The sequence below is a fragment of the Panthera pardus genome, unplaced genomic scaffold (genome assembly GCF_024362965.1).
Source record: "Panthera pardus isolate Hobbes unplaced genomic scaffold, ASM2436296v1 HiC_scaffold_27, whole genome shotgun sequence".
Classification (NCBI taxonomy): Eukaryota; Metazoa; Chordata; class Mammalia; order Carnivora; family Felidae; genus Panthera; species Panthera pardus.
In genome coordinates this window covers 92,300,090-92,418,351 of record NW_026526843.1, presented here as the reverse complement: position 1 = coordinate 92,418,351, position 118,262 = coordinate 92,300,090, and the positions used below count along the sequence as shown (strand labels likewise).

The window sequence follows — 118,262 nt, the reverse complement described above, 5'->3', positions numbered from 1 at the left end:
CTTCTAGCCAAGAATAAACTGAATTTCTCTGTCAGTCTTTTCCGAAGTAGTTCAAATAACCAAAGCAACCAAAGACATCTTAGGGTTGTTTCAAAGTTGTGAGAGTTTGGGGAAGTAGGGAGAAACTTTGAAAAGCTTCCATTGTACTTAAAAGATTGAAAACCAATGAGTCAAACATCCCCCTCATACAGCGCCCGCTTATCCTCCTTTGCACATCTGCTCTCCTCCATGGCTTTATGTCATATGTTTTTACTTTCCTGCCTACTCTTAGCCCTGCAGAACCAGATAGCTTTCAAAAAGATTAATTTTATTCTGTCTTATGCATCAGCAACAAAATTTGTCAACTTGAATCTTTATTATTAGCAATCACATCAAAGCTGAAAAAACACAGCATGATTTCTTTTTCTACCTTAGAAGTTGAATTTGTCACACTAAAAAAAAAAAGAAATCTTTAGGCTTCTAAATGGAACATGTTTGACTTAGGAATCACTGAGAAAGAATAGGCAGGCAGAACAAATAAACAAACAAACCCTCCCCTAGCAACTCTTTTCTAAGGAGAATCAACTTAGAAAAAGAGGAAGATACAAGAGGTTAGGTGGTAATCAGGCAGCAGGAACCCACTTCTTGAAGCAACTGCATGCAGAATAATAATGATTTTGGACAAATGCTAACATTTATTCAGAGCTAGACATCAAGATAAACCCTTTATAGGCATTATCCTAACCATCCTATGAGACAGATTCTCTTATTGTCACCAACTTATAGATAAGAGAACTGATGGTAAGGAAAGTTAAATTACTTTCTCAAAGTCACACAGTAAGATTTGGTGGAGCAGGAATTTGACATCAGGTCTCATTTCAACACCTCCACTCATTCATTGCTGAAGAGCTGTTCTCAGTCAGTTCTTGTTCTCAACCATTCCTCCAAACATGACTTCTAACAACCTTTCTAAACATTTTTCTTGCTTCCCTCCCTACCTACCCAACTTCTCTAAACAAGTCAAAGCAAACTACTTTAAATTATCAAAAACCCCAATTAGTCCAGACTCCTTTCTTTTGTAAGTGACAGACACCCACTTGAGCAAAAGGAACATATGGGATCCCATAACTAAACAGTTCTTCAGGTGAAGCCAGGCACAGGTGTACCAACAGTGTCATTAGGTCACACTTTTTATCTATGGCCCACTTTTTATCTACTGCTTTCCTCAGTGTGGCTTTAGGCTCAGCCTGCAATCTCCTTGCATTCATAGCATGGCCACAAGCAGCTGTAAATTTAATCCTACTTTGGCAATCCCAGCTTTCCCGATGGTTCTAGCCTCCCATAATTGCTTCTCTGTGGGCAGGCCTAGGATATATGCTCACCCTTGGGGACACGGGAATGGCTTAGCTCCCTTCAAACTACATGTTATGGGAATGAGGGATGGCTGTTTCTCAAAGGAAACTCAAGATATTATGGTATCATTGATTAAAGAAGGGAATGGAAGCGGGGTTGGCAAGCACAACAGACCTTGCTCTGAAGTCTAGCTGCATGCCTTTTCCCATATTTTCACTATATGAACCCATTTCCAAAGCTTACTCTCCACCTCTCTAATAAGACTGAAAGCCATACTCAAAAGTTTTAAAACTGAATTATCCACTGGTCTCCTTCTCATACCTCATATCTGTTCTACTACCTATGTCCTTTGACCTGGTGTACAGCACCTCCATTGGCCCAATTGGCCAGAGCAGAAACCAACCATAATCACTGATTTTCTTTCATTTTTCTTCCTTACTCCCACATCCAGTCAGTTACCAAAGCCTGTAAATCCTACCTGCTTAATATATCATGACTCCTTCTAAGTCTCTCCATCCTTCCTGCAACTGACCTAGCTCAGATTTCCTCATTTCTTGATTATTCGGCTTATCATTCTGATAAATCTTCCACTTTTCAAATATAGCCTATAAATTCCTAGAAAAAAATCTTTCTTTTTTTAAAATTGTTTTTATGTTTGTTTATTTTTGAGAGTACGCACATGAGAGCAGGGGAGGGGCAGAGAAAGAGGGAGACAGAGGATCAGAAGCAGGCTCTGTGCTGGGCTCAAACTCACAAACTGTGAGATCACGACCTGAGCCAAAGTCGGATGCTTAACCAACTGAGCCACCCAGGCACCCCAAAAATTGATCTTTCTAAAGCACAGATATGATCCCATCACTCCTCCTTCCAATCATTGACTCCCTATTGTATGACTGCCATGGTCCCCAGTTTCCTCATTGTTAGAGGAAAGGATTAAATTGATGATTTCTTGGATCTTTTCAGCTTCACTGTTCTGTTCATCTTTGCTAACCCAAAGCACTTAGCTTTCTTTGGTTATCTGGTAATGGATTTTTCTGCCTTTTGGACTATAGGCTAGGACCCCAGTTCTTTCTGGATATCACTCCTAATTATATCTCATGAGAATGCTGGGCCAAGTTATATTGAGAAGTCATTTCACATTGAGGACAACTGGAAAAGTGTGAGCGTGAGAATTCCAGAGTCATAATCAGTTATCAATTATCTAAGACATATCTGATCTTTTAACTACCACTTCTGCATTCATGCAAATGTTTAGCAATTTTATCAGAGAAAAACTCTATATTTCTAACATCAGCACTTCTTTCAACAATAAGAACTATAGATGTAGAAGTAGAAATATTTTTTATCACAAGACAAAAAGCAGGAGTATTAATTAATACATTATTCATTACCAGGTCATATTTGACACCTGTTGAACTATACCACCATAGGGGTTCTCAATCACTCCTCTACTCCTAATCCTGAATATTAGAGGAAACCTTAAAAATGACTACATGTAGGAAACTGTTAAAATTTTCAAGTTAAAAAATTTACTCTGGCCAAAGGAACACCCCTATCTTCACTTGCCAATTTAAGGTAACTTTACAGAGATTCATCAGTTTAAAATAGAAGCATTTGTGTTTTAGTACTGCCCTGCACAGCAATAATTGATTATAGTGCATTCTAATCACATATCCACACACATACATTATAGTACTCAAAGGTATAATTGACACGTATTTTTCTCATATCCAGTAAGGTAGGGTGTACATTATTACTTGTTCTTGACCAATGTGACTGATCACACTGGGCTGTCCCTCCTTCAGATAGAGTGATAGGTGACAGTTTACTTACTTGTGCCTGGTTCCTAATCTGCCATTACATTGTGTACTGGCAATCATGTTTGACATACAATAGCTAAAAAATGCTTAAAATGGATAATGCTGGATGTAGAGAAAAAGAGACAAGAAAGAAAATCAAATCTCATGTTAAAAATGCACATTTTTTAAGGCTGCTTGTAAGAGGAGCACTATCGAGAAATTGATCAAGAAAGCAGACAGCAAAGCTTAGCCATGAATTAGGGATTGGTGGAAGTTTTTGACATTAAGAAGGGTATCACAGACATCAATAAATATTTACTGTGCAAATATTGTGTGCCAGGCATTAATCTAGGTGCTGGGGATAAAGCAGGGAACAGAGACAGAAATTCTTGTCCTTCTGGGGATTACATTCTAGTAGAGGGAGAGATACAATAAACAACATAAATCAGTAAAAATATATAGTTAGTAGATACTAATGGTTGGGGCAAAGGGCTGTAATTTACATGATAAGTTATAGGGGTGCCTGGGTGGCTTAGCTGGTTAAGCGTTGACTTTGGCTCAGGTCATGATCTCAAGGTTTTTGAGTTCCAGTCCCACACAGGGCTCTCTGCTGTGAACACAGAGCCTGATTTGGATATTCTCTCTCTCTCTCTCTCTCTCTCTCTCTCTCTCTCTCTCTCTGCCCCTCTCCTGCTCATGCTCTACCTCTCTCTCAAAAATAAATCAACATTAAAAAATTTTAAATAATAAGTTGCAGAAGACTTCATTAACAGAGAGGTGAAGGGGCAAGTATATCTTTTGAAGAGAATTCCAGGAAAAGAAAACTGCAAAGAAAACTTTCAAAGTTTAGATTCGTACTAGTTAGTAGGTTTGAGGGCTATCAAGGCAGCCAGTGCGGCTGAAACTGAAGGAGCAAGGGGAAGAAGAATAAGAGGGTAAGTCAGAGAAGTAACAAGGGCCAGATGGCAGTGGACCTTTTGGGCTGTCATACAGGCTCTGGAGTTTACTTTGAGGGACAGGTACAACATTGACATCAATCAGAAGATAGGATCTGACTTGTATTATTCCAGCTGCTATTTTGAGAAGGGGCTCTAGGGGGCAAAAGAACAGAAGCAGAAGTCTCTAAGGTTTAGGTAGCTGAAAAATCAGAGATGCATTTCCAAAGAGAAAGTAGTATAATGACTAGACATAGCACTGACTCAGTTATCTAAACCATTTCCATGATGCACCCTTTGAGCAAAACTTTGGAAAACTTTCTGAAATTTTTTTTAATGTTAATTTATTTTTGGGACAGAGAGAGACAGAGAGCGAGCAGGGGAGGGGCAGAGAGGAGACACAGAATCTGAAGCAGGCTGCAGGCTCCAAGCCGTCAGCACAGCTGACAGGGCTCGAGCCCATGAACCCCGAGATCATGACCTGAGCCAAAGGTGGCTGCTCAACCAACTGAGCCACCTAAGCACCCCATCCGAAAGTGTTTTTAAGGTGGTTTATACCCTAAGATGTACTAAACCTTAAGTGTTGAGATCTGACAGTTATAAAATTACTGATGTTTTTTCATATTCACCCTTAGACGGCAATGATTTGCATAAGATAAACCCTTTGATTTTAATATTTTCTTTCTGGATAGTTCTGCATCATTTTTATGTGATTTTCTTGACAGACCCACTAAAACTATTTTTCCATCCAGAGTTTTGCATAATCTGAATAAGGAAATCCTGAGGAAGCACTAGGAACTGGGCAATTCAGCAAGATCACAGAAACCATGTGTTGGGAGCTGCTCGTCAGCAAATGCTGCCAGAGATTCTGTAAAGATCGGGACAAATCTCGCAGATAAGGGCAAAATAATTGTCTTTGGCAAGATTTTGTATAGGCTGCATATTTCTTTGTGGGGTCACCGCTACTTCTAAAGAACCCAACTCAAATTATTATTTTGGGACACAATTTTCTGTGTGCCTGAATATTTCCTGTCTCCCTGTCCAGAGTTCCCCCAAATATTCCTCTCCCTAACTATCTGCTGCCCTGTTGCATGAGCACTATTGATTACAGGGGACTTTATGGCATTGGACAATGGGAAGCTAGCAAGATACTCTGGTTACCATTGCCGCATAACAAATTACCCTAAAACTTGGCAGCTTAAAACAACTATTTTATTTTGCTCTTACTATTGTGGGCCAGGAATTCTGGAAGGGCTTGGGATGGTGGTTCTCACGGAGCTTCTGTCATCTGAAGGTTCAACTAGACTGCACATCCAAGGTAGCTCACTCACCTAGGGTGGCTGGCAACCCAAGAACCTGTAAGTGGCCTCTTCATGTTATCTGCGCTTCCTCACAACATGGCAGCCTCAGAATAGTCAGATTCTTACAAGGCAGTTCAAGGCTCCAAATAGGAGTGCTCCAACATAGAAGATGGAAGCTGCATCTTTTTTTTTTTTTCAGCTTTGGATGTCATGTAGTATAGTTTCCATCACATTCTGTGGGTTATAAGCCCACTCAGATTCAAGAAGAGGGGGCACATACCCTACCTCCTAATGAAAGGAATGGCAGGGTCACATTGCGGAGGAGCACATGGCAGAGGAGATGTTGCTAAGGGCCATATCTGGAAGATGTAACCTCCGACACAGAGTTAGTAAAACCAGATTGTGTGAAGTCACTGGAAAGTGTACCGGCCACCAGACCGTGGAGAGACAAAGAAAGGAGGTAGAAACTGCAGAATGTTTACATTCTTACATTCATAACAGCAAAAAGGAGCCAAGAAAACAATGGGGGGGGGGTTAATCAAATCAGGGTAAACTTTCAATAAAGGCTTCATTCTTCATTCTATACTCCAGGTTACCTTGCTATGATGCTCTCATAGTAATTCGTTTACCATTTCACAAACTATTATTGAGTGCCCACTACATGTGCCAAGGACTGTTGTAGGCTCTTGGTGCATATGAGTAAATCAATGTAACAAAAAGCCGTATGCTCATGGAGAGTGTTTTCTAGTGGAGTCATGATATGAAAATAAAAACTCCTTTCAAATTAAGTAAGTGGCAATTGGAGGCAAGGCCTCGTGTGGCCTAAAGAGCTAGCTCTACCCTGAAGGATGCCCTGGACTGAAGTTTTTCCGGGTACAACAGACCAAGTGGTGAGGTCTTTGGGAAAGACATTTGTAGGTAAAAGGGTTAATGTGTCCTGTGAGTTTAAGAGGACTTCCGGATGCCACTAGCTTCCTGCTTCTCCCAAATCATGCTGTTTCACATCCATCTTGTGCCCTTTGTTCTACTTGTTGGCATCACTGTCCAAACACCTAGGAACCCCAACACTTCACCCCACCCTGTAAACACACCCGTTGTCATGTACTTTGGAGTTCCATACAGACACCCTGTATTTTTCATGTGATTTGCTAATAAATTAAGGCAGGTAAGAATGTGCCAGTCCTAAGACCAGACCTAAAGAAGTCTTGCATGTTTTCACTTGTGCTCTTGCCCTGGTGCCACTGCCATGTAGGCATGCTGGGGTTGGCTGGAGGATGAGAGACATGTGAACTAGACAGAGCCCAGTTATCCCAATCACCCCAGGCAACAGCCAGCCCGCCCCCAGACACATGAACGAGCCCAGCCAAAATCCCAGATGCATGAGCAATGAACTTCTTGTTACAGGCTGTAAGAGCTTGTGGTTGCTTGCCATGCAGCATTTTGGGGCAACAGAGGAGGTGATGCAACTGGGAAAAGGCAGAGCTCCCTCTCGTGGAGGTCTGCTTACAGTTTTATTTTGAAGTCAGGCGGCACGAATCCCTGCCATTGCTGCCGGGATGTATAAAAGGATAATCAAAGTCAAAGTTAACAGAGTTGCCTCTAGATTCATGGCAAGGGGGAAGCGTGGAGAAATGAAGTGGAATAAGGCTTCATTTCTGCCTGTGAAGGTTTTCATTTTATGTCTCCTTGTCTGAAGGAACGAAAGTCACTCCTAAATGCTTCCTACGCCTGAGGGATGAGGAAGAAGCCCCACGGAGAAACTGAACATTCCAGTTGCTTCTTTGATACCTTTAACTCAGCAAGCTCCCTGCCTAAAAGTGGACTTAGCTTTTTTATTGTTATAATTAAAAATAAAACCTGTTGGGGCGCCTGGGTGGCTCAGTGGGTTAAGTAGCCCACTTTGGCTTAGGTCATGATCTTTCGGTTCGGGAGTTCAAGCCTTGAGTCGGGCTCTGTGCTGACAGCTCAGAGCCTGGAGCCTGCTTCCGATTCTGTGTCTCCCTCTCTCGCTGCCCCTCCCCTGCTCATGCTCTGTCTCTCAAAAATGAATACACGGTAAAAAAATTTTTTTTAAATAAATAAAAATAAAACCTGTTTTGGCAGCGTTTTATAGGATGGATGGAGGCCATACCATCCACTGTGTGGACGCGTCAGTCCTGGCAATAATCCTGGCACACAGAGCTCCTTTTCCAGAATGCATCAAGCAAGGACAGAGGGGCAGGCCATTTAATCTCTGCTTCCAGATCATTGTGACAATTAGCACTTTTGAGGAAAAAATTGCCTCCAAACAAAAACTGGCCTTTCAAGTAAGTTGCTCTCCCCACAAAGTGTCAGGAACGTTTCTACCAGTACCAGGAGACACTTATTCTTTTGTGTCCTGCACAGTCCCTATCCAAATGCAAATACCCCTGGGAGAGGAAACCTTTGGCCTTCACTTGTCAACACTTTGGGAAAGGAAGATTTTAAAACAGCTGAGCAAAAGAAAGGCAACTTGTTTGTGTAAGTGCTCATCTTCTTTCTCAGCGGACTACAAGCTCCAAGAGGCCTAGGACCATCTCTACATTGTTTATCCATCTAGTTCCACAGTCCAGGACACATAGGAGACCCTCAATGACGCCTGGTGGAAGGAGAGCAGGAGGGAAGAAACACAGGGAGGAAGGGAGGAAAGAGGTACCTAAGAACACGCAGAAAAGGGTGAAAAGGCCTAATTCAGATTCTCCCGCAGCATTTGCCTTTATATTACCTAGTTACTGACGCTTACTATGCATGCATGGGAAGGAGGGGTCTCTAGAGTAGGAGAAAGACAGAACCCCCCTCTCTTACCTTAGCCTGGTGTGGGTCTTTGCATTTTTACTCCTGTACGCTCCGAGAAAGGCCACGCGACAACCAAGGCCAACGGGGTTTTCCTATGGGGGCCTTTCACCGATTCCATGCTTGAAACGTGATGGCCCCAGCCTTTGGGATTGAAACATTCAGAATGAGAACTCCAAAGTGACCAAGATGAAAAAACAAGTTTCAGGAGGGCGCTCCGTTTTTTCCTAGTTCCCCCCCCTCCCCCAGCTCAGTGGCTTCTCAACCTTTACTGTGCGTGTGAATCACCTGGGCTCCTGCTAAATATGCTGATTTTGATTCAATAGGTTTGGGACGAAGTCTGAGCATTTTTAACACGCTCCCAGGTGGTGCCGATCTGCTGACTCGAGGACCACGCTTTGAGTATACTGGGGACTCAAGGTCTTTCACCTCCACCGCCAGGTGCGTGTGTACGCCCAGCCTCAGCGTTCCGGATCCGTGTCCCGCGCGTCCCTGGCCTTCCGCCGGGAAGGGAGGAGCCGGGGGCGGAGCGGGAGGAGTGGCGCGGGCCCCGCGTGGGTCCTGCCGGAGATCACCTCGGCCCCTTGGAGAGGCGGCCGAGCTGCGGCGGCGCAGGAGGGGGCGGGTTCGGCGAGGGCGCGGCCTCTCGGAGGGGGGCGTACGACGCGCATCCCCCGCGGCCGCCTGGGCCACTCGGGAGCTTCGCGGCAGCCGGGTGCCCCACTTGGCAACCCGCTCCGTGCTTCTTCCTCGCGCCCGCCTCCTCTTGTCACCTCCCGTCTCAGCCTCCTTGCTCCATCCCCGCCGCATCAACCGCCGGCCGAGCGCCTCCGAGAGCCAGAGGTGGTGCGCGGGGCTGCAGGGCGCGCCCTCAGGCGGACCCCGGCCCGGCATTGGGGGGCACGGGCGACAGCATGGACACCAAGCGCTGCTTCGCCAACCGCTTCGATGACTACCAGGGCAGTCTGCTGGCGGGCCAGTGCGAGGAGGCGGTGGCGCCCTTGGTCACCGCCACCATCGAGCGCATCCTTCAGGAGCTGCCCCCGCTCGGGGGCGGCCCTGAGGCCCGGGGGGCGGCGGCCGCGGCCAGCAGCTGCCAGGGAGGGCTGTACAGCGGCGTGGCCGGGGTGGCCTACATGCTCTACCACGTCTCGCAGAGCCCGCTCTTTGCCGGGGCCCGGGAGCGCTACCTGCGCTCGGCCAAGCGCCTCATAGACGCGTGCGCCCGCGCGGAGGAGTGGGGCGAGCCGGACGCCGACACCCGCGCCGCCTTCCTGCTCGGGGGAGCGGGCGTGTATGCCGTGGCCACGCTCGTGTACCACGCCCTGGGACGGTCCGACTACGTGCAGCCGTTGGGCAAGTTCCGGGCTCTGTGCGCCGTCTGCGCGCCGGTCTCCTTCCTGGAGTGCGGCTCCGACGAGCTGTTCGTGGGCCGCGCGGGCTACCTGTGCGCCGCGCTGGTGCTCAAGCAGAAACTCGCCCAGGAGGTAAGAGGCAGCCCCGGCCGCGGGGGGGCGCTCGCCGCCGGCCCGGCCCTTCCCGGGACTCCTGGCGGCGGGAGCAGCGCTCCCTGGCTCTTGGTCACTCTGGCGCTGTCATTTCCTTAGTCTACAGAGGTTCATCTCCGGTGTTTGTCTTCCCTTCTCTCTCCTTCAGTCTCTCATTTGTTGGGATTCCGCGCCTCTGCGCTTTGTTCGTGTTTTGCGCCGAATGCGGTGGCCTCCCCAGGTGCCTCTTTGCGCAACAGCTTCAGGGAGGCCCTTTGAAGTGAGAAAAGAAAAACTAGAAAATGAAAGGGATATCCCTTTCTTTGACCCTCCTGCCAAAAAAGCTGAAGCACCCTCGAACCTTAAGAGGGCTAGCAAAGTACTGGAAGTTTTGCGGGCTGGATATGCTATCATTGTTTGTATCGCTAACGTGGAGGTAAATTGCTTTGGCGACCGATCTCCCCCATTCCCTGCGCCCCGGGTCTGTAATTCAGAATTCCTGCCCAGCTGCGGGTCTCCTGTGCTTACTGTTTGCTTACTATTCAGTTCATCTCAGGGCTCTTTGAAAATGTATATCTGATGGGGCTGTCCTCTTTTAAATACATAAATGCAAACAGAATTCTACCCCATTATAATAGAATGTGCATTTTTTCATTTTAAAACGCGTAGTTAGGATTGTCAAGACAACAGCATACTTGACAGGGCAGGTTTTCTTAATGAAATAGCTTTGCAGTGGCTTCTTGAAATGAATTGGATCTCACAACTACATATGGGTTTTTTTTTTTTTTTCTGGATCCACTTTGAATACAGCATGTAACTATTAGAAAAGAATGTGCCAGTTCCTGTGGTGTAGGGGGAAAAAATCCTCCAAAGGATCATAGTAACTAGAACGGAAAGAGGCATTTCATTCATAATCCACTGGAGCCAAATATTGTTTTAGGGAGGAAGTGACACATTTAACTTTATTTGGGTGAAACAGGCGTTTGAAGAAAACTTAAAGGTGCACAGAGTGTTTTAAAAGTGTAATTAGATAACTTCCAAGATAACAGGAAGACTTGATATTTTTTTGTTTATTTATAGCAGGTGAGGTTGATCCAAGTGAGAAAAAAAATCACTAAAGACTGTGCACTGTGCTAGCAGGGCAGCAAAGATCTGTGTGACAAAGTTGTCTTGAAATAGTTCACTCTGCTTCTGAGTCACTGTTATCTGCTAGCAGTTCCCTAAGGGCCCTTCCAATTGTATGAAACCTTTTGGAAGGCCACGGGGCTATTTACATATCATTTGCATCACATTTGCATCTGCTCCTCAGACCTTGCAGTCTGGTGGTAGGCAATTTTCAAATTCGTTTTTTGCTTCTTTCCTTTGCATGCCTTGGGGCCTTCTCTCCAGAATGGAGTGACAGAGTGGGAGACCCATCAGGTCATACAGGTGGAAACAGACCAACAAGGACTCCTTGCCCCAAAACTGGTGACCCAGGGCCAGTCTGAAACGCTGATCCAAAAAGACATTTATTAAGACCTCTCTTCTGCCTTCCTGCCAAGCCAGATGTATCTTTTTATACTAATCAATTTGAGGTGCTTTGGCCCCTGCTCCCAGGAGATAGAACAAGCTCTGAGGGTTAACATACACACACACACACACACACACACACACACACACACACACACACACACACACACACAAGCGCACGCTCTTAACCTGAGCAAGGAAGCCAGTCTCCGTGCCAGCCTCAGCTGCAGTAATCTGAGAAATTCAGGCTTGAAAGGTGCAGGGCAGGGGCTAAGCATGCCTGGCTTGAAGCCCTTATGAGGGGAAAATAGAAATCTTCTGTCCCATCCCCACTCGCGCGTCCTAGCCAGCATATGGCTTTGCCCTCAGTAGATGATCCATAAACCTTGATTAAATTGAGTTGCGGACTTCTGTCATTTCTCTCTAAAGAATCTGTTCTTCTATCCTGGGTTTCCTTCTTTTCAATGTCATTTATATGCACTTTCCTCTGGCAGTTCCCTCAGTTCTCACCCTAGTCTAGATCCTCCCCACACTACTTGGCACAGCCCTGGCACCTAATAAATAGTTGAACAAATGAATCCCCATTTACTAGGATTAGTGCAGTGTACTCTGGGCTGGATTCTCTCAAGAAATTGCATGTACCTCTGAGAAACCAATCTTAAAAGTACTTCATCATGTTATTTCCCCATTCAACATCCTGCGGTGGCTCCCTATTACCTTTTCTCCAGTGGCTTCTCATCTTTTTTAGAGCTAAGACACTTAAAATGGCTGACAGGGTCCCACATGATCTGGCCCCCCTGCATACCTCTTCCACTTTTGCTCACTCTGCTTCGACCACACTGGCCTTCTTGCTGTTTCAGGCATTTATTGTCTCGTGATATTTGTACTCGCTGTTCCCTTTGCGTGGAATACTCTTCCCCTAGCTATTTTTATAGCTAGCTCTCTGACCTTGTATAGGTCATTCCCTCATCAGTGAGGCTTTCCCTGTTCACCCTGCTTAAAACTGCAACCTCGTCCCCTGATTTCTGCCCTTTTCTTGTTTCATTTTGTTTATGTTCTTTCCCAATTAGAATATAAGCTCCGTAAGTGTGGAGAGTTTTTGTATTATTGCTATATTCCCATATTAAGGTGGCGCCTGGTACATATTTAGTTACCTCAACCTTTCTTCTGGTATTATTGCAAATATTGTTTACTCTGTGGCTTGCTTTGCCACTCATTTTTAATGGTGACCCATTTATCAATATTTTCCTTTATGGTGGTGGCTTTTGGTGTTCCATTGATAGGAATCCTTTCCTACCACCAAGGTCTCAGCAAATCTGTGTTGACTGAATAAGTGAATACTGGTCTCTTAGAAATTTTTTTGGCGTAACCTTTAGACCAGTGTTTGTTGAACTTTAATGTTCAGAGGAATCACCTGCAGATCCTGTCAATAAAATACAGACTGATTCAGCAGGCCTGGCATTGGACCTGAGATTCGGCATTTCTACCAGGTCCCAGGTGCTCCTGCTGGTCCAGGGACCATGCTTCGAATAGCAAGGCAGTCCAGTGCTGCATAGGTTTTGGCGTTATACCAGTCATGCCTGCTAAGAGATAGCATAAGATACCTTTCTCTGAAGCTTGATCTATTTTTTTCTAAGGTTGTAGTTGAGAATACTGATTACTGTCTCCTATCATGCTCTTGTTGTAAGGATCCACAAGGGGAATTTCTCTCAGTACTTAGACACAGGAATAGTTGTGCTCTTCCTGGAAATTGAATTTTTTAATCTTCAGAATATGTCACATAACTGACATGTTCCTCGCTTGATGGTGGCTACTGGGAGGCATATGGCAAGAATTGTCCACATAAGCTTGGGTAAAGCGCCTTATCACATGTACTTTTGTATGCTAGTGTTTACCCAGGGGTTTATAATTTTTTTTCTTTGTTTACCCTTTTCTGAATTTTCTTTCTTACATTTGATTTTATTGTTGGCTTTTATAAGATTCAGAGAGAAGAAAAAAATGTGTGTATATGCATGTAGAGAAAGACAGCAAAAGGAAGTGTCACTCTTACCAGGTAAGATATTTTTGTTCAATTTAGCTCTCCTGGAAATACTCAAGGGAAGTAGCTTTGATGGTTTGTTAGGCAGATATCCTTGAGCGATGGGACACTAAAGTCCTGTGAAGTCACACCATAAAAATTTGTACTGGGTCCACTATGCTTTCCAGATTGGTGAAAATGTAGCAGGGAAAGGGAAGTTAGAAAAAAACGGTGGAGGGATAAAGGGAAGGCCTAGGGGCCACAGTTAAAATAATTTTGCTACTGGAGATTTGTCCAACTGGAGACCTTGGACAAATAATTTGACATCTCTGAGCCTCAATTTCCTTACTTGTAAAATGGATAAATGATAGCTTCGTCATTAACTTATTCTGTCGTTTATTCCTTCATTCCGTGAATGTCAGGTTTCTACATGTTCCAGGCACCTTGCTGGATGCCAGGAGTTAGTAGTGAACAAAAATCAATGTAATTATGTTATCGCAAGTGCTCTGAAAGAACTTAACAGAAAATAACTGGGGACGGGGCAGGAGAGGGGAGGGGTGCTGCTTGGCAGACATTAGACAGGAAGATTTCTCTGTGGAGGTGATGTCCTGGCTCATCACTGAAGCATGAGAATGAAGTGGCTGCTTTAAGAGCAGGCATTCCACGCAGAGGAGACAGCAAGGACGAAGTCCCCAAGGTGGGAATCCGCTTGGAGATTTCACAGAAATGGAAGGCTGCCAGCATAATGGGAGCAGAGCGAACAAGGACTAGAGGGATGGGAGAGCTCCAGACCAGGTAGGGGTGGGGAGCAGGGTCAAATCAGATCCTGCAGGGCCAGGTCAGTCAGGAGTTAGCACATGCTTCAGGTGTGAATGGTAATGTCTGTATCTTCGTTACCTTTGAAAAAGATCACCCTAGTTTTCTGTATGGATAGTGGATTGAACAGTATTAAGAACAGTCATAAAGGGGACTGGTTACAGGGGTCCAAACCCCTTTTGTGCCAAGGACTTCCTTTGGTGAAGCCTTAGCATTTTTAGATGGATAAAATTAACACGTAGGACTACAAAGGAAACCAATTACATTGACATCCAGTTACCAAAACATTTTTAAAATTGTGATGCAGTAGCGTATGTGTTTCTTTATTAGCACATTAAATAACAATATTTTGCAGCAAGCCTAAGGATTGTGGTACCTTTGAAACAGTGATGAGGGTCAACGATGTTTCGAGCTGCCTTCAACAGCTGCGGTGTGACAGGAATATATCTGTGATTTTATAGGTGGCAGAGTCACAAGTACTTTGGTAGTTTGTGGTCTTCATTTGTAACGAAAAAAAAAATGCTAAATTGTTTAAATGAGATTTGAGAAAACCCAGATGTGATTTTATTTCCCCAACCAAAGGGAACTGTTCGGGAAGTTGCTGTGGTGACTCACTTTAGGTAAAGTGCCTAGTGTAGTGCTGGGTGTATAGTAGCTGTTTAATGAAATCAATGTTACTCCCTCTCCTGTCTACTAACAGAAAATCGAAAGTGATTCTGAATAGCCCATAGAAAATTACACGCAGTAATTTGAAGGAATCTATCTTCTTGCCATGATTTAAAAAAATATATATGTATATTGCTGGATTGTTAATTGGGTCCTTGGCTCACTCCTAAGGCAGGTGGTTGGCAGCTGTGTAAGTGGGGATGCTTTTAGCTGCAGATAATAGAATGTCCAGTAAAAAGTGATCTAAATAATGGAGACATTTATTACCTCACTTTCTTGTTTTTTAATTTTTTTTAACATTTTATTTTTTTTTTGAGAGAGAGAGAGAGAGAGACAGAGCACGAGCAAGGGAGGGGCAGAGAGAGAGGGAGATACAAATCCGAAGCAGGCTCCAGGCTCTGAGCTGTCAGCACAGAGCCCGAAGCGGGGCTCAAACTCACGAACCGAGAGATCATGACCTGAGCCGAAGTCAGATGCTTAACCGAGTGAGCCACCCAGGCGCCCCTATTACCTCACTTTCTAAAGGGTGTCAAGCTAGGCCATTTCAGATTGGTCCAGCAACTCGAGAAAGTCATCAGAACTCCAGCCCTTTCCAACCTTTTTCTCTGCAGTTCTCAGCGTCTGAGCTATCTCTCTAGGGTTGTAAGATAGTTACTATCATTCCAAACATTATGTTCCCTTACACCTGAAGTAGAAAGGAAGGATCTGAGGCTTTTTTCTTTTTTCTTTTTTTTTTCATTGTATAAAACGTTTTATACTTGAAGAATTTCCCTTCTGTCTCATTGTCCAGCACTGGCCACTTCTGGTTTCAGGGGAGGCTGGGAAGACTAGTGTCCTCCATTTCTAACCTCTGTCATTGGATGAAAGTTCTGACCAGAAAGAAGAAAGGCAAGGGAAATGGCTGTTGAGTGGTTACCAAAATGTCTACCTCTTGACACCCCTCGGCAAGGTCTGTCTTATCACCTCCCGCTTCCTTGGCTATTGTGAATAGTGTTGTAGTGAACATGGGGATGCATACATCTTTTTGAGACCCTGTTTTCATTTCCTTTGGATAAATACCTAAAAGTGGAATTGCTTGATCGTCTGGTAGTTCTATTTTTAGTTTTTTGAAGCACCTGTTTTCCATACTGACTGTATCAATTCACATTCTCACCAACAATGCACAAGGGTTTCCTTTTCTCCACATCCTTGCCAACACTTGTTGTTTCTTGTCTTTCTGATGGTAGCCATTCTAAACAGGGGTGAGGTAAGATACCATAGTGGTTTTGATTTGCATCTCCCTGATGATTAATGATGTTGAGCACGTTTTCATGTACCCATTTTGGCTATTGGTATGTCTTCTTCGGAAAAATGTCTATGCAATTCCTCTGCCCATTTTTTTTTTTATTTTAAATTTTTTTTTTCAACGTTTTTATTTATTTTTGGGACAGAGAGAGACAGAGCATGAACGGGGGAGGGTCAGAGAAAGAGGGAGACACAGAATCGGAAACAGGCTCCAGGCTCCGAGCTGCCAGCACAGAGCCTGACGCGGGGCTCGAACTCACGGACCGCGAGATCGTGACCTGGCTGAAGTCGGACGCTTAACCGACTGCGCCACCCAGGCGCCCCTCCTCTGCCCATTTTTAAATCAAGTTTATTGAATTGCTAGGAGCTGTTTATATATTTTGGGTATTAACTCCTTCTTCAAAATATGGTTTGCAGATATTCTATTCCATAGGTTGCCTTTTCATTTTGTTGATGATTTCCTTTGCTGTGCAGAAGCTTTTCAGTTTGATAGAGTCCCACTTACTGATTTTCACTTTTGTTGCTAGTGCTTTTGGTGTCGTATCCAGAAAATCATTGCCAACACCAATGTCAAGGAGCTTTTTCTTTCTTTCATGTTTTACAGCTTCAGGTCTTATGTTTAAGTCTTTAATCCATTTTGAGTTAGTTTTTATGAGTGGTGTAAGATAGAAGTCCAGTTTCATTCTTCTGCATGTGGTTATTCAGTTTTCCTAGCACCATGTATTGAAGAAACTATCCTTTCTCCATTGAATAGTCTTGTTCCCATGTCCAATATTAGTTGACCATGTATGTGTGAATTTTTTCTGGGCTTTTGATTCTGTTTCGTTGGTCTATATGTCTGTTTTTATGCCAGTACCAGACTCTTCTGATTACCATAGCTTCATAATCAGGAAGTGTGATGCCTCCAGCAGTGTTGTTCTTCCTCAAGATTGCTTTGGCTATTTAGGGTCTTTTGTGATTTCATATGTATTTTAGGATTCTGTTTTTTAGTACCATGTTGACTAGCAGTGGTGAGCATGAGCACCCTTGTGTCTTGTTCCTGATCTTAGAAGAAAAGCATTCAACCTTTTATCATTGAGTATGATGTTAGCTGTGGGCTTCTCTTATATGGCCTTTATTATGTTGAGGTATGTTCCTTCTATACCTAGTTTGTTGAGAGTTTTTATCATAACTGGATGTTGAATTTTGTCAACTGCTTTTTTTCTGCATCTGTTGAGATAATTGTATGATTTTTGTGTCCTATTAATGTGTTCTATCACATTTATTGATTAGCATGTGTTGAACCATCCTTGCATCCCAGGGATGAATCTCTTTTGGTTATGTTGTATGATCCTTTTGATGTGTTGTTGAATTTCGTTTTCTAGTATTCTGTAGCAAATGTTTGCATCTTTATTCATTAGGGATATTGGACTGTAGTGTCTTTATCTGGCTTTGGTATCAGGGTAATATTCCTTCTTTTCAGTTTTTTGAAAGTGTTCAGGAAGGACTGATGTTAATTATTTTTTAATCGGCTTGGTTGAATTCTTTAGAACCAGTTGGTCCTGGCCTTTATTTGATGGAGGTTTTCAATTACTGATTCCATCTCCTTACTCCTTATTGGTTTGTTCAGATTTTCTATTTTTTCATGATTCAGTCTTGGTAGATTGTATGTTTCTGTGATTTCATCCATTTCTTCTAGATTGTCCATTTTGGTGGTGTATAATTGTTCACAGTAGTCTCTTATCCTTTGTATTTGGGTGGTGTCATTTATAATGTCTCTTTCTTTCCGATTTTATTTATTGGAGTCTTCTCTTTTTCCTTGGTCTAGCTAAAGGTTTGCCAGTTTTGTTTATCTTTTCAAAAAAACAATTCTTAGTTGATCTTTTCTGTTGTATTCCTAGTGTCAGTTTTGTTTCAGCTCTAAACTTTATCACTTCCTTCCCTCTAACTTTGGGCTTTGTTTTTTTTCTTCTTTCTCTAATTCCTGGAGGTTAGATTGTTTGAGATCTTTTCCCCCCTGGTTTTTCTTAAAAATTATTACTGTCCTCTGGGCATCTGTGTGGCTCAGTCGGTTAAGTGTCTGACTTTGGCTCAGGTCATGTTCTCATGGTTTGTGAGTTCAAGCCCCATGTCGGGCTCTGTGCTGACAGCTTAGAGCCTGGAGCCTGCTTCGCGTTCTGTGTCTCCCTGTCTCTCTGCCCCTCCCCGACTTGTGCTCTGCCTCTCTCTCAAAAGTAAATACACATTAAAAAAATTATTACTGTCCTCATACTCACAAGGTAAAACCAAACAATTAGAGGATACAGAAGGATACATAACAAAATGAACATCATTGTTAATGATTTTTTCTTTTTTAGACACATTCAATGTAAAATACCTATATCTTTATCCATCTACACAAATGATCATATTATATATATTCTAGAGTTTATTTTCTTAACGTACCTTGGACATCTTTACACATGACTGCATAGAGAGAGGTCTCATTCTTTATACTGGTTTGATTACATGGCTATACCATAATATAACCATTATTGATGGACATGAAATGGATTTAAGTTTTTTTATTTTTTTGCTGTCGAAACCAATGCTGTAAAGAACATACACAGATAACAAGCATCTATACATACACAATACTTACATGTAATGTGCACCTACATACATGTCTTTTTATACATGTATCTTTGCCTTCCGTTGTGCATGTAGGTTAAAATTTTTAAAACACAATTGCTCAGAGTTTACAGATACTTTTCATTTGCTAGAGATTATCAAAGCTGCTTTCCAGAAAGATTTCATCAATTTCCTTTCCCTCCGTGAGTGTTTGGGAGTGCTGGTGTTTTCCTCATTATTTTTGACGTTGGGTTTTATCAGACTTTTAGTATATGACAGACTGATGGGTGGAAAATGAGGATGGAAGTTTCTAGGGTAGAAAATGAGTCCCCTTATTGTTCCCTTCAACCCCCACCAAACAGAATACATAGGCAGGATTTCACTCAGTCTGGATGTGAGTGGTCTCTGTTTGTAAGCAGCTGTGTACTGCACCCCACATCAGCAAACCCCTGAAGTCTGGCTCGATATGACGGCAAGTTGGGGAATGTGGATTTTTGTAGGCTGAGTCCAGTTCCTAATCGCCTGATCATAGACTGCCTAGGAAGTGGGGCACTTCTGTGGATTATAGCTTAGATCTTTTGTTACTCTTGAGCCAGAACCCTGTAACTGCTAAAAGGATGTAAGAACAGTGATGGATCACTTACTGCTTATGCTGTTGTAAGCACTTTACATATTTTATGTTATTTTATACTACCAGCAATGTTATGACTTAGGTACCATTACACTCTCCATCGTACCCAGTCAGGAACCTGAGGCACAGAGAAGTTGTGGAAGTTGTTCCAGGTTACACAGCTGGTCAGCGGCAGAAATAGGGTTCTACCCTCTACAGGCTGATTATCAAATCTGTGCTATCAATTAGTGCTTCTCACACTTTATTTTTTTATTATTTTTATTTTAGAGCCCAAATCTAGAGGGAAGAGAGAGAGAATATCTTAAGCAGGCTCCACACTCAGCTCTGAGCCTGATGCAGGGCTTGATCCCACAACCCTGGGATCATGACCTGAGTAGAAATCAAGAGTCAGACACTCCACCGACTGAGCCACCCAGGCGCCCCTTTGTTGTGCAGACTTTCATGTGCACACAGATCTCCTGGGGATCTTGTTAAAAATCAAGTTTTGATTCAGCAGGTCTGGGGTAAGGCCCAAGATACTGCATCTCTATCAGGCTCCCAGGTGGTATTGCTGCTGGCTCATTAAGCAGACTTGAGGAAAAGCTCCAACTCACTGTTTTTCTTCCAATTTTATGGGATTGCCTATGAACAGATTTGACCGAGTCCCCCAAAACTTCATGATTTTCATCATTTGTCTTTTGTACTGAAGATGATTTCCATAAATGCCAGAATATTAGCTTTTCAGTTCGCAGTTAATGCTTAAGGAAAAATACCCTGCCTTGGCCCATCCCCTTGCAGGTTTAAGGACTCTGTTAACATCTGTGAATGAATGCATGGATTTCCTTTTTTTTTTTTTTTCTGGTAATTATACTTTCATACTATTTTCTTAGAATTCCTTTAAAGGCTCAAATAGACCAAATTCCAGCAGTTTTAAATTATTTCATAATAATAGAAAAGATACTTTATTACAACATTTCCAGATGAGATAGAAAATATGATCTTGATGCTCATGGAACCACTCCCATTTTAGAGCCATCCAATGTAATTTACCCATGTGATGTATTGCTGCCCTACTCTAGTTCACATGGAAAATGCTAGACCTTTTCCTGTTTATTTTTTACGATACAGTGATTTAACAAACCTACTCAGTAATGCAGACTTCCTTAGATAGAATTTATTCTTAGCTTTCATCTATTAATCCACATGCCACTAAAACCTAAAATTTCCGTTTGTATTGTAATTATTTGGCAAGAGCATGGTTTGTAATTTTCTTATTAATGAATACATTGGGGAAAATGTGCACAGTAAAAATTCTTTTAAATGTATTGAATTATTCATTTGGCCAATAACTTAACCTCTCTGTGTTCTCTGAGGAGGTTGTTTCTATGGAATTTCACTATATTGATTGGCCTCTGAATGTGAAAGTGATAGATTGTATTAATTTTTTATTAACTTGGCTGTTTTCATTCTTGCTGGTTAATTTAATGAGTGATGTTTGTCATGTGACTGGCTCCTACAAAACACACAGTAGATTTCTTTTGAGTGTCAGGGAGTTCCTTTAATATCTCCACATGGTGATGGTCTCTTGGCAAACTGGCCAACAATCCATGATGTGGTCAAGTTAGTGTTTTTCTTCATGATTCACTTGTACTGACTGATCTCTGACCTGTATTCATTAATTAAGTACACCTCGGATGTGTGGTTTGTCCCAGAGAAAAAAAACATGTTCTCGTGCATTATTTGTATATGTCTAAGTCCACTTATCTTCTCCTAATTGTTTTCTTTATGGATTTAGTTACTAGGGAAACCTACCAAGTTAACAGACTCATTACTCTTGGGGTGCTAGCCACTTGGACAAATTAAATTTTCAGGAAGTTATTTGATCCATCTTTTAGCAAGCTGAACAAAGAATTTGTTCTGTGTAAGATCATATTTCCTTTTCTGAATAGCTTTACCCATTCAACAGCCCAAAAATATAGGACTTTGACACATTCAAGTGCGAGTATTGCTACCTGGCCCATAAAGAAGCTGTTTCTCAGATGAGAGGCAGTCCTACATACTTCATGGGTGAGAACATCATCTAAATTAGAGGTGGCAAAACAAATATTGGTCATAGCACTATGTGCAGTTACCTGTCACTGTGCCCATCTGCTGGCTCCATTGCTTTGCATGGAATGTATTTCCCTGTGCTCAGTGGTGTGTTGAAATCTAGTGTCCATGGCAACTAAAACATTACCAGTCTCAAAGCAAGCACTGTGGGGACCAGCTGAATCTCCACTTATACAATGACTTTAGGAGGGAGCTACATTCCTAGCAGACTTTACAGCTATCTAAGGCTGAATAGATCCAGTGCTCAACCAGAAAGGAAGTATTATTCTCATGCACGTTCCAAAAATATAATCTTACTATTTGAAATGTTCTTTTCTTCATGAAGCAAAGAGAAGTGCACATGCATCACGAATCACAACTGCTGAAGTAGGTTGGTCTCTCAATGAAGGCATTAGAACATAGTGGTCAAGGGCAGCCCTTTCAGAGTCCAATAGCTGTGGGATTGAAGCCTGGCTCCACCACAGTACTTGGTTGATCTTAGCCAAGTTTCTTAGCGTCTTTGAGCCTGAATTTCCTCATCTGCAAAATGCGATCCAAGCAGCACTCACCTTGCAGGTATGTTATGAAGATCCATGGCGGGGGGCACCTGGGTGGCTCAGTAGGTTAAGCATCCAACTCTTGATTTGGGGCTCAGTTCATGATCTCAGGGTCATGAGATCGACCTCTGTGGTGGGCTCCATGCTGAGAACTCCCCGCCCCCACTCCCTGCCTTTCTCCTGTACTCACTGGCTCATCTCCCCCTTCTCTCTCTCTCTCTCTCTCTCTCTCTCTCTCTCTCTCTCTCTCTCTCTCTCTCTCTCACAAAAAGATCCACTGAGAATGTGCACGTAATATGCTTAGAGGGTCTGTTAGGCACAGAGTAAAGACTGTAAGTCAGCCATTATTAGTATTTTGAGTATTATCATCATCATTGTGAAGTGATACTCTGTGTTGGCTAAATAACATAGGTATGCTTTTTGGACATTGAGCCAGTCTGTCTAATATTCCTTGTGGTGGCATTCAGAGCCGCTGTGCCCCTCCTCCCCCGCCCCCAGTCACAGCAACAGACCTTTGAGATCTTCATACAGAGGCCATAAAGGGCTGGAGGGATATCTCTGCCATGCCATGCAGGATTAAGCTGAGCAGCTCAGAGAAATTGTGTGTCAAAGTAAATTGAGTGGCTGGTCATCACCCCTAAGACCCGAACTTATGTGTGCTGCCCTCTGCACTTTACTTTCTCTGGGAAAAGGGCTGTCCTTTTCTTAAAATTTCAGGCTCTTTGTGGACTTATTCTAGGAATTGGCTTTCTTGTGTCTCTGATGTGTACTCCTCAGAGTAAATCACCTAATTGGCTTTCATCGAGTGGAAATTGCTATGCAAGTGATGTTGGAATATTTCTTGGTCTGTTCCCCTAGAATCTGAGTGGCAGATTCAGGGAACTCTCTCTTGCTCTTAAGTTCTCTTCTTCTAAAGATCATTTGCTTGCATGGCACTAATTCAGAATTTGAGACGAATTTCAGTAGTTGAATCTGGTGAAGTGACAACATCAAATGAGTTTTCCTCAGCAAATGTTCCAGATCGTATATATTTGGTAGCTTGTTTCAGAAAAGGATTAATACAATTAAGGATTCTTTCAAGTGTTTCTTAAGCTTCTGGGCCCAGAAACTACGTTTTTCTTGCATTAATGCACTTTTCTATTTGCGTTTCAACACCACGTCACATAGGCTCACTGTCAATTCTACGAACTTAAATCAACCTTTTTCTCCTTAGCTCCCAACTCCTGTTTATATTCATTTATAACATAGTCTTAATATTTACATTGCTCTAAGAATAAAAGTATGACTTCCTCCTATCCCTGATCATCGAGTGGTTATGTATGTTCATTAGTGGTGCTTACAATCTTCACTACTACCAACTGGCTCTAGGTCTTGGACTTCATCTTTATGGAGGTCTGTTATATTTTTCTCTGATCTGTGGCCTTAGGTCAGTATTTCTCACATGTGAGCATGTATTAGCACCCCTGGAGGGCGTGTTCTAACACACATGGTTGGGCTCCATCCCACTTTCTGATTCTGTAGGTCTGGAGTAGGGCCTGAGATTTTGCACTGTTAACAACTTCCAGATGCTGCTGCTCATTTGGAGACCACATATTTAGAACCACCGCCTTAGACTATTCCCATAACCTTGAGCAGACCTCTCAGAAATGTGGGAACTAGGTGAAGGCGTAGGGTGATAGCACCCCAAACCTTTAATCACCACCAGAAAATAACTCAAGGACAGGACTTACTATATGACAGGCACTGTGATCAGCATATTTTATCCATTTTAGGGGAAAAAAATTATGACTGAGGGAGGTTCAGTAACTTGCCTGTCATCACACAGCTGGTAAAGTTGTTGAACCCATGTTTGTCTGACTGTAGAGCTACTTCACTTCCAGGGCTTTAAGTCAGGTAAGACTTGTGCATGTTTTTCTACTGAAGAGGAGAGTGAGTTGTACCCAAACATTTGGAAGAATAGACTCTACGAAGCTGAAGTTGTTACTGAAGTTTAACTTAGAATTGAATAAAAATGGGGGCGCCTGGATGGCTCAGTCGGTTAAGCGTCCGACTTCAGCTCAGGTCATGATCTCGCAGTCCATGAGTTCGAGCCCCGCGTCGGGCTCTGTGCTGACAGCTCAGAGCCTGGAGCCTGTTTCGGATTCTGTGTCTCCCTCTCTCTCTGACCCTCCCCCGTTCATGCTCTGTCTCTCTCTGTCTCAAAAATAAATACATGTTAAAAAAAATTTTTTTTAAAGAATTGAATAAAAATGGCAGTACAAGAAGGTGTTCTACAATTGTCACAAACTTCCAGAAGCCTCAGCTTTCTGGAACACTAGAAAGGTTCAGGAATGGGAGGTTCTCAAAACCCATGGTGGTAGTGTGGGGGCTTGAGTCAGGTCTGAAATAGAACTAGCTGCAAGTAGCATAGCATGGTTAGATCTCTGGATCCTTTCCCAAACCCAAGCAACTAGATTATGGTCTTGGGCTAGTTCTCCAAGAGCTGACTCTGGGATGTAGATTGATGTGGAAGTGCTTCATCAAGAAAGTGTGTCTAGGAGAATCCAGCATGGGGGGGAATGAGGGGTGAGAGTGAAGGACAGGAAGCCAAGCAAAGGTGTGATTTAGCTTAAGTCCCAGCTCTGTCTCCTCCTGTAGAGGAGCTCTGAAGTGTAAGTTACATCACAGAGTTTGTCCTGATTAGAGGCCCACTCTTAAACCAGAAATTCACTGCAGCTGGGGATGTGGGCTGGAATCTTCACAGGTATGTCCATTCTGTTGGCATATGGCCAATGTGGCTCTTGTAGCCTAAAAGTTGAACCCTGGAAGAAGGCTGCAGGTGAGGGTTGTTAGAAGCAAAACACATGGACCCTGGGGGCGGGGGTGGATTCATAGATTCAGTGGAAAGGATCTGAGGGGATCTGGTAGGAACACACAGTTCCAGACCTCAGTAGAAGGCTTGATATTCACGTTCCTGACAGATTGAATTAGAGAACTCTAGGCTTTGAGGCCCAGGTCACAGTCAAGGGCAGAGATGAGGTACTTCACTGAAAATAGCAACATTACATGCTGAATGGTGAGACATCTCCCCTGCCCCCCACAACACGCACACACACACACACACACACACACACACACACACACACACACACACCCTAGCCTCTTCCTTAACCCCCAGAACACTAGGAGACATGCCCACCAAGTGGCAGACTGAAGGAGGGCTTATGGTTGTCAAATAGATTCAGCAAAAAAGAACCACAGATATTGGCATCTGTAGATGTATCCCCTCCCAATGACAAAGCAGTTACACTGCCTTGTCACCCTACAGTAAATCCCACCAATTGGCTCTCATTCTTCCCCATCCAGAGTTCCCAGTTAGCTTTTTAGGTTGAGGCTCTTAAATAGAACCTGTCAGAAGACCTTTGAAGAAAGCATCTGATGTGAAAGACAGTGATCATAACAGGAAAACCAAACTTGGAGTAAATAGTTAATATTGGGAGCAGAAGAAAATTTCCTGAGTGCCCAAATCTATAATTAATACTGTCAGGAAAGCGATCACATGTATGAAGTAAAGGCAGGATGTTATTGAAAGCAGTATTCAGAGGACAGAAAAAAAACTCTTTGAAATTAAAAATATGATAGCAGAAGTAAAAATAATTCAGTAGAAAGAGTAGAATATTAAATTGGGGAAATGTTCCTTAAAGCTCAGCCAAAAGACAATGAGATTGATAAAAAGAGCAAAGACTGATTAGAGGAAGTCCAGCCTCTGTCTAGTAGTCCCAATAAAATAGAACAAAGTAAATGAAAGGGAAAGATGATGAAAAAGACTCAAAAATAGTTTCAAGTGCAAGACCTGAGTTGTCAGATTTAAGGGGCCCGACAACATGTTGAATGGAAAAAGAAGAAAGAGCTGCTTTTTTTAAAAATGTAATTTATTGTCAAATTGGCTAACATACAGTGTGTAAAGTGTGCTCTTATTTTCGGGGGTAGATTCCCATGGTTCATTGCTTACATACAACTACCCAGTGCTCATCCCAACAGGTGTTCTCCTCAATGTCCATCACCCATTTTCCCCTCTCCCCCATCCCCCCCATCCACCTTCATATGGTTCTCTGTATTTAAGAGTCTCTTATGGTTTGCCTCCTCCCCTCTGTGTTTGTAACTGTTTTTTTTTCCCCTTCTCTTCCCCCCATGGTAAAGAAGAAAGAGATTCTAAAGACTTCCAAGGAGAAAAAAACAAAACTGGTTCTGTAAAAGGATTAGCATTGGGCTTTGAATAGCAATTGAGGAAGCTACAAGACAATGGAGCAAGGCCTCCAAAATTCACACAGAAAATTACTTATCAGCCAGAATTCTATAGCAGCCAAAATGATCAAGTGTGAGAGTAGAAAAAAAAACATTTGCAAGGTCTCAAAAACAATTAAAATATTTTTTCTTTCAAAAGCAATTTTTTTTCTTTCAAAAGCATAAGACCTAAGTACTCTAGGCTCACAGAATATATGTTAAAAGAATTTAGAGGCCAGAGGTTCCAAATAAACCAGCCACCATCTGGAACACTGCAACAAATTTTTAACTGGTAAAAAAAAATATTTTTGATCCATTGCAAAGGAGGACTGAACCAAGAAATAGGACAATATGGGAATCTCAAAACCTGGAGCCCCAATGCAGGTGGAATCATAGGAAGCTCCCAGAGTGATGGTAAAGACAGCCCAAGATGACAGCTGGGCTTGAAGGCAGCCTTGAAGGCAGCCAGTGAGTACTGAAGCAGGGCTAGAGCTGGAATGTTGACAAGAGGGGAAAAAATTAGGTGGCCTACCTGATGTGTTTCCATATACCTAAGGGAGTTTTGTAGGTCAGTTGGAAAGTTCGGGCATGAATTTGTTACAGGCAGAAAACCCAACAACAATAGAAAAGACCATTATTAACCCTGAGGTGGGACCAAGTAGGAGAAAAGAAATGGTAATCACTGTACCTAGTTTTGCTCAGTGAGTGTCGATTGAACCAAATATTGTTTTGGCAAAAAATGTAATAAAACTATTTTGGGTGTTTGAGAAAGGAAATGTATTTATGGAGAGATAAGAGAGCTAAATCTTCATCTTCCATGTTAGGAGATTAATAGCACCTAAAATGGAAAATTCAGGAAATAGCTGTATAAGAAGAAATATGAAGATAAATAGGTAGCAAAAATACAGGTAAGTGTTTAAAGTTTTTGCCTCAGAGGAGCAGAATATGGATGGAGAGGGGCGGGGCAGGAGCCTGCTATGCACGTGTATTTTTTTTTTGAGAACTCTCAATACCAAGAAAACTCTTTTTAAAATTAACCTTGTGCTTTTGAGTTGTGATCTCTCCATATTCTGTTCTGTTCTTCACATTTATGCTGTTCCTGCTCAATGATTCAAAAATGTGCTGAGAGACCGTTTATGGAATGTTACCTAGTAACGGAAATAATGTCATTTATAGGTAAATTTTGTCAACAAATATTTCCTCGTCAAAAATCTGGCTTGATCTATCCCTTATATCCTTAGAAGTCCTACTAAATTAAGAAATAATGGTATTTCATTAGTTTGAATGGTCAAATAGCTTTGTGTCCGTTAAAATCTTCATGTGGTTCAATTTAAATAGTCGTGCCTTCCTTAAGCCTAAAGTATTGGCTTTATTAAGGACCAGAGCTACATTTGAGCTTGTACCCAGGAAGGAGGAGGAGGAGAGAGCCCAGTTAAAATAATTACAAGTGAAAAGATGATTAGAATATGATAAAGACTGGTTGAAACACTTATGTAAAGCAGAACAAGAATAAAGTGCTTCCAAGTCATTGCAACCAATAGTAACTAATAATTATATAGACCATTAAGTCTGCTCAGTACTTTTCACATAAGCTATCCCATTTAGTTCTCACAATATCTCTTTAAGTTAGGTATTATTACTACTACCATTTTCAGAATAGAAAATAGAAAACATTGCAGAGAGGTTAAGTAGACTTCTCAAGGATATAAGGTTGATAAGTAGGATAAAGATAACATTTCCAAGTCCAATACTTTTGATAGGAACCAACCAGTTGGAAAGAGACAAGAGATAGAATCAGAGTTTACCTATAGGACTTGCGGCTCCCAACAGATAATGGACTGAATCTAGTCTGGAACTCATGTTCTCCTCTGAGGTCATTGTCTGCTGCTGTGGGCTGGCAGTACCATTAATGATGTTAAAATTCCCCATTCCCTAAATATACTAATCACTGTTCACTGAATGGCAGATCATCATTTCCATTTAAGGAGAGAACCCTTGAAGGAGTTGGCAGAGCCCCTAAATCGGCCCTGGGGATCCAGGACTGAATTAGTTGCTCATTCCCACCCCCGGTTCCTCACAGCAGCTTGAAAAGTCAGAGACAGGAGGTGTCTGGAAGGCGTTCAGGTGCCAGTGAGACGTGCCCAAATAGAGCATAGTCCAAGAACTGGTAGTATGATGTTGAAGACCAGCATGGACAATAACGGGTGAGGATGGAACGTAGATGGCAAATTGTGAGATAAATCATCCCTAGCAGAAAGTTTCTAACACCACATTTGTTATTTTTCTGAGTTTCTTTTGTTATTTTTCTCACAAGCCCTTTTTCTTAATCATTCCCTTTCCGTGGCATGTCTGGCTGCCCTTTTGGGTGTACCGTTCACTGCACATTTCATGTTTGTTTTCATCTTACACGTTTCCGAGGGAACCTTCCCTGCAGCATACCTGGGGCAACTCCGAGCCGTTAATCTCCACTCCCTTCTTTCTACTACTGAGCCGAATAATAAGCACAATCCTGGCAAACAGAGGATTCTTAATACTTATTTAATGAAGGAAGGAAGGAAGTAATGCAGACGAAATGTTTTTAATTTCATAAAAGTAATAACCCCCTTTATTTGAAGCTCAGGAAGGAACAACCCATGTTTTAAAAGCAGCTCTTACCTAAATGTGTTGTAGCTTTTATGGGTCTGACAGCAGAGCCACTTAGGATTAAATATTTGATGGACAGGATACTTGGTTACTCGTGAATATTGTCATATTTTCTCTCATAATCAGCTTTGTGACAGCCAGAGGATGGTAAAATTCTACCACTTTCACATTACAAAATGAGAAATTTACCCAGCTTGTGACAGTTCGGAATGATCCACTTCGGCATTTCTGGGCTGACACATAGTACTCTCTGATTGTTAACATTAGAGAGACCTTTTAGGAAACTATAATTTTGGACTTGTGCAGTACCTGACATCTAAAAAGGTTTCTCTTTTGCTTTTTAAAATAATCTACTTTTATATTCATGTGGGTGATAAAACCTTCTGTATGTTTCTCAACCTTTATCTCCCCCTGTTATAAGTTTGCTTTGTGCTTGGTAACCACTGACAGATGTAGACACCTGATCAGCTATTAGAATGTCTTTTTTGTTTGTTTTGAAGGACTTAAGCTTTTCCTGTAAAGAAGAAAATAACTTACAGCAGAGAACTGTCACTTTAATTGCATATGAAAATACTGTTACTTAAGCAGTTGTTAAATATTTATGAACCATGTATGTATAAGAGTGGAAGAGTGCAGGCACTTTCTGTAAGTATACTTTTACTATAGCTGAGAAATGAATGCCTCATCAAATCCTTGCATAGTGAATCAACAGATAGCTGAAGAGATCATTGAATCTGAGAAATTAGAAGGAAATAGGAACCTGATTTTTTATACAGCATCCTATGACTTAATATTTCTCTTCAGCTTAGTGTGAGCTTTTAATGAGCAAGATGGTACCCGGTACGGCACAGCTGTTTCTGATTTCTGCTGTTGAATATAGACCAACGTGTAACTAACTCCCCATCAGCATTCGCAGCAGAGAAAAACCCTCAGTTCTTCCTCGTGGTGCTTGTGACTTCTTAGAGATTCTAAGTAAAATTGTGTCAAAATGGCTCTTGGGTATATATCTAGGAATAAAATTTCTCAGTCAAATGGTAACTTTAACATTTTATGAAACTGACAGCCTGTTTTTCTAAAGCAGCCGCACCATTTTCTATCAACACCAGCAATGTATGAGGGTTCTAGGTTCTCTACAGTCTTGCTAACACTTGTTATTATCAGATTTTTTTTTGATAGCCACGTCAAGTGGGTGTGAAGTGATATATAATTGTGGCTTTGATATATATTTTCCTGGTGACTGTGATTTTAAACATCTTTTCATCTGCTTATTGGCCATTTGCAAATCTTTGGAGAAATGTCTTTTGGCCCGTTTTTAATTTGTAATTGAATTATTTTTTATTAGCGAGTTGTAAAAGTTGTTACATATATTTGTGTTGTATATATATGTATATACATACATATGTATATATATATATATATTTTTTTTTTTTTTTGAGGGAGTGTGAGCGCATGACCATGGGAAGGGCAGAGGGAGGGAGAGAATCTTAAGCAGGCTCCATGACCAGTGCAGAGCCTGATGTGGGGCTAGATCTCATGACCATGACATCATGACTGTGAGATTGTGACCTGAGCCAAAATCAAGAGTCAGACGCTTGACCAACTGAGCCACATAGGCCCCCTGATTATATATTTTGAATACAAATACCTCATCAGAAATAGGATTTGCAAATATGTTCTCCCATTGTGTGGGTTGTCTTTTAACTGTATTGATGAAGCACAGAAGTTTTAATTTTATAGAGCCCAACGTATCCACTTTTTCATTTGTCACTTGTGCTTTTGGTGTTCTAAGATGAATACCTTGAGTTCACGATGCTCCCCATTTTTTTGATATCGGGGCTTCTCTACCTTGGCTGCACATTGGAATCACCTGGGGAACTTAAAAATTCCTGAAGCTCAGGCTGGGTTCTAGAACAATTAAATGAGACTCTCCTGGAGTGGGGCCTAGGCATCAATAGTTTTATAGTTCCACAGGTGATTCCAGTGTGCAACCAAGGTAGAGAACCAGGGCTCTGTATCCCTCTGGGATCGGAATGGACATACAATACCTTTTGTATCGCTTCATATTGCTTATCCTTTCTTTTACATTTGCCATTTTGTTATTTCTCTGTGTTACATTCTAGGCAACCTCTTCAAATCTATCTTCCAGTTCACCCGTTCTCTTGAGCAACATTTCACCTGTTTCGCCCATCCATTCAGTTTTATGTATGTCAATTTTGTTTTTCTTTTTTGTAAGTTCCAGGTGAGCCTTTCTTAAGATTTCATGTTGCTTGTTAAGTTTTGTGATTTTACTTTTTTTTTCGAGTTTTTTTTTCTATTTTATTTTATTGATATAATTTAATGTCAAACTGGCTACCATACAGTGTGTAAAATGTGCTCTTGGTTCCTGGGGTACATTCCCATGGTTCATTGCTTATATACAACACCCAGTGCTCCCAGCAATAGCACTACGTGGAGCTTTTTTTTTTTTTTTTTTTTTTTAAAGTTTATTTATTTAGCGTGAGAGAGAAAGAATGTGAGAGTAGGGCAGGAGCAGAAAGAGGAGGAGAAAGAGAATCCCAAGCAGACTCCGTGCTATCCGCACTGAGCTCCATCTTATGAACTGTGAGATCATGACCTGAGCTGAAATCAAGAGTCTGATGCTCAACCGACTGAGCCACCCAGGAGCCCCAACCTTTTTATGGAGCATTTAATGCATTGTTTGGTATATAGTATCCGTTAATTTAAGTATTGGAAATCTTTGGTGGTCTAATTTTCTTGTTTGTTGTTTCTGCATATTGTCACTCGTGGTGGCTTGTTTCCTTGGGTTTTTACTCTTTTACCATGCACACATATTTGGTTGATTTTAATAAGTGGTACCTAAACAGGATGCTTTCTTACAGAGATTTGTGTTTGTTCTTTCTGGGATTCAGGAATACCCCCAGCCTGGAACCACTTTGGCCTTTTTCCTGAGTTCCCAGGTTAATACAAGAGATATCAACATTTGCCCTCAGGGCAACCTTCCCTTGCTTATCACATAATACTTCAGCTCATGTTTTTTATTTTGTTTCACATTTTTAAGGGGGACCTTGGGACTTCCCCTTATTGTATTTGAGCCTAACTATGTATTGGTAAATGGGTCTTGTGAAGGATATACAGTATTAAATCGATTATAAGACTTTGCCATTTATATGATGCATTTTTCTCATGTACCAGTGAGAAAGAGCAAAAACAGTCCATTAAACTGACACAATACTTTTTTATTTCTTAAAGAGTTCTTTTTAGAGTCATTTTAACATTGACTTTTATCATAGATCACTCTTGTGTACATCTAGAAAAATATAAGCAAAATAAATTTGTTACGGTATTCATAAAACTTTCTCACATTCACACTCCAACAGGTCTGAATTGCTATCTCCTTTGACTCGCTGATGTCTGTGATTTTTCAGCAAATACAGTCCCCTGTGCCATCAAAAGCATTGCAATGCAACATTTCTTAAAAGAGTGTTCTACTGGCATTTTTTTCCAAATAGTTGACATCCATTTTGGATGTTTTGATGCACATGCACAGACCACGTGAGCCAAGTCCTACTGCCTCCAGACAGAGAGTGATTTGGAGATACATTCTGATTTCATAGATGTTAAAATGTAGAAAATAGGTGCATCTTAGAATTGATGAAATTACGTTGTTCCTTTATTAAAAGGAAAGGCCTTTCTGAGTATTTAGACCAGTGCCACTCAAAGAGTATCTTGTAGGCCAGTGCCATTCTGCAAATGTGTTACTGGTCTAAAAGGGTATAAGTACAGAAATTGAGAGTAAGCACTTAGGGACTTCTTTAGTAATTACACCAAAAACTTTTGTCGGTTGGATCTAATAATAAAAAAAAATGGACTTGTATTTAATATGTATTGTAATTTAATTTTCTGGCAGTGGATCAGTACGTTATTTTTTTTAATTTTTAATTTTTTTAATGTTTTATTTTTTTTAATTTTTTACATTTATTTATTTTTGATAGGCAGAGAGAGACAGAGCACAAGTGGGGGAGGGGCAGAGAGAGAGAAGGAGACACAGAATCCGAAGCAGGCTCCAGGCTCCGGGCTCCGGGCTCCGGGCTCCGGGCTCCGAGCTGTCAGTACAGAGCCCAATGCGGGGCTCAAACTCACAAACCGCGAGATCATGACCAGAGTTGAAGTTGGACGCTTAACTGACTGAGCCACCCAGGCACCCCAAATGTTTTATTTATTTTTGAGAGAGGGAGACAAAGTGCAAGCAGGGGAAGGGTAGAGAGAGGGAGACACAGAATCCGAAGCTGGCTCCAGGCTCTGAGCTGTCAGCACAGAGCCTGATGCGAGACTCAAACGCACGAACTGTGAGATCATGACCTGAGCCATAGTCGGACACTTAACCAACTGAGCCACCCAGGCACCGACGTATGTTACTTTAGAAATAGAAAAGCAAAATCGGTCCTTCACCACTGATACTCTGAATGGCATTGATCTTAATAGTTCTCAAAGTTTAGCTTCCAGCAAAATCACCTGGAGAGCTTGTTAAAAGACAAGTCTCTGTGCCTTGGGTTAAGTGTGGGATGGGATGTGAGAATTTGTAATTCTACCAAGTTCCCAGTTGATGCTGATGCTGCTGCTCTAGGAACCTCACTTCCAGAAACACTGCCTTGGACCACCACACTGCTAGAAGCAGAAATATTTCCAGCTCGGTTTATAGGGCAAGAAATCCTGATGTTCTCTTGGAAAATGCCTGCTTCCAGTGAACACTCTTAATGAATTTAAAATAAGCTCTCTCAACTCGAGTTTCATCTCCTTTCCTTGATACACTGTCAAGAACACCACTGACTTGCAGGGCTGACACAATCCATGGAGGCTGCGGGGTACATGTGATTTTATTTGATTAGATGATCACACTCTTAGTAGAGCAAAATGTGCCTTTTACTTTTTAAGCAAAGTGGTACCATGATTTGGGTGTACATAAGCTCCCAGTTCTTAAATAATGCTGCGGACGATCTGTCAAAGCATTCTAGGGTCTGACCAAGTAGCACAAGTGCCCAGGATAACCCTTCGTGGTGGCATAGTGGCATAAACCAGACAGCACACCAGGCTTCTGGGATATTTGTGTTGCTTTGTTGAAGTGACAGGAGGAAGCATCTTTATGAGACGCCTGTCTTGCATATCCACAGCATAGCTCCTGGCAACAAGTGTCATCTTGAAGAATGTGTATTAACCTTAGAGACCTTGATAAATGACCTTTTAGGGGAAAATTAATATCTTCAGACCAGTTGAATATATTAATCATTGGTGCCATGGGCAGAGTAAATTTTTTTTCTGGCTGCCATGGCAAATACTATAAATCTTTGCAGCGTCCACAAGCAACATTTATGGCCCACTGAATGTTAGACGCTGCCTGCCATTCGCTGGCATGGGAATACTTTACATCCCCTGAGTTCTGGTGTTGTAACGTGCTAGCAACGTTCTTAGAGTTTTAAACCAGTGTTTCTCCAACTTCGATGCATCTGAATCACCTAGATAACCTATTAAAGATCTAGGACAGGACCTGAGATTCTGCATTTCGTAGAAGCTTCCAGTGATGCCATTGTTCCTGCTCTGAAGACCACACTTTGAGTGGCAAGATGCTAAACGCTTTTGAACCACCTCCTTTCAGAAGGGTACCCCTTCTTTCAAACTAGCAAGTGGGGTCCTGGCATAGCTCTTCACCCAGAACGTTAGCCTCCTCACCCAAACTAGTCATTGCCCACATCCTTCTGTTCACTTAGAACATTCTGCTTACTCTGTAGACAGTCTTCTCATCAGGAGCCACTCCTTTTATGTCTGTGTCCTTTAAGGTCTTTTTGCTTTGGCCATTAAAGATGTCAACTTTATTCCCATCAGAAAATGCTGTTGAGCCAAGAGTTGTGATGAGTGTCACCCTGAAGGTAACCCCACAGCATCATATCAAAGGAACAAACCCCCAAGTCCCAAGGAGAAGTGTAGGATGCAGGCTGTGTGCTGTGCCACCTGATGACGTCCTCAGAAGGCTATAGTTTTCACGTGCAAATCCAACTTAGTGATCAGTGGTGCATGGAAGTGAGTACCGCTTTAATAACAGTTTCATTGCTTGCTTTGGTCTTGAGGGGGGAATAGAAGTGATGAGAAGAGATATTATTAGAGTCTATGTGCAGCCATTGCTCACTGTGAGGCCCTCGTATGCTTCTGTTCCCAAGGAGCAAAGGACAGAATTCTACAGGGATTATCTCAAACAAGGAAATCTACTCAGATCTGAACGTGAAAGCTGGATTCCTCTCCTGGCGGAATGTATCGGTGATGCATTTAGTTGTGGTAGCAAACCTGACTCACGGTGGCTTAGGCAGATGGGGTTTTTATTCTACCATGCAAACAAGTCTGCAGTTAGGTGGCTGCTGGCATGCGTGCGAGAGTTGGTGGCATACCTCTTTGCCTTTCCCACCTGAAGGTTGCAGGGTCTGTGGTGAAGCTCCAGATACAATGTCTGTGTTCAAGGCAGGAAGCAGAGGGAAGGCTGTCCTATGTCTAGACCCACCAGGGAAGCAAAATCTGTCCACGAAATCTCCAGCAAATTTCCCCATCTGTCTGTTGACCAGAACTGTTGGCATGGCCACACAGAGGGGCCTGGGAAAGCTCGCGTTTATCTGGGCCACCTTAAAAGCTGTTGGGGTTCTGTTAGGGGGAAACAGACATTGGGTAGGCAACTAACCATATGCCATACCTAACGTAACCAGAAGCAAAATTTTTCTGCCCTCTGTGACTAAACTTTGCTCTTTTCTTAGAATCTGATATTCATTACTAGGAAATAGGAGAAGTGTATGCTGGGGGGAGGCTTGGTACAGGGAAGAAGCAGCCTTTCGACACCCAAACTTGATTCCTTCTGAGTCAGATACATATGCACATTGGGTTTTGAAGGAACAAATTACACCTAAAATTGAAAGGAATGGTAAACGGACATTGTGCACACAAAGTAGCTTGGAAATTCAAAAACAGAATTTCCAAAGTCATAAATATGGCAGTACCCCTTATCCTACAGTTTTATTAGCAAGTTCAAGTATTAAACAGCTTGTGTTGTCAGCTTAATGAATCCCTAATGACTCTGAAAGAAAACCTTGTACTATTAATTATAATTAGAATGCCTCTTGGGACCCTTCAAGATTCACTTCTTGATAAGGAGCAATCAATAAGGTGTTTGGATAAAGAATAAAGCAACCTGGAACATGAAAATTGTGAGAGTATATTCCTTTTAAAAATGTTCCTTGGACATTGATTCTTAAATAATAAACATCTTACCAGTGATGTTACTGTGTTTGCTGTTGATTTTTAGACAACATTTTGTATCAAGTAGAGTTAATTAGACCTGTGTGAGATTATGATTTTCCACACTTTTGAGCTGGGTAACTGCCTTTTCCCCCCTCTCCTTCTTCATTTAACCTTATTAAAATAATTTAGTTGCTAGAAGTTAACTCTTCTTTTGAAGATGAAGAAAAATGCAATTTTGGGGAGAGGGCGATGTATTTCTCTTGATTAAAAACATGGTGCGTATGGTCAAGATCAGGCTTTTCAGGTTGGCTTTGTAACATTTTGAAGGTGATTGCCTTGTTTAATCCCCTTTCTCCGTGCTTTCTGGCTCTGAATTAGCTCAGACATTTTTATCTGTAGCCTGGTCACTGGATGAAAGGGAATGATGATTTCTGTCTTGTGCAGATTTTAGAATTTGGAAGAGAATAGTGAAATAAAAGGCAACGTTTAATTTTATTTTACTCATCTAGAGGAAATAGAAGTGTTTCACAGGCTCCTGTACAAAGTCTGGCAGGAGATGGTGATTGTGAAAAGATATGGGTGGGGCCTCCTTTACTCTGTCTCGAATCCGGAGATTAGTTCTTAGAATTCCCTTTCCTGCTTCCAAAAAGAGTATAAAATAGTTCGTGTCCAGGTCTAAAGGATGGGCAGGGTCTCGGTAGGATTATGTGGCGGAGATAGAACAAAGGAGAATTTCAGAGTTTTTCATGTACTCCTCTGAGTGAATGAACAAGACTCCAGGTCCCTGGGAGCTATGAACAGTGGGAGGCTGGGCTCTAATTTCACATCACATTGGCTCATCTGCCCTTTTGACATACTTGTAAGTGTTACCCCCTCTTTCGTGTTTGCACAGAACTTGGAAACTGCTTCCACCACGGCACTTGGCACTTTGGGTCCTGAGCTGTGCCAGGGCTGAGCGCTCCTCGTGGGCAGACCCAAGAACTCAAACTCTAGGGGGCAAGGAGTCTGTGCTGTCTTATTTTCTGTCTTCCTTGGCACCAAATAAATAGATGCATGAATGGGGACGCCTGGGTGGCTCAGTCAGCTGAGTGTCCGATTTCAGCTCAGGTCATGATCATGGTTTGTGGATTTGAGTCCTGCGTCAGGCTCTGCGCTGAGAGCTCAGAGCCTGGAGCCTGCTTCAGATTCTGTGTCTCCCTCTCTCTCTGTCCCCACCTGCTCGCTCGCTCTCACTCGCTCTCTCTCTCTCTCAAAAATAAACATTAAAAAATTAAAAAAATAAATAGATGCATGAATGCAGAACTCCACTGTGATTGTTAGTTTTTATGTCATTTTATGATCCACATTTTCATTGGAAAGTCGGGCCTGCTTTCACTGTACTTATTCAACTTGTTTTGAGAGAATTCTCGGTATGACTTTGAAGGGTACTTGAAATATCTTGACCTTTTCTTTTCAGAGCACAGTGATTAGAGGGGATACCTTGTGCAGCAGTCAAGGGAAAAAATGGAGTTGAAGAGAATGAAAAAGGCGTTGAGGTTGATGGGCACGGACACATTCAGGTTTTGAATTAACCTTACACGTTGCCGCCTAAGAAACATGCAGTAAAATGGGCAGCTCTGTTGTTCTTGGGAGATGAAAATATTCTCTCAGCTCTGCACAACGAGGCTGTAACATTGAAACGCTGCCAGCCTCCCCACCGGGCAGCCTGCCCACGCTTCACCCAGGCACTGAGTTCTTTCTCAGCTGCTCTGGCGTCTGTGCCCTTCCTGCCGTTCCCCGCTTTGCCAAAGGCCAGCCTCCCTGAGCCATGCGAGAATCTGCCCTTTGTTGTACTTGAGCAGAGATCGTTTCCAACGTTTCAATTGCTCTTCCCCTGGCCAGCCAGAGGGAGAGAAGCAGTGTGACAGCTGTTGGACTCCAAGGTCCAAATGGAAGGGCTGTTGGAAGTTAAGCATCCCATCCTGGACGTGAGTGGCCTCCCTCCAGGTCCTCCTGGCTTCAAAGTGGTAGTCGGGTGGGCCTTTGTCCTAAGCGATACTACGAGAGATTCCGCAGTGCTTTTAGCTCTGGAGCTCCTGTTATGAGTCATCTGGAGAATTCTTTCAGAGACACTCAAGCTTGGGCACGTGTGTCAGTTACCAATGCAAAACAAAACTACTTCACAACTTAGTGGTTTCTGTTTCGTTTGTTATTGCTCCCCAGTCTATCTGACAGTTCTGATCTAGGCTGCACTCGGCTGATGGTGCTGATATATCTGGAGTTAGCCGAAAACATGTATGTACTCTGACATATCTGGAGTTAGCAGCTAGAACTGGCTGGTGGGGGATGGCTTCACCTGTGTGCCTTTCTGTTGGCCAGCTGTTGGCTGGAGCTATAGGGGTGACTGGATTCCAGGAGTGGGAGTAGAAACATGCGAGGCCTCTTGAGGCTTAGGGTCGAAAGTGGTGCTTCATCACTTCCGCTGCGCATTGACTAAAGCAGGTCAACCGGTCACATGACCGGTCCACTTTCAAAAGATAGACTGTTGGACTCCCTTCCCCCATTGCTGAGAGGAACTACAAAGGAAAATTGCAAGGGCGTGGATGCAGAGAGGGAAAGGCTTGGTGTCAGGCTTTGTAGTCTGTCACAGTGTGTGATAAGAGAGGCAGCGTGAAGCAGTGTGTTGCGCCTGCATGTGTGGATGTGGTTTCTAAGGCTTCTAGACTTCTGGGAGGCACAGGCAGGTGTGTGTGACAGAGAGGGTGTGGGGCAGGTGCTGAGTTTTCCACACACCCCCACAACCCCTTTTCCCTTAACAGGTCTCATTGAGGCTGCCACAGATAATCACAAATACCTTTCTTCACCTCACAGGTATCGGACCCTTGATCCCTCTGCCCCTCTACATGGCCAGTGCGAGGTATTAAATGTATATAACTGCAAGGTGAGGCCTGAATGATGCGGTGGTGCTCAGTGACGTGCCTTTGCTGCTCACATGAAAAACAAAAAAGAGATAGCAGGTTGTTGTTTTTTTAGAAAAAGTATCTCTAGTTTTAATTTTTTTTTAATTTTAATTTATTTTCAAAGAGTGAGCACAAGTAGGGAAGAGGGGCAGAGGGGGAGAAAGAAAATCCCAAGCAGGCTCCACACTAAGCGCATGGCCTGGTGTGGGGCTCGATCCTATGACCCTGGGTTCATGACCTGAGCCGAAATCAAGAGTCAGATGCTCAACCACCTGAGCCACCCAGGCACCCCTGGATAGCAATTATTAATCCCAATTATTAAGCTATTATATGGTGCTTTGGACATAATTCTTACCTTAAGATTGAAATACAGTGACTCAACACCTGAGATTTTCCTTCTCAGACCAATATAAATTCACATCCCACTTAATTAGCTATGCACATCCCTGGTGTGTGTATTTTTGTATATTCACCTCACCCTTGACTTCCTCTTAGCTATCCTACTCTAATTTTTATTTCTGTTACCCTCATGATGGCCTATGAGGCCCTGTATAATGGGCATCCTCCCTTCCTGGCCTCACCTCTCTGACCTCATCTCCTCCCTACCTCCCCCGGCTATCACTACTGTAGACACACCAGCCTCCTTCTGTTTCTCAAACACCTGGGCACACTGCCATGTCAGGGTCTTTGTGTGAGCTGTACCCTCGTCTAGAAAGTTCTTCCCTCACACATCACTTTGGTTAATATCCTTACCTCCTTCAGGTCTTTGATTAGATGCCACCTTTTCAATGAAACCTACACTGACCCTCCCGTTCAATACAGTATGCTCAGCCCCTTCACCACAACATCCAATCCTCCTTCCCTGCTCTACATTTTCTTCTTTCCTTAACACCAAGCACCTTGTAGTACACTAGATAATTCAGCCATCTATAGTATTAATTGCATAGTGTCTGAACTTCCTCCTCTTGGGTGTTGGGCATCCCCAAGACCACCCCAGGACCAATGATTCACTGGGAAAACTCAGAGGACTCAGTGTAATAGTTATAACCATGGCTATGATTTATTGTAGCAAAAGGACACAAAGCAAAATCAGCAAAGAGAAAAGGGGCCTGGAGTGAAGTCTGGAGGGGGAAACTGGATGCAAGTTTCCAAGGATCCTCTCTCAGTCGATCCAAAGGACATGCTTAATTTCCCTAGCAGAGAGTTGTGACAACACGTGTGAAGTGTTGCCCATCAGGGAAGCCCATTAGAGACCAAGCGCCCAGGGTTTTCACTAGGGGCTGGTCATGTAGGCACGCTCTTCCTGGCATGTCCCCAAACTCTAGCCTCCCAGAAGGAAAACAAGTGTTCCCAAATAAACTGTATTGCTTGCTTGCACAAATAGTTTAGGCAGAGCAAGACACTCTTACTAGTCCTGGGAATGGTTGCCCAGAAATCCAAGTTCCCAAACGCCAAATGAGGGCCAGTCTTGGAAGCAGGCCTTTCTAATGATGGCAGTCTCAGGCCTGCTGCGATAACTCTTCTGTCCACACCATGCAAGAATATGAGCTCCTTGAGGACAGAGATCTTTGTTTTGTTCCATGATGTATCCCCTGGAACAGTGTTTGACACATAGTAAGTGCTCAGTAAATCTTTACCAAATGAAGAGATGGAACCCAGACGCTTGAGTGGACTTTCTCTCCTGATGTACCCTAGTGAGGCTTTACCCGAACCGGCCGATGCCTATACTCCCACCCAAGGCAACTCCCTGTCCGGGAGGCTTGAAATACACTGAGCTTCCACATCCTAATCAAATTCTCTTGTTTCACGTGTAAGTCCATCTCCTCCACAAAGTGTCATTCTTATGATGGGCTCCTGCAGCATAGGAGCTGGAAAGGACCTTTTCCCCCCACGAGTCCATCTGTGCAGGAGCAATGCGTGCAAAGCAGCCTGGTTAGTTGCTTAGTGAAGACCCTGGTCTCTTGATCCCATTTTGCCCCTTTAACCACATCTGCTTTTTTTGCGGTAGCACGGTGCTAAGTAAATGTTATATTGTCCTCGAACATTGTTAGCTGGTTTGGACAAAACAGTGGCCCGGGTTGACCATTTGACTTGTGTCCAGTTGTGACATTTATGCAAGTAATGTCTTAGTTTCTTCTCTTAATGTTTATCCTTAAATGCAAAAGTGCCACGTTAAAGGACTTTTCCCCCCACACCATGTACGTATCCTTGCTTTTCTGTGTTTCCAGATCCCGAAACCATTTTTCACTGTGACTCTGTAAGCTCTGTAGTTTACCTATTATCACAGACTCTTCAGGTAAAAACCTCATTTTTCATTTCCCGTTCCCTCAGTAATAGAAAGATTAAGCTAATTTCAAAACTACTTGTGTCAGGATTTCATCCCACCTGAAAAATCTATTTCATCAGAAGCTTGCTTGTCACATTCCGAAGTTTGACAAATGGATGGAATGAATCATTTCTTGAGATTCAGCAAGAGGCTCCCAGCCCACGTTCTGTGTCTCCACTTAGGATTGGTCTCGGCTCAGAAATACCGAACTGAATTTATTAGCAGGAAAAGATGAAAGGTTTTCAAAAGGAGTATCATGGTACCTTCTTGCCATATAAATCGTACGTAACATTTGCTATCAAAATTAAGTTTTGATATTATTGCAAGAATGTGTTGAAATACCATTCCTACTGAGAGAATATGCCAGGTTGGCATCTTAATAACAATCCTACCGAATGCTGAGTCACTTTTGTACAGGAAAATATTCTTCTGAATGGAAGGGGAATTATGAATCTATTTTTAGGACAAATAAAAAATAATTGCACATCAAGGTTCCTGGACTGATCAGATGAATTAATATTTCTGGCTAAGAAATGATAAATTCTGAGGGAGATAAACTGTCAAGGAGCATTCACCAGCAACTTTAACAAATGACTTGATCTTGACAGAAACGTTTTAAATACTGCTTCTAGCTGTTTAAAGTATTTAGTCATTTTGACAAGATTGGGTTAGCCTTTCCTGAAACTTTAAAAAATCTGACATGAAAAAGAAATGGAATCATATGCCATGACATTACAGTACTTGGCTAGTGCTCTTGAAGGCAGTGACCTTGTTACTTTCTACAAGTGGTAAGGACCTTAAAAGAAGTTCTGTCCCAAGTTCTTCGTTCTAAAGGTGAGAAAACTGAGGTCCGGAGAGGTGCAGTGTCTTGACGAAGGCCACACAGTAAACTAATAGAGTACAGAACAGGACTCAGGTCCTTTCAATTTCAGGTAACTGTACCATTCTGATCCAATTTTATGTTCTAAAGCAGTGGTTCTCACAACCCAGCAGGCCTCCAAATCACATGGAGGGCTTGTTCATACACAGGTTGCTGGGCCTACTACAGAGTATCTATTTCCAGAGGTCTGGGCTAGGGGCAGGGAATTTGTATTTTTGTCAAGTTCTCAGGTGATGTTTGATGGTCCTGATGCCGTGACCATACTTGGAGGACCACTGAGTTAAGGGGTAGAGGGAATGGTCAGGAAACTAAGAATAAATGCAAAATTTTCTTGGGGTCGGGGCGGAGGGGGGGGAGAGGAATGATCGATTTTAGCTAGTCCTGAGTATCTTTGTACTCAGACAATGGAAGATCTGTTAGTAATTTTATTTTTCCCATTGCACTTGTAATTATTATCAAATAAGGTTTCTACTGTTTGCACAAATAGCTGGTAAATTGCTTACCTGACTTAGAATTATGATGCACTGGGTGCCTGGATAATGGGTGAAAGGGACCATAGGAAACCAATGCCAAGGAAAAGAAAATACCTAAGATCTATCTTAAAATATGGAATGATGGCTAATTGTAAACAACTCTTCAGAATCTAAGTCCTCACCAGGAAATCCTCAAATTGTCTTTATTCATGTTGAATATTCACATTCATGTCAGAAAAAAGAGAGCCAGAAGTGATGACTGAAAACAAACAAAATCAGGTAATTGAGTTGACAGAGGGAATTGAACTTAAAGCAGAAATTGGATCAAATTGCCAGAAATGCGCTTTAGGTGTTCCTCGGTGCTACAGAATGGGAAGTCTTCCGAATATTAAGATTAAATCTAAAAACTAAATTCGCTCAATAGATTCTAAGACACATCTTTTCATTAACAAAGGTTCTTTACTTATTTCCTGTTTTTATCTTTTTGTTGCTATTCATTAGCTAGTTAGATTTAAATGGATGCTTTATAATATATTGAGACAAAATCAATTTTGGTGGTAGCATCCTTCCCTCCCACCTTCTTCCAGAAACCTTCTCCCTGCCAAAAAGAAACACATATTTCTCTGCCCAGAATCCCCCTTTATTGTCCCTCTAACCTTCCTTGAGTGGGTAAAAATTACTCCTTGCTGACCTAGAGGCTAAATCAAGGTTTGGGGAGAAGGGGAGAGAAAAGAGAGCGGGGGGTGGAAAGGAAACCAAGTAGATTCTGGGACTTAAGAAATCTTTGGTGTATAAAATGTTCTGAAGCAGCTGGAATGGACAAAGGGATTGGAGAATGGGGAAGGGGTTTGAGGAAGTATTACTGAGGGTTATGAATGGATTTCTATTATTGTACTTTGAAAGACAAGTAAAGAAAGGAGCTGCTTTTTGATGATCTGTAGCTGCCAAAAGAGACGTGGCTCCAGGATTGGACCACATGGGTCCTTGGATTTATTAGGTTTACCCAAAGTACCTAAGACTCAATCTCTGCTCTAATAAAATTTGTTTGCAAGAGGGAATCCAGGGAATCCACAGAAAATTAGGTTTCCAAGGAAACTGGCCTGGACAGGATGAGGGGAACACTATGCCTGTCTCTTGGCTGACAAATATTTACAGTCACGTGGAAGCTCTTGGCTCTTGGCGAGATGGGAAGCTTTCCCTATTGCTCTAGCAGAACTGGTGAAAGAGGTAGAGGTCTGGAGGTCCAGGAGAACACTTGAGACTGCAAGCTTCAGAATGGGGAAGATCTACTCTGGCTTTCAAAAAAGGGTTTTGATTAAACACTCTGAGTTAGCTTTCCATTCTTGGGAAACTATATCAGTTATCTACTGCTGCCTAACAAACTGCCTCATGAGACTCAGTAGTTCAGAACAATAATCATTTGTTTTGCTCAAAAATCCGAAATTTGGGTAGGGTTCATCTCAGTAGAGATGGCTTGTTTGTTCTGTTATCAGCTGGGAGGGCTCAACTTCGGACTAAGGGAACCATTATTCAAGATGGCTCACTCACAGGGGTGGCAAGTTGGTGCTGGTTGTCTCTTGGGAGCTCATCTGGCGTTGGGAGCCTTGGTTCCTCTCCACATTGGCCTTTCCACAGACTGACTGCCTGGGCTTTCTTACACCATGGTGGCTGGATTAAGTGAGCACCCTGAGAATATAGCAGAAGTGCATGGCTGTTCATGAACTAGCCTTGGATGTCATATAGCGTCACTGCTAAAGTACTCTGTTGGTCAGAGCAGTCACAGTGGGCATTGAGGCTCAAGGGGAAAGGGAATGAAAAGGTTCTGGAAAAGCATGTGGATGGGCTGTTGTGGACATTTCTGGGTAATGTAGCCTGCAACACAGGGGAACCTGAGACATGCTTTAGGCTTTAAATTAGTGTCTCCCTATTTCTCATCTTGTTTCTTTCCCCCCTTTTATCCCTGTAGACAGAATGCTTGGCCCTTACTAATAGTCTAATCCCAGAAACCGCCCCATTTTTTTTCTTGCTTCTTTGTTTTAGAAGCCAGTTTTGGCCATTTTTAAACATTTTGGGCCACAGACCTGGAAAGGAGAGAATAAAAAAGAATTCAACAGGAAAAGCAGAAGTCGCAAGTGTTCATCAGTGGCTTTGCCACCCAGCAGAGCCCCTCCTCACATGCCAAGAGGTCCATCAATTTGAGAACTTCACCTATAGTTGCCACTATATTTATTGTAAACACTCCTTGTCTTAGTTCAGGTTCCCCTAAAGTATACCCTGAGACAAGGATTTGGGAACAAGTAGTTTACATGGGAGGTGATCCCAAGAAGCATAGTGAGGGAGTACAAAGTGAGGTCAAGGGGAGAAAACCAACAAACTGTGTGATGATAAGCAGGTTACTTGTAGGCAGCTGGGGCACAATGCAATGGGGACCTTTCAGAGCTGGTGTAGAAACACACCCTAGCGTTGTCCCTTAGGAGGAGTGAGGAATGTGGCGTGTTTGTCTACCAGTTCCTGTCCCTTATTAGTTGGGTGCATTAACTCTAACACCTCCAGCCTACCCCATGTCCAGACCAAACACACCCATAAAGCCAGGGAAAGGCTTCAGGCAAAGAGCACTAGTCTTTACACGATCTCCCAGATGATCTGGCTGCTTCAGTCCAAGACAGAGAAGCAGAGTGCTGGATGCCAAGTAGTTTTATCCCCTCTTACCAGCGACCGCCCTGTCCCTTGGCCATCTCCTCTGCTCCGTGGCTGTGGCCTTGTCTTTATCGTCTCCCATCCCAAACCATGGTTTGAGATGTGTTTGCTTACCTGTCTTACCATGATTTGTGTTCTATTCCATCCTTCTCGTGGATATAGACCTAGTCGTCATTTTAAGCATGAGGATAGGCCCTGCGGTCCCCTTCTGATGTGGGAAATTTGAGAGTTCCCTAAATGGGCCAGGTCAAAGTAACAGTACTTCTAGATAGAGGGTGCAGGAATTGAAGGAAAAGACTGTGTTTTTAGGCCCGTGTTTAACGATGGGGCTCCCAGACCACCAGTGTAACTGGCTGTGAGTTCATACCGGAGGGCAGTTAACTGAGGAGCCTCACTGCATAGGCTTTGGATCGAGTGCCCGTGTTTGAATCTCAGAGCTACTCACTCGTGTGTTCCTAGGCAAGTTACTGGAGCCTTCTGTGCCTTATTTTCCTCATCTGCAAAGTGTGTCATAGGATTGTTTTGTGGATTAGATGAGATAGGACATGAAATGCATTTAAAATGATGCCCAGCAATCACTAAGCATTCAGTAACGTTGTTGTTTTATTATTCTGGCCCATATCTCAGACCTAGTGCATCATAATCTCTGAGGATGGAGCCTGGAAACCTGAATTTCTCACCAGCCCCTGAAGTTTGAACACCACTGCTCCGGGCTGAGAGGTAGAGATCAGGTGATGTCAAGACAAGATTGATTAGCACAGTAACACCTCATTTCCCTAGAAGCTTTGGGAAATGAGGAGTTTCCTGTGAGTTCTCCAGATGGCTGATACTTTTCTCTTGCTTTAAACACGCAGTCTTAAAAGTTAAAGCTTGATGTGTTATTCATTCCCAAGTCTAAATTCTATTACATGCTTATGCAGAGAATTCTGTAAATAGTAATGTTGTAGCAATATCTTGGGGGTGACTCAACTTCATCAGACAGCCAGGCAGATAGTAAATATGTACTGACCACTGTGCTATGTCCCTTTGTTGTAGCAGGTACCGGGGATACAATGACAGGCAGGACCAAATCCCTGCCCTCAAAATGCTCACTGTATAGTGGAGGAGAGGGCCGGCAATGGCAATGATACCGTGAGAGACGTGATAGACCAGAAGGCTGTTTTGAGCTTTATCACAAGGATGTCCTAAAGGCTAATGAAGTGGGAAGGTCTGTGGCCCTCACGCTGGGTCATCTGAGTGCTTGGACCTGCTGGTGGACAACTCCTGCATCCCTGCCTTATTGTCAGTTGACACTCTTTGCTCTGTCACTTTGTCTGCCTTCAAATGATGTTCCCGTCCTCATCTAATGCACTGCTTCTAATCTGCTATGAGGTGGAAACCAGATACCTTAAACTTGCTGGAGTGTAGACCTCTCAGAAAGGCCTTCTCTGACCTTGCCATCGAAAATAGCATGCCCCATCCCCCCCGCCCCGCTCCCACCCCCCACCCCCATCCCCCACACACACACTGCAGCCCCTTACCCTGCTTGATTTTTCTTCGTGGTATTTATCACAATCCCAACCTGATGACCTATCACACGTATTTGTTTATGTTCTGTGGTGTGCATTTTCACTAGAATATAAGTGCCATGAGGGCAGGGGCCCTGTCAGTTTAGTGCACTTCTGTATCCAGCACCTAGAACATGGCCAGGCTCAGACGAGGCCTTCGGTAAATACTTCTTGAGTGAGTAATAATAGCAAGTGAGTTTTTCTTTATTAAGGTATACCTTGCATACAGTAAAGTGTGCCCATCTTCCGTATTCAACTCCGTGACCAGTGTCTACATGTGCACACGTTATAATGCCACCCAGACCAAGATACAGAGTATTTCCAGCACCCACCCAGCAGGCTCCCTCAGGCCCCTCCCAGTCAGTGCCTTCTCTAAAAGATAACAGCTCTACTACATTCTCTCACCATTGACTGTTTTTCTCCATTCTTGACTTTCATATAAATGTAGTCATGTAGCTTGTGCTTCTAATGTGTCAGCCTTCTCAACATTATGTCTGTGAGATTCACCCATGTTGCTAAGTGTAGTGGCAGTTCATGCTGTATTTCATTGCTCGTGATATTCAGAATAAATTTATTGCAATATATTTAACCTGGTCGGCTCACATGAGGGTTGTTTCCAGGTTTGGCTGATAGGGAAAATGAGTTTGAGGAATGGTCCTTGCAAAGTTTTGAGCAAAGGCCATAGGTTTTATGGCAGTTGTTTTGGATGGTTTCCTCCTTACCCCATTTGTCAGTCCTACGTTTGTGCATCTGTCCCCTTTTTCCCTCCTACTTCAAGATTCTGATTTCTGCTTGGACCTGTGATGAACGTCTAGTACTAAATCACATCTGCGAAACCTCCAGTTGGCCTGGTAGAGAAAAAGCCACATTTCTGGTGGTTCATCCCAAGACATAGAAACAGAATGCTGATGATCCCTTCTGATAGCCTTCTCTTTCTCTGTCTTTTGTCCTTGATCCTTGTTCACTTTCTGCTGATTCCTTCCACTAACTGGGGGCACCTTTGGGCCTGATGTGTTTTATAGCAGTGTGTCTCAACCATGGCTGCACGTTATAACCACTTGGGGAACTTTAAAAATAATACCCATGCCTGAGCTTTACTCCAAAGCAATTAAATCTGTATCTCTGAGAGTAGAGCCTGGGTTTTAGATTTTTGGAAAAGCTCTCCAGACGATTCTCAGGCAGCCAAGTTTAAGAACCATTGCAGGACACACCTTGTCCTAGGAAATAGCGTAGATGTATAGCATCAGGTGAGCCCCTTTCCCCCAGTCGGGCAGAAGCAACTTGTTTCCACAAAACTTACCAGATCGTGCTCTTGTGAATGCTGTTCCCTTTATAAATCTTGGGGAGCAACATAGGAGAACTTCTTAAAAATGAGGAAGCCAAGGAACGTGGCTTTTTCTTCCACTATATTCGCCACTCCATGGTGTCCAGAGCAGTCTTAACTCAAGTTTGGCTCGTGAATTATAATTTAGATCAATCGTTTAAACTCCAGGCTGTGGCATGGATGCCTTGACTACCATTGAATGGGTGCTTCAGAAAGACTGTTACTGTGATTTTTTTTTTTTAAATGAGTATCATGTGTAAACAGAATTAGTACCAATAGGGTCCTAAGTGTCATGAGGTCAAGGTCTAGTTTTAAATCCTGTTTCCTGACAACACCCAACAGTATATTGTCCACTACAGCTAATATTTACCAAGTACTTTCTATTTATTTACTGCCCTCAGCATTTACAACTCAATCCTCACTGTAACAGTAGTCTTACTGAATACTTCTGTGCTGTGTCCTTTTATAAGCTCTTCACGCATATTCATTCATTTACTTTTCTCAACAGAGAGTTTTTTTTTTAATTATCCCTATTTTACGGGTTAGGAAACAGAGGTAGAAATTGGTTAAGTGCTGTTTTAAAGAGTCACAGATAGTAACTGGTAGAGCTAGGATTCAGGCAGTTTGAGCTCAAGAGACTGTTTTCTTTCTCTGTTTTTGGTTGTTTGTTTAACATATTTATGAAATTTGTCCAAAAACGTGGATTGAAGAAAAAAAATTACATTAAGAAGGACCTTGGAAACTCAGCCTGTGATTTAGAGACGTTTAGATTTATTTTAATTCCAGTATTGTTAACATAGTATGAGTTTCAGTTGTACAAAACTTCCATACAGCATACCCAGTGTTCATCACACTGAGTGCATCCTTAATCTCCATCACCGATCCCACTCATCCCCCTGCCCACCTCCCCTCTGGTAACCATCAGTTTGTTCTCTGTAAAGAGTCTGCTTCTTGGTTTCTCTCTCTCTCTCTCTCTCTCTCTCTCTCTCTCTCTCTCTCTCTCTCTTTTGTTTGCTCATTTGTTTCTTAAAACCTGCATATGAGTGAAATCATATTGTACTTCTTTCTCTGGATGACTTATTTCACTTAACATTATACTCTCTAGCTCCATCCATGTCATTGCAGATGGCAAGATTTCATTCTTTTTGGTGACTAATATTCTAGTGTGTGTGTGTGTGTATGTATGTATGTGTGTGTCTATGTGTGTGTGTATGTATATGTATACACACACACACACCACATCTTCTTTATCCATTCATCAGTTGATGGACACTGGACTGCTTCCATAATCTGGCTATTGTAAGTAATGTACCCCTATAGATATAGGGGTACATGTGCCCCTTTGAATTCGTGTTTTTGTGGTTTTTGTGTGAATATCCAGTCATGTGATTACTGGATCTTAGGGTAGTTCTATTTTTAACTTTTTGAGGAGTCTCCATATTGTTTTCCACAGTGCCTGCACCAGTTTGCATTCCCACCAACAGTGCACAAGAGTTCTTTTTTGTCCCCATCCTTGCCAACACTTGTTGTTTCTTGTGATTTTGATTTTAGCCTCTGACAGGTGTGAGGTGATAGCTCATTGTAGTTTTGTTGTTCCTTTCCTTGATGATGAGTGATGTTGAACAAACAGTCCTAAAATTAATGTGGAATCACAAAAAAAGCTCAAATAGCCAAAGCCATTTTGAAAAAGAAAAGCAAAGCTGGAGGTATCACGATTGCAGACTTCTAGTTATGTTACAAAGCTGCAGTAATCACAACAGTATGGGACTGGCACAAAAATAGACACATAGATCAATAGAACAGGATAGAAAACCTAGAAACGAACCCACAATTTTATGGGCAACTAATCTTCGGTAAAGTAGGAAAGAATATCCAGTGGGAAAAAGGCAGTCTCTTCAACAAATGGTATGGGGAAAACTGGTCAGCTACACGCAAAAGAATGAAACTAGACCACTTTCTTACACCATACACAAAAATTCAAAATAGGCTAAGGGACTAAATGTGAGACCTGAAACCATAAAAATCGTAGAAGAGAGCTCAGGCAGAAATGTCTTGGACATTGGCCCCAGCAACATTTTTCTAGATATGTCTCCCGAGGCAAGGGAATCAAAAGCAAAAATGAACTATTGGGGCTACATCAAAATAAAAGCTTCTGTACAGTGAAGGAAACAGTCAACAAAACTAAAAGGCAACTTAGTGGATGGGAGAAGATGTTTGCAAATGACATATCCAGTAAAGGGTTAGTATTCAAAATATATGAAGAACTGATATAACTCAACACCCAAAAAACAAACAATCCAATTAAAAATTGGGCAGAAGACACGAACAGACAGTCTCCAGAGACTGTTTTCTTCTCTATCCAGTGCTTGTCAAATTTTAACATGCATAGAAATCACTTGGGGATCTTGTTAAAATGCAGATTCTGGGGGCGCCTGGGTGGCTCAGTCGGTTAAGCGGCCAGCTTCGGCTCAGGTCATGATCTTGCGGTCCGTGAGCTCGAGCCCCGCGTCGGGCTCTGTGCTGACGGCTCAGAGCCTGGAGCCTGTTTCGGATTCTGTGTCTCCCTCTTCCTCTGACCCTCCCCTGCTCATACTCTCTCTCTCTCTCTCTCTCTCTCTCTCTCTCTCTCTCTCTCTCTGTCTCAAAAATAAATAAATGTTAAAAAAAAATGCAGATTCTGGCTCACTCGATCTGGGGTGGTGGCTAAAATTCCACAGTTCTTACAAGCTCCCAGTGGTGTTGATGCTGCAGGTTCATGGTCCACACTTTAAGGAGCAAGGACATACTCTATGAGATCATTTCTATTACTGTCTCCATTTTCAGGTGATCACTCTGAGGCTCAGAGATGATAGTGGTTTCACCAGCTTAGCAAATACACAGGGAAGCTGTAATTAGAATTCACACAGTGGGTTCTCAAAGGTGATTGTTAACCACTGAGCTGGGGTATTCAGTAAGTGGTTCTTGAATGAATAAGTAAACTGACGTTGGGTGCTGGCTCCAGCAGATCACCCCTGTAAATTCAGAGGCTAGAATGTATTAAATAGAGCCCAGGTAATTTGTCTTATGTCGGTACTTTTTAAAACTTGGAAATGAATCTATCAGCTTTTATCTTGACTACATTTTCTTCGTACGGCCCAAACAGGTCAGTTCACCACTTCCCTGTTAACAAAGAGGAAACAGCACAACAAATTTTCATTGGGGATATCTTTCTGTGGGACTTTTTTATTTTTTTTACCATTGACTTTGCTTTTGAAAAAGTGACATAAACCTGGCATCCTGCTGACAGGAATATTTCTTATTCAACTGTCTGAATGGCTTTATCCATTCAAAAATAATGCTGTTATTTAAGGTTTGGTCATCAGCAAAGAGATTATTTTCCACTTTGTGGATGAAAGGAAATATTTCCTTCAGTAGCCTTGGCCCCCACACTCAGTGCAATTGTGTGGTGGATGAGATTCAGGCTCCCCCCCCACCCCCCGCCGACTCTGTCCTAACACCATAGATTTTCTTCTTCATGAGGGGCCTTCTGAGAACCAGGCCCATCAGAAAACAAAATAAGAATCAAATTTAATGTTCCTTGTGACGATTCAACCATTACAGGTTCCAGGAAGAACTCTCTCTGCACTCCCACCATTCTGGATAATGTTTTCTAACCAGATAATGCATATATGTGACAAAGAGGTTTTGCCTGGAGGCAAATTTATTTACTTATTAGATTATTTTAAGTGGCACTTCTAGGCTCAGAGAACCAGAGGGAACAAAGCGTATAATATAAAATTTATAACTCCTAAAAATACGTGACCTCAAGCAACAGAAACCGGGTGAAGTTCTAGCATCTCTACATTGTAATGGGGTCCAGGGTTAAGAAAAGGACTCTTGACTGCATTTTACTGACTAGAATTCTGAACCTGGGCAGAAATGTCAGTTGAGGCAGTAACTTGTCTCATATTTATCACTGTTGGGAATAAGAAAGGTTAGGAAGCTGTATTCACTTCACTCATTCACTCCATTCAGTTACTCCGTAAAGCTTGTAAGCTAGGTACTCTGGAGGTACCAAGGAGCATGAAACATGATCCCTGCCCTCAAGGAGTTTACAGAGTTACTGGGGATACAATACAAAAAGAGGTTAACAGGGGGTGTGTGACAAGGATAATAGAAACAGTATTCCGTGTCTTACAGCAGTGCTTCCTCAAACGGTGGTCCTGGACCGCACATCTCCATCATTTGAGAACTTGTTTGAGATGCGTATTCTTGAGCCCCACCCCAGAACCACTGAATCAGATGCTCTGTGGTTGGGGCTGAGGGATCTGCATCTCTAACAAGATGCTAAGGTGATTTATATGCCCATTAAAAAAAAGAAAAGCTGTTTTTAATGCTCAACATTTCCTAATCATCTGAGAAATGCAAATCGAAACTATAATGAGATGTCACCCCCCCCCCCACACACACACACCTCACATTCTAGTCACAATGGCTGGAATCGAAAAGACAAGAAACACCCAGTGTTGGAGAGGATGTGGAGAAAAAGGAACACTCATGCACTGTTGGTGGGAATGTAAACTGGTGTAGCCACTGTGGAAAACAGTATAGAGGTTCCTCCAGAAATTTAAAAAAAAAAGAACTACCATATGATCCAGTAATTTCACTACTGGGTATTTACCCAAAGAAAACCAAAACACTGATTTGAAAAGATATATGCATGCTATATTTATTGCAGTATTATTTTACAATAGCCATGTTATTAGAAGCAACTTAAGTATCCATCGATAGACAAATGTATAAAGAAGATGTATATGTGTGTACATGTATTAATGTGTGTGTGTATATACACACACACACACACACACACACACATATATATATATATATGTATAATGAAACATAACTCAGCCATAAATAAGGATGAGATCTTGGCATTTGCAATAGCATGGATGGGGCTAGAGGGTATAATGCTGGGTGAAAGAAGTCAGGCTGAGAAAGACGAATACATGTGATTTTGTTCATATGTGGAATCTGAAAAACGAATAAACAGAAACACACCCATAAATACAGAGAACAAACTGGTGGTTGCTAGAGGGGAGGGCATGGGGGGGATGGGCAAAATGGGTGAAGGGGAGAGGGAGGTACAGGCTTCCATTTATGGAATGAATAAGTCATGGAGATGAAAGGCACAGCATAAGAAGTGTAGTAAATGATGTCATAAAGCATTGTACAGTGACAGACGGTAGCTACCCTTGTGGTGAGCATAGCATAATATGGAGACTTGTCAAATCACTCTTGTACCCATGAAACTAAAGTAACATTGTGTGTCAATTAAAAATTTTAGAAGCACTGTTTTAAAAGACCACTTCTATCAGAGGAGGAACACATTAAGGTCTTGTCCTCATGGGCCTATAATTTAAGAGAAAAATAAAATTTGAATATGAATAATCAAATGTGATAAGGAACATTAACAGCTGTGACTGTAGGCACAAAGAAGATGGAAGTCGAGAAAAATTTTGCCTGGTTGGCATGTGGAGAGATCTCTCCGTGTTTCCTGGAAGAGGCTTGGGAGGATGGGCAACCTATGTTAGGAGAGCATTTGGCTATTACAGATAACCTGATTGGCAGTGAATTGAAGACGAGGGTTTCTTACACAAGAAGTAGTCTGGAGGTGGGTGGCCTCCAGTGCTGATTCAGGTATTCAAGGATGTCAGGGTTCTGGGTAGGTGTCTCTGCAGCTCTCTTCTTTTTTTTTTTTAAATTAAGGTATAATTACCAGATAACTTTTTTAGGTGTACACCATGAGGATCCAAATTGGTATATATTTCAAAATGGTCACGATAAGTCCAGTTTATATCCATCATCATACAGAGTTACAATTTTTTCCTTGTGATAATTTTTTAAGATTTACTTTATTAGCAAAGCTTTCAAGTATACAATACAGTATTATTAACTATGGATGCCATGCTGTATGTTACATCTCCATGACTTACTTATTTTACAACTGAAGGTTTGTAGATTTGACACCCTTCACCCATTTTGCCCACTTCCCATACCCTACTTCTGACAACTACTATTCTGTCTCTGTATCTGCTTTTTGTTTTTGTTTTTTAGGGGGTGGTGGTTAAAGATTCTACATATAAGTGAGATCACATGATATTTTTCTCTTATTTCACTTAGCATACTATATCCCCAAGGTGCATCTTGTTGCAAAAGTGTAGGTCTCTTTTTTTTCCCCTTGTGATCCCAAGATGGCTGTTCTAGCTGAGAATCACATCCTTATTCAACTGTATTCAAATGCAAGAAGCTGGGGTTTGGGTGTGGGGGAGATGGGACAAAGAATTCTCCTGATTTCCTATCAAGGAGGCAACTGCTTCCTTGGGCTTCTCAACCAACCTCCCCTTTGCCTCATTGACCAGAATTGGGGCCTATGACCACCCTCACCAGGGGCTGGTCTACCTTCTATGGTGTTTAGGAGTTCTAGCTCAATATTAAAGTAGAATTGGACTTCTTTTTGCGGGGAACAAGTATTTTTAAGTGGCAAAGCTTTTGGGTAGTCCAGCAACACCCTGTGGCACAGGAGAACATTAGTTGGTGGAATCCGGAGTAAAGGCATTCCCAGGAGAGGGAAAGACATTAAGGCAAGGAGGGCCAAGTGTGTATGAAGAATGGTAACTAGATAAGCTTCACTGAAGGGGTCTTACAAAGGCATTTCAAGGCATTTATCTTTAATCTGTGGAACCCTTTGTTTAATTGGAATCATATGTGGCAACCCTATTCGGAAAGGAGAGAAAAAGAGAAAAGTGTGGCTGCTTTGGTCAGAAGTAGGATGGGAGACTGGAGCCAGCCTGCTCAGCCTCTGGCCTACTCCAGCTGAGAGCTCCGCCCCCCCCCCACCTTTTTTTTTTTAAACTGAGATGTAATTGACATACAGCGCTATATAAGTTTAAGGTATACAGATAAGGGTTTGACTTACATATATTGTGAAATGATTACCATGGTAACTGTAGTTAACATCATCTCATGTAGATACAGAAAAAAAAAAGGAAAAAATGTGTTTTTTTCCCCTTGTGGTGAGAACTTTTAGGATCTATTCTCTTAGCAACTTGCAAATATACCATATAGTGGTGTTAACTCTAGTGATCATGTTGTACCAAAAGGGCTTTTTGAAGGCCAAACTGACGAACAATGCCCCAGACACTGCTACTTTGACCCTACCACACTCAGGGTTCTCTGGGGCCCTCTGTCTCCTTGGAGGAGGAGGCCATGATGCATTCAGCGAGGTCACCATTTGGCCTCAGGCTGGAACTTCACAGGTATCTATACAAAATATAGCGACCCAGGCTGGGGATGTGTATTTAATGGTATTGCTCTTTGCAAATACCACAGGTGGCCCTGCACCTCTCAATCCTATTCCTGATACTGAATCGCTACAACAGAAGTTAAGGAGAACATCATGGGAAAACAACCAGTGGAAGGGGAGTACTATTCCTTGTAAGAAGTGGTTCTGCTCACCTCTTGCCTTTACCACCCTGTATTCATTTCCTAGGGCTGTTGTAACAAAGTACCATGAACTTGGCTTTATAAACAACAGAAATTTATTGCCTCATAGTTCAGGAAGCCAGAGTCTAAGATCAAGGCATCAACAGAGTTGTTTCCTTCTGATGGCTGTGAGGTCCGATCTGTTCCAAGCCCTTCCCCTACCTTCTGGTGGTTTGCTGCCAGTCCTTGGCATTGCTTGGCCCCATAGAACTCTACCTTCATCTTCACGTGGTATATTCCCTCTGTGCCTTCACACTGTCTTCCCCGTGTGCATGCCTGTGTCCAAATTTCCACTTACTGTGCAGACACGGTCATGGTGGATTGAGGCCCACCCTGGTGGCCGCAACTTAATCATCCATTTCTATATAAGGTCACATTCACAGGTACCGGGGGTTAGGACTTCAAACATCTCTTTTTGAAGGGATACAGTTTAACCCGTAACACATCCCATATTCCAGACCTTCCACTTCTCTTTCTCTGGGGACTCTCCCTCCCCTTCTTGATCCCGGTGGCCACAGTCCAGTCATTTATTCTTATACCCATGGAATTTACTAGGGAAGGTGGGCTCTTGCAAGGAATATTTCATCCTCTTCTGTTTGAAGAGATAATTGTGTAAGATTAATGCATGAAAAGAGACACTGGGGCTAAATTATATACCTATATTCAATCTTGTGCATGGGATCCTAACTTTGAATTAAAAAAAAAGTAGAAACGAAAGACTCAATAATTATAATTATTACCACTATTATCATTTATAGAGTGCTTTCACACAGATTCTTATTTGGAACTACATTCCTTTCTGCCAATGATGAAAATCCCCTTTTCCCATCCACTTTTACTCCATAATAAGTTATCCTCGAGAGTATTTTCTGACAGGATTGTCTGCAGAAAACCCTTTACTTAGAGATGTAACCGGATCTGCCTAAATTTAGCAGAGTTCATGCAACACTGAGCTGAAGCCCAAGTAAGGGAAAATGGAGAGAGATAGTAAATGAGACACTGAAGAAATAAAAAGTGGAATTAAAAAAATCATTATTCTTTTTTTTTTTTTTAAGGGCACTGACACGGGATTAAAATTTGGCTGAGCCATTTTTAGATTATATGGTTCTATTTGGTAACGTACATTATTATTAAATCTTGAAACTTGCTACTTAAATACTAGTTATTAGTGACAAAATCTGCCCTTGATCAAGGAAGCAAAAAGGAGAACTTATTCTGCAGCCTGTGGTCTCTGCACTTTCTTGCATTCAACCGTGTTGTCAGATGCTCTGACCATTTCCTCTTACTCAGTGGAGATTTCCTGCCATTCCATTTTTCCTGGAAATGGAAGACAGCTGAACAGAACCTCCATTCACCCCTCCCTGTACTCAGACTCTCACTGTGTCATTAAGTCTTCTCTCTCTTTTACCCCAGTCTATCAACACACTCCGTTCATTTCTCTTCTTCAGAGTACTTTAAGCATGACACTTGGCCATTGCTCACACTGTCATTCCCACCTAGAATGTTTTTCCCTCTTCATTTATATATCCCTTCTTCTGTCAAGATTTAGCCAAGGAGAGAGCTCTGGAGCAAATAGAAAAAGGCATAAAATAGGGATGTCTTCAGGGTGCCTGTGTGGCTCAGTCACTTCAGTGTCTGACTTCAGCTGGGGTTCATGACCTCCCAGTTCATGGGTTGGGCCCCCATGTTGGGCCCCATATCGGGTTGCACGCTGGCAGCGTGGAGCCTGCTTGGGCTTCTCTCTTTCCCTCTCTGTCTGCCCCTCCCCTGCTTGTGCTCTCTCTCAAAAAAAAAAAAAAAAAAAAAAACCAACTTAGAAAATGGAGGGGGGGGGGCCGCCTGGGTGGCTCAGTCTGTTAAGCCTCCCACTTTAGCTTGGGTCATGATCTCATGGTTCATGAGTTTGAGCCCCATATTGGGCTCTGCACTGACAGGATGAAGCCTGCTTGGGATCTTCTGTCTCCCTCTCTCTCTGCCTGCCTCTCTCTGTCTCTCTTTCACTCAAAATAAATAAATGTTAAAAAAAAAATGGGGATGCCCCCAGAAAGGCAAGTAAACAGATCCTTAGGTGACACAGCTTGGTTGCCTTCTCTTTTTCTCTGTAGCCCTCCTATTCAGCCATGCCTGAAGTGCTCATCATTATTGACCAGTTGGAGTTTTCTGGAACTCTGCTCTCCTAAGACCCAGCTAACTGCTCGGGTGAAATACAGAGTGTGGGAGTCTGCAAAGGATGACAGTCTAAGGCAAAGGAGCAGATGACTCTTGAGGTCTCTGATGTGGAACGATCACTACAACCAACAGGAGCACACATGTAGATTTGGGTACTACTTGGGCTACTGGAGGATAGAATCCTTCCTAAAAAAAAGAGGAGGCAGATATTTGGGCCTGTGATGGAGTCAGTGATTTCATCCCCCCACTTCCCATCAGGTCTAGGGAAATGAACACTATCTCCAGTCTCCCTAGACCACTTTGGTGGTCTCACTGAAGCTAGGACACGTTGATCTTCTTGCCTGGCCTGTGCGGATCTTAATTGCTGGTGGCCCCACGTCCAGAACCACAAATCCCAGCATTATTATGGCTCTCTTACTTTCCACTGCCACTGGGAATTTGCAAATGGGGCCAAGACTGTAGGAATAACCATGAGACCATGGCCAATATGGACAGATTTAGCTATATTCCCTATACCTTTAGACCAGTGACAATAGCTGTTGAAATGTGACAAATGAGCTTTTGTGTCCAGAACAATCATTTGGATCCTTGGTTATTCTTTAACATCGAACCCCACATGCCTGACTTAAAGGAGTGTCCTTGTCAAAGCTGAGAGGCCCTTGCCATCATGTGCACTCTTCTAGTACATTCCTGGAATGACCCAAAAGGCTGAGGAGGTGACGGCAAACTCTTAGCTCACAACTTTCTAATGCTGATCCCCACCACTCACAACCTTGTTTCTGTCACATCAGTCACTCCCCCATCTCATTTAAATCCAGATTAAGGAAAGCTTTTAATACAAGATTTCAACATTTCTAAATTAGACCGAGCTGGCTTTAGATATCTCAGTAACAAGTACTTTTGTCTTTTTCCTCTCCGTTATTTTGCTCCTCAGACGATCTCTGCAACTCTGGTAGGTATTTGCATAGCCCTCAGCCTCTCGTCCAGTTATACATCCTTTGAGGTCATGCGCTGTGTCTCTTATTATTTTTGTAGAGATGCTACACAGGGCTTGATACTGCTTTTGCAGAACATGCATATACTGTTGCTTGACAAATAAATTTAAGATATTTGGTTGATTCTGAAGATCAGTTATGTAGTCTCTCTCTAGCTGTAGGCATTAAGTTCCACAAAACCCCTCTGCTGAAGGAATTTCTGGGTGAAGGTCACCTTCATGGTGGATCGACAGCAGCCTATAACAAATATTTTCACATTCTCTGAAATCAAACATTAAAAGCAGCTTTCTAAATGGAATACCAGTAACATTTTATCACCTTAAATTAGTATTTGGTGGGTTTTTTTCTATTTACCTCAGCTCACTTGAGAACTATGTTTTTGTCCCTCCAATGTCAATAAAGTGATTTGTTTCAATTTGTTGCAGAAAATACTCATTTGTTAAGACAGCTTTGGACCGAGTCTAGTCCTATGTCCAGAATTTCTGATTTTATGACTTGAAATTGTTGACTTTGAACTCCAGGTGGTCCACCTTAGTGAACCACTATATCCCAGCAATAGGGAGGCACTTGGAAACTTGAGATGGGAAAAGTGATCTTGGTGTGGATCCAGCTCAAACCCTGTCCCCACTCCCCCCTTCACTGCCTTACCACGTGATAACAGATGATCAGCCGAGGGGAGGAAGGGAGGGTCCTGGTCCTTGGACCCATAGTTCAGGCCAAAGCCGTCCTATCAGCTCCTCTCACACTTGTCTCTCAGGTGCCCCCTGAGGATGGTTTACAGTTCGGAGGCCTAGGCTGATTCTCCTCTTCCTTTGTCTTCCCCAAGACATCCTTGCCAAGCTTCTGCTCCTCTTTACCATCTGTTTTACCTCCTGCTTCTCAGTTCCCTCTTTATTCGAGGAGCCCCCCCCCCCCGCAACAGCATTGACCTCCCAATAAGAATTTCCTAATATCATACTTCTTAGAGCAGTGAAGAGGTGTCATAATTCTATGTATGGAAAAGGAACTTCAGTTGGAGGGAAACCTGTGTAGTCATAAAGGAGAGTTTATGTTAAGTGTGTAGACCTTGTACAAGTCCTCACCCTGCTTCTTTGGTCTGAAAGCAGGAGAGGTTCCCTGTTGCCTCTGTGTCCTTTCCCAAACAGAGTGTGATACTGGAGATTGTGCAAAAATATGGACTTTGGGTCAAATATTTTCTTTGCAAACTCTAACCCATTCTTGGAGATTCATACTGTGCCGAGAAATCCTATGTTGGGGGGAAAACAAACCTTTTTTAACCTAATATTTAGGTTATCTCATATATGCTTTAAGTTTATTTTGAGAGAGTGAGAGAGAGCATGAGTGGGGGAGGGACAGAGAGAGAGAGAGGGAGTGAGAGAACCCCAAGCAGGCTCCGTGCTCTCAGTACAGAGCCCGATGTGGGGCCCGAACTCACGAACCGTGAGATCATGATCTGAGTCAAAATCAAGAGGTGGGTGCTCAACTGACTAAGCCACCCATGCACCCCAGTTATCTCAAATATTTAACTGCAAGGGCCAGGACCCTCCCTTTCTCCCCTCTGCTGATCATCTGTTATCACATGGTAAGGCAGAATTTTGGAAGCACGTGGGTAACACATGAATTGCACACTTCCACATGGCTTCCAGGCCTGCTGCAAAGTGGACTGAGCTTCTCTGTTCAACCTGAATGTTCTCTCTCTGTCTTTAACAGCATGGGGCGCTATTCCACTGGTGTCCGTTTTCTCAATTTGCTGGCACTCCACCTCTGTGCCTTTGCTCACGCTATTTTACTTACCTGGATACTCTTACCTTTAGGCATAGCTTATGTTCCAAATCCTGTGTAAAGCCTTCTCTGGCTTCTTTTTTCTCCAAATGCCGGGAACTTTGCCTTCAGTACTGCCTCAATTAAAACCCAACTTTGTCTCCACAACAAAACTGTACATTCCCATAAGGCATGCCCATATCACATCCAACTGCACTATTTCTCCTTAGCTGCTTTTAAGGATGTAAGAAATGCACTAAATGCCTCGTCATTGATTGACAGGTGATGAGGATATTCATTTGACCATGGAAGTAGCACCTTTTAATAGGCAGGTTTTGTGCTGTCTTCTGTTTTGATTTTTTTTGGGTTTGTTTTGTTTTGTTTTGTTTTTTACATTGAGTGCACTTTCCTTACCCACGTACAGTGGAGCTATTCTGCATTTACCCCCAAAAAGGCCCCCCACACACTTCCATTGTATTTTAAGGAGAATGATTGTTAGGGGTTTTTTCACCCAATTTGACAGAAGGGATTGCTTTCAAATTTCATAATGGCTCAGTGCCTCAGAAACACTTTAATCCTCCTGGACCAGTCATGCCATAGGTGTGACTCGAGGGTCTTTTCCCTTCGGCCTCTCTGCAGAAGATGAGCCATGAAGATAATGCAGACCTCATCTTTCCTGTGTCCTGTTATGTAAATAACCGTACCTCCCTTACTGACTGAAAAACTGTCATTAGTTTCGTTTTCAGGTCATTCTCTGTCTACTGAATGAAATTCAATAGTCCTTGAAGAGTCAGCCTTCCACAATCTAATCACTAGATCATTGTTAAAAAAAGTTTTTGCATTGATTTTTCTAGAGTAATAGGAAGGTTATTAGGCTTTCTTTTCCCTGTGAACCTTTAGGGACTGTTCAGTTATTCCATTTATCTGTATTAACTAGACTTTCATTTTAAAAAGTATTGCATGCATTTGGTACACACACACACACACACACACACACACACACCCAAGTGTAAAAGGGGGTGTATAAAATGAGAGAAAAGTCTTCCTCTCATCTCAGACTGCCAGTCTCCAGTTCTCATCCCCAGGTGCAAACAGTGTTACCTCTTTCTTGTGAATCTTCCCAGAAATACTCTGAACATCTCCACACAGATGGATGTGTGAGTAGAGGATGCTACGAACATTGACATACACCCTACTTTTTAAAAACTTATTTATTTATTTTGAGAGATAGAGAATCCCAAGCAGGCTCTGTGCTGTCAGTGCAGAACCCAACCTGGGGCTCGAACTCATGAACTGTGAGATTATGAGCTGAGCCAAAATCCAGAGTTGGATGCTTAATTGACCGAGCCACCCAGGTGCCCCATGTACCCTACTGCTTTAATCCAACCATGTATGTTGAAGAACTTTTCATGTTAACACATACAGATCTACTTTGTACCTTTCATGGCTCAACAGTATTTCATTGTATGTGTGGTACCACACTTCACTAACTGTACCCTCTTAACAGGCATTTTGGTCGTTTCTAGTCTTTTACCTTTGCATATAGTGGTGTAGTGTATTATACCTATATCTTTGCACGCCTATAGCTAAGACAGTTTTTCCCCAATGTTTTATTTTTTCCAGTTTTATTGAGATATAATTGACACACATCACAGTATTAGTGTAGGATATACAGGGGTGCCTCGGTGGCCTAGTTGGTTAAGTGTCTGACTTAAGCTCAGGTCATAATCTCGCAGTTTGTGAGTTCAAGCCCTGCATTGGGCTCTGGGCTGACAGTTTATAGCCTGCTTCGGATCCTCTGTCTCCCTCTCTCTCTGACTCTCCTCTACTCGCATGTGCGTGTTCTCACTCTCTCTCAAAAATAAACATTTTAAAAATTAGAATATACAGTATAGTAGTTTGACTTACATATACTGTGACGTGATTATCACAATGTTTAATTAGCATCCGTCATGTCTTATTGATAGAAGAAAAAGAATAAAAAAAGAAAAAAGAATTTTCTCTGTCTTAAGAGCTCTTAGGATTTACTCACTTAACAACTGTCCTGTATATCCTACAGCAGTGTTAGCTGTAGTCATTACACTGCACATTTCATCCCTAGTACTTATTTATCTTCTAACCCCCTTCCTCCAGGTCCCCCACACCCTCCTCTGGTAACCACAAATCTGATCCCCTTTTCTATGGAGTTTGTGGGGGGGGGTTGTTTTTTTTGCAGGGTGGGGGTTACATTCCACGTGTAAGTGAAATCACACAGCATTTATCTCTATCTGACTTACTCCCATAGCTTAATACTCTCAAGGTCCACCCATGTTGTCACAAATGGCAGGATTTCCTTGATTTTTACGGCTGAATAATATTCCAGTGTCTATACCATATACCACAACTTCTTTACTATTCATCTGTCAGTGGACTTTTAGGTTATCTCTGTGCGCTAAGACAGTTTTTGATCAGTGTTGCCAAATTCCCTTTCAGAGAGGTATCACATATTTACCTCCCGCCTCGGTAGCGTATGGAGTGCTTGTCTCCCCGCCAGTTACCTATGCTATAAATTTATTTACTCGTTTCTGCCACTCTGCTAGATTAAAAATGGTATCTAATTATAATTTGCATCTTTCTAATTGGAAGATAATTTCTGCATAAGTTGGAAGTCTTTTGCATATCATTATATGCAGATTCCTTTTTTATGTCCTTTTCTGTTTTTCCTTTGAATTGTTGCTCTTTCTCGGTTTGTAAAATTTAAAATATTAGTATCGTCTGTCGTATATTTGGCAACGTCTATGAAATCCTTCCTATGCATTTTCTTCTACCACTTTTATGATTACTTTCTAAGTATTTAAGTATCTTATCCATCTGGAAAGTATTATAAGCAATGATTGCCAAAACAATTCTATGTACATCATCACAAGTTCCAGGAGAACAGAGGCAGAGGTTTTTATTAGCTGTTGCACACCTAGTGTCTGACACCTGTATTTAGTATCAGCTGTGGCCACAATATAACGGGTAGCACATTTCTGGCATTTTCTTTGTTCTTATCGACTGTCTCTGACCTGAAGTTCATTTTCTTTGTTCTTCTTATCAAAAGATTTCTCTGACCTGAAGTTTAGGAGAGTAAGTGTTCATACCACACTTTATTGAGGTATTAGCAGTTGGGCAGCAACAGTATAGGTAATGGTGGCGGCGAGGGAGTCATTGTCAACCTTGTCTCTCTTGCTTCCTCCTTCAGAGTGCGCAGGGCTGGGGGTACCCTAACAAGTGTATCAGCCTACATATAGCACCTTCCTGGCATTGCCATGTGAGGATTGGTCCCGTTTGAACTGCCTCTGGAGGAGAACCCGCTCTACCATATACCAGTCAAACTGAGTGCACTGGGGAGAAAGGGCTGTCCTAGTAGATTCTTTGGAATGCTCTTAGTAACTACCTGGGAGTACCATGTGCAGATACCCCTGGGTAGTCACAAATGGAAGTTCACTTGTACCATTAGCTTCGAGTCTGGACTTGATAGCCAGGTAGGGCTGGGTAAATTTCAACACACTATTATTTTAAAATACGTAACAGACACCTTTAAATCTCAGTGGGTTGCGACAACAAACATTGGTTTGTCCTCACTCATGGGGTAGTTCTGTGTGGGTTCCGGTTGGCTCCATGTGTGTCCTCGTTCTGTTGGGGTTATTGGTTGCCTGGAGGGTGATCTCATGGCACGAGCAGAAGTGCAAAAGGGCAAGCCAAATCATGCCACCATACTGGGCTCACCAAGATCAAGTTGAAGGGACTTCCACGTAGCTTCTGCCTATGTATAGATAGAACACAACATAGGGTACTAGTAAAGATAATGGACTTTGGAGCCTGACACCACTGGGATGGCAGATATTGTTGAATGGCTATTCAAAAACCCTTTATCTCCTTTTTCTTCCAGGATGGTGGACCCTCGTCTCCACAGTAGAGGCTCATAATGTCAGATACTTTTCCAGCCTCGCTTGTAGTGTAGGAAGCCATGTTACATGCTTCTGGCCAATGAGACATCAGGAGAGTTCTTCTGCCCCTGGGAAATTACTTTCCTGTTTGAGTAAGCCATTTCTCAATACCCTAGTATTCTCATCTGCAGGCAGGGGCTAGCTATAGTTCGCATTGTTGTATTATTAGTCCAATTTACTTTGTAACAAACAATCCCAAATTTCAGCAGCCTACAATAACAAATACTGATTTTTCTTGCGGATGATCTGCAGGAGGTGGAGTGGATCTGCTTCAGGCTATGGGTAGGGTTCAGCCCAACTCCATGTATTTCAGGACAAGACAAACTACAGGAGTATGTGTGAAGCTTCTACTATGTCACTAAGATCCCTTTGACCAAAGCAGTTCACCTGGCCAAGCGCATCAGTAGGACAGGGAAATATGCCCCACCCGCCATGAGAAATACTGCAGTTACATAACAAAGGTATGGATGTATAATCCTACTACAATAGAACAAGGATTTAGAACAAGAATCCAACCTTCCCCCCTTCTTAGGTGTGTGAGCATAGACAAATCACTAGTTTCTGAGAACCTTAGTTTCCTCATCTCAGGATGGCACGAGGCTCTTTTCTCTGGGAGGCTGTGAAGGTTAAAGGTAAACCATGTGCTACAGGAGGCCCTTAGCCAAAGTTAGCCCAGCCCCCCCCACCCCCCCACCAAACTCAGTTTATGAAATGGGTTCCTCCCAGAACACAAGTGTATGATTGAATGCTGGTGTTCCATGAGGTTGATGCATGGATGAGAAGTCACCAAAACAAAAAGCTCCCTGAGGGAGGCAGCAAAGTGTTCATTCGTTAAATAAACATTCATTGAACACCTGAAGTCATTATCTCAAGGTCATTGTCATGCTTTCATGCTTCAGTAAACTGTAACTTTTTCTTTTTCTTTTCTTTTTTTTTTGTGCGAGGTGAGGGGGGCAAATGACCCTTCACTGCCTCTGACAAGAACATATGACCATTGTAATTCAGGGTTGATTTTGGCTGTTTCATAGGCTCCCTCTGCTGGAGTAAAACGGCATCTTTTTTTCTTAAGATGAAGTCCCTTTCCCTTTAATTGAAAGCAAATGTAATAAGCAATTTGCTGCATCGCTCGACTGGCTTTTCATATAGTGTTTCTGCTGCCATGTCCTAAATTTACCTGCCACAGAGCTGTAACACCAACCGGCGCTTCTTGCCTTTTCAAAACAGAGCCTTACAGAAACCACTGATTTTAAAGAATTTGCCAGAAATGTGAATTGTTAATAATCAGGTTCGGATTTCCTGTGAGTAATGCCCTTGTTACTTCCATTCTAACCTTCTCAGTTCTAGAACATCTGGGAGTATTATGGGAAGGCTGTGACGGGCCTATTTGGAGGTGCTTGCTAAAAGGAAATTAGCCTGAGTCACCAGGTTCATTATGTAGGTAGACTATAATTTTCTAGAGAAAAAGTGAGGATTGATGCAAAACCAACACCTTCCCTGGCAGGGGTAGCCACCCTGTCTTGGGACACGCATGTTTTCAGGGCTACCAAAATGAGATTTTATGTGACTTTATTTTTAGGAAGCCATTATTCATTGCTTAATGTTTACAGAGTTTCACTTTATTTCTGGCTTGGCAGTGTGCCAAATAGGCTCCTTTGCCTTTGTCACCTCTTTATCTTTTTAGAGTCACTTTGGGGATTTAAATGATATAGTAGGGTATTCAGTGAGTTCTGAATTGATTGATTAAAAGCAGCTTCTATGTGGTGGTGTAGAGGGGAGTCTTACAGTAGATGCTGACTCTAACGTACAGGAGGTGGTGTTGGCACATCCATTGCTACCGTAGCCCAAACCAGTGTTCCCTTACAGCTTTGAAACCCATAGTATGGTCTGGCATCACGTGTGGACAGATTGGTTAAAAACGTAAAATATCAAGCCTTATCCCAGACCTGCTGAATCTGACTCTGCACCTGTACAAGATCTCCAGGGGATTCTTATGCACATTAAAATTTGAGGAGCACTGGCCTAGAGTAAGGGGAAATCGCACAGTAATGCCACCCCTGAGGTATGCAAGATAGTGCTGGCACCTCAGAATCGGCCATAGCCAGAAACAACCTTACTCCTGCACTCCACTGAGGTCTGTGACTAATACCCACGGGCCTGGAGCCAGCTCCGCTCACTAGCTCTATAGTGCCGGGCAGTGAGCCCACAACCCCTGCCCTGCAATCAGCATTTACTGTCCTTGTTGATTGGTGCTTGCAGACTTTGACCTCATGGACTCTGACTTCCGGGACCTACCCCTCTCCCTTCCACTGACTTAGCTGACTTTCCTAGTGATTTATCACAGGTCTTCTTTGGCCAAACTCCTACTTCCCAGCTGGGATGTCGCCAGGCCTAAGTGATGACACATGTTGTTGTTGAAACCGTATTAAAAGACCCCATGAGTCATCAACTAAACCCTTAAATTAGTCATAACTTTAAAAATCTCTGACGATCGAAATTCAACTTGAAGTACCTTACTTTTAAAAGAGGGGCACCAATAGGGATCACATACCATGCCATGATGTCTGGGATATTCCTGCTCCAAATGCATACCTCGAATCTGATCATGAGGAACACTGTGCACATCCTAATTGAGGGATATGCAATAAAATAAATTGCTTGTACTCTTTAAAAATGTCAAAGTCAAGAAAGACAAAGGCTGAGGATCTGTTCCAGATAATGAAGTCTAAAGGACATGACAGTCAATGCAATGTGTGATTCTGGATTGGATCCTGTAACAGGAAAAAAAAATCCTTAAGGGGAATTATGTGGGAGCATTAGAAAAATTTACACATGGGCTGTAGATTAATAGCATTGTATCAGTGTTTGATTTCGTGATTTTGCTAGTTACACTGTGGTCAGATAAGAGAATGTCCTTGTTTATGGGAAATATACACTCAAGTACTTTGAGGTAAAGGGGCATCATCTCTGCAACTTACTCTAAAGTGCCCCCTCAAGAAACAGAACGAAAAAGCAAACATGACAAAATGTTAACAAAACATGACTGCGCATAAATAGTATATGGGAAATTTTGTACTATTCTCATAATCTTTTGGAATTCTGTACTAAAAGTTTACAAAAATAAAAGGGAGTTTTACCAACAGAATACTGGGGGACTTCACAGAATTAAAGGAAGATATGTAAGACTCGGGGCAGCACGGGTACCTTCAGAACCAGAGGTGAAGACTTGATGCCAGCGGAGCAAACTCTGATCTGGACCACCTTCTTTAACAGGGTAATGGAAACCTGGAAATTCAGAGTAAGAAAAGGGCTTTTAAGGTCCTTTAATATCTCCCATTTCATGGATGAGAAAACCGAGATCCAGACAGCAAAAGTGTCTCGCCCAAGGATTGGCAGAAAATTAACAATTTCCAACTGCAGGCATTTACAACTCCTTTTCTTATTGGTTGATAAATGGATCCCTAAAGTTTGTGCTTTTCCTAATACTTTTAAGTTAGAACACGTTGAAGCAAGAACAAGAACAACATAAATGAAACTTGCGCTGTATGTGAATTTATGTTCTATGAACAAACGTCTAAACAAGATTCCCCCTCACGTGTTTAACCTCTCCCCCCAATTTTACCTTTAAATGTGTTTATGATATTTAAACATAAAAAGCAGTGGTAATAGTCTTTTAACACATTTTATTTATATGTCAAAATCAGCCAGAAGATTTGAATTTCTCCACTTATCATGTGAGTGAGTACATTCTGTCCTTTTCCATGGCATTTTTCTCACCTCATAGAATACGTCATCTTCCGGTTGAAAAATAACACTAATCTAGACTCGGTTCTTGGAAATGTCCCCGTGATTTGGAGAAACTCTGATTGCAGTCCATTTGGAAAGGATAATCTCAGGCATGTAGGGACACGTAAAAGCCATCTAGTCCCACCCATTCCTTCTAAAGGTGAAAACTGCCTGCAGTTGGTAACTCAGAGACTCTCTCCCTTCACTTCCTGCACCTGCTTCACACTAAGGAACGGATTTAAAATGGAATAGTATCTATTTATGTATATTGAAATAATTATCTTCGACATCACTTCTGAAATAGCGGTATAGTTAGAGAAAACAGAGCTCCTTTAATCATCCTTCCTATAATCCTGTATTATCTGTATAGAAGAGGCATTTGTGTAGTGGCTGGATAATGAGTCTGGGAGCCGATAAACCTGCCTTGACCAATTACCTCCATGACAGCTTTTGAAATAGAATTCAAATCCTAGCTGAAGGATCCTACGTGATGGAGTGCAAAATTGAATATATGTGTGTATATATATATATATATATATATATATATATATACACATACATACATACAGTGGCTTAGTGTGTGGTGAGAAGCAATGAATTAAAACAGAATTAAGTATGCTTTCCATCACCTGTGTTCAGACACGATCATGAATGGCTAACATAAATTTTTCAGAGAATATGGATTCCAAAATTCACTATGGTGACAGACACTGTTGCCTACTAGATATCCATTTTCCACACCATCCTTACTAACAGAACTGTAATCTTGTTTGATGTAGCATTGTTCTCAGATAATTACTTGATTTTCCAACCTCTCTGTCAAGGTTGGAAGGCTAAATCAAGGCTAAATCAAACAGTACTAGCTAATAATATGTCAATGTAAGTCTACTCGGGAGTTCTGGGAAACCTTTCCCTTCCCTGATTATTTATATATATATAAAGAAGAATGGATATGAGTGGTGCCGCCCTTCCCCATTTCTTCCTGCTTTGGATATAAACATGGTGTCTGGAGTTACAGCAGCCATTTTGTACCTTTGGGCCAACATGGGGGAAGGAAGAAAGAATTGGGACATTCTGGCTAATTCCCAGTAATCACTGATTCACAAATCACTGATCACAAATCACTGAATAGTATCAGCAGCCCACCACTTCCAGACTTTGTTATATGAGAAAAATAACCTTTTATTTGATGAAGGCACTGGAAGTCAGGTTTTCTAAAAATTTAACTTAAATACATCACTGATACAAGTATTGTAGATCCTTCTGAGGAAGTCTAGCTAGCTCAAAATAACCCCAGTTCTCTGTGAAAACCCTGTCCTGCCCCCTCTCTGACTGGACTTTTGCACCCATGTTGAGGCAGTTGGGGTAAATGTACCTGGCCGAGGCTGAGCCAATCACATTCTCTCTCAGGAATTTGAAATGGGTTTAATTGGTTCTACTTGATCTTGCAGTGTGGCTAAATTTGAGGAACGTTATAAAACTAGGAAGCCGGTATGTGTTATGGTATGATGGGAGGTCATCGTCAGCCATAGAGAGGTGGAAAAATGGGTCTGTGGAAAGTGAAAGAGCGAGGCAGAGACCAATGTCACCAAGACGGAGAACACTACCTGGGGCCTGGTGCACTTCTGGGTCCAAGTATTAGTCCCTTCATAGGTTTGGCTGCCTATTCCAGGAGCGGCTCCAGCTTCCTTCCCGAGAGCCGAGCAGCCCTTGGAGAAAGAAGTGAAATCCAGCCTCCACATTTTGGTCACTAAGCCTTGACTGGGGGTTGCATCATCCCAGAGATAATGTGCTTCTTTATGCAATTTGTTTGCCAGAAGGGAGCACACCATTTTTAATTTCATACAAGATTTAAGAAAGCCCTTCTTCAGGATAGCTAGTAAAGTTAGTGTCTTATAATCAAAGGATCTTGACATTCAGACAAAATGTATTAACAAACAGCTAAACCATTTGTTCTAGTGTTGGGCAAATACGTTCATTGTTCAATACCCTGATTTATTTTGCTTTTTAAAATGAAAGCATAGGGGCACCTGGGTGGCTTAGCGGTTAAACGGCCGACTTCGGCTCAGGTCATGATCTCGCGGTCCGTGAGTTCAAGCCCTGCGTCGGGCTCTGTGCTGACAGCTCAGGGCCTGGAGCCTGCTTCAGATTCTGTGTCTCCCTCTCTCTGACCCTCCCCCGTTCATGCTCTGTCTCTCTCTGTCTCAAAAATAAATAAAAACGTTAAAAAAAATAAAAAATATAAAATGAAAGCATAGTTTCCATATAGCAACGTGTACAAATCCTAAGTGCATAGTTCAATGATTTCACTGTATAACTCGCATACTCACTACCCAGGTTAAGAAAAGGAACATTTCCATCATCCCAGAAAGTTCCTCTATCCCAGTCAGTACCACTTGTCCCCCCCCCCCAAAAACATACACACAAAGGACACAGGGAGGTAACCACTTATCTGTATCACTGTAATTTGTTTTGTCTCTTCTTGAACTTCATATAAATGGAATCATACAGCAAGTACTCTCTTGTTCAACATGTTCATGAGATCCATCCATATTGTTGCATGTATCAATAATTTGTTCTCTTTTTGTGGAGTAGCATTCCATAGTGTGAACATACAATTTATTCATTCATTTTAGGATGTTTCCAGGCAGGTCTTATGAATACAGCTTATGAGAGGCGCCTGGGTGGCTCAGTCGGTTAAGTGTCTGACTTCGGCTCAGGTCATGATCTCACGATTCGTGAGTTCAAGCCCCACACTGGAGTCTCTGCTGTCAGCACAGCACTCTCTCTCACAAGTATCAAACATTAAAAAAAATGACTAAAGCTTATGAATAAACTCTTATGAAGAAAGCTGTTGTGGACATTCTTATACAAGTGGACCTGGGTACTTATTTCCCTCCGACACTGATGTACTATAGAAGAAGTCCAAGTTATACATCTTACATCGTAAATATATCTATTTACATAGATCTGTAGATACGTATCTCACATGCATGCACCTGGATAAGTTTTGTCTCTAGTTGTTCCTTTATAGTGTAATTGGGAAACCTTATTTTGTAAGTACCTCTTCATAATTATATTTTAATGTACCTACCCACTTTACATATTAAACATGGGGCTACACTCTTAGTATTATGGGGATTCATGCCTTTTATTTAAAAATTGCTAGGGGTGCCTGGGTGGTTCAGTCAGTTAAGCGTCCCACTTTGGCTGAGGCCATAATCTTACGGTTCATGAGTTCAAGCCCTGCATTGGGCTCTGTGCTGACAACTCAGATTGTTGGAGCCTGTTTCAGATTCTATGTCTCTCTTTCTCTCTCTCTCTCTCTCTCTCTCTCTCTCTCTCTCTCTGCCCTTTCCCTGCTCACACTGTCTCCCTCTCAAAAATAAACATGAAAAAAAATTTAAAAATTGCTAAATGGTCAGTAGGATTTTGTGTTACAACTAATGAAACAAATTTATGGGGAGGGTACCTGGCATTAAACTTATAATTAAAAGTCTAGTCTGCGACCAGGTATAAATACAGCAAAGCTACGTGAACCACTAAGACAGTTCTTTGTTCCAAACACCTGTGCAATTTGCAATACTAAATAGTACTGGATTTGCAATGCAAAGCCCTATAAAGCAGTGCCTGTGTCCCAGCATCATGAGTGGGGCTTTTTACAAAATGTGAGTGTCCAGTCGTACCCCACCTCCCATAAAATCTTGGTCTGAAGTGGGGGCTCTGTTTTTAAATCCCTTCATATAATTATATGCTATATAGTAGCTGACCAGCTCGCCATTTCTTTCCTATGTCCATCCTTAATTCTGGTGATTACCCTCAGTTGAACATCGGTGACTGTGAATGGCTTTCATTTCCTGTTACACTTTCCCCAGGCAACATGAGATGAGGCACACAATTTACTAAAGATATTTCTTTATGAAGACAGCCACATTAAAATAATAACAAATGATGGAGAGTGGCCGAATAAGACCCGTTTGGGTTAATATGGAGCACATAATTTATTCAGACTAGAATATCATCTCCACTGATGGCAGGGAGTTTTCTCTCTTGTTCACTGATATTCTTCTGGTGAGCCATAGGAGGGCTTAATAAATATTTACAGAATAAACCCTGTATAAAGCAAGGATCTTAGTTCCTAACTTATGAGGTTATATATCCTGCTTTGCTTAGTACTGGTTATATATCCCAGCTGCTCACCCCAGCTCCGTTAAGGACCAGGAAAAAGCCTCCCTAGGTCTGTTGATTAGGCAGCAACCCACTTGGAATTTGTGGGAGCTCAAATCTAACGAAGAGGACTTGGGGACCTTCTTGTCCTTAACAGAGGAAAGATGTCGATTTACTTCATTCTTCTCTCTTCATCCACAGAGCCAGCTCCTCCTAAGATTCTATATTCCTTCTCCTTCCTTTAGGAGTAAAATGAAAATCGAAACTAACCACGGAGACTCTTTTCTTTATCATGGCCACCTGATCCCTAACCAGGGATGATGGTGGCAGCTCCCTTCATGCCCAGGTCACCCAAAAGGTCCTTTTTCAATGTATCGTTTATGTAGAAAGTGATTCTAACGGAATTTTATAGTCTAGCTCTCCTAAGATTGCTGGCTAAAACTTTCTGACTGGAAACCAGAAAACAATAAACCAGAATCACTTTCCCTTTCAAGTACCTGAAAACACAATGTCAACATAACAAAAATACTTTGGACATGATCGCACAAAGGGTTCTCTACCGAAGTGAACACAAAGGGAAGAAGGAAAGTTCTACACATATGTATAAATCATACAAATCATGAACCAGAAAGGTTGTGAGTCAGTAATGTCGTTTTATAGATGAAAACCATGAAGCAAGAGAAGTTAAATCACTTGCTCAGGGCCATATAATGACAAAGGCAGAAATTCTGAATTTCCCAGCCATGGTCAGACACCCCACCTCACCCCCACCACACCGGCTTTAGGTTTCATTTTTGTATACAGAGATGGTAGCACTTATGGTCAAACCCCCACTGCATCACACTGGTTCCTTTAGCCCCAAGGAACAGATTTTCTAAAATGTATTTTAAGGTATTGGGGGAAAAAAGAAAAAAAGATCTAAGCAATTTTAAAGAACTCTGCCTTCCCTCCCCTGTTTCTCTGACCTTTAGGGCACCCATCACTCCTGCGGGCCCACGTCAAAAAGCTTGGGGAAGGAAACCTTTTTAGCTTGTTCTGTCAAAAGCATCTAGGTAAAAGAGTGGTTGAGCCCTAAAATGTCACAAATTGTTCAGATACTGTTCTTCTAAGGCCATTTTTGTGAACAGCTCTCTAAAGGGACAAGGTAGGCAGTAATCACTTAAGTTGAGGTGACAATGGTTCCTGGAAAAGAAGATAATTGCTTCACAGCACTTGTTGCTAAGGCTCTCATGCACTTCCTCCCTGTCTTCCCAAATCGACCTTGACGATTGGGGGACCTGCTGTCATGGTGGTGGATTGGAGAGTGCCCATTGTCTCTGATCTGGAGCAGGATACGTTGAAGGAGAAGGGAGATCGCCCAGGACAATGGTAGCAAAGGTGACCATTTGTTTTCCAGGCCTGACCTCTGGGCTCTAGGACAGCACTTAAGAAAGATCAATCACAACTTTGTGAGCGCAGCCAGAACTGGAAGCTGCATTTGCATTTGTCAACTTAGACAGTCATCCTCACTTTAAAGAGCTGCGTGGCCAGGGCTTCTGTAGAAACAGAGGTACACGTGGGCAAAAATTGCTTCGCCAGGAAATGAATGCTAGCAATGCTGTTAGGTTGGCACTTTATGGCTACCCAGTTGATGGGAGTGTGGCCGTTAAGTCACCCAATGAACAGTGACTTAAAAAGGGAATAATTTTTCCGTCCTGACAAGAGTCTGGAGACAGGTAGTCCTGGTTGTGGTACGGATGCTCAATGATTTCCAGAAACTGCAGGATCTTTTTTCCTCCTCCATCATTCTTTGCATGTTGGCCTTTGATCCATGTGATCATTGCCTCAGGATGCAAAATGGTTGCTGTAGTTCTAGGCCTCACACAAACATCCAAAGCACCAAAAAAAGGAGAGGCAGGTAACAGCCAAGTCCATCCACTTTATTTTCATTTATCACAAAATAATAAGCTTTCTAGGAAGCTCTTGCCCCAGCAGATATCCCCATTGGTCAAAATGAGGCTACATAGCCAACCCTAGCTTCAGGGAAGGCTGAGAACTGAGTATCTGGCAAGAGACAAAAGGATTGAGATGATTGGCTGAGGCTGTTCACTATTTATAACCTGAAGCTAAATACAGTTGTCACTCTAATAAAATTGAGATCTAGTTATCAAGGAATAAGGGGGAGAATGGATGCTGAGTAGCTAACTAATGGTGGAAGGCACAAATATGTAATCAGAATTTCCTATTTGGAAAGGCATTTACTACATACTATTACTATATACTATATACTATACTATTACTATTTACTATATACCTGATTACACTCAACTACTCATCTCTATTTTCTGTACTCTCTAGCAGAGTGTCGTGCACCCAGCAAGTACTTGAAAAAATGTCTGTTGGACCATGATTTGAGAATATTGCAATGATATATTCATTCAGCAGTGGCTTAGAGAAGGGTGTGATGTGAAATGTCAACTATGCATCCAGCCTTAATAACATATGTATGTATGTATTTAGGTGATCTCTACACCCAATGTGGGGCTCGAACTCACAGCCCTGAGATCAAGTGTCCTGTGCTCTTCCGACTGAGCCAGCCACGTGCCCGTCATTCACTTTAGAGGCATCGAGAGGCCAGAGACTATAATATTCAAGTAATCAGTGCCAAGAGGCTAAAACAATTTCTAGTTCTTTAAGCTTTCTACTTAGGAAGAAAGTACATAAGAGAATATGCATCTTGATAACATACCTAGGATAGAGGACAGGTTAAACATGCATTAAGATCTCACTGCAAAGGACCTTTGGCCTAGCCTATAAGAAATGAAACCACTGAAACATACCATCTCATCCACATCCCAGAATTAGAGCCCAAATAAGTATAGATAAATTTGTAAATAGTTGTCATGAATCACAAAATAACAAAATTCTATTGCCAAAAGCACATTAAAGACCATTTTGGAGCGCCTGGGTGGCTCAGTCAGTTAAGCGTTGGACTCTTGATTTTGGCTCAGGTCATGATCTCAGGGTTGTGAGATCGATCCCGGTGTTGGGCTTTGCGATGGGCGTGGAGCCTGCTTGGGATTCTTTCTGTCCCTCTGCCCCTCCACCACTTGCACACGTGCACTTTCTCCCACTCAAAAACAAAAACCAAACCACCAGCTTAACTCCTTATTTTTTCACATGAGGAAACTGAGGTCCAGAGAGGTTACATGATTGGTCTAAAGTCACATAGTTAGTGAGAGACTTGTCTAGAAACCAGATAATCTTGAGAGGTATTTTACAGAAGCAAAGAAACATGGTTTGGGGTAAGTGGGACCCTGTAAGCTCAAAGTTTGGGGATGAGAAAAATAAATACACACACATGAAGGGCCATCCATTACTAGCATATCAATTATAAATTACAACAACTTAGGGATGTGAGCTGACACAAGCTGGTCCTTGGGTGGAGCCTGGGGCTGAGTGGTGAGCAACAGCAGGGTTATTTTATGATACAGATACTGAGCACAGACCCCCCCCCCCCCCACCCAGGCCTATGGTACTGAATGGTGGGAGTTGAGTCACTAATTAAACTTTGGATGTCTGTTTCAACTATAGCCTATGTATCAGCTATAACTTATAGCTTATAGCCTGTTTCAATTTATAGCTTATGTATCATGCATATGCTTAATGCCAGAAATTGTGCTAAGGGTCTTTTGTGGAGTCCTTGTAGCAATGCAGTGAGATGGGTGGGTCTTACTTTTGCTGCTTTTTCCAAACGAGTAAACTGAGGCTTAGAAAGTACAGCAGCCCTCCCCCCCCCCCCCCACTTATCCACAGGGTATACATTTTAAGACTCCCCAGTGGATGCCTGAAACCATAGATAGTACTGACCCCTATATGTACTATGCTTTTTCCCATACATACATACCTATGATGAAGTTTAATTTATAAATTAGGCACAGAAAGAGATCAATGACAAAACTAACAATAAAATAGAATTAAAACAATACATTGTAATAAAACGTATGTGAATGTGGTCTTTCTCAAAATATCTTACTGTACTGTACTCTTGTGCTGATGTGAGATGATAAACTGCCTACATGATGAGCTGAAGAGAGGTGAATGACACAATCGTTGGGTGTCTGGGTAGCACAGTCGGTTAAGCATTCGACTTTGGCTCAGGTCATGATCTCATGGTTCGTGGGTTCGAGCCCCGCATCAGGCTCTGTGCTGACAGCTCAGAGCCTGCTTTGATTCTGTGTCTCCCTCTCTCTCTCTCTCTCTGCCCCTCGTCTGTCTCTTTCTTAAAAATAAATTCACATTAAAAAATAAATTAAGGTGGGGCTCCTGGGTGGCTCAGTCGGTTGAGCGTCCGACTTCAGCTCAGGTCATGATCTCGCGGTCCATGAGTTCGAGCCCCGCGTCAGGCTCTGGGCTGATGGCTCAGAGCCTGGAGCCTGCTTCCGATTCTGTGTCTCCCTCTCTCTCTGCCCTTCCCCCATTCATGCTCTATCTCTCTCTGTCTCAAAAATAAATAAATGTTAAAAAAAATTTAATTATAAAAAATAAATTAAGGAAGTTAGGGGCGCCTGGGTGGCTCAGTCGGTTGAGCATCCAACTTCGGCTCAGGTCATGATCTCATGGTTTGTGAGTTCGAGCCCCGCATCTGGCTCTGTGCTGACAGCTCAGAGCCTGGGGCCTGCTTCAGATTCTGTGTCTCCCTCTCTCTCTGCCCCTCCCCCACTTGCTCTCTCTCTCTCTCTCTCTCTCTCTCTCTCTCAAAAATAGACATTAAAATTTTTTTTTTAAATGACACAGGCATTGTGACTTAGCAATAGGCTACTATTGACCTGATGACTCATCAGAAGGAGGATCACTTCTTCGGGACTGAGTTTGCCCAAGGGTAACTGAAACCACAGGAAACAAAAGCTCAGATACAGAGAGCTTGCTGCGGAAGTAACTTGACTAAACCCACCATGCTAGAAAGTGCTGAAGCTAAGTCTGGAACTCTGGTCTGTCTGATCTGAAAGCCCCTATGTTTTCTTATCATGCTGTGCTCCTTCTTTTGGCTCAAGAGCCAGACCCCTTCAATGCCTCGGGAACCAGAGTTTGGAATCCTGAGGAACCTTAGAGGCCACCTAGTACAGTGCTGTTCACTGGGTTGTTTCCAGACCAGCAGCATGCCCACTACCTGAGAACTTGTTAAGAATATAAGATCTCAGGCCCCAGTCCACAGCTGTTGAGTCAGAATGTCTGCGGGTAGGGCCCAGGAGGCTCTGTTTTAGCTAGCTAGCTCACTAGGTGATTTTTAAGGCACACTAAAATTTAAGAAGCACTGGGTTAGTAGACAGATTCTAGTCCAGTCTCTTTATGTTAAAGATGAGGAAACAGAGTTGTGCTGACTTAACCATGGTCACTGTAGCAGAGTTGGATCTCAAGCCCAGACCTCCTGAATCCTAGTCCAGTGTGCTGTCTGCTGTGTTCTTTAGTTTCTCTATTACTGTCCCACAATATGTGCTTTGGTTCCTGTCTTGGAAACACCGGATGAGGTTCAGTAGACCTCTGACCTGACCTAGCATATCCACTCATGTGGCATATCTGGTTTCTCCCTTCCACTCCTCCGTGATTCAGACCAAAGGTGTTTATCCAGACCTGGGACTATCTTCTGTTTGGGAAGTCTTTTCCTCTTCTTCCCTTTAGCTCTTCTCCTGTCCTCCTTTTCCTTCTTCATCATGTATTATTATTATTATTATTATTATTATTATTATTATTATTATTACCTTGCTTTTGAAAACCATTTTGCATTCATTCAATATTTCATAGCAGTGATTCTCAAATTTTACCATACTTTGGAATCGCCCAGGGAGCTTTAAAAATACTGATGCCTGAGTCTCACATCCAGACAGTCTGATGTAATTGGTTGGGGGTGTGGCCAGGCCTTCATGATTTTTAAAAGCTCCCCAGGTGATTGCAGTGTGCAGCCAACCACTGGCAACTGCTTTTTTAGGAGTCTCACCATGACTGGAGGAGGTAGGTGGGGCAAGTGTTTGTGATCCCCTTTCCATAGATAAGGAAGCTCAGGCTCTGAGACATCTGGTGTCTTGTCGAAAACAATGAAATCACCTAGTGACACTTGGTGGCTTACCAGGTACTTATAATAAATCTTTAAAGCCAGCTGTCAGTCTGCAAGAATGGGGTAAAACCTGTTTTTCTTTTCTGGTTCCCAGTGTTTTTTGGGCTTGTGTTTCCTGACATGAGAAGGGAAAAGACACAACTTTGCAATGGCATCTGGGACCAAATGGTTATAACTGAAATTCCCTGCTCAATGCCTTTAATAACTCGAAGATAATCATGAACTAGAGCACCCCCCCCATCCCCCCTGCCATTCATCACCCAACATAATAATGGTCAGAGAACATCAGGAAAACCAGATGGAAGAGACTTGCTCATTCTGCACCAGCACATGTGCCCCATTTGGAGACCAATTAAGAAAATAACAAACCTGGCCACATTGGCTAAGGGAACTCTCCACTGGGGTTTGCAAATTTGAGCACGTGTTTCCCATGCATGGTATATTGGAAGAGAATTTCCCATTGGTGTTTGCTTCTCTTTTCTGGGTATCCTGATCATTTAAATTATGGTGTGCAGTGTTCTTGGCTGGTGCTTGCTTTTATTTCCCTGGATGTCTCTGGGAACTTCCTATAGTTCCTTCAGTCTAATTTCTCACCCTTCCCAGGAGAGATCATCTGCTGCAACCAGCCTCTCTGTTCCCATAATGCCTTGCTCCTTCAGGTGTGTTCCCTGCACCAGCAGCCACAGCAACAACATTACCACCTGGGAGCTTATTAGAAATGTAGAATCCCGGTCCCATCCCAGACCCACTGACTCAGAATCTGCGTTTTAAGAAGAACACCCGAGTAATTGGCACGTGGTGGTTTAAGAGGCGTTGCCCTAATACCCAGAGTTTTTTCCCCATCATCCCACAGTTTAAAATGCTCTCCCTCCTGGCTACTTTCATTTATCCACTTCCTAATTGTCCTTCAAAGCTTAGCTTGGATCCCTCTCCATCTGTGAGTCCCCCAATATTTATTCCCTCCACCTTACCGCTATAGGTCATGACTTTTAGAATTTGAACCAATATTGAATGTTTCGTTATTTAAATAGTTCGGGTATTATTAGCCTAATTATTAAGATTACTTCTCCCCCCGAAATGCCTTGCACAGGCTTTGCACAAACGAATTGTTCGGTTCATCAAGATCTATTTCCTGCTTGAAAGCTGTCCTTAGCCCTATCCTTTCTCTTTAAGCTCCTTCTACCTTAAAGGAGCTTCCCTGAGTTTTTGTCCCCTCAGCACCTGAAGTAAATCTCCACCCACTCCAGAGATTTTGTGAAGCCCTGGCTCTTCTCTGTAACCTACTGGGTTCCAACCAAACCACAACTCCAAAAAGTCATAAAAAGTAAAAAACAAAACAAACCAAAAAAACAAAAAAACAAAAACCTAACCAATTGTGGATATTGACTTTCTCCAGAAAAGTTTCCCTAACTTTTTCATTTGAAATTATTTGGACTGGGCATTTTTAAAAAGAAGTTTCCTTTTGGGGTTGGGGTGTTTTTCCTGCCTTACGATGGTGCCCATGGGAAACTTAGGATTGTCTCTGGCTCTCTCGTGGGATGTGCCATGAAGTGTTCTCTCTTTTACTGGCCCCAGACCCTGAGGCAAGAGACACATCTTTGAGACTACCATCTCCCCAAATTGCAGGAGGGAGCAGGGGGCACGTATCCTAGCTACCTATAAATCCCAAGACCTATCCCGGGGATTGTAGGCTCTCTCCTGAGGCTTGGCACAAGGGGGTGTAGGAAGGAGAGCAGGAGCTCCAAACGAACTTTGAACTTCCTGGTTTCCTTTCTGCGTCAACTTTTCCTACCGTGAACAGCTTTTAGTTCCATCTTGACCTTATATGTCCTTCAAATCTACTGTTTATGGTATCAACTTAAAGTTCAAAAATACCCAGGTTCTAACAACTCAAAAACCTTTTCCTCAAAGCTGTGGTCCATGGTTATCAAGGCCTTTTAATGTTCACAGGTGGTCAAATGGCTTGTTTCTTTTCTCTGGGAAGAAGCCTCTGCCAGCACATATGGTAGTCAAAGGATTGGAGTCAGATAAATTGCTGATGAAAACACCAAAATTAATGTAAGATTTAGTCTGCTACATATTGGTGTGATATAGGAGTGGCTTTCTGCATTCCATGTAGATGGGCAGTCACACACTCAGGACGTTTTGGACTGTTGGTTACTGACATTGGCACTGGCTGATCTCTAGCTATAGTAGGACTGCCACTTCAGAGGGCCTGTGGGTAGGACACTTGCCCTGGAAAGATATGTGTGGTGAAGGAAGCTTTCTATGGCTTGGTTCATCTCATGGATTTCCTTAATGAAAATCTCTCCTCCACATGGAGGTGGTTCAACCACCGCACAACCTTCAGGTCGGGTCAGGAAACATAGCGTGGGCCTTATTGTTCTCTGTCTCTTCAATCTCAGAGTCCAGCCCAACAGGACTAGTTCACAACAGACACCTGTTTGAAAGCCAGTGAAGGGCATCAGCTAAACTAATGAAACTGCTTAAATCAAACCACAGCTGACTTGCTTTGTAGTTTTGAGATATTGTAATTTATTTTAATTCAGTGTAAAAAACAATTAAAGAACCAAATCCATCCAAGATATCAGTACACACACAGGCCTTAGGTGCTACAAATACAGGAGAGGGAGTTTGGGTTTGTTTTGGTAAATGCCTAATGGGCAGGGAGCCCCTTTTCTTCCATCCTGTCACTCCCCCTCCCCCCACCGCCCCACCCCACCCCGAAATGTCACTTCCTCATTCCGGGGCCTCTGCATCTCAGAAGCACAGTGGCCATCTTCTCAGAGGTAGAATGTGTGCTCACGTGGGTGTTCCTGTGTGCCAGGTGCAGGGATGGAAGAATGCCGGAGGAAGCAGACAGATGCGGTCACGTCTCTTCTTTCTGTGCTGTTTGCTCAGGGGGAAGAAAAAGAGCACACTCTTCATCTGTGTTCCTCCTCCACACACCTTTAATGAGCACTGTTTTCAGTTTTTATTTGCTCATCAATAAACCCAAGGGTAGGTCTTGTCTGTTCCCAGAGATAAAGAACTGCATGCATAACTGGTCTTTATCCAGCCAAACAAGCACAGTTTCTCTTTGTTTGTCACAGTGTTTCAGGGAGATAAGAGGAAACCACCCAGACATGATGCACAGACCCAGGAGGTTTTGAAATCCTTTGTAAACTCATGCTCTATTCTGAGCTGTGGATTAGTGATGGAAAGAAAGGAAGAGGGCATCACATATAACCTAAGTTGATTTTGCTCCTAGGTTTAAAACAAGCAGGTGAATCCCCCCACCGCCCCCCCACACACACACACAAAGAGACAGAGAGAGGGTGGGGGGGGAAATCATTAATAAATGTTCAACTGAGGAAAGAATAAGCTGATTCAATTATTAGCACAGAAGTAAAAATAGGGAGAATTCAAATGAGAATATACCCCGAAAATAGTGGACCTTTTTCCTATCACAAAAACTTTCTGTCTTGTGGATTCAGACCAATATTGGCAGACAGGATCTAAGTTCAGTTGAAGAGCCACATATATTGCCAAGAAAACGTGGGCTGGGACCAGGTTAGAATCCTATTTTAAATTTTTTTCTAATGTTTATTCATTTTTGAGAGATCAAGAGAGACAGAGAGTGAGTGGGGGAGAGACAGAGAGAGAGAGGGAGACACAGACTCTGAAGCAGGCTCCAGGCTCTTAGCTGTCAGCACAGAGCCCAATGCAAGGTTCGAACCCATGAACTTCAAGATCATGACCTAAGCTGAAGTTGGACACTTAACCGACTGAGCTACCCAGGTGCCCCAAGGTTAGAGTCCTATTAAGTCCATGCCTTTTGAGGCTCTTGCAGGTTTCTGACAGCAAGGCAGCCGAGAGGGGTTGATGTGAGACTGGTGATGGAAGCTATTAAGTAGAGTAACATTAATAATAAACATAAGATCAGTTGGCACCGATAGAAGGGCACAAAGGAAAAGATGTTTTTAATAGCAAATGAAAATTTGGGGTAGCAATTTGAGTAGATGCAGGAAATCTCCTAGGAAATCATCTAGGGGAAATTTGCTATTGAGCTCTGGAAAAACCCAAGGTTGAGCCCTGAAATGATGGTGGGAGTGCCTGGGAGGATAGAATCGTCAGGAATTTAAGGCAGAAAGGAGAATACCCAAGAGACAAAGATAGGTAGCTAATGGAAGGAAAACTTAAGTTGAAAGCCACAACACCATTGCTTCAGAGCAACCAGGTAGAAAATGAGGAGATAGTGAAGTCTTAGTGAAGCTGAATGGTGCTTCATGGTCTGTGACACATATTCTGCATTACTGTCTCTTTCCACCCTTAGGCTCATGAACTTAAATTGCCCTATGGTAGACTTTTGACTATATCTCATCTCCAGTTCTGGATAGTGAATTCCCTGTAGGGAAAAGATATGTCCCAGCCTTTCTAGAATTTCCCCTATAATACCGAGTATGGGGCCTCACTGGAATAGTAGCTCAGTAAGTGTTAATTGGCAGAATTAGTTAATGAACAGCCTCCTCTTTAAGAAATTAATTAGGTAATCCCAAATTAAATGCTAGATTTGAGGAGCCAAAACCTGGATTATATGTTACCCTTCTCATGTTGAGTAAGTCAGAGGAGCAAAACCCTGCAGAAGGAAAGAGAGAGAGGAAGAGAGAAAGGAAGGAAAGAAGAGAGGGAGGAAGGAAGAAAGGAAGGAAGGAAGGAAAAGAAAGAAATCATTAGTACTTTATTTCAGAAGGAATCGGTGAGTATAATGCTAGATATCGGGCAAAAAGATTTGAGGTGTGAGTCTTAGGAGAGAGGCCAAAATGGAATGGACTTTTCCTTGATCCTTGATTCATTCAATCAGGCCAAGGCTGAACTTTAGGTGATTTTTGGAGGGGTGGGTGTGGAGGTGGGCAGTGGCCATGGTTACTCTGGCTAGTAATTTTCTGCTGCAGGTTTGTGTTTTTGGAAGGTTGACTTTGTGAAAGCAGAGGTCTTGTCTACCTTGTTCGCTGTCATACCTCCAGCATCCAGAACAGCTCTCTTGCCATATAGTAGGGACTTAAGAAATAATTGGGGAAAGAAGGGAAAAAGGGAGGGCTCTGCTTTCATGCAAGTAAACCTGGTACTTACTCGCTCCCTTATGGGTTACCAAAGGCCCCCTCAGGTTCTGTGTTAGCAATCAAAGATACCAAAAAGGTGAGATGCCTCTTTGCCCCCAAATAAGTGATCGTCTAGTGGAGAGAGAGGGAGGGAGAGACAGAGAGAAACATACCAGGTGGTAAGTGCTCCTCCAAAGAGTCATGGTAAAGATAGAGTGGGCCAAAGGGAGCAGGGAGCATCTCATCTGCCCTGAGGAAGAGTGGGCGGCAGAAAACATCTCAATCCTGAGCAGAATCCTAATAAACTCAACGAGGCTTTGTAGGCTTGAGAACGTTTTAATCTCTATAGTCCTAAAACGGACTGTGGGTATATTGAGTCAACTATGGAAGATGGCGAGTCATTGCATTTTAGCCATTGTCTATTCAGGGTCATTTTGCTACTGAAAGTTATTTTGCCTTGGTGCCCACTGGACTTTGGTTTCATTCCGGGAATGCAAAGGCTACAGTGAGTCTGTCATGCGGCAGCGTCTCATAGAATTGTGGCTTTATAAGCGCAGTCTAAATGACACAGACCGAAGGCCCATTGTCTGGTCCAGACCTGCACCACACACTGGGAGTAAGAGCTTTGTTAAGCATGATGGGTTAGGCCCAGTCTTTGTTCTTTTCTGAGCACTTTCTCGTTCCTATGACAAGGATTAATGATACAACCACTGTAAAGTGGTCTTTGCATTTTATAAAAGCCTTTAGCAATAAAAGTGCGTGTTTCCCCATCAACACAGCAAATTTTCTGAAGAGGGTGGATAAACTTGACAACAGCAAGAGCATCAGTTGTTTGAAAAAAAGTTCTGGCTGGCTAAGCTTATTTACACAAAGGAAAAGGATGTGTGGGGTGGGGGGTGGATATGCTGATGAACTCTTTAACAAGAAAATCCAGGGTCTGAGGAAAAAAGAAGATCCTGATTGGACTTCTGCTTCTTGATTTCCTTACACAGGTACTGAGCCCAGCACAGATCAAATCAATTTGCCAGGCGATTCTGGACTCTGGGAAGCAGTACGCCATGAAAAAAAGGAAGCCATTCCCTCTGATGTACTCTTACTATGGAACTGAATACTTGGGTGAGTGAAGGTGTTGTTGGCAAAGTCCTGTAGGAAGAAGGGAGTCCCTGATACCCGCACTGACTACAAACTAGATTTTTTTTTTTGGGGGGGGGGCATAGGTCATTCCTCTTCATTTCACTAGAAACACTTTAAAATGCCACTTGAAAACAAATATTGATAGATACTACAAATCACAATTGAATGTTTGTTTTCATAGCTTGACAGAAAGGCAGCTATTGTAATGATTACTTTTACTAAAGACTAAAATCCTTATTCTAGATCGTGAGTTCATTGGCTGAATTTCACTGAAAGTTTGTGAACAGTTTATACACTCATTGCCAATAGTGCCAATGCACAGGGACACACGATGAAGCCAGTAACAGTTTCAAGTGTTTAATGCTAGTGGGTTACTAACAGACTGCTTACTGAATCACAACGGCCCCTTTTGAGCTAGAAGGCCTGTAAAGTGAAAATTACTTACTCCCCTTTTGAATCTTTCAGTGGCTCCCTGAAAGAGAGTCCTGAGCATGACTCGCAAGGCCCTTTGTAGATTCCTGTTCCCTTCTCCAAACTCAGGCTTTATCTCCCTCCCTTTTCTGGGTCTGTGCAGCGTAATCTCCTCCAAGCCAAGTGTTCTCATAGCTTCAGAATCTCTGTGCCTCTTCCTTTTGCCTAGAAGGCCCAGCCCCCTCCAACCCCTTCAATTCTCTGTAATACTACTACACAGACTTCAAGACTGATCAGACATCACCAGAGCTATTGAGAAACTTGGTGCTTTTGGAAAATGGGTCTATTGAATCCTCTCTGGAAAAACATTCACATGTTTCAGGTTTTGCCCTGAAGCAAAATTGGCCTGCCAAGTGTGGTCACCCTGCCACACTTATATTGGAGCCCTTATCACATCACACTCTATGTAGTGGCTTACCTGTCCGACCGCCTCAGCTGGCTTTGTGCACCTTCAGGATGTGGACTTTTGCTTACTTATCCTTGTGATCCCTGGTCGTTTACCAAGAACCTGTGCCTAATGAGGGTACCCAAATGAATGAGTGAATAGCTGATGAACAACTTCAGCAGTGAGCATATAGACTGGGAGTTCTCTGAGAGACTTCTCAAAGAACCTTTAAGTTCCTGACTGAGTTTCTCTAGAATCAGACCTTGAGACAAGGATTTGGATATAAATGGCTTGACCCTAGGAAGTGTTGATAGAGGAATGAGGAAGTGAGAGTACAGAAAAAGGTTAATAGAGGATGTAATTGTGAGCAACTGTGGGTAACTCAGGCTTGGTCCCACTGGTGTCCCTGAAGGCTGTATAGAATGTACCTCAGAATTGTCCCACCTAAATAATGAGGAAACTGGAGTATTCATCCACCAACTCCCTGCTTCATGGGTTGAGGGGCTGCTCCCACACCTGCTAATTCCCTAGGACTTCCACCCTGCTCCTGTGGGCTGGGCATACCCCTGTGGCCAGAGAAAGCCTCAGGCAGAATGATCAATGCTTCAGATGGAAGGTGAGGAGGAGGATAGGTGCACCAGAATGGTGAGTGTAGACGAGGTGATGGGCAGGACACTGACAGTGTCTGCTAGAGTTCCTTAATAGAACTATTCTTTTCATTTTTTCATCTTTTTTAGAGAAATTAACATTCTAGACATTTACATGTATAGCACAAACCAGATGGCTATCTGATGCATAAATATTTTCCTGGAAAGGAAGCTTTTTTTTCCCTAACAATTTAAAAGCCATTGAAAGAAAGGCACCTTCAAGTATTACAACTGAATTTTAAGAAGAATCATCTTTGACAGGATAAAACTGTAAGGCCTTTTTTGGGCAGTCAAGAGTTCCGAGGGCCTGAGTGCAAAGAGAAAGCTTCACAGTTACAGAGTTGTTTAAAGAACAAGCCCTCCAAATATATTGAACCCAGCACCTCCCACCAACCAGCATTCTATTCATTAGGAATGAGTGAAAACCCCTGCAGGGCTGGGCTGACTTTTACCTTTGGTGAGCTAGCTCCTTCTCTGAAAGCAGGCTCAGGCCTTTGCTAGTACAGTACCCTATGCTGGAACTCCTAGGAATTCTTCAAGACTTGCTCAGATGACACTACCTGTGTAGACAGAACCTCAAGTGCCCCCTCAGATCCTCCCATGGTTCTGTTAGCTCCTGGTACACATCTCTCATAACAGCATTTATCACTTCATATTCTATTTGTCTATTTATGAGTCTGGCTTTCTCACTGTACCATATGGGGAGGTCTTCAAGAATCAGACCAAGTCACATGCATCTGTGTACCCCCAGGGTTTAGTGCCCGATATACAGTGCTAAATGTGAAGGATTAAGTAAATTAATACCTGTTATTAGTGTTTAACTTTACAGAAGAAGGGATTTAGTCTGTTTTGTTCATTCATTTATCTTCAACACCGAGAACAGTATCTGGGACGTATTAGGTGCTTAATTCTGATGTGTTGAGTGAATGAATGAATGTTTAGATACCTAGAACAAATTATTTTTAAGCACTGTAGGAGGATTTTCATAAAAGCTATTGGTATGTTAATTACAAAGTTTAAATTTTTTTAATGTTTATTTATTTTTGAGAGAGAGAAAGACAGAATGCGAGCAGGGGAGGGGCAGAGAGAGAGACACACAGAGGATCTGAGGCAGGCTCCAGGCTCCAAGCTGTCGGCACAGAGCCTGACGCAGAGCTCGAACTCAGGAACCGTGAGATCATGACCTGAGCCGAAGTAGGATGCCTAACTGACTAAGCCACCCAGGTGCCCTACCTTTCTTTAAAAAATTTTTTAAATTACATTTTATTTTTTTATGTTAATTGAAAAGTTTATAAAAAAATCTTTTCTCTAAAACAGGGGTTGTCACTAACTATTTTTCTATAAAGGGATAGACAATAAAGATTTTAGGCTTTGTGGGCTATATGTCTCTGTCACAAACACAGCTCTGCCACTGTAGCACAAAAGGAGCCATAGATAACACACAAATGAATGAACGTGGCTCTATTTCAATGAATCTTTATTTACAAAAACAGGCAGTGAGTCAGATGCGGCCTGCAGGCTGTAGTGTGCTGATCCCTGTTCTAACATATGCTCCCCAGAGGCCTAGTTCTTAGGAGCTTTATTATTATATGACTGTGTGTGCTTCACGTAATATTGCCATTCATTTTTTTATACTCTGCCCTTTCACTAAACCAAACGGGCTCTCTTCCCAATTGTGTGAATTAATTATGCTTTGTGTGTTGATATAGGAGCGGCTCATGGCCTGTCGTCCATTCTCCAGATGCTTCTTTCTTACCACGAGCACCTCAAGCCCTCAGATCAGGAGCTGGTATGGCAGAGTGTGGACTTCCTCATGGAGCAGGAGCAGAACTGCAACTGGCCACCTGAGCTTGGCGAGGCCATCGAGAGGGAGAATGAGCTGGTGCACTGGTGCCATGGCGCCCCAGGTCTCACCCACGCTATTATCTGAAAACATTGCCTTTCACTGGGCTTAGCCAAAGAGAGGTGTTTTTCTCTGAGAAGTGACGGTATTTCTCATCTATGCGATGACTACATGAGATTGAAAGGTCAAGATGAAACTTGTCAAAGCTAAAAAAGTCTTGATCCGTAAAGGATCTCCAGGACTGATCCTGTAGTTTTAAAAATACATGATCAGTGTCTATTTGTATATAAATTAAACTAGCACTGTCCAATAAAATATAAGATGAGCCACATATGAAATTAAATTTTTAGTAGCCTCATTAAAATGTAAAAAGACACAGGTGAAACGAATCTCAGTAAGATATATTTTATAACCCAACATACCCCAAGTATGATTTCAACATGCAAACAATTTAAAAATTAAGCTGTTTTATACCTTTTTCATACTAAAGTCTTGGAAACCCAGTGCATATCTTACAGTGATACCCCATCGCAATTCCGACTAGCCACATAGAAAGTACTTAATAGGTACATTGGACAGTGTGGATCTGGAGGCTGGTAGTTCAAAATGTGGTCCCTGGACCAGTGGCATGGGCAACATGGAGCTGGTTAGAAATGCAGAGCTTCAGGCCCCACCCCAGACCCACTGAATCAGAATCTGCACGTTCACAAGATCCCTGCGTAATCTATATGTGCATTAAAGTTTGAGATGCACCATTCTATAATTCTTCAAATGAGGATTTTCATCATTACCTCGTAAAAAGTCTAGAGAACTGAGAAGCCATTTGCAGTGAACTCTCTGGAATTGAGCCTAGAAACTTATCAGACTCCATCTTTTCTTTCTCTTTTTTAAACAAAATCCCATTACACTGTTAGGCCTTCTGAGAAGGGGCAGTTTGAAATAAGTTAAATTCAAATAAATCAATTAATTTTGGTCGAGTGGCCGGGGGAGAGATTTAAAATAGCAAAATAACACAAAAAGTTTGGATTAGGAACAGATTTAATTTTCAAGGCTATGCTTCAATGCCGTGAGCACAACTGTAGAATATATTAGATTTCTCTGTAGTTTGCTACCTGATTTTTATTACTTCCTTTCCCCTCCTTCTCTAATTAATGTTCTTTAATCCCACTGTAATTCGGTTTTTTTCTTTGGTCCTGTCTCAGTTCAATAATAACATAAGTTTTGGCTCATTGGCCAGATTCTCTCTGCCGGCCGCATTTACCTAAGGAAGGGACTTCAAAGGCTCCTATGTGTGCTTGTACCAGCGCCAGGCATTGTGCATTATGTCCAAGCTAATTCCCGCTGGTGGTAATTTGAGTCCATTTCTTCTTGCTTTGAACTTTTTGGAGAAAAACACGGTTGTTGACCATTCTGGAAATGCTCTCTCTTCATGTTACACTCAGCACTCCACTTCCCATTTCTCGTGAATCATTTTGAGTGATGGTTTGAGTGATGGCGGATACACCAAGCACCCCCAGAATCCTTGAATTTCGGAGGTGTCCCAAGTTAAATATAGAGTATTTTAAAGGGACTCAATGTGCTGGTAAGAGCCCTATGAAGCATGGGAAGATAATCCATTAAAACAAGTGACTGGGTCAGTTCATTGATGTGGGTGTCTTACAGGGCACTTATTTTGTCCTCTTTATATGCCACGTGCCTTCTGTCTTTGTAAATCCTGTGCTGTAACAGTATAGCGTAGGATTCATCACCTTGGGGACTTTATTTGTCCTCATATATCATTCACGTTCAGTGTCTTGGTAAGATTAAATATAGGCTGCAGAGCAAAATCATTTAACCCACGTTTTCACTGGACTGCCCCAAATAAACCAAGTCACAAATGAATAAAGAACCAAATGGGGCCCGTTATTTATGCCAACCTGCACTCCCAATCAAGGGTATTAGTCTTCCTTTTATGAAATGTGCCCAAAACAGCATAAGAATGATTATAAATCTGATAAGTACAGGTTAAAAACCATCATGATTTTTCTGAATTCAGCAACAGTAAGCTCTCCCAAAATTCTAAAACAGATGACTTAGAAAAATAATTTTCACTTGTTCGAGGAAAATATTTTTGAGGCTAGATTTGTGAACAGCACAGATGGTTTGGGGCAGCAGACTGATTCTGTGATTAAAAACCTGCCAGAGATAATCCAAATGTGGAATTTCATCAGTGATACCTTATCTCCCCCTATAATTGTTTCCTATTGACTGTCCTTCACCCCACCTCTACAGGTGACAGACAGCCTTAGTTACCATGTATGCGGTGTGGAAGTAGTTCTTGACTCGAAGTGAATAACCTTGGGTTCTAATTGTAGCTCCAACACTAACCACTAAATGACCTTGAGAAAACGCTTTGTGCCTTTTGTGCCTCTGTTTCTTCATCTGTGAAATGAGTCTGTTGAGATTCCTATGACCTCTTCATAGCCTTAATGATTCTGAAATGCAGGATGAGAGTCATTTACAAAATCATTAAAATAAATGCTGTGGCTAAAATAAACTCTGGATTGCATTATGTATGTCACTACTGTGGTGACACTGACAGTGCATTTCCTTTACTCTGTGTGAAACACAGGTGTGGCTCTTTTTTAACATCATTTCACAAGGGCTCCTGAGTATGTGACCTTGAATGGAGAACAAGGGCTTGTGCAGTGCAAGTGTCTTTGGTCACTAAACCTTGTCGTGCACTGTATAATGCACACCTCTGTGCAATTACGGACTGCACAGCGGACTTGGGTGGTGATTCTCCAATGTGTTGAAACTATGCATGCCAAGTCGAGCTGTCACAGGGCTCTGCTAGATTGCATGCTTGCACAGGTTTGGCTTCTCAAGCCATATTTCTTAAGTAATGATTTCTTCCCCCCCCCCCACTTGTGTTTGGTAAACACATAATCGTTGCTGACTTAGGTTTCTTATCAGTGCTCTGGCGACAAAATGACACGGTTCCTATCAAAAGCAAAGAAACCCAACATCCTTCCTTTTAGATTAAGCAGCCTTATTGTGGATTTCAATGGGGTCAGGTTAGAATATGTTTAGAAGTCTTCTAAGGTCCCTTCCATGTACCATTCTGTGATCCAGGCTGCAGGAAGAGGCCCTTTGTCTCTTGCCAGAACCATAGAATCAATGGCTATTAAGCTGCCTTGGGCTAATACATCCGTTGGACCGTATCAGCCCTTCTTGTTTCCACACCTCATTTCCGCTTCAGGGTTGGCCTGTACCGGGGTGGGAAATGAGACGTTCTAAGGTCAGCAGACATTTATGGAGCCCCTGCCATGTCAAATGCCATGCCACAGACTAGGGGAGCAAAAACGGATGGGATGGAGTTCCCGCCCTTGGGTGGTTTGCACTATCCTAGGGGAGCCAGGCATATAAACAGGTAATTTTAATATGATATAGTGTAAGTGCTAAGATTTGTATAGGGAATGATGGGAACTCAGGAGAGGGATTCCTGGTGCCCCTCCAGGTTTAGGGAAGGCTTCCAGGAGGCAGTGATGCCTGAGGTAAGTTGGCCAAGCCAGGAAAGTTGGGAAGTGTGTTCCAAGAAGAGTCATTTAGAGGCTCGGAACCACATAGTGAAGGAAGGGGAACTGTGGGTGGTTTGGTTTTACTGAAGTGAAGAGCTTCAAGTAGGTAATGGAGGAGAAGAGGAAGAACAGAGTCACAAAGCTCAGTCACAAAGGGCTTTCTGTGTCTCACCTGGATACCAGCTTCACCTGGTCCTGAGGGGAAGCTGAGAAGCACAGATTACACCACAGAGTTGGTCCATCTTGAGGCAGGAGAGCTGACCTTTGGTATCCCTGGGTCAGCCAGTCATTGGCTGAAATCTGTGGGGCTGGTGGGCATATAGCATAGCCTCCCATTTGACTGAGGGCAAATCTCCCAGGAAGAGGGCAGCTGTGAGCTTTATTAGTGGCCAACTCCTAGCAACTGGGAGATGGGGCGCATGCCAGTAAGGTCAAGGGGATCCAGCAGAACACCCAGGGCTTTCAGTTCACCTGGCTAATACCTCCTCATCTTTGGTAGTCAGGCTAGATTGTGTCCCTCCCCCTAGTGGGCCTTTCCTGCCTCTAGGTGTGGGTTAGGAGCCTCCCTGTGTGCTTCCCCTCACATAACCTAATGGATGCCTCCAGTTAGGTTATAAACACTATGAAGGCAGCGGCTATTTAAAACCTGGGACACCTACTCCTGTACCTGGCATATGGTAGCTACTCAGTATCTTAACAGCCACCAAGTCCTGTGAGCCTTTCATTATTTAGCCTCTTTGCCATCTTTCTGCCAACATGATCAGCTCATAGCTACCCCATTGTACTTCTGGAGGTCTCTCGACACCACTGTGGGACATTTTGTCTGTAATGCTAATCCTGTCATTAAAAATAAAAACCAGCCAATCCCCAACAAAACACTGCACCACTGGTCTTCGTGTGGGTTTTTTGTCCTGGCTCCAAACCTTTGCCTTGTTGATCTCGATGCCTAGAATGCTCTAACTCATGTTGGGCCTAGAGTTGCCTATGCATCCTACAAAGTCCTGAAGAAAACCCTACTTCTTTTTTTTTTTTTTTTTTTTTTAGTTTTATTATTTAGAGAGAGAGAGAGCACAAGCAGGGTAGGGGCAGAGAGAGAGGAGAGAGAGAATCCCAAGCAGGCTCCGTGCTGTCAGCGTAGAGCCAGACTCAGGACTTGAAGTCACGAACCATGAGATCATGACCTGAGCTGAAATCAAGAGTCAGATGCTTAACTGACTGAGCCACCCAGGTGCCCTGAAAACCCGACTTTTATCCTAGGCCTCACCCAACTGTCTCCCTCAGGGAACTTCTACTTTTCCGATCCCAGTAGTGTTATTAACAGCATCATTCATTTTATGCTCCAACAGCATCATGAACTACATGTCCTATTATGTGTTAGTCACATGTACAAATTTTTCTCTCCCTTTCTAGACAGTGCCTTCCTGAAGGTCAGGAATCTTGTTTACCATTTATTTTATATTACCCGGGGCCAGGACTGGCTACATAATTTGGAGGGCCCAGTACAAAGTGAAAATGCAGCCAACTTTTAAAAAATGATTAGTCATTTCAAGGTGGTAACATGCCCATGAAGCAAGCCCTGCCTGGGGCTATATATACAGTAATCAATGAACACTTACAAATGAATGGATACAAAAAATGAATAAACGTATAAATAAGCTCAGTTCTTTCAAAATCATCTTTCAGCTGGTGGGAGACACTTTGTTCCTAGAACTGAAGAAACACAATGCTATAGGTGACCATTGTCAGTGATTGACTGGAAAGCCTTGGCTGAGGAGAGCCTGTTGTTATATGCTAAACATAAGAAGTGTTGAAGGATAATTTCTAAAAAGAGATTGAAATCATGACTCCTACAAATATAAAATAAACATATATCAATGATTTTATTTAGCTCATTAATTAATGAGGGAACCAGAAACGTGTTACAGTTGGTTTCAAAGGAAAATCCAAGGAGCAGATGTACTTCTGCCTATTAGGAATGCTGACATGAATTTGCTTATTAGATGCAAAGCTGGCTGCTTCTGAGGGAAGTCAATCCAACCTCTACCAGACAGAATGTGATTTCTAGGAATAGGAATTATTTACATTGCTATCAGTTTTCTACAAGGTAATTTCTAACTCCGCAGAGTTGTAAAATAGCCTAGTCAAAATGCAATGAAAAGCAGAGATAACCCTAGTTGAGATACCTGCGAAATTCTAGTCTTTCTCACTTTATGTAGGAGAAAGGTAGAGGCCATTCAGGAGAGAGAGTGATCTTGCGTTACTAATCTCCTCTCTGAATATGAGCACCTGGAACTTGGGGAAAATCGTTTCTATTAATAGCTGTCACTTCTCTTGTTTCTGTTCCTGCCCGTGTAATTGAGATTGCCTTTGTTGAGGAGTTTTGAAGGCAAGTGTCTTCCTTTGGAACAATTGAGTAGGGAAGGACTGGCTTCACAGCTGGAGTAGAAGTCTTAGCCAAGTCGTTTGGAATCATTATTGTTTCTGGAAGGACTCCCAGTTTTGTCTTAAGAAAAGGTGTATAGTTATAAGTACTTTAACATTACAAATTCTGAACCCCTGTGGGGGAACAGCAGACTGTATAAACACTTAGCCATTTCAAATAGCCAGCTTTACATAATGCTTACCAGAGTATGCATCATTAAATATTAATCCACTTGTGAATTACAGATTTTATCACTCTATGTACTTGTTGCTCTTTCTCCAGGGGCCAATACCACAATACCATTCAAACAACTTAAACTAAATCTTACAGGTAAAATAGGTTCTAGAATGTTCTATAGCATTGCTACTCAAAATGTGGTTCCTAGAAGGGCATTTGTTAGAAATGTGGTATCTCAGGCCCCTCACTTCAGACCTACCAGATTAGGATGGGTATTATGCACTGGTGATTTGTAAGCCTTTTATAGTTTGAGAAGTTCTGCTCAATAGCATCAAGCCCAAAAGTCACCTCTGATGTCTTTGATGTTTTCACAGGAATTGCCTACCTGTTTGCCAAAGCTTATCTCATTTCCAAAAAACCACAGTACCTGGACACATGTATCCGGTGTGGAGAACTTACGTGGCAGAAGGGCCTGCTAAAGAAGGGGCCTGGCATTTGCCACGGTGTGGCTGGCAGTGCCTATGTCTTCTTGCTGCTATACCGGCTCACAGGAAACTCTAAATACATCTACCGAGCCCAAAGGTCAGCTTCTCTGCACATGTATTTTTTTTTTCTAAATGACATGTATTTTTTTTCTAAATTTTAATCTAATTCATGTTCTGAATAGGTAATAGGGTCACATAGTTTGAGAAGCGAAAAAAGAAATACATCAACTGTGCACTCCAGCAACTCGGTTCACTTCCCAGGTGACCATCAGTGTTACCAGTTTCTTAATGATCTTCTCAGAGATATTCTGTGTATATATATAAGCGAATAGGTGTACTATATATAGAGTTTTGTCTTTTTTTTATACCAGTGGTAGCACCTTGCTATCTTAGCAATTACCCTAAGTACATAAACGACTCTTCATTTTTATTGTTGCATAATATTACATCATACGATGAACCAGAATTTAGTCACTGGGTCCCATGGAGAGGGATATGTGGATTATTTCCAATCTTTTGCATTACAAATAATGCTATCATGAGTAACCTTGTGTTTATATCATTTTGCATGTGTATGGGTATATCTGAAAGATAAAGCCCTAGAAGTGGAATCACTGGGCCAAAGGGTGTGTATATTTGTGATTGCTTTTTTATTACGGTAAGAACATTTCACATGACATCTATCCTCTTAGCATATTTTTAAGTATATGATACCATATTGTTAGCAATTGGCACAGCGTTGCAGAACAGATCTCTAAAACTCATTCACCTTGCATAGCTGAAACATTATGCCCATTGAACAATAATTTTCCACTTTCCCTCTGCCCCCAGCTCCTGGCAACCACCATTCTATGCTTCTGTGAGTTTGGCTATTTTAGATACCTCATATAAGTGTCATCATGCAGTATTTGTTTTTTGTTTTTTGTTTTTGTAACTGGCTTCTTTCACTTAGCCTAATGTCCTCATTTATCATTTAGAACGGTGTCTGACACATAACTGCAATGTAAGTGTTTGCTGTTATTATTACTAAGAATTAGAGTTCTATCATTCCAGATATTTCTCTATGCACAAATGCATGTTTGTATACCTGTGGATATCTACCTACCTATCTATGTATATATTAATAAGATCCTACTATTATGTATGTATAATAATACTATACATACTGTTCATAGATTATAATTTTAAATGAACAATTTTTAAGGGATATCCTTTGTTTTGGTTTGTATAGATCTATATCTACCTCATTGTTTAAATGACTATATAGTTATTCATTAAAGATGTACCATGATTAATTTAACCAGTCTTTAAGTAATGGACACTTGGTACCTGTGCAATCTTTACTAATAGCAGACAAAATTGTCCCACGTATCTAGTGCATACATAGCTATGCACTTGTGCAAGCATTTTTTGTCAGAAAAATTTAAAAATTGAAGTCATTAGACTCATAGGTCTCTCTAGCCTGTTTTTTTTATCTTTTGCCCATTTTTTCCTATTGTGATGCTTATATTGAGAATTGTAACTCTGTTACGATATATGCTGTAAATATTTTCCTACTTTGCCATTTGTCTTTCTACTTAGCTCATGATCTTTGGCCAGACCAAAATTTTAAATATTTTTCTTGTCAAACTTTCAAGATTTCTGGATTTTGTGTTAAAAAGACCTTTGCCACTCCAAGATTACAAAAATATTAATTTACATTGACTTTTAGTACCTTTGTGATTTTAACTTTTAAAAAATAAATGTATACCTCCTTCACCCATTTTTCCCACCCATTTAAAAGTTATCTTAACTTTCAAATCTTTGATTAATCTAGAACTGACTTTTTTTTAATGGTGTTATCTGGGTATCTATCTTTGTGTTTTTTAATGAAAAAACAAAACTTTCCATTAATATCTGTTAACCAATTACCTGAATGATTTGAAATGCCAATTTTATCGTAAACAAATTTATATAAACAAAAATTTATATAAATGTTTGTTTCTGCATTTGCCATATTTTATTATTCATTTGTTTCTAGTTTTTCTTAGCTATTTTCTCTCATTTTCTCTTCCAATTGTATTTTAGAATGAATTTTCAAATTTTAAAAACTCCTGTGTCAATTTGACTGGAATTTCAATAAATTTATAGTTTATTTAGTGAGAATTAACATCTTTAGAATGTTGTTTTTCTATCCAGGAATATGGTATGTTTTCCCTTTATTTAAGTTTTCAGAAATATCATTTGGTAAAGCTTTGATCTTATGAAGAAGGTCTTGCATGTTTCTTGTTAATTTTTATTCCTAGATATTTTCTGTTTCCAGGTTTGTGAGTAAAATCTTTTCCTGCATTATATTTTCAGGTCATTTATTACTGCTATTTATGAAAGCTTTTTAAAATATGCATATTATTGCAGTTTAGCAATCTAAGATACACTTCTTGCCTATAAATCTACATGTATCTTATAAACATCTTGGTTTATATATATAATGATATATCTGTCCACCTTTCTGAACTCCATTACTATTTCTATGAGATTTTCATTAGAGTCCATTGGGTTTTCTAAACAGACACACATATTTGCAAATAATTATAATTTTGTTACTTCCTTCCTCATTTGTATACTCCCCCTCCCACCTTTTTCTATTGCCTGGGTCAGAATCTCTATAACAGTGTTCATTAATAAGAGTGATAGTAATGCTGATTTTATTAGGAATGCTTCTGTGTTTCACCCTGACGTTCGAAATTTATCCTTAGGATGTTCATGTCAGATCATGACATTCCTCTGTTCAGGATAATCCAGTGGCTTCTCATATGCCTTAGAGTAAAAGCCAAAGTGTGTCCTCTGAACGAACAGCATTATAGGATCTCGCCTCCCATTACCTCTGTGAGATTATCCTCTACTCTTTTCTTTCTGGTTCTTTCCACGGTGGCTTCCTTGTGATTCTTTTAAGATACCAGGTGCAACCTACCTTGTGGTCTTCCAAGTGTCAGTTCCCTCCACCTGTAATGCTCACTTTCTACATTTATCTCCCATCCCCCTCACTTCATTCAAACCTTCACTCTAAAGTCGTTTTCTCAGAAAGGCCTTCCCAAGCCAACTTACTTAATATTCAGTGTTAAAAAACATGATATATTGGGGTGCCTGGGTGGCTCAGTTGGTTAAGCGTCCAGCTCTTGATCTCGGCTCAGGTCATGTTCTCATGGTTCATGAGTTCAAGCCCCACATCGGGCTCTGCGCTGACGGTGCAGAGCCTGTTTGGAATTCCGTCTCTCCCTCTCTCTGCCCCTTCCCCGCTTGCTCTCTATCTCTCTCTCAAAATAAATAAATAAACTGTGAAAAAAAACCCATAAAATATCCTCTATGATATTTGCCTGTATGCACTGAGGGAAAAATACTAACGTATGTCAGTCCTCCATTTGAAGCTTCATTGTTCAGGAATTCTGTTAACATATTTTGATTCATGGCTGCCTAATCTGTTTGGTTGCAGCCTGACCCTTTATTTCCTAAATGTAGAAAAAGAAAGTGATTTGGGACTCTGTCTAGACTAATGCAATATCACCTTTGGGATAGATTTCATCAGAGATTGTCATGCCCTAGAAAGCCTATTAAAAAGGGCCAGAATGGGGCATCAGGGTGGCTAAGTTGGTTAAGCATCCAACTCTTGATTTCAGCTCAGGTCATGATCTCAGGGTTGTGGGATCAAGGCCCGTGTCATGCTCCACGCTGAGTGTGGAGCCTGCTTAAGATTGTCTTTCTCCTCCTGCCTCTCTCCCCTGCTTGTGTTCTCTATCCCTCCCCGAAATAATAATAAATAATAATACTAATAATAATAAGGGCCAGAAGAACCCCTCTATTTTTCTGGTAGACCAGTCCCAGCTTACAGAGTCTTAGTTATAAGGTTCTGGGGTCCAGGGCCCTTCAGACAGCTTCCATTTCTCACTTATAGGTAGAGCCTGAAAATGTGCAGGTAATATCTGAATATTTGGGGGTCACTGCATTTAATGCTTTAGTGTACTGAAATTTCCACGTCATTATAATTCAAAGTTAAATATGTCATGGCCCAAATTGGGGAAACTTGCCTAATTTTGGCAGTTCCTAAAACAGTAATGTCAAACAATATGTACCTTTCTTTAATAAACATTACTTGGTCATCAGTTGAAATTTATAGTTGCAAAAAAAGAGTTGATAATGATTTCAGATTTTTCTATCATTATTTAATTATTCAGGTTTTCTACCTCTTCTTGAATTAATTTTGGTAGTGAAGATATCTCTATGAAAATACTTAGTTCATATGGATTTTCAAATGTTTTATGTAAAGCTTTAACAGTAGAGTTCCATGGTATTTTAAATTTCCCATATCTGTGATTATATGCCCTTTTGCATTCTTAATGCCTTTCCTTTCTGGTCAGACACCAGCGTTTTGTCTATGTTGTTCATCCTTTCAAGGAACTGAGTTTTGGTTTTGTTTATTGATTCTTTTTGTTTTTCTTTCACTGCTTATTTCATTACTTTCTGCTTTTATTTTGATTTTTCTAGTGTTCTTTTCCTTTATTTTCTACAGTCAAAAAGGTTAATTAGAATACCTTACACCTTTCTAATAATAGCAATAATAATAATAATAAAATCCTCACGTGAATGAATTTTCCCGAGTTCAATTTTTGTCATAATCAATAGGTTTTTATATGTAATGTTCTCAGTGCCTGTACTTCTTTTTAGTTCTATAATTACCATTATGACTTATATTTTCACAGAATTTTTTAGAAAAATGAATTTGTTATTTTGAATTTTGCATCAGTGTGTAGATTTTGAAACAGTCATTATCATTTTAATATGATAACGCACGATACCGGTCAGAACACACTGAAACTGCTACTCTCATACATTTCTGACCATTTAGGAATTATTTTGAAAAGCACAAAAATGTTTATCATATTATTTTTAAGTAAAAAAAATGTAGGAGACTAAATATTGTACCGACTATAATTTCAATAATAAATAAATCAAAGCTGAGGGGAAAAAAGGTCAGAAGGAGAAAGAGAAAAATTAAAGTATGGTGGAATGACAATCTCTGTTTTATAAATATTCTGCTATGTTTATGTGAAGAACGATATATCGAATGCTTGTCATATGCTCGGAGCCTAATATATGGTATCTTTAATCTTGGCCAAGAATCTTTTTTTTAATTTTTTTTATTTATTTTTTTTAATATATGAAATTTATTGTCATATTGGTTTACATACAACACCCAGTTCTTGGCCAAGAATCTTACAGAATTCTGCAACTTCACCATTTTAAAGTCAGATTAAGAAATTTGCCAAAGGCCGTATAACATGAAATTATCAGGGTTGGGTATCTCAACCCCAAATGCTTCCTCTTTCTTAGTCTAGGGTTTGTGAATTTACTTGAGAAAGTATTATGTGTCGAACTGAAATGTCGCATTGTCTTCAACTCTGAATGTGTGTAGTAAGCCACAGGAGAATTAGCAGTGGCTGTGACTCTCACCAGTAGAAGTCATAGATATTCTCACATCATATGACTCTTGTTGCAGATATTATTAAATATATTTGACTCTCATTGCTACTTGGAAATGTCAGCAGCTATTAGACCTACTACTAGATCTTGTTATTTAATGTGTTAATAAAGAACACATATATTATTATTCCACAAATTTGCTTTAAAAACTTCTGCTAACTGTGCCTTAATATAATGAATTTCCTTGGGGATCCTATGCATTTTATTTTCTGAATTTGAAGACTTTCTTCTGGAAGGAGTCCAGACTGCAAAATGATCCGTGGCACTGTAAAGGTTATGATTCCTTGAAGCTATACTTTGAAGTTTCATTGCATAATTACAAATTTTGAATTAACTCTTAAGAGGTGTCATTATTCTACTGTTTAAAATCTTGAACCCCATTTAAAAAGTACATACTCAGGAAAACAGTTGATAGAAAAATTGTACCAAACAGAATTGCAATGTGTTTCTTGCTGATTTATTTTAAGCTGCTCTTGATAATTCCAAGAGCCCTAAAAAAGATCAAATAAGTAATTATGCTTTGCAGGGCCCCCCCCCCCTTACATAGTAGCAATAATCTAAATTTATGGCAGTTTCAGCTCTCAGGCCTTACCAACCCGTGAGTTCCAGCCTCTGAATCGGTGATTGTTTGTGTTGTTGACAGAAACCAATAGAGCAGGTCCCTAAAGAGATGACACAGGTCACAGCATTTTCAAAGCTGTAAACTACTAAAAATGTTACTCATTATAAATAATTTGGATAGGATTTGTGGCAAATACAGGTAGAAGAAAAAGGATCTTTCATGGAGAATCTAGAGGCCAGTGATTTAGTTTTAAGGCAGATGTCCTAAAAATAATCTATCTTGTAGCTGAGTTTGCTATTTGATGTCATGATTATAAAATGTTGCTTGCCTTTTCCCATTTATCTTACTCCTTTGTTTGCCCAAAGCACAGATTGTATAAAATCTTGCCCATTTATTTTCACAGCCTCTGCTCTCTGTCACATATAAATGAAACCCAGCTCAAAAATGATATGCCTGCAGAAGCACAGCGTATTTACTCTTTTAAAGGAACAGTCATATATCAGCTTGCTTCTATTCAAGATAAATAAAAAATATGGCTATTTATCTGTCTCTTTTACTTTTCACTATTGGATGACAGAAGGAATGAAGTCCTTAGAAAATACCAAACTGCTCTGCTTTGCAAACTCTGACAATAGTTGAATTTGCTTGTCAAGATAATTTACTGTGAAACATACACAGTGATATAATGGATCCTCTTTAAAAAAACAAAAAACAAAAAACAAAAAACAAAAAAAAAGCTTTCTTGAAATATCATACAGTTCCAGAAAGAAAATGGTGCTAAAACTTTAACTTAGCAGAGAGGAGGAAGAAGCAATCCAAAACTATTAATATGTTAAAAGTGTTCATATTTTCTTCTTCTCTTAGGTTTGCTGAGTTTTTATTTACCGAGGAATTCAAGGCTGGTTCTCGGGTCCTTGAAAGTATATACAGCTTGTATGAAGGCTTCTCCGGGACGGTGTGCTTTCTGATCGATCTGCTGCAACCCAATCAGGCGGAGTTCCCTCTCTTCAGCGTCTTTGTCTAGAAGGCTCCATCTCCCACTGTGGCCCTGCAGAAGGTCCCTGAGATTTCCCAAGCCTACCCGAGGCAGTTTCCACATAAGCCACATTCAATGGTATCACAACCATGAGCCTTAACATTGCCGCCCGGAAGGAAGGGAGGGAGAGAGGGAGAAGGCAGGTGAAGGCAACATGATGCTAGACTTAAGGGAGAACGGTTTGAGAACCTGCAAAATAAAGACACCACAAGTCCTCTAAAAACCGTAGAGATTTAACATTTCAGGGAGTAGATGTGAAACCTGAGATCAGAGGAAAAAGGGAAAGAGAAATCATGGTTTTCAGTCATGGCATAGAAAACAAAACTGAAATGTGGACTGGGGTAATAAAATGGCAATACCTTTGGAATTGGAAAGAGAATTTGACCATTTGTGGGTGCCTTCCACCCCTAAATTCAGAAATAAACACAACCGAAAGCTAAAATAATTGCCCAGCTGAAAATTGCTAGCTAGGAGGGATGAAATGTCAGGTTGCTGAAGGACAAAAAAGGAAACTCCTGGTTGTTCAATCCCTTTACTTGTTGACATTCATGATTTTTACTGAATGGAGAAGTTTGCATATGAATCTCTATTTTTAATCACTACCCTGATCACTTTAAGGGAAACATATCATAACTTTTTTTAAGATTTTATTTTTAAATAATATCTACACCCAACACGGGGCTCAAACTCACAACCCCAAGATCAAGAGTTGCATGCTCTTCCGACTGAGCCAGCTGGCCACCCTGAAATATATCATCACTTAGTTTAAATCTTGAAATTCGAAGTTTCTTTAGGCCTTGCATCTCTTTTCCTGGTTCCTTTTTCTTTCCTAAAGCTCAATTAGAATAGTAAAACTCATAGGCTAGCAAATACTGTGACAAGTGTTGCTGTCGAGTGTTTTTCTCAATTTGAAGCCTGAGCTGTGTATTGTCTATTGTTAATCAATGTTAAAATGCTTATGCAATCCCTATGAAGCTATCAGCTGAATTGTAAAATACCCTCGTGGTAAAAATCACTCACTCGTCTCAAAGATCAGGGTAGCCACTACAAAGGTATGTCTTTTCTGCCTTTGAAGGAATACTGTGTCCCCTGGGACAGGCAGACCCTGGCTGAAGAAGGGACCTGGTGATGGTGAAAAGAACATTGCTAAAGTTTCTGCTATTAGATTAACACATGAGTAAACTCCCTGGCTAATCACCTTACTTTCCAAGACACAGGCTCCACTAGAAACTGTCTACAGTACCCACTGAGCCAAGTTGCCGTATTAAATCCAACCCTCCTGTAAACACACAGAAGTTGTAAAACTACTTCAGGTAAATAGGGGTTTGCAGAACACTGTAGAAGCATTTGTCAGATGAGAACACACACTGACCCTTTCCTAATATTTGGCCACTGGCAATTTCATATATCAGAGGAGGGAATTGTGTACTGTATAAGATTTAAGAATTATTGAAATAGTCATTAAATATTTGCATATGTGATAGATGTAAAAAATATATATACATATTCTACATCTATCTCCATGTAAACCTAAACACTAAGTTCAATTGTTCCTAACTTCTTGATTTATAAACTGAGAGGAGTTGGGGATATTCTGTTGCCTAAGAATATGTGTGTGTGTGTGTGTGTGTGTGTGTGTGTGTGTGTGTGAGCACGCGCTGGCGTGTGTGTGTGTGTGTGTGTGTGTGCTGTGCGTGTGTGCATGCTCATTTTTCTGGGAAGAGGTTCTCTAACATTCATAAGATTCTCAAAGAATCTGTGGCTGAAGAAAGGTATGAAGTACCTTTGTATATTTTAAGACTGAATGTTTACACTCAATCAGAACAAGGTTGGACAAAATGGTTCGAAAAGCATGCACCTTTTTTGTTTATTGTTTCCTTTTCATATCCTCAGATATAAATATATAAAATTGGCCACAGTTGTTCATTTTTGAAGATACTCAGGTTGGAGCAGCACCACATAAATAACAGCTTTCAGGTGACTCCCAAAGTTGGGTTCTAGAGGTTCTTTCCTGAATAGTCAAGGCCTCTCAGAAAGCCTTACGTCAAAATGCCTTGTATGGTATGAAGTAGTCTCCTTTTGAAAGGATGGTGGTATTTGCTTTTCAGCATCTGGGTTTTTTTAATGTTTATTTATTTTTGAGAGAGAGAGACAGAGACAGAGACAGAGTGCAAGCAGGGGAGGGGCAGAGAGAGAGGGAGACACAGAATCTGAAGCAGGCTCCAGGCTCTGAGATGTCAGCACACAGCCTGACACGGGGCTCAAACTCACGAGCGGTGAGATCGTGACTTGAGCCAAAGTCGGATGCCCAACCGACTGAGCCACCCAGGCGCCCCTCAGCATCTGGTTTTAAATTCATTTCCTTTGGCTGGAAGTAATAAGCATCCTATATACAGGGCTTAATGGAAAACATGCTTTTTTCATCATCCAATAACCCCTTGAGGTGATTTAGGTCATTGATCCAAAAATCTCACAGCCAGGAAGGGGCAGAATGAGGATTCACATCCAGGGTTTCACTTCACAAGTGTATTTATTCAGTATCCTAGACTAGAATCTGGGGATACAGCAATGAACAAAAGTATCCCTGGAAGGTACCTTCTGTTTCTGTTTGCTGACCCTTCTACTATTCATCCGTGAGACCTTAAACCTAAAGCACTCAGAAGTGATCATCTAGTTCAACATATCAGTTTCATTGCTAGGAACTTCAGAACAATTGGACCCATTCCTGCCCACCCACCCTTTCAAGGTCTAGCAGGGTAACTATGACATTGTGCAGACCCTTATGAAATGACAACCCTTTCGGGTGTCAAATCCAAGCAAAGGCCATGTTCGAGTGTGTCTTTATGAATTGACACCTTGGTAATTTAGAAACAAGGGTAAGCTTGTTTAGCACTTAAACATGCTGAAAGTTTTCATTTTCCTGAAAGAGTAGAATTGTAGGTTTAGGAAGATCCTCTTCTATCTTGTTTTCCCAAGAAGTGGGGAAAAGACCTTTTTTTTTTTTTTTTTAATGTTTATTTATTTTTGAGACGATGCAAGAGACAGAGTGCAAGCAGTGGAGGGACAGACAGAGGGAGACACAGAATCCAAAGCGGGGTCCAGACTCTGAGCTGTCAGCCCAGAGCCCGACGCAGGGCACGAACCCACGAGCCGTGAGATCATGACCTGAGCCGAGGTCGGATGCCCAACCGACTGAGCCACCCAGGCGCCCCGGAAAAGACCTTTAAGTGTTGCTGTTGAAAGCATGACATGGCACTTCTTATTTAATTAACTAATTTATTCCCTTCTTTTTTATTATTTTTTTAAAATTTTAAAAATTTATTATATATATATATAGAGAGAGAGAGAGAGCGCGCGCATGTGATGGGGCGGGGTGGTGGGGGGACGACAGGGGCAGAGGTGGGGAGAGAGAGAATCCCAAGCAGGCTCCACACTCAGCCCAGAACCTGATGCAGGGCTCCATCCCATGACCCTGGGATCATGACCTGAGCCAAAATCCAGAGTCAGACACTCAACCAACTGAACCACCCTGGCGCCCCCAATTTATTCCCTTCTAAGCAGTAACACCCTTTTTTGAATAAGTGCTTAGGCAGGTTGCCTCGTGAAGGCTACAGGGGCATTTTCACCACCACTAATGTAACTTTAATATTAGTCATTATATGTGGCATGGACAATTGTAAACCCAGAAGGTAACAGTGGAAATATTTGAGGATAGATTGAAAGAATCTCTCAGCAATGGGGAGACTGCATTATACTTTAAGAGTAGGAAGTTTTGAAAAATATTACAACTCTGTGTATTTTGTTTCATCAACACAATTACGTACCTTCTCTTCCACACATACCCCCAAATAGATATTTTGCCCAATCCCATTTCAGTCATCAGTTTTTACTTTTTTGCTCTGTTTATAACCTAATAACTGAGGTTTGACAAACAGGTTTTTCAGCATTTACACCCCTGTGATTCTTCAGGTAACTGACTGCACTATTAAGATAATAGTATTAACTTTCTGATAATTCGAGAAACAGTCATTTTCTTGGTCTGTGTTAAATTGGAAACTCTTTCATGGCAATTTATAACCTTAACTTTCTTTGACACACTAAGATTGTAATCAAGGTAGCACTCAAATTGTTTCAATTTCTGTAGAGAGCAAATCTCAATAATTTCAATGCAACCAATGTAAGCTTGTGATTTATAACCATGTTAAGGAAACGAATAAAAGGAAAAACATTAGTAATGCAAAGAGCCCTCTCCACCTCACAGGATTCTCATGAGAGGTGTCGGTGATAAAACAAATATCAGAGAGTTTTGTAATAGGCAGTTAATTTGTATATTTTAAAGGGAAGCTGTATTTTCAGTACCTACTATGTGCATAGAAAATTGTGCTCAATTTTGACTTCAAGTAAGCATGTCAGCCACATGGAATCTCCCTATGGATGCAGTGCTTGGGGTCTGGATCACATGATGGGTAAAAATGAAGTGCATGTTTTTTATATTCTAGAACCAATCCTGACTATAGTATTCATGCCTCAGTAGGTTCTGGTTCACTGGGGCTTAGTAAATCGGAATAGGCTGGTTTAGCTCCGGAGCTCCTTTTAATGCAAATATTTATTTTGCTTGCTGGAAGCAAAGGATTACAGTGCCAGAAAGGAGCTGACAGTCTAACTCAGCAGAGCAAAAGTGAACTGGAAAATAAAGTATTTTTGGTGGAGTTTGGTCTGCAGTGTAATTCAGGACTCAGAACTGTGCAGCATATAGCGATAGAAATATACTCTCAATTACATATAAGGCCTTCCTTTGGGGATCTGGGTTATTTATTCAACACAGTCCTGGATTAATAGCTAAATGACCAGCCTCAGATTCGCCAAGGCCATGTTATCTTGGCACAAACTTGGCAAGGAAAGCAAATGATAGGGCAGCCTAGGGGTGGGTGGGGAAGGCTTGCTGGAGCTGGGCATCTCAGTGTGAGTTGCGGATGTACTTTTAATGCTAAGAACCAGTCATCTTACTGGTTCTATTGCTGCTGGGTTACTGGTGGGTTCATCTTACTGGTGGGCTCTATCGCTTCCTGGGACCTCTACACACCCCCACCTCGATCTTGATTCAGCAACTTCTTGTTCTCCCTTTGGTCTTTAAATAGTATGTTCTGATGTTTATTTTTTCCTGTGTGTGCTTAATCATGTGACCTCCTTTTGCCTGGGAGGGCAGGCTTTCTCCTTATCTCTTCCATCCATGTCAGTCAGTTCGTAGTTAAAAGCTCCACGCTGAATAAAGCTGGACTCCCCTCTGGACAGAAGGGGAGGCTTCTGACCTTGAGGTCAGCCACAGCAGGAGTTGGGCCCACTGTGCAGTCAGGTCACAGGTCCAGGACAGCTCACCCTAAGTGCAGCCGTGCAGGAGAATAGAACGGCAGCCGCATTTATCCTGCTTCTCCTCCATAAAGAAGCCTGGTCATTTTATTTGTACTGTTGTGAAAAATGCCATAGTTGATGCTACATTAAGTATCTGGGCCTCCTGCATTATCCTAAATCTCATGGCGGGAGGGCGGCCCTCTCTCCTGTTTCTTTAACAGAAAGTACTACTGAATTGAGTGGATAATGTCTTTAGGGTTAAAAAATAATTTTAAAAAATTAAAAAAAAAATTTTTTTTTTAATTTGCTTCGAATACTGAACCTTGTCATTTCCACCTAGATTAGACTCTTCCACAAACGGCAAAGTCCCTTATCTGCAGAAATTCCTGCATCTTCCTTTGCCTTTGTACCTGTTACTTAACACCTCTGAACTGAATTTGGAAAATCACTTAAAATGAAAACCAAATCCTAGTTTTGTTCTTTGGAGGGGTTTGTCGGTGAATAGTATGGTCAAAAGAGCAGACTATCCTTTCTTTTGTTGTCTTTCTTCTCTCCGTACAGTATTGAGGAAGAAGGGAGAGAGGAAGAAAAGATACAGGAGGCGAGGCTTGACTGTCAAGGACTGTGAAAACCCGGTTTACAAGCCCTTCCTGTTTGTTTCCTCTTTGGTTTTTCTTAGTTGTATGTGGGTGTGGGTGTAGGTGTGTGTGTGTGTGTGTGTGTGTGTGTGTGTGTGTGAGGGGGGGGGAGGGGGACGAGAGGGAGACTGACTTAGGGAGAGTCAGTGTCACATATGATATAAAACCCAACAGTTAGCTGTTAACTGCCTTCTAATAAATTAACACATAATTAACGAGGGCGCTAGTTATAGTTCTCATTGTCTATTTTAAGCATTCATTTTCATTAAAACTTCTGCCAGGTTAAAGCCATTAGTAGCCAACTGTAGAAGATAACAGGAGTTTCACAAGTAGAGCCGCAAATGTGAGTTACACGTAATTTTAAAATTGTCTAGTGGCCGCATGAAAAAAGTAAAAACAAAAAGATGAAATTAATTTTAACAATGTAGTTAATTTACCCCAGTAGATCCAAAATATTATCATCTCAACCCAGAATCAGTGTGTAATTAGTAATGGGATATTTGACTTTTCTTGTATGGAGTCCTCAAAATCTGGCATGTATTTTATGCTTACTGCATGTCTCGAATCAGACCAGCCACATTTCAAGTGCTCAAGAGCCACATGGCTACGTGTGGGTTGGCTACCGTATTGGACAGTGCAGGGCTGGCATCCCACCTCTGTTTCAGGATATTGAAAAAGTCTCCCTGCAGCTTATGTATGTTTTTGTTGTTAGGAGAGAAAAGTGGAAACAAAACCCTGCACTGCATGTTGTTTGAGTACTGTCGTGTTTCCTCAAATTTGGGACACTAGTACCAAGAGCTGCCCTGGGAGAATGGATTCTGTGATTAAATGTTAGGAAAGTTCTATTCTTCTACCCCCTTTTGGAGATTTATATGGTGCATTAACATATCACAGACTGAGAAAACTCTCTGTTGCCCAGCCGTCACTATAAAAACGTGGTTAGTCTGGCATGGTACGTTTATGGTATACTTATAAATTTTCTTCTTTCTACGGAGGAGTTTTAATACTCTTCCCCACCCCCTGGCCCATTAAAGATACCAGAACAATGCTTCTGTCCCAGACTATTAATCCCTATTAATTATCTTGCCCTCACAAAGACCTGAGGTCATTCTTTACTACACTTTGGAGGACAAGAATTCTGGAAATTGCCACAAGTGTCTCTACATAGGAAAAAATTTGTGTCTTCCCCTCCTTCTCCACTCTTCTTGGAGCCTATCTCTACTTATTCTTTGAATTTAGAATCACCTGAGAGCCAAGATATATCTTGTTCTAGAACCACCTACTAAAATTGAAACCAGCAGATGGCTTTAATGTCTTGCACATGGACCTAGATCTTCAGAGGGTACCCAAATACACACCTTCCTCTCATTCTCTCAATTATGAGCCCTCTAAAAAGATGAGGGTAGAAACATCTGAATGTGAATATGTGTAAACACAGAATACAGTTTCTTAAGTAGAGGAATACCGTTCCTGCTATTGCTTTCTTTTTCTATTTTGTGTGTGATGTTCATTTACATGCTTTAATGTGTACTGTTTTTGTAAAGTGTGTAAAGTAGCTGTTAGTAGTCAGTTTAAAGAACATGTAGACTATACTTAACAGCTGTCAATCCTCAGCAAATTATCTTCTTGCCTTTGTTTTAGTGGGACCTCTGATGCCACCCCATAGGTTTCGTTTTACTATCTGTGCTTACGTGGCAATTACCAATTATTAACTTCTGTGGCTGAATTTGGTCCAAATTGCAGTAACTCTTACAATGTCGATGTATTCAAATAAGATTGATTTTAATGATCAATTTTGTCTCTGTTTCTTAGGACGTTAGTATTTCAATATGAGAAATGTCTTCTGAAGTTTTATATAGACTCTCCAGGAGTAGGAGTGGAACATTCGAAATGCAACCGTTTGGTTTTAGAATCTGTCTGATAGAAGGACAGCCCCTTCTCTAAAAGGGTAACAGGTTTCCCAACTTTGAACATCTGGGGGAGCTCTAGTTGGAAAGGAAGTCTGAATTTTAATCTCATGGATTTAATGGCGCTAAATTAACATTTTTAAAATGGATTTTGTAGAATCCAATTATTAAGGGAAACATTTTGCAAAGCCATATAATGGGGGAATAGTCAAGCACCACATGTTAGTTTTGGAGTGTGTGTTTACCAAGTGAATAGAATTTATTTCACCAAAAAGATCTTTTGCACAATTCACAACACTTACAGAAATATGATTGTATCATTGGAGGAAAAATTCTCACCCTCCTAATGATACATTTCACATTCTCTAGTAAACTAGCGCAATTCCTTATTATTTTAGGGGATACAAAAGAATAATCTGTCACTAGACTATAACTACTTATTCCTAATTGTATCTAGGAAGGAATACATACTATTATTTAAAGTAGTATTGAATTTTAAAGAACTGATCAATAAATTATTATTAATAAAATTGTACTCTTTGCAATACATTTGCCTCAGCACAAATGCAAAGTTAACATAAAATTATAAAAAATACACCAAATAACATAGATTAGTTGTTATCACTTTAAACTCCTAATTTCTATTAACATTAAATCCAAGTTATCTGTTGTATATAACTAAAATTTTGGAAGTCTTGCACACAAAATGAGAGGCTTCTTAAAAAATGCGTTTTTGCCAAAAACAGGTTCTACGACCTCTTGCTAATTATTATATTTCTTTAGGGGTACTTTGAGGCGCTTTCAAAGACATATCTTTAGCAGATAGGTCTAAATTTAGAGCAGAACATTCTGTTAGATATTTTACTATATCACAAAATGTTGTAGTACTGTATTTTATAATGAAACCAAATTCTCGAGTATTCTGGTATGTTACATATTATTATACCAAAAAAAAAAAAAACCCACTTTCTATAAGACTATTATTATGTACATAGTATTTTTAAAAATGGGTAGTTCAGTCCCAGGAAGAAAGTAATGCAATACATGACATTAAATTGATCTTTAGTCAAAATCCATTTAGGTATTACAGGGAAAGAGCAATCATAAGCTCGAATGTATACATTATTCTCAAGGACAAAATGGTAACTGATAATGCATAAAGACACGGTCACTGGGGCAAGTTAGCTGGTGTGCACGCTGAGAAGAATCAACTTGCAAATGCTCATCAGATTTTAGCTTTTCGTATTGGTTGTTCCTGGAGGGGGAAGTTCGGTTGATGTTGCCTCCCCTTTACGTGGGGGGTTTTCTCACAGCTGCTGCATGGCATAATGAAATCTCTTTAGAAACAAGATTGAGTCAGAAGCTTAGAGATGCACCTTACTGTTTTAAAAACTGCTGTTACAATGTTCTAAACACTGTGATCTTTCCAAATGTGTTTTCTGTATTAGTTTTGTACTGTAGACAATAGTTCATCATAAACTGGACTCTATAGTGTTTAAAGCAATGTTATTTATTGGCTTATCCTTCCCCATATTTATGTACAGTCTACTTAATCATATGAAACCTGTGATAATCCTTTGCCTTAAAATAAAATCCAATCCTAAATATTGAGTGCGCTCAAATTAATAATTCTAAGCTACAAATTAACTTCTCCTTTAAAGCTTAAGACAGTGTCAAATAAAATATTACACAAATATTCTGCGGAGTGTTGCTGTCTATTCTGTATTTGTGACTGTGTATGTATCTTGATCCAGGGCATGGTGGCCTGCTGGGTTCTATAAATAGATATTAGTAATCCTTTTAGAGAATGGGCCTGCTACCTCTCAGCTGTCGGCTGAATCTTCCTCTTAACCCTTGTAAATAGATTTTCCTATGCCACACAAGAATGAAGAAAAACAGTTCTGTGCGTTCTCTCCCTCTACCATTTTTGTCTTGATTTCTTCTGAATGTTCATATTCTATTTGTGTTGACAACATTTTCCTAAGTAGAAAAATGCCAGATATGCCTTATGATTGATGGAATCACCTAATTTCAGCAGGGAAAGGAACCTTGTCATTATTAAGGTCTGATCCCTTATGGAACAGGTTAGGACCGGAGTTCCAGAGAGATTTAGCGAGTTGCTTAAACTCTGAGGGACAAGGGTGGGCTGAGCCCATCCCGACATTCACAAGGTTGTCACAAGCTCAGTGAGTGAAAAGGAATTATGTTAGTCCCGGCCTGGCACACACTAGCAAGCAGAGGTATGCCTTGGGCTAGAAAACCATTTCCTTATTAGGTCCTGGTTTTCACTCTGTGTTAGTCATAGTTAGAAAGGAATACATTCTGTAGGCAGTTTTTCTGGGAGAGAAGGTAGTGGCTTCGAAGGATTGTCTGATGCTCCTTCACCACTGGATGCAATGTTTTACACCACTGTGTCTGGAAGACTGAAGGGCACGCTTATTCGGCCCATTGAAATGGTGAATCCTGGGTACATGACTTTACACTTGTACTTTGAAAAGCATCTCTGTGGTCTGGTTATTTTTAAGTGACCGGAAACGCTGGTCCTTTGAGGAATTAGGCGTTCCCCAGGCCCACAAAATAGAGACTGGGATGTAAAGGCGTCTGGGCCCCATTGGTTGCAGTTTTTCAAAGGGATGCGATCCGGAGCTGGGGACAAGGGCTCTAGGACCCAGAGGCTGAGCGCGGGGCCAGCTGGGCCCGCCGCAGCCGTTGGGGCTGCGGCAACAGCGGTCTTGGGACGCGAGTTCGCGGCTAGCCTGAGGTCGGTCGCCGCAGAGACGCAGCGGGCACCGCGACGCGCGGGCGGCGCACCGTGCGCGTGGGCGTGTCTCAGCGGGGCCGCGCTCCCCGCCCCACCCCGGCCCGGCCCGTCGCCCCCAGGCCCAGCTCCAGCGCTCCGGCCTCTGGGCCAGCCCCGTGCCCTCGGCGGGCTGCGCGGAGCGCGGGAGAGTTCGGGGCCGGGCATATGTCCGGAGCCCCTCGGGCAACCGCCGCCGCCGCTACTGCGTCCGCTGCCGGTGCGCGCCGCTGACGCGCGGAGATGAAATTCCCGGGCTCCGTGCTGGCGTCCGTGTTCCTGTTCGTGGCCGAGACGACGGCGGCGCTGTACCTGAGCAGCACCTATCGCTCGGGCGGGGACGGCATGTGGCAGGCGCTGACGCTGCTTTTCTCGCTGCTGCCCTGCGCACTCGTGCAGCTCACGCTCCTCTTCGTGCACCGCGACTTCAGCCGCGACCGCCCGCTCGTGCTGCTGCTGCACCTGCTGCAACTCGGGCCGCTCTTCAGGTGCGTGCGGGTCCCCGGCCCCCTCCCCCACTGCCCTGGCGGAGGGGGCGGCCTTCCGGGAGGAGCGGGTGGCTGGACCCGGCGGCGGGCCCAGGCCGGCCCGCCCTGCTCCTGGGCCCCACAGTTCCAGTCACGCGAATGCGACGGGATCCGGGGAGAGTGGGAATAAAGCTGGGGCGGACCGCGTTCCTGTTAGGTTCTCGCGTAGGGCATTGCCAATATTCAACTGCACTTGACCAACAGAAATGGCAATTGCAGGTGGTTGGACCTCATGAAATGCAAGCCTTCTCTGGGGTCGGGTGGGCTCTGGCAAGATTGGCTTGTGTCGTGACAAACCCTTGAGAAGTGTGTGGGCCAAATCGCCTTTAGAGCAAAAAGCGTGTGCAGATTCTTTAATTTGCCAAACACGTGGAGTTTACTGTGTGCCGGACACTGTTCTGAGCACTTTGCAAATATTAATCTACTTCTCATACCGAGTTCTAGAAATCCACGCATCGTTCTCTTGGTGTAGAAACGTACAGGGTTGTAGACATGCCTTCCGGCCTTGCCTAACTTAAAACACAGTCGTTGAAGCTGGAACATAGTGTGCCATGAAGACAGAAAGTTGCAGTGCGTTAAGAAAAACTATTAGTGACATTTCTGGAAATTAATTTTTATTAACACAGAGCAAGTAGACTGCATGGTAATGAGGTAGACTCTGGCAGATCTAAGGACCATGAAGAGAGTTTAAAATGTGTTGTTTTGACGGCTTTCAACCCTGTAGGAAACGCAAAACAAAGGATTTTTATCTGGATTAGAAAGCAGTTTCTAAGACTGAATTTAGACATAGGTGATAAAGGAATTGGAAGAGCTAGAAAGGCCACAGCTCAGCTACCAGAAAATTCAGCTAGCCGGGAACCTTTCCTACCAGGCACTATCTCCCCACCCTCACCCCACCCCCAACACACACATAGACAAAAAAAAAAAAAAAAAAAAAAAAAAAGTCCAGTGGCAAGATAGATTTCAGAGAGCCCTATTATAAAACTTCACACCTCGTATTGAATACAGCTATCCCCACCTACACTCAACGATACTGACTTGGGGTTCACACACAATCAGGACAAACTTGGTTAACAAGTTTCCCAGCCTCCAGAAGCCACAGAATCCTAGAAGGGAAGAGAAACCAGTACATAAGCAGGACTAAGACGTTGCTACTGCCATCTAAGAGCAAGAGAAGGGTTGGGGGGGTGGTGGGAAAGGGGAGAGAGAGAGAGAGAGGAGAATTTTTAAAGTCGTGCCGTTTGGAGCCATTTAGTGAGGAATTAGTCGTCTCTGGCCAAGTAGGCTACAGCATCCTGACTGTAATCCTGCTCAGTAAAATCAATGGGATCTGATTTTGGGCAAGGCACTCATCATTTATTAACCTCACCTGGGAAAAGAAAACTCATTGCTCACGTTTAAATGAAGTGACAGATAAAGGGGGACTGATGTTTCTCAGGGCTCCTTGTGCTGAGTGGCAAACCACTCAGGTAGGTACTTATATCCCTCAGTACATTGAATCCTCACCTTGAAGTAGATGTCACTGTTCCCATTTTATAGATGAGGAAAATGACACCCCCAGGCCCCATTCACAAGGCTTCTTAGAAATGGAGTTCGGTTAATTATGTTCCCTGCTCTCTGTGAAAGAAAGCAGAAGATTGTGGAGTATGTTTTACCAGTAACTTCCATCTTAAATTAAGTAAGTTTGGTCATCTTGGCAAAATTAAAAAAAAAAACACACACACAACGTAAATAGCTATCCGGGTGAGTGATCTCTACCATTACTGCCATTTAAAATATTTCTGAATACAAAGAGTGATCCAAGACAAAGCTAATGACATAATATGTATAAAAATAGGATGGCACATATAAACCTGAGCTCTAGGAAATATACCAGGTTGCAGAGAGTGGTAATTTCTGGATGATGCATTTAAGGGTGGTTTTAATTTTCTCCTGAAAAATATAGAAAAGTGCATCATTTTTTTCATTTATTTTATACTTCTCTACATTTTTCAGGTTTTATAGTAAAAATATTTCAACTTTATTTAAAAAAAGTTTGGTGCTTTGAAGAGATAACTTCTCAGCTATATAAAAAGTTGCAACACCATAAAAAGACCTCTGTTGACAGAAAATTCTAAATGAGTCATTATCCTCTTGGGGGAAAAATAAAATAAAACAGAAAATAAAGCAACAAACAACCTCCTTCTATCAGCAAGGACTCTCTCATTCTAATGCAGCTGATTTATTTCAAGGAGATCTTGGACCCATGATCCTAGAGCTGAGATACACAAAATGTGGTTCCAACCCTCTTAGCTTCCAGATTATGTGAAAAGCAATTTGCGGTTGTATATTAGCATGACTTAATATCTTATTGGAAGTTTTTCCTGCTGACAGTTTGATTCTTTTATAACTCCAAGATGTCAGCTTTACTTAAAGATCAAAATTATTTCCCCCAGAGACAAAGGAAAGTCATGGTATGTTTCTTTACCATCTTTATTGATTTGACTTAGTCATACTTTGAAATTGCTTTTGGAAAATTAACTCTGTTTATTTTTGGTTAGGTACTAACTAGACAAACTCAGGTTCTTTTCAGGTGAGATGTTGTTTTTGAGTTCACTCAATCCCACGTTACACTGTAATGATTATGGGCTGAAGACTAAAAACTAGGCCCCCCGCTCCTTCTTTCCTTTAGAGAAGCACTAGGAGAGGACCATAGTTCATTTATCAGTCTTCTATTTAAAACTGTAGTTGAAGTTTGTCTGGTTGTTTCCTTATTAAGGCTGGGTTTGAATGATATGAGCAGTGAACAGCATCTTGAATTTCTTTTTTTATTTTAAGGGCAGTCTTTTGTGAATGATAAATAGAATATTCTGGAAAACCAAAGTGGGGGGAACTTCATAACAACAACAGAACTTATCATTCTTTTACAATTATGTTAATTTTATAAAATTATTGGGAGAAGGAATAAATATAAACAAGTTTCAAGTGCAAGCAGTTTTTCTCCATTTTTGTTTACTGGTAAAATGAGGGGAAAATGGTACATGAAAATCTGGGTTTATAAGAATGAAAGCTGTGAATTTCCAGTAATTTTGTATAGAACATAGTATTTATTTCTGTAATAAGCTTCACAAGACTTTATAAAATAATAGTCTGATTTTGAAGAACTTTTTTTTGTTTGCAAAGTGCTTTTACATACAGTATATAACTCCATCCCACTGTAAAACCCTGTGACTTAATTGTCATTATCTTTTTTGTTACAGTTGAGACATTGAGGCTCAGGGAGATCATGCAAGTGGCTTTTCAAAGGTCACATGGCACTTTGTTTACCCAGTTTGATTCTTGTGTCACGTCATAGAGCATGTACGTGTAGGAAATAACATGGTGTGTAGGAAATCATAGTCAGTATTTCTTTTGAAAACGTGTTTTTTACTAACTGCTTTAGTGGGTCTCCAGTACCACAGGTTATTTGCGCAGACACGAACAAGCATGGTTTCAGCTAAGGAGTAAACTCCTTCCACTGTGATGCCTGAAAATGGGATAAAGTGAAAAAAATGGATCCGCCTACTGATTATCTACATTATGGGCCGGCAGACTATGCCTCACAGGCCAAATCCCCCTACTGTCTCTTTTTGTAAATAAAGTTTTATTGGAACACAACCATGCCCCATTCATTAACGTATTGTGTATGGCCACTTTTGCACCACGGTGGCAGAGTTGAGTCGTTGCAATACAGACTGTGGCCTGCAAAGCCTAAAATATTTACTCTTTGTAAATACTTTACAGAAAATGTTTGCCAACCCTTGGTCTATATGATACTGAAAAGCAACCTTGAACAATTTCGATGAAAATACTTAATTTACAGCTGTATTTAGACCATCTCTCAAGCAAAAAAACAATTTCTTTTTGGAGTAATTAGATGAGCCTTGCAGAGTTCCAAGAAGAATGGTAGTTTGTTTCTTATCAGTTTTCTTAACCAGGTAGTGGCAAGTAGTGAAGTCTCAGCATCATATACAAATTTATCAAACACTTACTATGTGTTAAAAAAAAAAAAAGTCTGTGCTAAGATAAATGTAGTGATTGGGAAATACAGTGGGTTGTGAGGGTGTCCATCTGGGCTTCAGGGCCACCTCTGTGATTAGCCATTCTGGGGACTTTCTGTTGTCTACCAATGGATACACTAAGGTTTCAGTTTGTCAACAATTCTGCACATGCTTTCTGTTTAAAACAGCACCCTCAACATCAAGAGAATTGCTTTCTCCTCTGAACCTTCATTTTCATTCATTCACCTCTTAGCATGTGCTGGTGTTGGTTGGTTGTTTAGTGTTTAAAAATTCTAAGCTTGATTTTTTTCAGGTGAAACATATTCATTGTTTAAAGGACAGAAGAGCAGAAAACAGATAAGCACAATTTACAAAAACCCTCTAGTTTGCCTAAAGAGAACAATTTTTAACATTTTCCTATATGTACTTACTAATATTTTTATAGTGGTAAGCTGGCAAACTCTCTCTTGGGGGGAAAAGCCCTGAATTGCAGTGTTTGCTGATTTCTGTGATGTAAATACTCCCATCATGGCCTATTTCAAGCTACTGGTTTTCTTTTTTAATGTTTATATTTTGAGAGAGAGAGTGTGAGCAGGGAAGGGGCAGAGAGAGGGGAGACAAAGAATCCGAAGCAAGCTCCAGGCTCCAAGCTGTCAGCACAGAGCCTGACGTGGGGCTCAAACCCACAAACCGTGAGATCATGACACCAGCCGAAGTCGGCACGCTCAACCCAATGACCCACCCAGCCAGCCCTCAAGCTACCAGTTTTTTAACAACAGGCTCACATGATTCCTAACCACTTAACAGTTTGTTGAGTCAGTATGAGCCAGTTTCAAGCACTCTAGTGTGTATGTGTATGTGTGATTTATATATATTTTTTATATATGTAATTTTCTTTTTATAAAAAATGGAATTTTCTATATATATTCCATTCTAATTTACTCCTTTCACTTATAAAATATAGTAAACATTTTTATGCATTAGTACATGTGTGTCTATACCATCAATTTTAAGGACTGGGTAATACTTCATTGACTACATGTATTATGACTTATTGAATTATTTTATTTGGGGACCCTTAG

The 118,262-nt window shown here is 41.8% G+C and overlaps 2 protein-coding genes across 2 annotated transcripts in view; both read left to right on the top strand.

Annotated features, from left to right (window-relative positions):
• Positions 1–8,801: 8,801 nt before the first annotated feature.
• LANCL3 (LanC like family member 3) lies at positions 8,802–102,913 on the top strand. The gene is made up of 5 exons (XM_019438456.2): positions 8,802–9,665; positions 84,700–84,823; positions 88,054–88,251; positions 94,721–94,928; positions 101,772–102,913. Exons 1-5 carry the CDS (start codon positions 9,093–9,095, stop codon positions 101,929–101,931), a joined length of 1,263 nt encoding a protein of 420 aa, XP_019294001.2. The 5' UTR covers positions 8,802–9,092; the 3' UTR covers positions 101,932–102,913.
• Positions 102,914–112,543: 9,630 nt separating this feature from the next.
• XK (X-linked Kx blood group antigen, Kell and VPS13A binding protein) overlaps positions 112,544–118,262 on the top strand; it is a 61,846-nt gene continuing 56,127 nt past the window's right edge. The window contains exon 1 of the mRNA XM_053891720.1: positions 112,544–113,122. Within this exon, the coding sequence (XP_053747695.1) occupies positions 112,878–113,122 (245 nt within the window). The 5' untranslated portion in view covers positions 112,544–112,877. The remainder of the gene's footprint in view (positions 113,123–118,262) is intronic.

Bases quoted from the DNA above. Each gene is read 5' to 3' on its own strand.
- LANCL3 (XM_019438456.2), top strand. From the start codon at position 9,093: ATGGACACCAAGCGCTGCTTCGCCAACCGCTTCGATGACTACCAGGGC. The intron at 84,824-88,053 runs GTGAGTGAAGGT...GTGTTGATATAG, and splicing joins CTATGGAACTGAATACTTGG to GAGCGGCTCATGGCCTGTCG. The intron at 88,252-94,720 runs GTCTCACCCACG...ATGTTTTCACAG, and splicing joins CTGGTGCCATGGCGCCCCAG to GAATTGCCTACCTGTTTGCC.